The following is a 131428-nucleotide window of genomic DNA, read 5'->3' on the forward strand; positions in this document are numbered from 1 at the left end:
GATTGATTTACACAGCAGCTAATGAATCCCCCTCCACCCAGAAGGGGAGGAAAGGTAAACAAGTCCTTTCTTTTCCTTACTACCATTTGCCTTGTTCAAGTACACTGCTCTCTGTTTTGAACTCTAACCTGGTTTAAGACTCTGAGACTCTTGATAAATTCCCCGTTTTCTATTGCTCGCAGCCTTTTTTTGAGATTGTTGCGGCCCAAAATGCCTGATTTTGTAAAAAATTGCGCTAAAAGTTGCAATGTCTTTTGTATTTTTGTTGCAATTAAGTTGCAAAAGATCGTATCTGTCCTCAATTTAGGTTTCCTGTACGTCTTATCTCTGGTTTTTATTGCATCCACGTGTGTGTTTGTGTGTGTCAGTCGCGGGGGGAAGTGAGCAGCAGCCCCGCTCTCTGCAGAGAGCCGACAGGATTGAAATAGCAGCAGCATTCAGCGACTTGACAGTGAAAAATTGTTACAGCGTACATTGATGTTAAAATGTATACAGGTTGGCAGGACGGTCTGAAATGTTTTACATGGTCTTGCGCTGTAGGTTTTGTTGGTAAATGTGAGATGTTGGAGTCACACACGTCTCGTCTTCATATCAGAAACAAGGAAATGAATTTGGCGACATCAACGTCAACCCGTTCTCACTCCCGTTTGGTCAGTGGCTCTCAGCGTCACATACTGACCAAAGTCTGGCACATGGGACTGCTGAGATTGGTTGAAGTCGCGAGAAACTCTGGTTATTGGTCAAATTTGCGGTGATTGGTCAAAGTTGCGAGTCACGTGATTGGTTGAATTTGCGTGAATTGTTGCAATTGCGACATTGCAAATTCCTCGTCATAACAGGACAGCTAGAACAGACCGATAACACAAGTCCTCTTCGGGATGAATTGTAATAACATGGGTGATAACTTTTCAGTTAGCATCATCATCAGGTCAAATTGAATTAAGTTTATATCCAAATATCTGCAAAACATTCCCATTTAGCACATGTAGTGCTAATTAGCAAATGGTAAATATGGTAAGCGTTACACCTGTTAGTGTTTAGCTCAATGCACCACTATGCCTAAGTAGACCTCACAGAGTCCTTAGCATGTGTTTAGCTTTCATTGTCAGTCACAACACTGACATTCTCTCTAATAAGTAATGTTTAATATCTTCTACAGATTGCTATCCACAGGAGGAAACAAATTCAAGTTGAACATGAATCTTTGTGTTAAGAACAATTGTACCTCACATCTTCTGTGCTTTGCATTTTAATGCACCTGTAACACCAATAGTGATGATACATACATAGTCACTGTAGAGGTCCCAATGAAAATTAATACTTTATAAACAAACGTGTCTTAAGTCGTACTCCTCAATAATTCTTCTGGAAATGATCAGCATGTAGATCTGAAGCTGGAGAACATGATGAAGCAGCGTCTAAGAATCAAAGCCTGTCAGGTGTCTGATGAGACGAATAACTTGAAATGTAACCATAGAGAGTCTGATTTCTGACAATAATGCTGAAACACGGCTGTGTGAAGCTAGTTCATTCCTGTGCAAACTCTTGCTTCCTGTAAGACTTCTGTACTGGTAGAAGTTTTGTTGTCGCGTCTCATTATACGAACAGTTGAGAAGCAAGAGATGCTTCAAACCGATCATCTCAGCGGGAGCTCAGGAGGATGAGTGTTGGATCTGGCAGTGGTGAGGACAGACTCACCTAGAGTAACTATATATTTACAGTGCATCTCAGGAAAACTACTCCAAAAAGTTGGGAGCGGTGCTGGAACAAGGGGACAGAAGAACTTTAGAAGTTGAGGATCACAAGTAGAAAGTAACTTTCAGTCTTCTTTAACAAAACAAAGCAACAAAGTGTTTTGATGTAACAAAACGTTTGAGATGTTCAGACAGTATTTTCTTTCCCAATCATTTCAGATTTATTGTCTCCTGTAAAGCTTTTGTCCATCTTTGCATAAAACTCGCAGTTTGTGTTGAAATGATTTCTGAAAGATTTGCTCCTCAAACAATCAGTGCAGACAGTGTGATTAAAATCCGGTGTCTATTTTTATTTATTTTTTTATGAATGAAGAGTTTAGAAGTTGTTTTGTTCTGTTATATGCTACTTTATACTTTTCTGGGAGCATTATTTACCTTTTCTCACTCACAGGGTAGACTGCGTCTTTTTTACTTAACCAGCCATTTTTTAATATAAATTAATTGTATGGTGAGTCAGTGCATGGCCGGATTAACCTGCTAGGGGGGCCCTGGGCCAAAATAGTTTATGGGCCCCTTGTGAGCCCCTGTTCCTCCCCACTCTACAATATGTGCACATTTTCCTGTGCTGTTGAGGACTTGATGTACATACTGCCGCCTCTGATTTCTTAGCAACTGCAGTCCCTCTGGCACCGATTTTACTCTAACCTGCAGCTTTCTGAGATTTCTCACTCTTCTAAAGAAAATGGCACACAAATATGTGGTTCTGTATAGTTATTTATTCTGTATTACCATAGTCATAGCCTGTACATACCTGTAGTAATAGACACTCAAATAGACATATCTATATACTTATATATCATTCATACCTTGCACTCTGTATATACACTGTAGCATGTGTTATTTATTCATACTGTAGCACATTATTTAATATGTATTTAATCACTGCTTAAGCACTAATGATTAGACACTTACTACATTTATTTGCTCTGTACTTGTGACATGTGCAATGGCAATAAAGCTGAATCTAATCATCTAATCTTATCTTCTAGAATGATTGGTGACGTAGTGACGACTCACAGGTCTAGTTAAACTACTTTAGCTGGCAAACTAACTGCTAACAAGCCAGCCGGGAACATGCTAGCACTAGTCAGTCATAATACCTGAGCTTCTTTCTATTTTCTCTTTACTGGGCTGTTTACTCCCCATGGCATTTTGTTCACAGGAATGAACATCATTTTTATTCAAGAGAGTAATTGAACGAGAAAGAAAAGCTTGCTGAGGTAGCGAACTTGCTTTAAAATACATATCTGTGCCATCGACTCCTGTATCATAACTGCCCCTGCATGCGAATCCACTGATAGTGGTAATACCATTGAAATGAATTGATTTCACTACAGAATTTTGCTGCTTTAAGTGCTGGCCTTTACACCTTTTCTCTGTCACCACTATCTATTTCAGTCAGGAATAAAAAAATATTCATATTACTGGTGGCCAAACTAAATGATCTCCTCTACTAAATTTATGCTTTTGTTTTTTTAACACCACCTCAGTTTTTTTTCTTCTCTGTAGCTTATTGTTTACTCTTCAGCAGAAATTCATAATTTTCATGTTACATCCTATATATGAAAGGTCATGGCTGGGGAAAAGCAGAAGCTGGAGTACTAGCTGTGTTTTGATGTTCAGTCAGTGCTACTTACTCCCACTCTCTAACCCCCCAAGCCCCTCTGATCTACTCTTCAGCTCATTAAAACACCCTCTCCACCTCCGCATTAGCATCAGAGTCATGGTCAGACTGCTTTGTGTTATAAGGGTGGAAAACAATACCAATAACAACAACAAAAACAATAGTAGCCTTTGGTCCAAGGAGAAGAGGAGGAGAAAGGTCTTTGATAATGTACATCAAAGAAAGACGCTGATGTAGGCTCTGTTTTCATTGCGTGCATGTCAAGGTTGTCTCTGATGCTGCCTGTGTGGGGTTAGCGCATGGGGCCAGTCGGAAGGCACAAGGTGAGCTGCTGGGTCTGTTGGACATGTTCTCAAGGGTGAGAAGTCAAACATTGCAACCAACAAAGGCTTGTCATAGGTTAAAGTTGTGGCCCTCGATTGATATTGATTTCCACACTCTGTCAGTGTATACATGTGAGGGTGCTCGTGCGGCTTGGAATCTGGAAATTTGTGCAGTCAGGTATTAAAGTTTAAAGCTATAGTGCGTAGTTTCTGTCTCCCCCATGAGGAATTCTAAGTAATGACAACAAAACTGTTGGCGCACCCACGTGATACAAGCCTTCGGTGATCGCGCACCACCCCCACCCCTCCTCTACACAGTTGCTAGTAGCCAAGGAGGACAAATAATCCAAGGAGGATTAAAACACAATTTAATGTAGCTCAGCGTAAATTCTGTCAGGGAGACTTCAATTACGTTGTCTCTCTTCTCTTTAACTGATCAGCTGGTAGGTGGGTGTTACGTTTCTGTATACCAATCAGAATCGGGCACGTACGTTCAAGCCAATCACAGCATGACTACCATGTTTTAAATCTGTTCTCTCTCTCCTGCTTCTGTCAGTTGTATTTTCAGACGAGAGTGCGAGTGCGACTAGTAGTTGTTGGCTTATGGCATTAGTGTTTTTCTGTGTTGCGTCTGGTACGGCGTTGTGTGTCATTTCAGGTTAACAGCACATTTCAATTCACCTTTTCCGGCCGCATCTCGTGTGGTAGCAAATGATGTCTATCCTAGAAGATTTCTCTCTCGCAGTTGTCCTGCAAGCAGTTTTTCCGTAGCCCTGGCGCATGCACGCGGGTGCAAACAGTAGCAGCCTGGCAGGCAGAAATCACTCCAGAAGTACTTTCACACGACTGCAGTCCCGGGGATTTTGTCTTGTTCGTAGTTCCCGACTCGCCGCACGGCCCGCTCTGAACTGCAGCTGGCCTCCAGTGCGACTCTCAGCCGTGGCGTTGCACGTATTTCGGTCGGGTTCATTATGGCAGAGGAACCGGCATGTCAACTCAGCTGGATAATCCAACCCTTCGAAGTCAAGTTATCTCATCGGGCATATTTGTTCATTCATGTTTGCCGCCCACCAGTAATGCGGATCAGGTTGCTGTGGCCTGGAGTTCCGGGCTCTGTCTAAACTCTGGCTTCTGCCGCAGATTCCTCTGCATCTCTGGGGCCTATTTACCGTAAATTCTCTGATAGAGACAGCGGGGACGTCGTTTTACTTCTATACATGCATCAAGGTTAATTGTGCACTTAGACAGGCACGTCTTTTCTCTATGGGCTCACTAGGCAAGCTGCTTTTTAGTTTTTCCGACATTTTTTATTTTATTTAGTGTGTCGGCTGACGTTCTAAAATTCACGAGCGCATTTACTTGCGCATTTACGGTGGATTCAGTTTTTCAACAGGTGTTGCTCTGGACATGGATGTATTAGCTGGATGGTGACACTGAAGAATGTTAGGGCTGAGCGCTCTGCGCAGCTGCAAACTGAGCTTGCCTACGCAGTTGTGGTATGAACATCCTGTCTGAAGTTGTAGTCTTCTGATGGCAAGGGGTAATTGTTGTTAACTAGAATGCTAGTTAACATTAGTTATTTATCTTACAAGTAACGGTAGCCTTTTTTACTATAAACCGTCTGTTATGGAGCACACTGTGACATACAAGCTATGGAGCATTTATACATTGTGTTTCTTCAGATAAATGTACGAATTAAGTCTTTAACGCTCCAGATGTAAGTTATTGGTGTCAAGTGACGTCATATGGCAGTCACTGGATGCTACGGCGGGTGAGTACTTGTTAGCATCTAATGGGCATAGGAGGTACGTAAGTGTTTTTGTCCCATATTCGTGATGTTTCTGGGCTTAAGTACTGGTTAATACTTGGGCAGGTGTAAGATTCTTTCTCGTTAGGGAATGACACGTTAAGGTTTGTCTTCGGAGCTGTCGTGATATTTGTCAGTAGTCATGCTGACGTCAGCAGAATGCATAAGGCACTTATATTCTGCATTTGTGCATAAATATACTCATCGTCGTTGTTGCCTGCTTACTAACGTTTTGTGCGGTATGCTCACTCATGGTGGGTAACTCACATTATGTTTCATATATGGTCTTTCAAAGCAAGTATTCTCAGCATAATATTTATAGTAGTTTTGGGGGAATCCCTATCCTAAGTATGGTGGTGGTATAGGGTGACCACCTGCTAATAAGCCCAAGGGGGGACAAGGGGTATGTTTCTGAGGGACAATGTGGGACACTGCCTGGCGCGGCGGCGCCCCCACCCCACGGGCAGACTCACTGATAGTGGTTTACCCATTTCTAGCACATACCACCTTACATGGTATATTAATAATGCCCTATTTCCCTAAACATGTGTAATTGCTGATGTATGCTCATGAATAGGCCAACCAATGTGTATTTTTTTCTAAATAAAGATTCATAATATTTTGAACATTCAATGAATTGACAGATGCACTTCCACTTACGATTTACTTTAGCTATTTAATTTTATTTTTCATTACAATTTATTCACTTTAAATAAATTATAATATAAAATTATAGGATTAACAGGAATTGTAGTTGCTGAACACCACAGGAACAGTTAAAAAAAAAAAAGTCTTAACTCACAACTCCAGAGGTTCACGGAACGAGAAGGGGGAGGAAGGATGGTGAACTTGAGAAGGACGTTTTGCAAAGGTTACAAAAAGCCCTCTCGGTATCCCCCTCAACACCTTTCAGCCACAAATATTCATTTTCCCAGTCTTTCTTGTACCCACACCTTCTGTTTTTAATTGATGATGGTGGTGCCTCAGAGTCAGACTCAGTCTCTTTCTCCATTTTTCGAATTGGAAAGCGCGCATCTAAAAGTTCCTTCCCAGTGTGTCTGGTATGCACGTGCGGCTGCGTGCGCTGTCATGACAACAACGAAAAAGTTGACAACAACCTAGTCAGCAGTTCAACTGAGGGGTGGGTGTGGCAACAGAAGCGTGCTGAACTGTCAAGTAATGTTCGTTTGGCTGCCTGGGGCTCGAGGATATAGAGCGACCAACTTTTTTTTGGAGCAAGCATTGATTATGCGTGACACGGTCTCAATTTGCGGGACGCATGATTTGGGCTTCAAACGCTGTGCGCGCACGCGCTATGCGGGACAGGTAGTCACCCTATGGTGGTAGTCCATCTTACTGGGCAAAAGGTGGTCGTTATTGTCTTATGTTATTGATTGAATTGTAGCAGCAAGTTGTACAGTTCATAGCTACACCCTATAGATCTCCTCATAGCAATGTCTCATTATGAGCATGTTTTACACGATATCTTTGCAGCACGGCCAGTTATACTTCATATTATGCACGGTCAAATTGCTTCTTATTGCAGCATGTTTAACCTGTTTTTTCTCGCAGCATGGGTAAATACTCAATTGTAACTCTTCATTATGCAGTGCATTAAGTGACGTTATCACTGACCTTGTACGCAGCTAACTCATGACATTTGACCTCATTAGTTGTACTCCTTACAACCCTAACCTTCTAAGTCTCAGAGACACTGCTTCTTTTCATTGCTTTTAATCTAAGATTAACTACTCATTGCTTATGCTCATACTAGAGGTTTTCGGGTATATTTCAGTTTAGCCATCATTTAGTTATTTAAGTTTTACCTCAGTTTATTCAGGTCAGTCATTCAGAATAGAGGCAGCTACTAATGCGGGAAATCAAGGCATTTCATGTACGTCCCTGCAACAACTCGGCATATGGTCTTCCTCTGTTTACTCCTTTTACATTCGTGACGTCTTCGCAACCCAGAGATCTTTTAGGCATAATCCAGGTAAGCGTGCTTATAACTGGTTGTGGTGTATTGATCTCTGAACAGTGGTGGATGTAGTACTGAATCTCACAGTACAAATAACCAGGCATATATTTATTTTAGTAAAAGTACAATGATAACCCTTTAGTAACAGTAACCGTTTCTAAATGTACTTTAAGTATTAAAGTAAAAGTCTGCAGAGGTTCTGTGTTTGAATTGCCAAGGTTTTGTTTTGTGTTCAGCCTTCTTAACGTAGATGCTCTGGTTCAATCATTGTTGCCCGCACAGACACACAGTTTTGCCCATTGAAAGCTATGATTAAGTATCTATCTTACAGATGTCAGAGTATTACCGTAGATTTCCCTATGTCGAAATGTTGGTTTAATCAGCATCACTAGTCCTTATCAAAGCTAACATTTCAACAAAGTGTTATATGAGTCATTCGTTAGAATAGGGGCTGCTACTACTGCTGCAAGTCAAGGGGTCTCCAGTACTTCTCTGCAACAAGTAAGTAAGTAAGTAAGTAAAATTTATTTATAAAGCGCTTTTCACAGATAAAATCACAAAGTGCTGTACAAACGAATAGGTAAAACAAACAATATAAAATGTATATACATATGTAAAATTAAAGTGACACTAGTGAAAACCCATCAACCAAAGGCTTTCCTAAATAAACATGTTTTCAGATCCTTTTTAAAAGAGACAACAGAGTCTGCCAGATGCATGGACAGGGGCAGGGCGTTCCACAGTCTGGGAGCAACAGACTGAAAAGAGAGGTCCCCTCGGGTCTTATAACGAGTCTTAGGGACTACAAGCAAGTTCTGGCCAGAAGACCGAAGAGTCCGGCCAGAGAAATACGGCTTCAAAAGGTCCAGGATGTACTGTGGGGCCTGACCGTTTAAGGCTCTGAAAGTCAGCACTAAAATCTTAAAATCAATCCTGAATTTTACAGGGAGCCAATGGAGAGCCGACAAGACTGGAGTGATATGAGACCTTCGAGGGGCATCTGTTAAAAGTCTAGCAGCACAATTTTGAACAATTTGCAGTTTGTTCAGTGCAGACTTATTCAGACAGGTAAAAACAGAGTTGCAGTAGTCAAGTCTTGTTGATATGAAAGCGTGAATTATCATTTCCAGATCCTTCTTTGACAACATTTTGCGAATTTTAGAGATGTTCCGAAGATGATAAAAGCAATTTCGGACAAGCTGTTTTGAGTGTGTCTCCAAAGACATGGCCTGGTCAAACACAACCCCCAGGTTTCTGAGGCTGGATTTGACAGAGGGGCCCAGAGAGCCAAGGTGCTGTTTGATCAGCGGGATCTTATGGTCTGGAGCAAAGATCAGCGTTTCAGTCTTGTTTGAATTTATCTGCAGGTAGTTAGTGGCCAGCCAGTCTTTGATAGAGGACACACACTCTAGGAACAGAGACAAACGATGGAACTCAGCATCATTAAAAGAACAATACAACTGGACATCGTCGGCATAGAAATGATATGATACATCCTTGAAACAACCAATAATTTGACCAAGTGTCAAAATATACAGTAAAAACAAAATAGGACCTAAAACTGACCCTTGTGCCACTCCGCAGAACAAATTGGTCACATCAGACTGTACATTGTTTACAGCAACATTAAAGGTTCGGTCATGAATATAGGAAGAGAACCACTGAAGGACAGATCCTGATAGTCCCATCTCATTCTGAAGCCGATTGATCAGTATACTGTGATCCACAGTGTCAAAAGCAGAAGTCAAATCAAGAAGTACAAGTACAGTGTAACGGCCAGAGTCTGCTGCCATCATCACATCACTAGAGACTTTGATAAGGGCTGTTTCAGTGGAGTGTAATTTTCGAAAACCAGACTGAAAAGTATCAAACAAGTTGTGCTGCTCCATGAAGGTGGTCAGCTGGCATGGAGAATTTACACTGGCCCTAATGTCATGTACTTTGTTAAAAAAAAACGACAAAAAGTTGTTACAGTCCTCATGCGTGTACACAGGCACAAGAGGAGCCGAAGGTGTAGTAAGAATTTCAATAGTGTCAAACAAGACTTTTGGATTTTTCTTATTTCCTGACACAAGATTAGAAAAATAAGCTGAGCGAGCCTGCTTTATCAATTCATTCAGATCCAGCATCATGTCTTTTAAATGGAGTCTGTGTACCTCTAATTTAGTGGCTTTCCACAGACGCTCTGTCTTCCGACATTTTCTCCTAAGACTACAAATGTTATCATTTATCCATGGGAGGGCCTTTTTCTGTGACCCTGAAATCATTTTAACAAGCGCTACCATATCCAAAACCGACAGACAGTGGTTGTTGAAACTTTACACAAATGAATCAACATCATCACATTCAACAAAGGAGCGAGAGTCAAAAGAGGCAGAGAAATCACTAGGTGTTGACTCACTAATGATGCGTTTTTGTGTTGCAACATTACAGACAGTAGGCATCATGGTAAGTGACAAATTAAAAGAAATACAACAGTGGTCACTAATTTGAAATTCTTCAACACTCAGTTTATCAATGTTTAGGCCACAAGAGAAAACCAAATCTAACGTGTGGCCTTTTTTATGCGTGGGGCCAGAAACATGCTGTACAAAATTGAAAGAATCCATAATAGTCAACAGTTCAGCTGCAGTCGAACAAGAGGGATCGTCAATATGCAGATTAAAGTCCCCAAGGACTAAAACACGATCTAGTTTGATGATAGACGTTAAAAACTCAGAGAAATCATCAAGAAATATACGTGCTGGACCAGGAGGTCGGTAAACTAAAACACAGTAAAAGGGGTGTATTTTCCCAACCTTACACATCTGCAGCTCAAAGGAGTTGAACGAAGCGGTGTCCATCAAACTGCAGCAGAAAGAATCCCGAAAGACCAGCGCAAGTCTGCCTCTACGGCGCGCGAGCCGACGAGTCCCAAACACAAAGCTGTCCGGGGGGCATAGTTCTTTAAGATGAAAGTGCTCGTTCTCCCGCTGCCACGTCTCCGTAATGAACAGAAAGTCCAAGTTCTCATTAGTGAAATGGTCGTTCAGGGTAAAAGCCTTGCTCGCAATGGAGCGCGCATTGAGAAGTGCAATCCTAGTAGAGCGTGTGCGTGACAAGGGCTGGCCTGGGACATGCTGGATGACATGATCCGTCCGACAGGTAACCGGGCACAGGACACGCTGGCGGGGCGCACGGTGGCAAACACGCCGGGTGGGGAAGATCCGGTCGGAGGTGCTCCACACAGGCGATGACGCACAGACCGCGTCCCGATCTGACTCGCAGACCGGAACCGGCCTCAGGCACCGCTCACTCCCAGGAGCTCTGGATCCGTTCGGCACAGATGAAAATCCACGGGATCGCAACTTTCTCCTCCAAACTTGGACCCCATCCCTGAATCCCCGCTTCCTTCTCCTGCCGCGGCGCCGGGTAAGCAACAGGTATTCCGGCGATGACGCGTGGCATTCCAGTTTTGGAGGGAAAAACTCAGAAAATCTGTCCCGGGTAATATAAAAGTCCTGCATATGTGCCTTAATGCGGAGCAACGCGGCCCGATCATACTGTATGATTGCGGAGACATAACTGGTAGTTGATAGGGTTGACACAAGGAAAATCACAAGGAAGATTACAAATGTATGAGAGAGCAGAAAGGTGACCGACGCATAGCCAAACACAGGCGCCATCTTGTAGATGAGCTCTCTGAGGTAGAGGCCTGATTTGCCGAGGTTTTGTGTTCAGCCTGACTCGGACGGTGGTCTTTTTCTGCATACTCTTATATTCGCCTGATGTTGAAGACATCATCTGTAACCAAAGATCTCTTAAACCTTGATTGTGGTAAGATTGCATATAACTGGTGGTGGTATAATGGATGGGTGATGTATTGTCTTGACTGTGTTGATCAATTAAGATTTTATTTTCTTCTACTGTATCTACAGAGGTTCTTTGTTTGTTCCTGCCTGAATCCCTGATGTTTTGTGATGTGTCAGCCTGAATTGTTGATGTATTTTGCCTTTTATAACTGGAGAGGTTCGGTATTTGTTCCGGCCTGGATTGACGAGATTTAGTCTTGTATTCAGCCTGTATTGCTGAGGTGTATTTTGCATTTATAACTACCGAGTTTGGTGTTTGTTCCGGCCTGAATTGCCGAGGTTTTGTGTCCAGCCTGAATTACTGATATGAGTTTTGTCTTTGTAACTGCAGAAGTTCTGTGGTTGTCCGGCCTGAATTGCCGAGGTTTTGTGTTCAGCCTGAATTTCTGATATGAGTTTTGCCTTTGTAAATGCAGAGGTTCTGTGGTTGTTCCGGCCTGATTTGCCGAGGTTTTGTGTTCAGCCTGAATTGCTGATATGAGTTTTGCCTTTGTAACTGCAGAGGTTCTGTGGTTGTTCCGGCCTGAATTGCCGAGGTTTTGTGTTTTGCCTTTGTAACTGCAGAAGTTCTGTGGTTGTTCCGGCCTGAATTGACGAGTTTTTGTGTTCAGCTTGAATTACTGAAATAAGTTTTGTCTTTGTAACTGCAGAGGTTCTGTGGTTGTTCCGGCCTGAATTGCCGAGGTTTTGTGTTTTGCCTTTGTAACTGCAGAGGTTCTGTGGTTGTTCCGGCCTGAATTGCCGAGGTTTTGTGTTTTGCCTTTGTAACTGCAGAAGTTCTGTGGTTGTTCCGGCCTGAATTGACGAGTTTTTGTGTTCAGCTTGAATTACTGAAATAAGTTTTGTCTTTGTAACTGCAGAGATTCTGTGGTTGTTCCGGCCTGAATTGCCGTAGTTTTGTTTTCAGCCTGAATTGCGGATATAAGTTTTGTCTTTGTAACTGCAGAGGTTCTGTGGTTGTTCCGGACTCAATTGCCGAGGTTTTGTGTTCAGCCTGAATTGCTGATATGTGTTTTGTTTTTATAACTGCAGAAGTTTTGTGTTTGTTCCGTCCTGACTTGCCGAGGTTTTGTTTTGCCGACAACCTAACTACCTAGTTTTAGTATTCATATGCCTTTTGGGCCGTGAATTAATACCTTGCATGGTTCAGTGTGTTTATTACTCTATTATTCACTGATTATTTAATACATTCTGTTTTGTATCACCATACAGATTTGTAGCGGCTTTAAGGCACGTATATTCATGTAATTTAATCAATTAAATTCTTTTCAAGTTTGGGGGATATGTTTTGGTTTTCCTAAACCTTAGAATTGTATATATACCCCGTATACAATGGAGTCTAATCTCCAAAGTTATGTATGTAATTACTTTGTGATATCTTACTAATAAATGTTTGCATATCTGCAACAAAGTCTCTCCTGATTGAAATGTAGCTCAGCGTAAATTCTGTCAGGGAGACTTCAATTACGTTGTCTCTCTTCTCTTTAACTGATCAGCTGGTAGGTGGGTGTTACGTTTCTGTATACCAATCAGAATCGGGCACGTACGTTCAAGCCAATCACAGCATGACTACCATGTTTTAAATCTGTTCTCTCTCTCCTGCTTCTGTCAGTTGTATTTTCAGATGTGAGTGCGACCCGCCTCCTCCCCTTCTACCTCCAGGCATATTCGGCACGATGTTCTCGGTCTTCTCGGTTTTGCCTATACAGATTTTTTTTTTTCACCACCACCACCAGTGTCTAGATTCCATTGGGGGATATGTTTTGGTTTTCCTAAACCTTAGAATTGTATATATACCCCGTATACAATGGAGTCTAATCTCCAAAGTTATGTATGTAATTACTTTGTGATATCTTACTAATAAATGTTTGCATATCTGCAACGAAGTCTCTCCTGATTGAATTATTATCTTCACACTTTCAGCGTGCGAAAGTCGCCGGACAACACTAGTTTCTGAACATAGCCATACTGAGAAATACACAGGGTTTTGTGGAGCTGATAGTCTTCTTTAGCTTTGTAGCAACTCATTTGGCAATGGCTTGAATGTAACAGACTTTCATTAATATCTAAAAGTTACGCACTAAAGCTTTAAGACCACAACAACCACCAATAAAACTAAATCTCTGTACAATGTGAAACTTGTATCTTTGCTGCAAAAGTACAGCAGGCCCAATGACTTAGTGCGGACCAGTGCTGAGGGAAGACCTGTTAAATTAGAGTAATCAAAGTTCTCTGTAAAGTGCAGCATCAAGAGTGGATAAAGACGGAAGTAGAAGAAGACAGAGCTTCGCCTTTAGCTAACTTTTTAATTAGGATGACCCCTAATCTGATATGTAGTTGCAGTTGTACAGTAAATGCTAATACATTGTTAACAGATGTATTTTGGTCCAGATGCTCTGCAGCTGTTTGCCAGAAGGGAAGTGGTTGAGCAGCCCATTGGAGGGGTCCTGCTGATGGATTAAGGAGAAATTTTAAAATAAAAAAAAAATAAAAAATATTATGCTAATCAAATTGATTTTAATAACCTGGCCACCCAAAGGCTGACAAAACAATCACAAATTAAGGTCCACTATCTTTTACCAGAGCTTTCAACCTTGCAAGATGGTTATTATTAGTAGGGGGCAAATATGCCACAGGTATGATTGTTACTTGTATTTTTTTAAAATATTTATTACCCGTTAATAAAGACATTCGATGCAAACCCTTTCTAAAATGTGCACCAGTATACCCTAACAAAGAAGCGCTACTTGGGCTGACCATACTGAAAAAGTGTGCACTCGTAGTGAAATATGGCACTTTTCATAAATGCATAGGTTACATAAAAAACAAAGTGACAACATCTTTCATATTCCAAACCTTCATCGGTACTGAACTTCAGTGAAAAACTAAATGTGTCGCTTTAACAAGAAGTTAAAAAAAAACGTTTTCATTTATTACCCCCAATAAGTATGTAAGGTAGTGTGCAGCGTGAATGTGAAACTCCACTCACTATGGGGAACGTTTTAATATCCAAGCTGCATGACATTGTTAACCTGCTGTGTGTAAAGGTATTCATTGTATTTGGTTAATTACATTCTACTGTAAGGTGTTTTGATTGATGTCTCAGCTGATCCGCACAGCTCTGCTTAGTGCTGATACATTGACAATAACTTTAACGTGTTCAAGAGTGTTCTTTTGTTATGCTCTTCTCAAACAGTTCAGATAATTCAAACACAATTGAACAAAAAAGTCATAAATTCAGTCAATAAATTACAAACACTTCTATTATTCCTGCAATGTATTTATGATCCAGTGGAAAGTAGTGTTACAGGAGCACAGAGCCATGAATGAAAATGCTACAAACCATTCTGCCGCTTGGTTCAGAAGTCACTTAATATTTCAGTATCTGATACTTCCTTATTTTCCTCCAAACCCACCTGAGAAATCATCTTAACTACAGAGAGCCTTTATAACCACGTGGACCGCGGTGGGAGCTTCAGAGAGAAATCTGTCCATTCATGAAAGGCGCAGGGCCAGCCAGACTGAGCCAGACCGGCCCTTCAGGGACACCCGCTGTTTGACTTGGCTCAGGACTGGGCCTGGGTACAGGGCTACAGTTGTCCGTAGCCACAGGCTGCAGAGCTGAAGGTATTTCCTGACTAAATTTCTCTGTCATACTGTTTGCAGTCATATTCGAAGGACGGCGAGGGAACTTTAGAGAGAACATGGATAAAAACTCATTAGATGCCACAGTGGGAAGACAAACCACAAATGTAGTCATTTTTTAAAATTTCTATTTCAGTTCATGAGCCTTAGTAAACGCTAAAAGGAAATTAAAATCTCATAGGCTTGCTTATTTTTAACCCAACTTTCATCTGTCAAATTTTTTTTGCAGTCAGATGTAAGCACTATACATATCATATAGGCAGTCACTTTGTCTAAATGCACTGAACCCCATGAGTCTCATCTTTTCTCAATTTCCTGTTTTTCTTCTATGATGGCCCAGATGTGTCTCTCCTCTCAGTGCGTTTTGTTTTAGTTTAGCATAAATATTCAGCAAATACGTCTGTAACGGGCCATCATTCCAAGAACATCTTTCACCATTATGTTAATGCTTACAGACACAGAAACTACCACATTTCAGGCCCTACACACACCTGCAAGTACCTGTGTGTGTGTGTGTGTGTGTGTGTGTGTGTGTGTGTGTGTGTGTGAAAAAAGAGAAAGAAAAAGAGATGAGTGATGTCTTTGTACCATTACCCGGCTGTATTCTCTCTGTGCTGTTCCTTGTCACTTTGGCCCCTTTCGAATGATCCATTGGGATTAATGAGTGTAATTTTCACAAATGAATTCCTCCTATTCATACATAATGGGCCAAACAACAACAGTGTTTAACCAGTGCATCTGTCCATTGGGTATCATCCTTTACAATAAGTCGCAGCAGGGCTTGGTAATTGACTATTTCTCCAGTGTGGTAAACACAGCTCCTTCTTTTCCTGTCCTTTTACCCTCCCTGAGTAATTCCCCCACATCAAGTGTCAGTTAATAAGAAATGATCAGTTATTGATAGAAGATCTTTCACCACAGTGCATTCAGACATATAATAATTTGAATATTATTGATCATGTTTGACTCTTATTTCTCTGTTTTTGAATAAGGACTTTGGAAATGGATACTTTGACTGTTCCCTCTCCAGATCCTCTTTTTCCCACTCTCTCTGTACCCCAACTACCACAGTTTGTCTCTCCTTGTCCCCTCTCCGTGGCCGCCTCTGCTTCTGATTTAAACGCGCAGCAGGGGGTGGTTGGTAGAGACTCCCACTGTGAAGCATCTCTCTTACTCAGGGAGAGCTGAAGGTCAAACACACTCATGATCAGAACCACAGGATGACACTGAATATGTGGAATATAAAGAGTGCAGGGAGGAAAGCCATGGAGATAAGTTATGTTCTCTCAGCAGTGTTTTCAGTGCAGTTCAGTATTCTGTAAACACCACATACGGCTCACAATGGAGGAGCTGAAAGACACAATTTGCATATAGTCTTATAGCTTCTACAACATACACACATATACAATGAATCAATAAAAAGAAAGCAATATTTTAACTGTTCAATTTCACCTGAAACCATGCCAAAAGCCGAAGAGAGGGACATCTTGTTATAGAATATTATTAAACTTAATAATGGTGGCGATAACAACAAAACTCATCTTCACAACTTAATTTTTGTTTTGTCTGCCTGATTTGTGTTTCTCTCTCTCTTCTTACAGTAGGCTAATTAGACAGACCCTTGACCGACAACACAAACAGATGAGGAGCAAGAGCATGAACAAGAGAAAATCATCTGTTTCTTTGAATGGAAAACTCCTGGAGCCCAGATGAAGGTTTTTCCTTTTCCTCCTTTGCAATTTTTGTTGGAAGCATTTGCATATTTCCAAATTCTACCAAAGAAAATAGCCCAGGGGCAGAAATGGCTGATCTGCATATTGACGACTCAACAGAGGGCGAAGAGAGAAAGAGAGAGAGAGAGAGAGAGAGAGAGAGAGAGAGAGAGAGAGAGAGAGAGAGAGTGTCTGTGTAAATGATTTGAAGAATATCTAAAATAAACAGTAGTACCATGCTTATTATGCTGGATTAATTACAGTATTTACTACAACTGAAACAGATGATTTGCTTAGTTGTGAAGCAGTTTCATGGAGAGAGAGAAAGAGAGAGAGGGGGGGGAGAGAGAGAAATGTGCATCATAAGAAGGCCTCTTCACCCAGCTTCCTTCATGAATAACAAATAGAGGACCCAGTGCTGTGACCAGCCAGCACAACACATGAAAAACATTAGTGCATTCCCTGAGTCTTCTGGTTTTCTTAACATTGTGCTGGTAGGCTGGAAAGACTGTTTTGTACAGCTTCTCTGTTTTTATTGTGTTTTACTGAATACAACTCAACAATAAACAAGTTTCATAGACTGTGGAACACATTACTTATATTTTTACATTTAGAAGCTGTAAACCGCTTTAATATTGGCAAATAAATCATTTTCTAATGCTTTATAGATCAGTTAATATCCACCAGTGACGTTTTTGACACGTGTATAAAAGTCATTAAAAATGGTTATTACAATAATAAGTCAGCAGTTGTGAATGTGAGGTTTATACATTTTAACTAATAGCCTTGATATATTTTCCAATAAATGATTTACTGATGCCTTACAGACCATTACCATTACAAGCCATTATTAAAACTGCATATTTTGAAATATTGACAAAAAGAAGTTATCTGTGGCTGTACAGGATCAATGGGTTAAGACAGCAAAATCTGAACTTTTCATAACAAACTGCCATATCTGGTGATATATTATCTATGTTATGATATGATACAGATTTTTGGACGAACTTAATGCTGATGCACTCACCTCATTTGTTGTGTTGATCTCTATATATCGTCCATATAACTTTTGATGAGGCTATATTACAAATTCTTAACACCACATAGAGAATGCAATTGTAAAAATGTGTTGTGAAATAAAGCATGAAATGTGGGGAACAAACATGAATAACACTAAAAACTAAACATTCTGGAAATTTATGTTCATGAAAACTTGCTTTATATATATATATATAGCCCTGTCAACTCACATTGTGCTTATTAATTAAAAACTGATCTCTACAGCATCAGGTCATTGTGCTTCCTCAGGCAGCGCTCCCCTGAGTGCCACCCCACCACACACATACTTTTGCTAATAAACCATATAGCATATTTCCTTTGCTACAAAATTGCATTAGGCTACTTTTTTCAAACTTAAACACATCCTAAAATCGGATGCATCTAAATGTAATCTGGAACATGAGGTAGATTCAAATGATAAAGTGTTAGTTTATGTTTCGGGTTGGGAAAATACATTTTTTGTGTCTATTTATCTTTTACCTTTTGGATGAGATCCAAGACAAATCCTGAAAGCTGAAAAACATAAATTAGCACATTTTAAATGGGCTGCACCTGGCTCTCTCTTCCAGTCACAAGACTTCATGCGTCTCAGTCGATGCTTCAAGGCCCTCAAAACTGAAGCAACCCCGTGGTAGAAAATTCCCCGTGACACGTTTATTTAACCGACCATCCAGAAACGGACCCAGCATGGAAACATCCCAACAGAACCGGTTTGTTTTAAGGATGGAAAAATAAAACTGTTGGCTTGTTTTGTGCACCTTCAGCGCTCACCAGTGCGGCGCGGCGCGTCACGCCACTGTGGCCTTCCTTTACCATATGAAAAGGAGAGCGCATTAAGATGCAAGACGCGTACAAACCTCCCTATGTACCCAAAGCCGACTTGCGTATCTTTGACACAGGCCTCGGTGGCTTTGAGTTATAATAAAAGATACCAGATACAAATAATGATATATATATATATATATATATATATATATATATGCCTACAACATTATTTGTCTGGCATCACTAATTTCAGTTGCTTTTCAACTTCATAATCTGTTAAAGACGTAAGATAATAACAATATAATAATGATGCAAATCCTCTTTATTACATCCATTGTCATTATGTAGGCTAAGAAGTTTAGTTGCAGGATTTCTTACTCCGTTTCAACAGATGATTTATGTTTGCCTAAAGGTTACTTTGTGCGTCCTTAAAGACACATTCTCTGTCTGTTTATCTGGGCCTATTGTAATAGGTTTTAGCATATTGTTGCTTTTTTTGTCCTGCAGCAAGAACTTCAGTGCACCCGAGGCTTGAATGAGACACCAGCTCCTCTCCGACTCTGCGTCCAATCAGCGGGTGCTCTGCAGAGCCTTTCTGTTGTAATTGGATGGAGAAGGGAGAGGAATACGCAGCCTTAGCACAAGGTAAACACATGCTCGTCTTCTTCGCTCCGTAGAAGACGCGCCGGATAGAGCAGATGAAGTGAACGAAACTACCGAGAGGACCGGAGAGGCTTTAACGTTTACCGTTATCATTTAATCACTTTAAATCGTTAAGAGAAATAAGTGCGAGTCAGCTCCTCATGTTGGCACGGGACAAAGAAGGTGTTTTCCATATCATCAGGTCTGTGGATTACGCACGGCGGAGCTCCCGGGACAGAGAAAAGTTTTGAAGACATTGTTTTGTTGCACAGGAATGATAGGACACTGTGTTTTATCACACAGGTCTCAGTGCGAACAACCTAATTAATTATCAGCTGAGCCTCTATGGAGTGACTTCTTTTCTAGACTGAATTTATTCATGGATTAGAACAAACTTTAGACGTTAACAAACCACCAGAATAGAGAAATATATCTGAAGATATATGCTTTGGGAGATGGCCACAGCCACCTCGAGTCCATACCTAGCCAGCAGCAGGATTTTGTCCGGCCCGGTCCTTCACTCTGATCGGAGGGTTGGTGGCATGCAGCCGGGCAGCACCGCTGTGACCACGGTGTCTAGTGGATACAGAGGGAACCCTTCAGTAAAGATGGTGCAGAGTGACTTCATGCAGGGAGCCATGGTGGCGAGCAATGGGGGGCACATGCTAAGCCATGCCCACCAGTGGGTGACATCGCTGCCTCACGCAGCAGCCGCAGCGGCTGCGGCCGCGGTGGCAGCAGTCGAGGCCGGCTCTCCGTGGTCCCCCAGCTCCCAGCCGCAGGACGTGAAGAGAGGGAGGGAGGACCTCCACACAGGCACCGCTCTGCACCACAGGTCCCCACATCTGGGGCCCCATCAGGCGCACCTGGGAAGTTGGGGAAGCAGCTCCGCGGCGCACATCAGCATCGCCGAGGGGCAGCAGCAACAACAGCAGCAGCAGCAGCAGCAGCAGCAACAGTCCCTCATTTACTCTCAGCCCGGCGGGTTTACAGTCAACGGGATGCTCAGCTCGCACGCGGGGCAGAGCCTCATGCACCAGGGGCTGGTGCGCGATGAATCCCCGGAGCTGGACCACGGAAACCACCGTCATCACCATCACCACCATAATCACCACACGCACCATCACCAGCATCACGGGATGAACCACGAACCGCACTCAGACGAGGACACTCCGACGTCTGATGACTTGGAGCATTTCGCCAAACAGTTCAAACAGCGGCGGATCAAGCTGGGTTTCACTCAGGCAGACGTGGGCTTAGCTTTGGGCACCCTGTACGGCAACGTGTTCTCACAGACCACCATCTGCAGGTTTGAAGCGCTTCAGCTGAGCTTTAAGAACATGTGCAAGCTGAAGCCTCTGCTGAACAAATGGCTGGAGGAGGCCGACTCCACGACCGGCAGCCCAACCAGCATCGATAAGATCGCCACCCAGGGCAGGAAGAGGAAAAAGCGCACATCCATCGAGGTAAGCGTGAAAGGCGCGTTGGAGAGCCACTTCCTCAAGTGTCCCAAACCATCCGCACAGGAGATCAACTCACTGGCGGACACTCTGCAGCTGGAGAAGGAGGTGGTCAGGGTTTGGTTCTGCAACCGCAGGCAGAAAGAGAAGCGCATGACGCCGCCAGCACTGCCACGCACCCCGGAGGACGCATACTCGCAGGTGGGCAGCATAGGTCCTGACACACCGTCACCCTCCATAGACTGCAAGAGGATGTACAGCGACACGTGAAAATAACTTTGGAACTTTGGATCAAATATTTGATGTTTCCCTAAATGATAGGATCATTGATTAACTTTTCTTACAGCTCCCCATGTTCGTTGATCCTCATAATGATGTTATCCAGTGTGTATTCATTTCAGAGTAAGACAAATGTCTACTTTTATGCATACTCTGGTAAGGTTCTGCACTACGAATCAGCCTTTGGGACAGAAAATGAAAAGCTTAACGGAAGTCTGAATAGAAAATAATTTAAAGTCTATTAAAGACAATGTTTGTTCACCAAAAGAGCCTACAGAATGAACATTTTATCAATCTGATGCCAAGAAGTTCAAACAAAAAAGTTATTTCTGTATCTCTGTAAAGTTAAAAAAAAAAAAAAAAAAAGAAAAAAAAAAAGTTCGCTCGTAATGCTGCAGAGTTGGATGTCCCACAGGCTAGCCTACGTTTCTTTTATATGAAAGACATTGATTTAATGCGCTTTATTCAGCATTAAGTTGTTTATAATGAGCAATAATTTATCTTCCTTCAAACGTGTTTCTCACTTTTGTGTTGTGTGTCAGTGGATGTATGTTGTGACAGTTTAAGATGGTCAAAGAGCAATTTCAAATTATACCAGTATTGTTTTCCTTCATAGGAAACTCCTTTTTAAATTAGCAAACATTCCCTTAAGTTTATGTACAAGTAAGTCATGCTGTGTATTTTTGTGTGATGATTTGGACTATTTATTTTTTCCAGTGTTTATTTTCATGGGATAGACTAATTATTTAATAAATATGACATAAGAAAAGAATTGTGTTCAGATATCTGAGATGACCATCTTTATTGCCTCCTGAGAAACAAACACACACACACACACACACACACACACACAAAACATCACAGACAGCCTCTTAGATGTGATGATATGATTTGCCATATAATAAATTGAATATCTTTGAGTTTTGGAACATTGGTTGAATAAAACAAACTATTGGAATACATCTTATGCTGTGGGAAATTATAAGGTATTTTTCACAGTTTTTTTTACAGTTTATAGACAAAATGATTAAAAAAGGAATTAGCTTTCTCATCAATACTGAAAGTGATCATTAGTCTTCTTCATTAAGTTATCACCATTTATATGGAATAATCTGTCATTAGCCAACACAATTTCCCAGTTGTATTGTGTTGACACTGTTGAAACTGATCAAACTCATCACATAAGTCTTTTCTTGGGGTTTGCTTCCACATTTTTATGTGCAGTCCAGCCACATATACATCTGGTGGCAGTGGAATGCAGCCATATGAGGTCAGCTATCCCAGCTGGCAGTTCACCTTGGCAGCAGTTACCAAGGTGACAGTGAGATGCAGGGACACGAGGCAGCAGATCTTTTGCCACAGATGATGGGTTTGGCAGATAGGCAGCAAGAAGCTCAGTGCGCTGGCTGTGAGAAACAATCTTTGTTTCCTCTCTGTCTCTGATCCACACAAACATGACACACACTACATACATGCAGAAACATATGCATATATTAGCTAGTGTCTCAAATCAAATATCTCATTCATGATAAAGATAAGGGCGTTAGTTGTGGAAAAAGCAAAGTAGAAGTGGTGGTTGTGGTGAAACCTGGCAGGTGGGGGTCAAAGGTCAAAGATCTGCTGTTACAGTAGCTGCCAACAAACCTGACAGAACACTGAGAAATAAACACAAACCTGGAAGTTAATGGATTACTGCAATTGTCCCGCTAATTGTAGTTTGAATATTTTTCGCTGAATATCTTCCAGAAGCTTCCACATTGATATGGAAGACAAATGTGTACTGCAACACATTTTGGTAACTCACACTTTATGTGATTCTTAATTGCCGGTAAATAGTTTTAATGGATTTCTGTCCCTTTGGCAGCAACATGTGTCCAAACAATGCAAATACTAAATAAATACTACTATTACTGTTATAACACACATGAAGATAAGTACACTAATATGTCAAAAGTGTGCAAGGTGTGCATGTGTGTTACTTCGTTGAACATTGGCAGGATTTAGGGGAAACTCTGGCCTAGTGGGTTGTAAATAGCAGCCTACCTGCATGAATGGGTGGTTTGAGCCGTCCTCACTCTAGGGCATTTTTCAATCCTTAAATAGGCTGAAGGGAGACAAGTACATATGAAGAAGAAATGTTGATGATACTTTATCAGCTTATGATGCCGGTACAGATGAAAGCAGATACTTTAGACGCAAGTGGACCAAGTTTTTTGTAAGCAATTTGTTATGATTCCGCTATTATTGGGTAGATAAAACTCTGTTTTTGTCAGCGTCAGACAAGTTGAACTTTTGCAGAAACAATGTTTTCATCAGACAATCACTATGTTTTTACTGACTCATTATATCCTGGATTGGCATACAGAGATCGTCAGCATCAAGTAACTTGAATGTACAACAGCTAAAAGACACACACAGCATTCTGTCATGAAAACCAATCACAGTCTACATGCTGAACACACTAGCCTGACAAGCCAGACCCACATCACATTTGCTGCCGCTAGGGTGTGTCTAGATTTCTAGGCTATGAACACACAACAACACAAAGGAAAACTTCTTCTTGCTTTCAGGTACCACAGCAATATCACACAGATATGTTAAGGTAGCACCACAGCTCACTGTAATCATCTACCGAGGCCTGTTAACATGATGTATTCCTGCCGAGCTGCAAAAGCCAGAGTTCTCTGATAAAAATGGGGGCAAAATCTAAGCTTGCAGGATGCACTGTTATCCCCTCAGAGCTTGGCTATGTAAAGATGGGAGATAAGGCTGGAATTGAGGGATAAAAAGCCGTTTAAAGGGTTTTGTCATTACACAGCACTAGGTGTGTTCTCTGAATATAAATGTTGGGATGTAAAGATACAAGATGATGATGTTACAGTAACCTGAACCCAAAACCCCTCAATCAACAGAAATGGCTCAACTCACATGAAGTGCATCTGTGCTTATAATGACAGCAAAAAGTGCTGTCAGTGCTTGTGCAAATATGTGCTACTTAAAATGTAGTATTAACATAATTGGAGTATTGTTTTCTGCACCACTGAAACAGGGGATGTTAGCAGTTAAGGATGATATTACCTAATCTAATAAAAGCAGCTAATATATTTGTTCATATTTAATGCCTTGTTCAGTACTTTACATTAAGCAATTATTGCATGATAATCCCTCCTTTAATGCATGTTGTTTGTGACTCACAATTTGGGCCACAGTCACATGAAAGAGACACAAACCTGAACCTATTCGAAGAACAGCTTAGTTTTTCGAATTTTAATGTACAACTATTTCACTGTGGGTTACACATTATCAGTCTTCGCTGTTTGGTGTTAATTATTCTCACATTACGGAGACTGGTTAAGCACCAAGTCTAACACTGATTAACACACTGTGGCTTCCTCAGTATGAATCAAAGCTCATGGCACACATGACCCCTACCTGGAGTCAGAGGAAGTGGCAAGCATAAATTAAAATACACAAAAAGTGCATTTTTGGTGGTTGTAATTTTGTGTGTAAATATATTATAATGCTATAAATGTAACACAAAAGTTGTCTGTACAAGATTCAATCAACTCAAAGTCAATATACTTGTGTAGGGTTTTCTCCTCTCCTCTGAGTATTCTGATTTAGTGGTGAACATTTTTCACTTTGCCTGTGTTTGCTTTTTTGGTGAATGATGGGGTACCAAAGTCTCTCTCTATCAGGAAGAAATTAAAGCAAACATCTGTGGAATAATGGACAGGGAAATGAATTCTCTCACTAGCAAGCTTGTTGTGCGGGTGCCACTGAACGTGATGAGCATGCATGTGCCAGACCGGTGGAGTGGAACTCTTTGATGGGCATGTTCAACACATGGGCACGATGCCAATTTAGACAAGCATGCCCATGAAAAGAATCTCCTACTGCATGCTAAGTGTGTGAATGTAACTGTGTGTGACTATTGAGAATACACCATACATACCACATTTCTTATTTAAAATCAAAATTAATTGCAGTTAAATTACATGTAGAAAATATGTGTCTACAGATGTTATTCTGCACATCTGGAGTCAGCCAGCATTCTATTAACGATGTGTGATATACCTCAAAATATAATATAAGAATTTTACCAATATATTCGCTGTATATATTACTGTACAATTATTATCGACATTTGATAAAAAAGGTGCTTTAATTAAAAAACCCTATTGATACTTATAAAAACCTAAACATACCAACACATAAATGTCTCAAAAATGCTTCAACAACTGAAGGCCAAATGCTTGTAAGGCACAATGCTGCCATCTCCTGGACAAAATAATTGATGCACGTATCTGATTTTTTTTTACTGTAAAGTGCATACGGACCAATGGATGAAATGAAATAATTCTTCTGGATTAATTTAATATAATAAACTGTAAAGCAATGTACTAATTCAAGAGGAGAAAACCACAATCCCAAATTAGAGGTTTAGTGGATGTGAGTCTGTCATTGGAGTTAATGACTGACAACCCCACTTTAGTATTGCTTATTATATACATGCATAATGCCGATATTCTTGCCGAGTTGATAAAAAATTAAAATGTTTGGAAATAAAATGGAACTTTGATGTTGTAAATCCATATATTTTATAAAATGTGTCCTTTTTGTACTTGAGCAAATGCTCAATGTAAATAGTATTCCCTTTGTGTGTGTAAGATGCTTTTGTCTGCAATTGTTTTATTCAAAATGCTGCAAATGTTTTTGGATTCTTCCCCGTGGTTGGTGACATTTGTCAGCTCATGCACCAAAATCTACAATATGTCTTCTTAATTAATTTGTATCTTCAATAAAACTATTCTAATGTGCATTCATCTCTTTATGTAGTACATTGGATAACTTATTATTAATAATATCATCCTTATTATTTGTTGTGCTGAGCAATAAAGAAATGCTAAATGGTCCATGTGCAAGAGAAAACAAAATACTTGTTTAAATATTTTAGCTTCCAAATAAATGTATTCGCCGCACTGCTCCTTTAAATCAGTGACCACCTGTTCTTCTGGCGTCAGCATCATCCGCAGGCGGTACGATGGCGATCGATACAGCAGTGAAATGTTCAAAGTAGGATATTTTGAGAAAAGCTCGACATGCAGGAATGGAAACGCGATCATCGAGCTGACTGGCTCGACGAGAGCATGACACCTGATATCAAATGTAACGTCAAGGTAGGCCTATATTATGTCTGGTTAAAGCTTAAAAATGTATCGGTTTATTGCTTTAATCCCCTACTCGTTGAATAGAGGGACTGTACTGTATCGATGCCTGTAATGTAGCCTATCTGATGATTTGCATCGACTCGTCCTCCAGTGGTGATACAGACATATTGTCTGTGATTGACAGAGAAACACCGGTGATGGAGAGAAACAGGCTAATATGCAAATGTGAGGACACGGTGCAGGCTCAGTGCTGGCCCTCTTAATGTAAGCAATGAATTATGAAGATCAAGATTACAGGGACAAAAGATCATAGCATCACATATATGCATACGACATTATAGGAAACATAAGCTTGCATCCAGGAGCTGATGCCACCATAATCCTCTGAAATGAATAACTACATCTGGATGCTGTTTTCAATAAAACATAACATGAAAATGAGAAAATGAAGAGGCCTTTTCCATGAATTTGTATTTTATTTAGATTGTATCATGCTGTAATATTTCTCTGTTTGTATTGTCACATCAGTCTCTCATTGCCTATAGAATCAGCCCTTGAGCTGAGCAGAGCAGCTGAGTAAAACCACCTGTTTTTATTGAAATAAGCAGAAAGGAGCCTCCTGCAGGGAAAATCAGATCATTGTCTTCTTTACATAATTTGCACCTAATCATTTCGAAAGGTAAATGTATTAAAATTTAAAAGCATTGTATTGCCTAGTTGTGTATTGATCCCATCGTTTCTTATTTTCTTCACAGGCCTAGTTTTTTTTCTTCTCTAACAATAAAGCTAGGCATTTAGGCATTTTGACTTGCCTAAATGCCAGATTTATTGATTATACTTAAAGATAAAGACCGTAACACAGACATATGTAGTGTCTGACAGTGAGGCATCATTCCTTTATGTTTGTCAAGAAAAACATATTTTTTATGTAGTGAGACTATGAGTTTAATTCCTATGTCCTGAAAAAGTCCTAAATTGCAAACCCTGTGATACAGAAAATATTTTGTCATAGAGGATGAGAGTAGAGACTGCTTGTTGCCATGAAACTGGTGACCTTGTTGCCATGGCAACAACCAGCAACACTTTGCAGTGGCCTATGATGTTTTTGTGCAAGAATGTAGCTACAGTCACTGAAGGGACCAATTCCTTTCCCATGTGTGGGTGAACCATCATATATTAAGATAACATTAGTCCTCTTATTGTAAGTTTAAACGTAAATTTTGGCTATTAACAGTTATGTTACAGTGATTCTGTGTATACTATCACTTAAGGCCTTATTCACAGAAGACAAATGGATGAAAAGCACAGATTTAAATAATAAAAAAATTAATGATGGCTGGATTTTATTAAGCTGCTTCAGTTTCAGCATCCTGCCACAGAACAAAGCCATCGTTACTGTTATTAGCAACACCTACTTTGATGAAAAGGGAAAATATCTGCTGTAAAAAGAACATTTTCACATCTAAATGTCAAGTTCACAAGGAATTAAACATGGACATTATGAATCTTTTTTGGGGTATTTTCAGCCTTTATTTTGACAGGACAGCTGAAGACATGAAAGGGGAGAGAGGGGGTGCGGGGTGACATACAGCAAAGGGCCGAAGGTCAGAGTCGAATCCGGGCCTGCTGCGTTGAGGTTTAAACCTCTATATATGGACGCCTGCTCTACCAACTGAGCTATCCGGGCGCCCAGGAGCTTATGAATCTTAACTGGTCTTCTTGTCTCCCAGCCAGCCAGCCAGTCCACTTGGGAGGACCACATCTAAGACCTGAACACCAGAATGACCTCAACACATCCTTAACATTGTCCCACCACCAGAAGTAGGAGGTGAAAACCATAGCAACAGACGTGACCTGTGTGTGTGTGTGTGTGTGTGTGTGTGTGTGTGTGTGTGTGTGTGTGTGTGTGTGTGTCCTGAGGATGCCTCTGTTTTATCAAGGTTGCATCAGAGCCTGAGAATTATCCGAGAATAAGCTTCTGCTAAGTCGAACAAAGACAGGCTGTACCATGGGTGTGTACTATACTTGTGTGTAAATGTGTGTATTCTATTCATGTGTGAAGCATTACACGTACTGTGTGCATTGGAGGGTTGGTAGTGTGTATGTTTCTATATGCACCCATGTGAGTCTGTACAGATGTTACTCATCAAGCTCATTCAAGCCAGTGAGCAGCTCATGTCAATTCTGTATGACTTTATCTCTCAGTGTGTCTGTGGGTATCATGTATCATGGAGAAGTCATTCCTCCTCTCACTGTTTCAAATGTACAACTATCACTGAGTAATAGATCACGAGGCAGCTGTACTCCTCTGACTATACAATTACACACTCACCATACACGTTTACAGCAGCTTTTTAAGAGACAGACAGCACATTAATGTAATGCACTGTTGACATCCATTAAAATCATGGAAACTTCATCAGGAATAAACTCTTACGTATGTTGACTGTTTATTTACAGGTTGTTGTTTTTTTTAAATGCCATATGTCGATATTCTTTCTATCTCAGATATTGCCATGGAAGACCAACTGCTGGAGGACAACTTAATGTGTATACCATAACCATAATCAAACATGTACCTTCTTTTGGGCTGACAGCCCTTGATAATAGCTGCTATGGCTTTTTGTAATGAAAGCCTGCTGGAGGAGTGTGGCTTCATGGGGCCGGACAATGTAGAGGAAGCAGCAGAAAGTCTCCCGTCAGAAGCCACGACTCCCCTCATATCAGTCACTCTGCGTGTGACCCTGGCAGCCATAATGATTTTCATGATTACTATTGGTTTCCTTGGCAACGCGATTGTGTGTCTGATTGTTTACCAGAAACCTGCCATGCGTTCTGCTATCAATCTCCTCCTCGCCACGTTGGCCTTTTCGGACATTATGCTCTCTCTGCTCTGCATGCCCTTCACTGCAGTCACTGTGGCCACTGCCGACTGGAGCTTTGGAAGCGGGTTCTGCCGAGCGTCCATCATGCTGTACTGGCTGTTTGTCCTGGAGGGGGTGTCCATCCTCCTCATAATCAGTGTGGACCGTTTCCTCATCATTGTGCAGCGGCAGGACAAGTTGACCCCACACAGAGCTAAACTGTTGATTGCAGGTTCATGGTTGCTGAGCCTGTGTGTGTCTCTGCCGTCTGTAGTTGGGTGGAGGACGGGTGCAGCAGGTATTGGGGGTGCCTGGGCGCCACAGTGTGTGCTGGGATACAGTGATTCTTTGGCAGACCGGGGATACACAGTGCTGTTGGCAGTGTCAGTATTCTTTGTACCATTTGCTGTCATGCTGTACTCTTATATGTGCATCCTCAACACAGTGCGCCGCAACACCCTGCGCATCCACAACCACACCAGTGAGCATGCCTGTTTGCCAGCCCTCAACCAAGTCAGCAAAATGAGACTGACTGGGCTGCAGCGACCCCCTCAGATCAAGGTGGACATGAGCTTCAAGACCCGAGCCTTCACTACCATCCTCATCCTCTTTGTCGGCTTCTCTGTGTGCTGGTTGCCGCACACGGTTGTCAGCTTGCTGGCCGTGTTCAGTCGGCAGTTCTACTACAGCTCGGTCTTCTACCCAATCAGCATAGGCGCTCTGTGGCTCAGCTACCTGAAGACGGTCTTCAACCCCGTCATCTACTGCTGGAGGATTAGAAAGTTCAGGGAAGCCTGCCAGGAGTTCATTCCCAAGAGCTGCAGACTGTGTCCCAGAGTGCCAGGCAGGAGCCGCAGGAGAGTGAGGCCCAGCAATATCTATGTGTGCAGCGAGACTCAGTCAGCTGTGTAAAACAAGGAGGACCAGTTGGTCGATGCACAAACCAGCAGATGTTGACACTGCTATCAACTGTTTTTTTTAACTCTGTTCCTCATTAAAAAAAACAATCAAAGGTGAATAAAGTTCACCTTAATACTATACTGGTCATTAACAAAATAATCTCACCACAAGAATGAACTTTCAGTCTTCATTTTTTAAGCCAACATGGATAAGAAGTCCTGAAAGTGCTCAGAGAAATCAAAATTTCAATATTGACAATTTCGTGAGAACTGGACAACTCCATCTGCTCAGGAAGGTTGTGTGAAACAATCGAAAGCTCCAGAACAGCTACTGAAGGGACCTTGTGGTGAGATTATTGTGTCTGCTGCTTTCAGTCTACAGGTATACTGGTGGATATAACTTCGTAACCATTATGGTTTCTGAAAATGAATGCCATCTAAACAATTTCATATCCTCCATTGTCAATTGGCTTCTCTGTTTCATAATTTGTCCCCGAAGTGTTTAATCAATTTAATTCTGTTTCTTCAGACTGTAGACTCAATCTTTAGGCTTTGAGTAGTAGTGGTGATAATAATTATATTGTCAGTTATGTGATGAGTTTAAAAAAAGAAGCATACAAGGTCTTAATGTTTAGTGATGTTCTCAGAGAATAGTCCGTAATCTTTTAACTGACGTCTTTAAAAAGAACTTATTTTAATGAGATTTGTGCAGAAACATGACCTTGTGTGAGTTGAAACTGTTGAGTGTGTCAACAAAAAAGTGTGTCAGTTGTGTGTCAGTTAATCTGTGAATGTTTACTTGAATGTTTTATCTTTTGATGATAAACGACACCAGGTAAATAAATACAGTTTGTACAAGAGGCTGCATTGACAGACTGCTGAGTGCTTGGATGAAAAACAGCAGCTTTTACAATGTACATAATGGAAATGGGTTGCTGGGATACTGAAGAAGACATCTATTCACTGTGAGTGGATGTGTATCTACTTCACTGAAAACAACAAACAGCAGTTTGTGTATTAAATTATATCAGGTTAGGTAATCCCATTGGAATTGTAACTATTTTTTTTTCTAATGACTTAGGCTGAATGAACAAAGGAAGTGAATGCACTGTGGTTTTGATTCAACCTTTTCTAAATATGTGTGGCATTTTGATATGGATAAAATATTACTGCAATTATTTGAGATATTTGTATGAATGCTATAAAGCAGAAAGACCATAATTAATAATACTGGCAGTCTCAGTCAGCCAAATAGAGGTTGTATAATTGCTGTACAGCATGAAACAGGAAGATGGTGCTGTTCTTTCATTGTAAATTAAGCTAGCTTTATTTCCTGCTGTATTCTCAGAGTTGTCAGACTGAATTTCAATTTTGTTTAACTTAATTCATTTAAATTGCTGAACAAATCAGAGATAGTGGTTCTGATCCAGATGCCAGGCCACTAAACTCAAGCAACAACAGCAACAACATATTGACAAGAAGAAGTGGGGTGGATGAGATGTGGTCTAAATGTTTGATACAGCAAAACTGCTAATGTGAAAAAGATTTTTACAGAGCTGGCTCAATTAATGTGATGGCTATTGGCATCTAGTGATTGTTTTCCCAATCAATTGATTAAAAATGATGAACAATGCCTATCAAAATTCCCTAAAGCTAAGATTGTAGTTCAGTTTATTTGACTCCTCAAACAGTGCAAATTAATAAATACAGATGGTAAAAAAGAGCCAGAATTAGACAATGGGCTATTTTTCACCTGTTGTCCCTAGCCAAGGTATTACAGATGGCTTCCTTAAAGAACACAACAAATCAAAAACAGGACATGCAGTGTAAAAATTGGAAAAGGACACACAGTTGTTAAAGCAGTAGATGTAGTAGTGACATGACATATATACATATAGAATGACATTGCAAACAAGCAACAAAACAACAAGCAATATAGATAGCAGCAGCAAAAAGAGAGTTATTGCTGACGTGTATGACAGTAATTATCCATTGTTTTAATTGGTTACTGAAAGATTGATAAGTGTTTAGTTGTCTGATGTGAATTGGAATTATATTCCACTCTCTTGAACCTCTGACAGACCAGGCTGACTGGCTAAAAGCATCTTTCCACAATCTTCTCTTATAGACCAACAGTCCACGTTATTGAAATAAATGTCACATAAGACAAAGAAAAGCAGCAAATTCTCATAATTGATAGGCATGCAAATTATGTTATTGGAAGTTTTGCTTGAAAAATTCCTGAAACGATTAATGGTTTATCAAAAATAGACAATAAAATGTTCTATCCATCAACTAATCGTGTTTTTAATTTTTGTATGATGTATCCTATAATTTTTATTCTCTGTACCCAAATCATAACATTTGATGCCTTAACTCCTTTGCGGATTTGCCTGCCCAGGGACTGCTGATGAAATGTAGCTACTGAGCTAATTCTGGGACAGTCAGTGACTGACCATTGTCCCTTTTAAACAAATAAATAAATAAATAAGTTTTAAACTTCTGCACCCAGCGCTGTTTAATGGTTTTGACCTGAAACTCACATAATTAAAAAATATTCACTTAAATAGTTGTCCATGTAGACTGACACTTTTTAAGCTTCTGAACCACAGGGAGAGAACAAGTACTCATTTAATGTCCAATATGAAAGGGGCTGAATTTAGGCCTACATGTAAATCACTTTCCTTTTCATACATTGATTCTTTAATGTGTAAGGTAAAATGTGAAGTGGTTTCCATTTATGTAGACACACAATAACATTACATGTACACATTTATACAGAAGAAGAGTCATGGCAAATACAATGTGAATTAGGCCCTATGCACATTTACTCATGTGCCAACACATGACAACCAACGCACGGTCTCTCCCTCTTAATTTAGATCACATGGTTGCTTCTACATCACATTACTGTCCTAACTTAACCACTTAACTCACTTACTTTATGATCTGAGGCTGCAGTAATTTCCCACAACAGGCTAAACCAGTATAAACTCATGACATGGTTTTTGGTTTGTATGTTGTCTACATACCCACAGCTGAGTTATTTGTATATGCAGCTGTGAAACACATTATAAAGACAAATTATGCCTAGGGGTCATTATAATAGTTTAATAAACGATATGTTTTCGTTTTCTACCAATCTAAGTTGTTTTGCCGCCAGCTCGTGCAGAAGAGGAAACTTATAACTATATATGTTCTGATTGAAGACGTTTTGCCATTCATCTGAAAGGCTTCTTCAGTTCTAACTGCTGTAATTGATATATATATATATATATATATATATATATATATATATATCTCCATGAGGCACCGATGTACATGATCAATGGTTAAATCAGCATGTGATTGAAAATAGGATCTGCTTGTCACTAAGAGGACATAATTGAGACGTATAAACATGTGACTGATCGAGACAAGACTTTACAAGCGAAAGGGCCTCTTATTTTTTAAAACTGCTCTAAAATTATTAAATACAGTCGGCTAGTTATGACATGTTTGTATAATTTCAAAATGCTGAAGCATGACTCCAATTAAAGGAGAACTTCGGGCAATTTTTACGTTAATCTTGATCGCTATAAGTACGTGAGTACTGTCGATAGCAAAAAAAACGAGCCGAATCGGTGCTAGCTAACTGGAGCTGCTGCAGCTAATGCCGAGAGCTCCCACTTAGCTAAAACAGCAGTTTTGGGGGCATATCATAAAGAGTGCCTTTGTGCCTCTTAAACAGACACAAAATGCAATTAAAATGTCTGTGCAACATGAACAGGGCCCTTACATGACAACAAGATGCGTTTTCAACTCAGACATTGTTTAAATTCACAGGCATCATTTGGCCCGTTTCCATGTAGTTACATAGTCACTGATATGATCATAACCACTACAGTGCTCAATTACCTATTTTTGAGGGGGAAATAAACTTTTTTCGCCGCAAACATTTCGCCGCGAAAGCATGAACTGTCCTCTGGAGGACATCCACCAGACCAGCGGGCGCCCGTGGATTGTTGTCGGCCGCGGCAGGCGGGGAGGAAGTAGAAGGATGCCGGTCGGGCCCGCTAGCCTGGCTAAGGCAACTAACACACAGTTCGCCACTGCAGAGACTACTATTCACCAACGCCAGATGGATCGCACACAAAATGGATATATATGTTACAAATACACAGGGAACTGCTGCTTGATGATTATTATTGAAGCCTGGCTGAACACACTCACTCATCCCAGACGGCAGCTCGCAGCTAACAGGGTAAGTGAATTTAAACAATGTCTGAGTTGAAAACGCATTTTGTTGTCATGTAAGGGCCCTGTTCATGTTGCACAGACATTTTAATTGCATTTTGTGTCTGTTTAAGAGGCACAAAGGCACTCTTTATGATATGCCCCCAAAACTGCCGTTTTAGCTAAGTGGGAGCTCTCGGCATTAGCTGCAGCAGCTCCAGTTAGCTAGCACCGATTCGGCTCGTTTTTTTTGCTATCGACAGTACTCACATACTTATAGCGATCAAGATTAATGTAAAAATTGCCCAGAGTTCTCCTTTAAGACAGAACTATCACAAAAAGTCTGTGTTTAACAACCAGAAAACATCAACCTGGCATGATGTTAAAGGGCCAGTGTGTAGGATTTAGTGGAACCTATGGTGGCCTTCAGGCAACGTAAAAACGTATAACACGCCCTCTCTAGAGCCAGTGTTTGGTCTGTACACAGAACAAACCTAACATGTAAATTCAAGTGAACACATCAGCAGATGAACCACACAAAGGCGTACTGTATGAAACACCTGTACTGAACTGTACAACATCACAATAACAAAATGAATAACATTATTGAACCGAAACAAAGTAGTATATGTGCGGTTAGTCTTTTTGATGTTTACATATTTATTTGTTTAGGCATTCCCTTGATAGACAGATGTTTTTTTTTTTAAAATCTGTATTACATATAAAACACTGACAGGGACCATTTTACTGCACAATGACTACTTTTACCTTTTATACTGTAGGCTAAGTACATTTTGTTGATAATATGTTGGGCTACTTTTACTTAAGTAGGCTAAGGTTTTGAATGCATTCATGAATGCATCATTTCTGATTAAAAAAAAATCACTAGAAACGTGCAGGCTATGGATGGTGCAGGCATCCTTTAGTGAATGACATCATATGACATGATGACATGCCGTGTTGTTATGACGCGATGCATGCCGGGAAAACAATAAGAATCCAATATGGCGACTTCCACGGGACAAGATGGAAAGACTGTCTGTACCTCGGATGTTGATCTATTACTGCACCCTGAGCTGTTGTCTCAAGAGTTTATGCAGCTGATATTAAGTGGGGTGAGTTAATGTTTGGAGAGAAATGGGTAAAAGGTCTTCTAATGCGGAGGTTTAGAAAGGACACCATAATATAAGCACACCGGCTGTAAACTTGTTTCATCAGCAGCGGTTTTCGTAACGTTTATTAATTTTTGTCATATTATCGTAGAATGTGAGCTAACAGGTTTTTGTTCTATCTGAATCAGAAACATGTCAGTACAAGGGACTGTGAGAGTCGGGATCAGCTCACAGAGCTTTACCTCCGGCATGTCATCCCGCGGCCGCAGAGGACTTTACCCGACAGCCGCTGGGGCAAGAGGATGGAGAAGACCCGAGCGAGACAGACACCGGCCGGTCACAGGTCAGTCAGGTAACGCCAGCTACACTGGATGCTTTCAATATGGACGTTACTGTGTTTTCATAGGCAGTTAGTCAGTGGTGTAAAGTAACATTTACTCAACTGTACTTATACTCCACTAAATCTCCGAGGGAAATATTGTACTCTACTACATTTATGACACAGTTTTATAAGATTCAGATCAGCGCCAAAATGATAAGAACTGAGAGAAAGAAAATAGCACTTTAAATCCTCTCCGAATTTGTTTAATAGCAATTTAACCAAACAACAGTTGAAAAGCCTTTCATAAACTGAAATAGGAGTGCTAATCTCAGTTTTACAGTCCAGAGTCTGGCTGCGTTGGACTCTCCCGATGATTTTAAATACTAATATTAATTTTTTAAGCAATTTTGTTGATTGGGGTTTCATTTACTCAAGCTTAATCAACATTTTTGCTTATCAAATTGTCAGAAATAAAAGGTCAATGCATAGATATCGTTCAAATAATGTAAGACAGACTCATTGCCTTTACTGTACGCAAACCGATTATGTTTACTGTCGTGCGTATTCCTCCCCCAAAGGGCCATTCTGAGTCAGGATAAACCCTGAAAGTGATCGGAAAGCTGTAGCAGGAAAAATTGACCCTCTCCTTGATTTCATGTTGTTTACGGAGAAGGAGATGTATGTGCATGTGCCTTCAACAATTCAAGATATTACAGTCCACAGGTGCGCTGTGCAGTTGTCCTGCTCTGAGCAGGTGGGCAGGCATCTCAGTGTGCCTCAGGGAAAAATGTCAGCACAGAGCAGAATCTCACCCTGTGCACCTGCTCGAAAGTAGAGCCCTTACCATCAACACGAGTTTAATCCATTTGAGTGTAAATGATTGATTATTGTTGTCACTGTTGTCTGGTAATTTCCAGTTCCAGTAACGACCACAATAGGAAAAGGCCTCTGATTGTGTTTGATGGCAGTACCTCTCACTCTGGCCCACTAAAAGTAAAGAAACCAGAGGTAACTACTGTGTCAGCAGGAATCACTGACCGGTTAAAACCTCCTCCTGCTGCAAGCCTGTCCAACCCTATCCGCAGGCTATCTGGAAACACATCTTCCTCATCCATTCATTGCAGCACTGACACAGCGAACCTCAAACGAGAAGCAAACAGCTCGGTAGGAACTTTTTGTTCTGTCACCTCAGTTATGCATAACCCCCCAATCTTTCTGTGTGATTGAAGGAAAATCTGCATTATTATCAGTATTGTTTTGTATTGCTTGTGTTTTACAATTTTACAATACTTTCACAATACACATGACTATTGATAATGCAATATATTGAAAATAAAACTGCATACCCCTAAAATAGCAAAACATTCTTTCAAGAAAAGCAGGAATTGTTTTTAAAATAATTGACCACAGAGATCAAATCATGTGGGGGCAAAACTGTCAAAGAAAAATAATGAGTTTGTAACTCTAATCTTTTAAGTCTGTGCAAAACAGAAAACTCATAATAGCCAATTATTATTAATCCATAAATGTTTTAAATCATTGATATTGGTATGCTAATGGATCAGTAACACATTGCATTACATTATGTGTGGCATTGATTTATTGTCTGACTGCTTTTTTTTAAAGGAACACGACAACTTATTGTGACTTTAGCTTATTCACCGTAACCCCCAGAGTTAGACAAGTCGATACATACCCTTCTCTGATGCCCCCAGCGCTAGCTTAGCCTAGCACAGATCCTGGAGGTAAACGGTTCCAACTAGCCTACTGCTCCCAATAAGTGACAAAATAACGCCAACATGTTCCTGTTTACATGTTGTGATTTGTATAGTCACAGGGTGTACAAATAACAAGGTTACTATGCTTTTACTATCTAGTAATTGTTGACTCTATTACTCCAACTCTGAGTGAACTCCAGGCGAACTCTCTGCTCCTCACCGCGGGGCTTCAGGTGCTGCTAGCAAATCACTCCGCCCAAGTAGCAGAAGTAGCAGTGCTTCGCCTTTCTGAGAGTACACCCTGTGTCTTTGTACACCCTGTGACTATACAAATCACAACATGTAAACAGGAAAATGTTGGCGTTATTTTGTCACTTATTCAGAGCAGTAGGCTAGTTGGAACCGGTTACCTTCAGGATCTGTGCTAGGCTTAGCTAGCGCTGGGGGCGTCAGACAGAGTTACAACACGCACGGAGATGAGAAGGGTATGTATCGACTTGTCTAACTCTGGGGGTTACTGTGAATAAACTAAAGTCCCAATAAGTCGGCGTGTTCCTTTAATACCTGTTGATGTTTCATCTTCCATCTCTTCAGGATGAAATGAAGTCTCCAGAGGTGAAGAAAAAGATCCAGCATGTGACATGGCCCTGATCTCTGACCCCTATTCACATAGACCTGATGTGAGCTTGGACAGATCACTCCCTTCCAACCAAATGTTGTTGTCCAGTATTTGTGCTCTTCCCATCACAGTTATCACACTAATTACATCACAAAATGGATGGAAACCCTTTTTACCTGTGTGTCCAGGCCACCTCACAGCTCTCGCTCAGTCCCGAGAGCTGACCGGATGGGGTGGTGCTCCGAAGATCATCCAGCTTTTGAAGTCACCGGGTTCCTTGTTGCTTTCCACAACCTCAAGTGCCCTTTCCATCGATGACCAGCAACTCTCCTCAAGTCTCACACATGAACACCTTCTAGAGGACAAAACAAGTGACATTTCTTTTGTTTTCTGAAATGCTGTTTATGGGAATTATGGTTGTTGATGTTCTTGTTTCTGTGCACGAGTTGGTTTTGGTCAGAGGGCCTCCAGTACTGACTTGCAAGGGTTAAAGGGTGATTTTTCTGCCAGGTTTTTTACATTTTGTAATTGGTAGTACCATGACTTGAATAGACAGATTGTTTTTGACATAAATGCCATAGACTCTCATAGTTTGAGATTTTGACTGATGGACATATCTAATAAACATTGTGAACACGTTATGAGGTAGTGCTAAAAAAATAACTGTTTTTCTCTGGTGTACATTTCAAAGGAAACAAATCACAGATTATGCAGATAGAATTTTAGAAGGTGTGTGTGTGTTTGAACCGGTAGTTGGTGTAATTTTTCTTCTCGATAAACTCCATTCCACTGAGGTTTGGCCTCGGTGCTGTTTCACAAGTTGTTCAGGGTTTTTGAATATTAGTGTAGTGTGCTATTGTACATTTTATAAAGCTGGATCATAATTCATTGCTAAATAGGGGTGTCACGATTCTCCAGATCCACGATTCGATTTGACCTTAGATTTTAAGAACATTGATTTAAACTTTTTCTTTTCATCACTGACAGCTATGCCACAAAGAAGAGCCACTATATTGCAAAAGGGTACTTTACAACAGTTTGAGTTTTGCAGAGTTTAACGTTCAACGTTCCTTGTTTGTTTACGTAACTCACAGGGAAGACAAAATGTTGCCACACTGACTTCAGTGAAGCAGGATTTTCCAGTTCTATTGTTTCTCCATCATCTCCGACTTCAGCCGTGTTCATGATGTCTCAAAAAGTGCAGCTGCAGGCTACTGGTAATCAATCAATTCAAAACAATTTATTTGTCACGTGAAATCATATAAAATACAATTTCAGTGAAATGTTATCCTGTCAGTTCCTACAATTTATGCATTAAAAACAATAATGATGATAATAAATGTGTGTGTGTGTGTGTGTGTGTGTGTGTGTGTGTGTGTGTGTGTGTGTGTGTGTGTGTGTGTGTGTGTGTGTGTGTGTGTGTGTGTGTGTGTGTGTGTGTGTGTGTGTGTGTATGACGGGGGGCACCCATGGCAGGGTAGGGAACCGCCTATTGAATGTTCAGCCCAACAAACTACTCATTGCAGGGCCTTGCAGTCCAGTTCAGTGCTGTTTCCGTACCAGGCTGCAATGTTCCCTGTCAGGATGCTAAGCTGTGTCTTTAGCTGCATGCTACTGCCAGTAAGCTACATTGTTGTCATCTGTTTTTGTTGCAAGCCGTTTTTGTATATGTTTTTTCGGACACACACAAGTAGGCGGGGGTGGTGAAACAAAAGTACCGGGAGAATTGCCAATCCTGCTTTTGATTTTGAAAATCTAAATTGAAAGGTATGATCGATTTTTGATTTAGAATCCAAATCATGACACCCCTACTCGTTAATAGTATTCACGTATCACTGTTTATTAATTAAACAAAAAAGGAATATAGACTAAACCAGGAATATTGTATTTTTTAAGTATATTTATTCTAAATTGTTTATAAATTGACTTTGAAGTTACTTTTGAAACGACTGTTCACAGAGTTCATCAAAAAGATTCATACAGCATTTTGAATCCATTTTCAAATCCAGTGTCATGTTTGTACCAACATTTTTTAAATAAATTGTCTCAATACAATTAATACTTTTGTTGATTTAATTACAGAAAAGTAAACAGCTTTTTGGCCCATGTCTAATTTGCCGGTATTGTAACATATACAGTAGCTATTGTACTCTTTAACTAGCATGGTAAAAAATAATAAATAAAATCTAAATTCCTCTTAAGAAGTCTTAAACCTGCCAATCTGCAGTAACTTTTGTATTAAATGTGTGTGCATTCTTCTGCTCAAAATAGAAATATTTCGACCCCTTTGTTTTTATATGAATAATTCATGTTATTTCATGCACAGCTACAGTTAACAATTATAAGAGTAAAGACACAGTTTTAATATATTTAATTTGTAATTGCAGAACTCATTCACAAAACCTCTACTAAATATAGCATCAAGCTAGCCCATGCACAAAGCAGTAATTATTATGATACTTAAAAGTGCATCTACATTCATTTTGTAGATTTATTTCAAAATGCTTCATACAGTGTCTATCTGCAAATGAGTTGCTGTTTCGTAAGCAAAGGTCTTCACATTATTGCCAACAGTTATTTTATTAGTGATAACCTTTTCTCAAAGAGTGAGCATTTAACTTAAACTTTAGGTTACTTTAAATTAGTCTAAATTCAAATAACACTGTTAGTAGTTTGTATTTCGTGGCATACATCAATGTACATTCATAGTAATGCTAGGTTGTAAAGATGCTATGGATGCTATGCTCTGTGCTTTGATAGTATTTTTTGTATCTTTGTCATTCCTCTATCATAACATGGCCATCCAATCAGATGTGTCTGTCTTCCTTCAGACCGAATTAGATGTCCTTGCCGCACTCTGGGCACAGGATATCATCACGTTCAGTGAGGAAGCCACGGCCAACCAGGGACACGGAGCACTTCTTACAGTTGAAGCAGTCATTGTGCCACTGGCGCTCCTCAAAGGAAATGTACTTGCTGCCTCCAAGGCCTGAAAGTGAAGAACAAATCCAAGTCAAATCAACTGGAAAACATTTTTTAAACAATCCTTTTTAGATTCAGGGAGACCAATAAATACATTGATAAAATGTGATTACCACTGATGGGGGTGGTGCAGGAGGCACACTTCTTGGCATAAAGGTTGCAGAAGCAGTTGAGACAATAGGCAAAGTCATCTCTAGAGGTAAACCTCTGGCCAGACAGCTGCTGCTTGCAGCTGGTGCACAGGAAGCAGTCCTTGTGCCAGGGCTGGTCACGGTAGGTCACCCCGCCAGTGGTGATGGGCTAATAATGATGATAATAATAATAATAATAATAATAATAATAATAATAATAATAATAATAATAAGAGTGTCATATTGTCACACTTTTTTGTGACACATACATGTGCAATCATTTTTCTTTGAGTGAAGATGGATAATAATGAAGTACTACTTTGAAAATCATTTGCAATTGGGTGTCCTACCTTCTTGCAGTGCACACACTGCATGGCAAACTGCTTCTCATAGCAGGGCACACAGAAGTTATGGTTGTCCTTGGGGATGAAGCTCTTGGTGCCAATGGGCTGCTGGCATCTCTGGCAGGTGAAACAGGTCTCATGCCAGCTGTTCCCCTTGTGCTCCATCTTCCTGGAGCCTTCAGAGAAACATAAAGGGAATGGAAGGAGTTAGTAAAGGGATGCAAAGACAACAGCAAATAGACTAAGAAAACAGTCAAAAATAATTTGGATCTTGTTTGTGAGAACATTTTACATTTTGAATAATCAGTCCAATTTATGGAAAAGTGCATAATTTAATAGAAATAGAAGTACTATGAATGTCTTAAATATTTGGTCCATATTGTAGTTGTCTTAGTATCAATCCAGAGGACTAACAGTCAGAGGTCATCATAAAGTGATAATACATGTGGCACCATGCACATTCTTTATGGTTTCATAGTCTGAAGCGTGTTTTGTATTTCTTATTAAAGGGTTTGAATTGCCCCAGTTCCTGCACACGTAATTATATTCTTAGATACATCATTTAAAAGACATATACAGAGGAATTGGATTTAAGGCCTGAAAACTGTTTCTATTTATAATGTATTATCTGTAAAATTAATATGGCTCAATTTACCAACAGAAACATGGTCTGACTGATTGCCCGCCCTAACATAAATACACTGACTTATTGTGCATGTAATGTAAGTGACACATTAAGCAACATTAAGATTTAAGACAATCGTATGTAAACCATTCACAGATGCACTATTCTGATGCTAACTGTAGATAGAGTTTTTTCATATCAAAAATTTGATTTTGCTATCTGTTGCATTGGCATCAGCTTAACTATTTGCTCTCTTTGTGGTTTTCTTCTTACCTGGCATGATGGTTTTCTTGCACTCGTGGCACTTGGAGGAATACTCATTGGAGTAGCACTCAGTGCAGAGGAGCTTTTCATCCTTGGTGGAAAAGGGCTTGTCCACCAGCGAGCGCTTGCACTGGAAGCACATGAAACACTCCTCATGCCAGTGACGGTCCTTGTATGACAGATCCTACAAGAACATCAGATTGACAGTTAGCCCGACTGACTAGTGTTTGAAACAGAAACACACAGAAAGAGCATGTTAGGGCTGAAATGCACAACGTATTTTGTGACATCTCTTACCCTGGTATTGCAGCCAATGGGCTTCTTGCACTCCTCACAGGTGTTGGAGTACAGGCTCTCATAACATTTCACACAGTAGGGATTCTCTTCTCTCAAAACATACTTCTTCCCAAACAGGGACTCCTTGCAGTAGTGGCAGTCGTAGCGCTCGGTCATTTTGACCCAGAGTCATTCACCTGAGAGAGAGAGAGAGAGAAACACAAAGAGACACAGGAAGTGAAAGGAGAGAAGGTATACTGTGACGTTATGTAAACAGCAGTTGGAAGCTGAGGTAGACTCCCACATCTGGGTAATTCTACATATAAAAAAGCTTTATCTGTATGATTTTTGCATCCTATCACCTAAATAACATTAAGCTTTGTAGACAGTTTGGTCTTTTTGCTTCTCATTTCAAATACATCTTTACTGACACTCAGCAGATAGCAATTCATTCTAAGCAATACATGTTTTGACACACTCAGCATGAAGATCCTTCACATTACAGTTTTCTTCCCATGTTGCAAATTCTCCCCTTTCATCTCTCTCTCCCATCTCTCAGCAGTCCTTCATTTTGTTCTCTTGTCAGAACTAGAAGGTGACAGATGAGGAAGATATAAATAACCCCTATCAGTCCAGCTTAGAGACAGTCAACTTTTGCCCCGTTTGCATACCAACCCTCACCATGCCACTGTACACTGATCCATCTATCACCTCACGTCTAGCTGTCAGCACCAGATCACTGTATCCGTTGTTATCATGCATGTGTGTGTGTGTGTGTGTGTGTGTGTGTGTGTGTGTGTGTGTGTGTGTGTGTGTGTGTGTGTGTGTGTCAGTGTATAAGTGGGTTTGAATGGCATTCATAATAATGGATACTCACAATCTGCAGCTGTTTGTGGTCTGCCTGTTAAGCCCTCTGGTTATCCCACCTGCACCTAAATACTCAGTGACCAAGGATAGGCTATATATTTGAGTGCACAGTACATACAGTGTTTAATACCAACCTGGGCTTTTTGTTTGTCACTCACATGAATACTCTACTATTCATGTGACTATATGTGCTCGGCAAAGCTTTGACCATACAACAAGGCTAGATAAAATGGATGGAAAACTCAAAATCATACATTCCCTCCTGAACATTCTTTCATGTTCTGCTTTTCTTAAATTCTTGCATTCCTGTTTTTAATTGAGCTGCTCTCTATTGTTGTTATTCCCTTTATCTTGCACTTGTATTGTGCTTGGACTGTCAAAGCTTCTGCCCCTTGATCTATTTGCGATCACTGTCTATTCCCATCTCAGTGGTCCAACATGAGATCTGTGAGTGATTTGTTATAATATATTTTATCTGGCTGAAGTTGAGACGTATAATCTGCTCGGAGTTTTTCTTAACCGCTCCCACATTCCCTCATTGTCTATTGCTCCTACCATGACTCACCTAGCTTATATAAGGATTTATGTGACTCCTAAAAATAAAAAAAGGATAATCTCAACTGCCGCAAATAAAAGCTTCAGCTATTCGGACATGCAGCTGTTCCCCAGCTTCTGGGGCCTCTTTGATGCTGCCCATCTGGGAGTTTCTCACTGCAAATCGCTTAATGCCAAGCGATGGCCACTTGGATGGCAAATGTTTGACCAGCGTGCAGCCTGGTCGATCCCCAGAAAGTTCCAGTGCTTCCCTCCAGAAAATCAGCTCTCTGTGCATTACACTTATTTTCCAGTTTTTGTGAGGAATTTATTTGTTAGTCAAGCTGAAAAAAAACAATTCTTTCGTCTCATGAATTTAAGTGCCTTGTGTGGCTCAAAAAACCTTACCTTATCTACATCTCTTTAGCCATAATTCCAGATGTGTTAAAGATGCATAAGACTGTCTTTAAAATGTTATCCAACCATCTATAGAAATGCAAACCATAAACCAGTACCTTCTCTGAAAGTGAGACATCTAAACAGCTTGCTTACATAAATGTTCTACTCTTCCAAAGCAACAATTTTGGAGGAATTCCCAGTCCATTAAATAAGTACGATCAAATATCCACTAATAATAATCTTGTGAGTGGATAAAGGAATGAAACGTTAAATCAAATTTAGCTCTAAATTGAAAATGTTCGTGTTAAATCTTGAATTACAGTTCACACTCTAACTTAGAGCAATATAAATAAAAGTTTGCACTTCAATCTGAACCCTTCCACCAACTGTAAAAGTAAAAGCTACTTTATATTTACTATACTCCTCTTTTATGTAGAGATCTTTTCAGGAACCTATCAAATCCCTAGTTGTTGTATTGTATTACCGGGACTTTTTTGTGCAATTGATGTGACTAGAAGATTTTATACTCAATTCTGTCACACCAAAATGCTGTGAAGTGCGACAAGTGCTGTAAAGCCATAAAAAAAGAGCAAAGGAACAGACCAGTTTGCCAAAATGGATATCACAACTGTGTAATAACAAAGGAGGAGCTGACACCTTTACTACCACAGTTTTGCTGAAGGAAAGTGTGAGCTTGATGAGAAGGAATGAAAGAAGGGTGGAAATTAACTCTGCTAAAAGGGGTTCGACAGGGGTTGTGCATTTTTTGGAGATAGATGATAAAATAATTTAATAAAGGCAGGCTGTCTGAGACAGACAAGAGGACAGACAGTGTGGATACAGAAGAGGAGGTTAATTAGTGAAGGTACTGTGCAGGTGGAAAAAGGGAGAACATGAGCAGGTGGGTGGGAAGGCAGAGCACAGTGAGCAGCTGTGTCCCGGAGAATGGAAGACATGGTGAATGAACCCAAGTGAAAGGAGGAATGGGTGGAAAGATGGACGAGTGGATGGATGGATAGTGGAGCAGTTGAACAGAGTTAGGTCTTACCTTCCTGTCTGAGGAGTGTGTGCCTGTGCGGAGTCTAGGGCAGACTGAGAGGAGGCTCCGGGTGAGCTGAAGTTTCTCCTGATTGTATTACTCCACCCATCAGGGACTAATTGAAAATGGGGGAGGGGCGAATGGGGGAGTTGGAGGGTGGGGGGTAGCAAGGGGACAGGGAATCTTTTTTAAGTTGATCTATAAATACAGCGGCGCTTCACAGAGATAACCCCAAGGCCCACTTTCACTTGCTCATTCGGTCACCAGTGAGACCGTGTGGCCTTTTAAGGTCACTCAGTTGTTCACTCTCTCACATACTCACTTTGTGATACACTTGCTTACTCACTCACTTAAATTTCATCTTTTTAATATTTGTGTTTCTCCCCACAACAGCCTTATCATATCCCCCCCCCCCCCCCCCCCATCCCACTTCCTGGAGAAAAGCATGTTCTCAACTTCTGTTTTCTTTACATCTGAGATATCTGTGGTCATCATTATCATAATATTGATATACACACACACACACACACACACACACACACACACACACACACACACACACACACACACACACACAGTTATGCACACTGTTACATAATGCCACAATCTTTCTATGGCTGGTTGATCCATGATGGAAAGGACGCCATGGGTCAAACGTCAAAGATTGTTGTCCTGTGAGATTTATCCCTACTCATATGTCTCATCTGTCTTTACCTCCCTATATTTCTCCTCATAGGGGAATACACATTCAATCCCTAAGCCTAACCTCCGACGTGTCAGGTATAGTATCCAGGCCTGGTAATGACAGACACCCTCATGGTTTCTAAGAAAATTGTAGCACTATTTTCTGCAACCCTACACTCTCTTGTTCACACTGCTACAGCACCCTCCATCAACCCCTAAACTAGCATAAATTATTTCTTTAATTATTCCATCTCTCTCTCTCTCTCTCTCTCTCTCTCTCTCTCTCTCTCTCTCTCTCTCTTGCTTTCTCTCTCTTGCTTTCTCTCTGTTTGAAGGAGGTTTTCCTGACCTGGTGGTCCCTGGATACTCTCTAGCGTCACTAGATTCAAGTGCTCTATTTAAAGACCAAAGAGCCATAGAGACATTGGTGCTACACAAAGTGTGTGTGTGTGTGTGTGTGTGTTGCATTGTTCTATGTGCATGTGTGTGTTCGTATGTGTTGTATCGTGTATAAAAAGAGTTCTTTTTAGCCACGGTCACGGCATGACTACCAGTCGGTCTACCCCTTTGGTCCAGACTGAAATATCTGAAATTTTGTACATATATTTTGTACAGACATTTTAGTTCCCAGAGGATGAATGCTATTGATGGTCCCCTGACTGGTTGACTTTTGTGGTTTTGAGTGAAATATCTCAACAACTGTTGAATGGATTGTCATCCAAAAAAATGGTGTCTAATACTTTGGTTTATTACCAAATGCCTGCAAAACTAATAACATTCCCATCAGCCTCAGCTGTACTTTGTGTTTAGTACTGATAAGTGCGTTAGTATGCTAACACGCTAAACTCAGATGAACATGGTATTTTTACGGGCCTACTTACCAAACATCTGCATGTTAGCATGATGACATTAGCATTTAGCTCAAAGCACTGCTGTGTTGAGGTATAACCTCACAGAGGCATTAGCATGGCTGTAAACTCTTAGTGTTGTGGCTGTTACAGGGAGTACAGGTTTTATAACAATGTGTTTTTTACTGCTCTTATGCAAGCTGCTCCAAATGCCAACTGGAATTAAAATATCGCCAAAAGGAACTTTTCAATTTCTGTTTAAATGTAAATTATAGTAGCTAAGCAATTCAATGAATATCATCCTGAATAGGTCTAAAACAAGCAGCTGGAACAAACAGGAATCTGTGTAGTTTGGAGTAGTCTGCAAAATTGAAGTCAGATGACAGGTCGTAAGACAGAAAAATATGTTGTGCTAGTACACAGGACAAGACAGGGAATAGATTTGATTTGATTACTCCCCCAACAAACATTTGGCATCTTTTCATTCATGCATCTAATGTGCTTATAGTAAAAAAGTAGACGGATTTCACTCATAAAACTTGAGCACCAATATAAATCACATATGTTCATCACCATATTTCTCTTATATTTAAAATGTATAAATTATACATATTACAGTAATACTTAAGTATTTAAGCCAGGCATGGAAAAGCAATCATTTCAGTTCACTTAATTTCAGGCATGTGGTCTAATTGTTACCTTAACAAACGGTAGTCTTGATTGCCAGACAAGGTCTGGCTACACCACACATACATTCTGGGATAGGAAAAAAAACTCTGGGTTGTTTGCATTTCTTTAAACCAATCACAATCGTCTTGGGCGGCACTAAGCTCCGGACTGCTGTGGCAATTATCCTCAAAATGTAATTTCGTTGATCCAACGGAAGGGGCTTAATGGTGTTTTTTGCCTCCAACGGCGCCTTCCAGGCAGCTAACCCTAACCTTAACCCTAAACATAACCATTGCCGCGCTGCCTGGGAGGAGACGTTGGGGGCAAAAAACACCAAAGACCACGGAAGAGTCAGTCTGTTTTATGCCCAACTGAAATATTTCCCAGGACTGCCCTGGCATGCCCTCAGTCCTTTCCCCCCAGCCCTCAGCCGTTGCTTCTTGCCTGTTTTCAGCTAGCACATAGTTATCCCTCCCCCACTCTGTGCTCTGGATCGAGGCCTCCAACTCCGCTACTAAGGCCAGGGGATAAAGGTGCAGCTGTCTGGGCACTGCAAGGCTATCGTGCTGCTAAAGCCTGGTGTTTACTTCTGCTGCAAATACAGCCATGTGGAAAGGTCAAGCAAGGCAGACCCCATCATCACTAGTGAACCGTTAATCATTAATGCCACAGCAACCAATTGGACTGGGATATCTCTGGGTAACCTAAGATCCAATATGATCCTCTGGAAGAACGTCACTGCCCTGCCTGTCAAACTGGTTGAAATGGATCCCAGCAACTGACTTTAAAGAGCGTGTGGCGTCATAATGAAGGTCTCAAATGGGCAATTAGAACTGATGAAGAGGGACACAATAATATTAGGCTCCCACTGAGGGAATAGGGTATAGATGCAGCTTAGCAAGTGTGACTACCACAGCCTTGATTTGATACTGAAGACTCACACAGGATTACGTGCATTAAGGGAATATTTGACATTTTGGGAAATACTCTTGTTCGCTTTCTTGCTAAGAGTTAGATGAGAAGACAGTGACCACCCTTACATTATAGTCCGTTCATTAAGGCTACAGTTAGCAGCTGGTTAGCTTAGCATAGCACAAAGACTGTGAACGGGGAAACAGCTAGCCTGGCTCTGTCCAACGGTAACAAAATCCATCAGGGTGATGGAAAAGAGACGAGTTTCTGCATCTGATTGCCAGCTACAGACTAACAACCCTTCCATCCTAAACACAGGATATTTTATGTTTATTGTGTATAATTCAAATTAGGCCCGATAAGTTTTTTAGCTTCAAATTTAGCCTCACTAAGCCTTAACTTGATGGTTTAACTTGCTCCAACAATTGTATTATATTATATTGAATAAGGATTTGCTTTAAAACATTTCACATGCAGGGCATTTTACATCATGAGGTATGGTCATGTGGTAGAAAGGAGAGTATGCAGAATTATAAAAAAAAAAAAAAAAGAAATCCCCTCAAACTTCATTGTGACAGAGATGAGTAGGATTACTTTTCTTGCGTTGCACACAAGATAACATGAAAAGTAATCTGCAACAGGAGGATTTGAAACTTGAACCTGATTATTTTTCAAAAAAGATTTCAAACAAAGAACAAAACTATGGAAAATATGTGTTTACTCGTCTGAAGATACTTTAGATCAATCAATCAATCAAAATTTATTTATATAGCACTTTACAGGGCCAGCAGGTATCCAAAGTGTTTTACATCAGGAGCCAAGTACAAAACAACACATACAATAAAAAAGAATGAAGCATATAACACAATAAAATCAGAAAAGGTTGCAAAGAAACAGGAGAGTGAAATTGTCACACCACTACTATGTATTAAAAGCCAGCCTAAACAAATAGGTTTTTAGTTTAGACCTAAAAAGAGCTACATCTTTAATCGTCCGAATATCAGGGGGTAACTTGTTCCATAGTTTCGGGGCAGCAACTGCAAAAGCCTGGTCACCCCACCGTTTATACCTAGACCTTGGGACTTCTAAAACCAGCTGATTCGAAGACCGCAATGACCGGCTGTGTGCTCACGCAAAGTTAAAATTTCGGACAAATACTATGCCATTTAATGCCTTGAAAACAAACAGTAAGATCTTAAAATTGATTATAAAACGCACAGGGAGCCAATGGGTGTAGAGAACAGGAGTGATGTGTGCGCGTCTAGATGCATTTGGTAAAAAACGAGCAGCAGCATTTTGAACAAGTTGAAGTCGTGAGATGGAGGTCTGATTCAGACCAACATAAAGAGCATTACAGTAATCCAACCTTGAAATAATAAAGGCATGAATAGCCTTTTCTAGGTCGTGCCTGCTCAGGAAAGGCTTAACTTTAGCCAGGAGACGAAGCTGGAAAAAGCTCATTCTAACAACATTGCTGATCTGTTTGTCAAATTTCATGCTGCAATCAAAAGTAACGCCCAAATTTTTGACAGCTGCCCTAGTGTATGATGCCAGAGCCCCCAAACTCAAAGCTGGACCATTTTGTGTGCATGAGGTACTGAAAATAGTACACCACAAGAGAGAGGAGCAGCGGACAACGAGAGGTCACCAATCATGACGGAAAAGCTCCTATTTGCCAAATAGGAGCTAAACCATTTAAGTGCCGAGCCTCTGATGCCTACACAGTGATCAAGGTGAGAGAGGAGGACTGCATGGTCTACTCTGTCAAAAGCCTCTGTGAGGTCTAATAGCACTAAAACAGTAGGATTCCCAGCATCTACAGACAAGGCAATATCATTATGTACTCTCAAAAGTGCAGACTCAGGGCTGTGACGTGATCTAAAACCAGATTGGAATTTTTCAAACACAGAGTTTTGTTGTAAAAAGGCTTGTACCTGTATAAAAGCAACTTTTTCCAAAACCTTTGAAAGAAAAGGCAGATCAGATACTGGTCTAAAATTGGACAACACTGTGGGGTCAACATTAGGCTTCTTAAGTAGGGGCCTGACCACAGCATGTTTAAAGGCAGCTGGGACAGAACCTGAACTAAGACAAGAATTAAAAAAAGTAAGAAGACTTGACCCAATGGTGCTATTAAAAACCTCCTTCACTATCCTGGTGGGAACAATGTCTAAGGGACAGTTGGTAGGTTTCATGTGTTGCACTACCTCAGTAAGCAACGTCAGAGAAACTGGCTTAAATTCCTCAAACACAGCAGAGTGCACAAGAGTGGCAGGTACAAACATATTAAAATTAGCACTTGCGCTTTGCCTGACAGATGCTACTATGTTGATAAAATAACAGAGAAACTTCTCACATGTACTAGATGGGAAGATAAATTAATTAGCATTTGTTTTAAGAGGTCCCTACTCAGTAATTTATCATACATTCATCGTTCCATGCATACCTGTGTATTCCTTAATGCCTTATTAATTCCCAGCATGCATTAGGACAGACAGGACTTGGCAAACACAAAACCAGGAAAACAACAAACCGTTTAAAATATAAGCAATTAAACTCTTGCAATGGCCAAAAACGTTTTTAAAGTTCAAATTAGTGAAACTACAGACACCTGTGTACATTTCTCTGCTCAGTGTGGTTGCTTTTTTTGCTGGCATTCAAATTTATGATGCCGATTAAAAGCCTCCTGTGCTCGTTTTTTTTTTTTTTTTTTTCGCTCGCTGCCAAAGCAGTGATGTTGGTCTATATATGACACAGCAAATCTTCAGTCATTTAGCCTGGTGTTGTGTTCCCAGACCGCTAAATCCCTGCAGAGATTAGTGGAATGTTTCAACCCCAGCAGTCACCAGACACTTTATTTAGATACTGAAATTTGTCTTTTCTCTTTGTTCCTTTTGCCTTTTACCTATACAACCACAAACTGAGACCAACAGATACAGAATTACTATCATCTGCTTTCCTCTGGAATCATTTGGATGTTTCTGTGACATTGGAAAGCACACTGCGTTTATTATGCAGCGATTATGGAGAGCCTAAAAAAGTAGAGCAGAAAGGATCCTTATAACAGAAATACTATTTTAATCTTTAATGGTAATCTCTCCCCATAGTGTCATTTTTACAATAAAAGACTTCTATAGCCATCTACTGTATTTTATGGACTGGGTGGGAGAACATCGACATTTTGGGGATTTGTTCCTTTACTAAAGGTTAATTACCGCCTCCTCTTCTGATGATGCCTCAGTCCAAAATCCAGTTAATCTAAACTAGTTTCAGAGAAAAGGTTCTTCATGTTAAGAATTTACTTAAATTACTTTTAGTTGTTTTTCTCGTGGTCCCATTCACTAAAAAGTTGCTGCAGTCTCATCTGACCTCACTTATTGGGACAACAACTGGGCCCCTCTGTCTCTGGCTGCGTTAATCTTACTAATTCTGTCTGTTGCAAAGCAAGGGCAGCTGTCATGGTGGCACTCTGGCAGCAACCACCAAGCCCCCATGTCCAAGAATACAGATCCCAAAGATCTGGGGGCTGGTGGAAGATTGAGGCTGGTGGTATGGTGGCAGCTGGGGGCCAACTGTCCAACTGTGAACCTTCCCAACTTTGTAATGCTGTTAGGCTTTTATTATTTGGTTACTCTGATGGCAAAGGCCTATAGGTTTGGTTAAAGAGATGTTTTACTTTTGCTGTGTCAAAAAAGGAATCAGGATTTGTTTACAAGTGTGTGCCATAAAGTAACACTTGAGTTAGAAATTACAAATTAGTTTGCTGATTTGAATTATTTCATTCAGGTCAGTTCAAAGATTCCTAGTTCGTAGTAGCCATTCATATATTTTCTTTTTTCTAAGCTAAATGATCACACCATCGTTCAAATACACATGACATCACCAATCATAATGCCATGATAGGCCCTTTTCACAGAAGACATTTTTAAATGTCACGGAAGGTGGTCTGTCAGTAAACTTTTAACAAGTAATTAACAGATTTAAAAAAAGAGCTACTGATTCAGTCAGTGACATTGATGATTCATGATTCATACTAAGCTTAGCTTGAGGATTTGGTGTTGAAGATTTGCTTGTAGATGTACTGACCAGCTCTACGTAATCTCTTTACAATTAGGAGCAATATTATTTCGGTCAGTTTCTGACATTTGTGAATCTTAGTATGCTTGTCTGCATACAAAGAGTTGAAAGCACATAGAGCCTTTCAGAGAACTTTTCTCTCAGGACTTTTAACACTTTGGTTTTTGTACAGATTAAACAAATGGGATGTAAAGGTTGAAATTAGTGAGCTCAAGAGGTGATTGTAAGCCAGGCTAGCTATTTCCCTCTGCTTCCAGTCTTTATGCTAAGCAGTTATGGCTTTAACTTAATATTAAACGGACATAAGAGTGGTTTCGATGTTGTCATCTAACGCTCGGCAAGACAACAAACATATCCCAAATTTGTCTAACTGTTCTTTAACATATATACTATACATATATACTCTATATGTTGTCAGTTTATTAGATACACCTCGCTTGGGAGGTGTATCTAATATTAAGGTAAATGTTATAACTGTCATAAACAAATATGGATTGCAGGGCTGTTTTATTAGACTGCATTAGTTTTAGCTTGTAAATGATTTTGATCACATCTCTGAGTAGTATAAGATAAAAACCTTATTTATCCCGAAGGAAATTGCTGTGCAGCAGTTGCAATACAAAGTGTGAAGTGTGCATATATAAAAGTCCACTATTACAATAACAATAAAGTTCAAAGCCAAAATATATGCAATATATACAATGCCAAAATTAGGTACAGTATGGTACACATGTGTTTTGATGATTACTTCTTATTTGCAAATTGCATTGTCTTGTGTTCACTGAAATTACTTTTTCACACTGTAAGATGTTTTGGAGATAGCATGTATGATAACACAGCCACAACAAAAAATCAATTTACACATCATACACATTTTACAGTCTATGTGATTCACATTTCACTGGGTCTGGAGGCCACAGAATAGCAAACATAGCACGGGAGCCACCGGTTCATCACGTACATCATCACTTCCAATCAGGTTGCCTTAAAGACGGGCGCCTTACTGCCAAAATAAACATCTATAGTTTCATCAGCGTTGTAACTATAGCTCTGCTGAGCTGCAGGGCTCTCAGCAGTCACTCAGTGGGATGACTCGGTATGGCCGGTGAGAATATGAGGGGCGTGGATCCAAAATGGAAGACATCCTGGTTATAGCAGTGGCAGATAAAGTGTTGACAAGTGTTACTAAGCCTTGATTAATAAGTCAAGCTCTACTTAGGCTCAAGAGAGGAGGGGTATGAAAGACAGACCATTCTGATCATTTTTGCACTTTTACAGCAGCTTTAAATCCTCTATACAGTGGTCACATGCCATCAGATGTTTTGTAATTTAATGTTACGTGACATTCAACCATGAAATCTAATAATACCAGCTCAGTGTCTGGTAGTGTAAACATGCACCTCAGCTCTTTCCAATTATCCTTGAGTCAGCTGTATAAAAAAACAACCTTAAATGTAATAAGCATGTGCTTCTAATTTATCATCTAATTGCTTTCTAATCACATTGATTTGTAAGGGTATGAAAGTCATTGTCAATGTTTAATGCGAGTGGGGAGTTGGGTTGGTTATTTTGATATTGTGACACTATAGCATGACCTTGTAGAGGTTGGTACTGTATGTGTGACGTGCACAAAAGATGATGGAGACAGTGTTTAGCTTCTCTGCTCTGCCCCCTTGTGGAAGGGCAGCTAGATCTGTGTGCAAGAAACATTTTTGTTTTTGATTGACATGATTTTGCTCACATGTCACTATAAATAAAAGCATTGTTTTGCCCTTGGGCCTGTCATTTTCAGTTTCACATCCCAAAGTTTCCAATGAGTACCAAAAAACCTTTACACCCCTTTCAATGTGTATCAATAAAGATTGACATGTGGGGGTGCTGTGGAATAAGGAACACAAGAATGAAGTTGCATCAGTGTACTGTCCTAACTCAATTGTTAAAGGGATGAATATTGCATATGAGAAAAGTTATTATATCTTATATAAGAATTTATGGCTTCGAGAGCTGTTGTTTATGAGCCAAATCCAGTTGTTTTAGACTCATTTTACAGATGTGTACAAGTTTTAATTAATACTATTTAAGTAGTTGTACATTTTTATTCCTAACTTATATATATATTTTGAATATTTGTTCTTGTATTCTATCCTTATGTATATTGTATCCTATTATGTATATTCTATATGTGTGCTGTGTGTCTGATATTTTGCTGCTGTAACACTGTAATATCCCATTTTTGGGATCAATAAAAATCTATCTATCTATCTATCTATCTATCTATCTATCTATCTATCTATCTATCTATCTATCTATCTAGTTGGTGAGAAGTCTGGCATAGTGACAGGAATATAATGTAACCCTCTGGTTTACAGTTTAAGTTTAGATGTATTCTTAATCTTTACTTCATGTTAACTTTCATGGCATGCAAAAACAGTGGAAAATGAGTCAATAATAACCCAAAGAGGTTTTTGAGAAGCCCCTTTTTTACTGAATTCACAACTTTTATCATATAATGTAATAATAATAACTTATTTAATGCATTTGATTGATAAAACACCATGATAAAAAATGACTTTGAAGGAAATAATACAAAAATGGACAAGAACACTCACACACACGCCAAAAAAAACCAGCATGAGTATTACAGTTTTTTCCGATTGCTAACATGCATTGGACAAAACTGAAATCCCATTGTGAAAAATCTTCATACAGTCAGCAAAACAAAAGTGTATGTATTTGTTTGTTTGAACGTTTTAGTTTTCACCATTACAGTAAATTACGATATGCACAAATATAAAAAATTAATGAAGGATTTTGAAGCTAATTTATGATTATTTTTTGTTCCATATACTTTAGTACAGTCAATAAAGTGGAATGTGTTATCCTTACTCTACAATAAAATACTAATTTATGTATAACCACAAACATTCAAGCTTCAAAGATAAAAGTTCATTATTTATGTAATGTACCCAGTTGTCAGTGTTGTTTAGGTCAGTGTGTTATGAGCGACGATGTTTGCTTTCTGAGTGAGAGGTGTTGCCAGTGTTTTGGTCCAACAAGCTTGTTTTGAGACATGTATGAAGTGGTTTGGTGGTTTGAGTGAGTTTTGGAGGTGAGATTAACTGTTTGGCCAAGATGTATGTTGGTAATGCAGAGACTGTATGAAGAGTTTGGAAAAAGTGGCTTAAGTATTGCTCAATGTTTGTTAGCAATCAGCAAAAACTGTAAATAAGTTGGAACAAAAGAAACTTGGATAATACTATCTTTATTTTCAACATTACTTCATGATTCAATAATTATTGATAAAGCTTGATCCTATCAGAAAATGCCAACCTTCTTTTACTTTTAATAGCAAAATAGGACTGACTCATTTTTTTCAAGATGTGACTGTCACTATCTACGAGCTTGAAGTTTAGTCATCCAAAACTCATCTTTCCATAAAGATAATCAATCACACAATACTATTCAATATCTTACAGCTTTCATATCACTGACAAATGAGAACAAGGGGGGGGGGGGTCACCCAGGACGGATCCCACTCACGCTATAAAGTTAATCTCTCTCTGATGATAAACCCTCAGTATTCAGATCTGCTTATTTAACGTGCTTTCATTGCTCAACAATAGGCTACTTTTTAAACATTTTATTTAAACATCTCAAGGTTGACATTTTCTTAATAGGAGTCCAAAGTATTGTGTCCATTTTCATGACTCTACACTGCTAGCTGCAGAAAAAAATCACTTTACCCACCACAGAGTAGACCTAGGGTTGTATTGATTTACTGTATTACATTTAGGCCTATACAATCATACTCTTTTATGTAGTATGGTGTATAACACGTCTATGATTATTCTCCATGCTCCTTGTTGTAGCCTAGTATATGAGCGTTATCCTTATCTGAACTATATGCACTTATTGTTGTAGGCTACTTCTTTATGCAGCTGTGACACGTCTTTAATTTTCCTGTGGGTGTACAATGAAGTTGATCTCATCTTGAATGTAGTTGAGTCGAGCTGGAGTATCTAGTTGACTGTTTTGTGTAGACTAATATTGCTACTTGCGCATACAATATGTCAAATGATTGAAAAATGTGGAAATCACGCATGTATCATTCTTGACCCAGGAAACGGCATTCAGTAGGCCTACCTGTAGCCTACTACATTTCACAATTTAATATGAATACAATATGAATGACATGTTGGACCTAGATATATGTAAAAAATAGAATGTAAAGCAAATTTTCCATTGTCATCAGCCATGGTCGAGAGGGTTAGGGTTAGTCCCCCAGAGTTTGTCCCATTTCCTTTGGCGTTGTCCTGTACCAGTCCCGGCGTTGGTGACGTCACCAAAGGAACCGGTGATCAAGCTAACCGAAGACAGCACGGTCTCACCGGAAATTAAGGGATGTTCCTTCAAAATAAAAATGTTCTCTTCAATAACTGTTGAATGGTATAATGTACTGTATAAAAAAAGTAAAAATGTTAAGCAACTTACATGTTTACAGTCATTAAAGCTTTAGTGCGAGATTCTAAATAGGCTACTGCTTACTTTCTTTATGGAAAACATAAAAAAAATATTTTTGTTGGATAATTTACATTTATCTACTTTATATGGAACTTAACTGATTTTGTAAGCTTTTTTTATATTTTCTTTTATGTTATAGCTTCAGAACCTTTTTTGAATATTCATAAAAATAGGTTATACATTGTTATGTATTAAACTAACCAACAGTAGTCTGCATCTTGACTGCAACATTGAAATACTGTTTATACTTGAATGAATCTGTAATAATAATAAATAATTATATATAATACATATATAATATATAATAATATATATAATATAATATATGATTATATAACACTAAAAGTGGCAAATCTCGCAGAATCAGTAACATCTTTTGAATCACTTCCAAAAAACTTATCTTTGTTGAAGCCTTTTTATTGAAGTCTTATTTTCTAGACTACTACGACTACGACCATGTTTTATGTGCTTATTTTAATGTATTTTGGGTATTTCATTCATTTCCCCCCCTGTACTTTAATTTGCTGGGCCTTATTTAATTGTGTTGGGGATTTGTTTTAATTTATTTTTTCCTTGCTATAGCACTTTGTAAAATTGTTTTCAAAGGGGCTATGTAAATAAAGTTTAATATTACTATTATTACTATTACTATTATATATACTAGTATTATATTACTTACAGTAACTAGCATAGTCGGTTACTCGTTACTTTTTGCAAAAAAATAAAACACATGATATGCTTAGGCCTATATAATATAATGCAGTGTTATACTGCTAATCTAATCAGTAGTTATAAAAAGTCTTTAAAACTGGCTCCACCATGACGAACTATAACATCAGAATCAGCTTTATTGGCCAAGTATGTGCACACAAGGAATTTGACTTTAACGTGACTTTTAACATTAAATTACAATTAAATAGGCTACAATTCGTTAGTGATAAAAAACTGAATAATAATATTCTATAGGCCTAATAACATAACTGAAACTGAAAGGAGCCATTCTGCATAATGAGTAATTTTCCTTATGATACTTTAGGTACATTTTGCTGATAATACTTCTGTACTTTTTAATTTTAACTTTTTAATTTTTAATTCAGGACTGGTAATTCAGACTCTGCTACCCAAATGCCATAGATATACGTACATGTACTGCATATCTACTATCCATGCCCAAATGCCGTTTATTTTGAAACTTGTGAGCGGAAGTGGATTGTACATCCGGACTAGCTTGATACGAGTGATTGAGGTGTAGGCACCGAGGCAGTCAGCTTGCGACAGAAAAACAAACGAGGATAGGTCGAGCAGTACACAGTCAGCCCATGTTTTAAAAAAACAAACAAAAATAAACAGTAAAACCAAAGGATAGGTGGATTTAAACGTTATTTGTGTCGGTTTTACGCGGGCTCAGTTACTTATTGTTTGGTTCTCATTTTGGCGGAGTGTGTCACCGTTTGCCCATTCTCACTGGAGTGAGCACTAAGGTAAGCCTGTAACCGCAAATGAACTGTGTAAGTTGGTGCAGTTTGATCGGCTACTTTGCCCACTCAAGCGCTGTTTAAACGTCTGTTTTTGTTTTATTTTCACACGAAAATTTAAATCACAAACAGTCGTAAAAGTTGGGACAAAAATGGTAGCTTACTCGACTCACTTTCTGGATTTGACGCTTGGTCTTTGTCCACTCAGATGTTGCTTAACTAGACATTGTGCTGGAAACCGCGGTTTGCCTTGCATTTGTTTTCGTTACGATTAAACAACACACCCTGAATGCCTTCATTGTTCATTTCTTCAACTAAAACAGGTAGTTAAAATGTATCCATTCACCCATTTTTTAGGCTAATATTTACACTGGGTCACTTCTTAAAAGGCCTGTAAGCGAAGGCTACTGTTTTTTTTTTTTTTGTTTTTTTTTTTTTTAGATATCTCTGTTCTCAAAGACATCTATTTTGTTTGAATTATTTTTCTAAATTTGTATTCTTTACTTATTTTAAAAACACAATAAGTCATTTGTTCATCACGAGTGCATGGCGTGTGTCAGAGCTTATTGTTTAAAACGCAATAGCTACACAATGAACCACATTTGCCACAACACCATAGATTGGCGACTGTTGCCACATGCCGAGCTTGTCAGTGTTTCTAGTGGCTCTTCATGGTAACTACACCATGTATCCTTCCCATCAATCCCAATATATGATGGGATGCATTGTCTTTCTTGCTTGTCTGAAGTAGTTGCTCATTATACATACATTGATATACTTTTTTTTCTCGAAAAGACGAGGAGAAATGTCTTTTTATCTCACGTATGCGGTGGCAATGTAATGATTCAGGTTGCTTTAAGGTACAGGCAGCAGTTTTGGGTTGAGGTAGGCCTACACTTTTATGGCACACCTATTGTGCAGACACACCCTCTGTTAAGGGCACCATGGTAACGCATAGGACAAGGTTCACTCAGCAATTACAGGTATGTGGAAGGCAAGTGCAAGAATAGACTGTTTGGCCGGTAATACAGAAACTTCCTATCTTGCATCACAAGTTAAGAAGTCTTGAGGGCAAACGTGATTCAAATGCTTTGCACATTTCAGTATTTTTTAAACCAGACTAAAACTAGAAGGGTTACTACTCACTGGATAAGAGGAAATAAAAATAAAATTTCTATTTAATGTTAGTTTATACTCTACTACATTTCAGAGGGAAATATTGTACTTTTTACTTGACTACATTTATCTGAAAGCTTAAGTTGTGATTTTACATACAAGTACACATTTGAATGCAAGACTTCAACTTGTAACAGAGTATTTTTACAGAGTGGTATTGCTACTTTTACTTAAGTAAAATGTATACATTTACGTTTACATGCACTTTAAAAAAACGATTATATTTGGGTTAAGGAAATACCACGATTTCTCAAAGTGGTTAAAATCAGAGTTCTTATAACCCAGTTAACAGTTAACGTTACAATGAGCCAAACAAGTTGTCAGTTATCTGACGGGAACACTGTGCTGTCCTACGCTGTGACAAGAGTAGGGGTGTCACGATTCTCCAAATCCTCGATTCGATTAAATTTTTGATTCGAAGGTCACGGTTCGATTTGATTCTCGCTTTTTACATTTATTTGTTTTAAAGCACAGGTTGCTATGCCATTTTTAGACTAGACTTTCAAGCAATATAATATCTGACCTTTGTTCGCACACACTACATTGTCAAATTTAAAACATTTATTAACAACATAATGTAACAATAACTTATATCTGCAGTCAGTTGGAAACTTGACAATTTGTCAATAAGCTGTTAAAGCTTCATTTCTTCAAGTAAAGAAACAATCTCTGGTACCAGCTTTTCCAGTGTGAGCTGTTTTTCTCTCTTTAACAGCTTTGTAAATTAAATATTTTGTGTTTGTGGACTGTTGGTTGGACAAATTAAGTAAAGTATTTTAAAATATTGCCTTGGGCTTTAGGAGCCCATTTGTCACTATTTTCTGACATTTTACAGACCAAATGGTTAGATTGAGAATATAATTGACAGATTAACTAATAATAGTAAGAATCTTTAGTTGCAGCATTTCAAGTTAATGTGTAATCAGTACACAGCTCACAAAGGTGTAACCTTCATAGAATGAATTAAAGGCTACCTGCTCCCCTTTTCTAAATAAGATGGTTTAAAATCAGTTTGAAACGATGAGGAAAGACTAGGGCGGAATTGTGTTGGTTTTCTTCTGCTGTTGTGCACCATTAAAAGCATTACATATATTTGCAAGTGCTGATGACTTAATTTGCTAATTTCTTGATTTTTGGGCCAGCACCCATTATACTCTCAAGACCTTTGAGTTGAGCAATCAACAATCCAGGTTAATGAAAAATATATTGTTATTACTAAAATTCCCTATAGCAATGTGTCTAATTGTAACTACTACATGTAATAATTACCATCATATCCAAGCTGATAGAAAGAACAAACACAGGTGTTAATGCTTGACTTTCATTACGTAGGCTGCGCCTTACAGTGCCTTTTTCATTGGTTCGGTTCGTTTGAAGTATTTTACTAGTGACTGATGAACATGGCAACAAATTTCAGGTAAATAAAATGTATACTTGTGATATTTCCCAATTCCCGAAGTTCATGTGTTGTTATTCACGGCAGCCTTGTCTAATATAATTGATTTGGTCTCAAAATACTGATTTTTTAAGGAGGCCACTTCTGAATTGGGACACACATCTGTAACTTATTTTACCAGTTTGACTCACATGTATGAACAGATAAACAAGGTGGTGTTGCAGGCTAGGTTTGGTGTTACTTGTAGAAGCAAAGTATGATCTCTATATATTATCTCTTTTTGGTTTTGGTTGATTTGGTTTTGACTGACATCGTTTGCAGCTGAATTTCTTTTCTTTAAATTGTTGGCTTCCCAAGACAAACACTTAACACACAAATTAGTCATTTGAATCACATCTTTACAGATGAGATAATAAGCCAAATCCTCTTTCTTCTTTATGTGATTGCACAGTTATGAGCTGAGACTAATTACTCTGCTCGTCTCTCTCTCCTATATAATACTTAATGGGCCTAAATGTCCTTACACACTGTAAGTGATTACATTTCAAACAGTGCCTATACAGTGTTTTGTTCATCTATTGTTTTGAGTAGGAGTTGGTGGGAAAAGTTAACGTTATTAACAAGAAAATATTTCATGAAATGTCATATTTACATGACTCTACAGAGCCATATACAGAGCCATCTGCAAAGACCATTGGTTTAAAGAAATGCCAATAAACCAGAGCACTTTTTCCTCCTGTCCTGGAATGTTGTGTGGGCTAGCCAGACTTTCCTCTGCAGCGCTGTGGAGGTAGGTCTGGCAATGCAAGACTACTGAAACAGTGACAGGCGGTCATCATTCGCAAAGTCATGACAACCAAATAAACAACAGCGCGAGTGCAGCTTTTTTTCCTCAGGCAGAGTGACAAACAGCGACGAAAGCCTCGATGGCTGTTTTACCATGAAAAGCGCTCACGCGGGTCCTGTGAAGTATGACAGATACAGTAGCAGTGCACTGAATTTGATAAATGTACTGTTTATCAGACCCCAGATGAGACAGATATGAAGCTGACAGTAGTAGTGGTCATAGTGAGTGAAAATGTGATGCAAGATGCACATTGCAAAATGTTTTATGTATCTGGAATAGTTCATTGTGTTTCAGCTGTGATATCTGTAAAGCTGAACGGACTCACAGTAGTAAAACAGATTTTATTCTGACCCCAAGACGTCTGTGAGACAGAGGACACTAACATTATATCCCCCCTCCGTTGCTGAAAAACATCCTAGCGGAAATACTGCAAGATGCACATGATGGAGTAATATTTATAAATGTATTAGTCTATTAAAATAAAACAATAAAAAATCATACTTTAAAAATGTAATTGGTAGTTAAAGAATTTAAGATATAAATTTCAAGACTAGGTGAAACATAGGTCTTTTTATTTGAATGTGCGCACTGTGAGTAAAGGGAAGTTAATTGCATTGTCCTCTTACATTTCATGACTCTTATGGAGTTTCTCTTGGAAAGTGAACTTTAAAGGAGCACGCCGTCTTATTGGGACTTTAGCTTATTCACAGTAACCCCCAGAGTTGGATAAGTCCATACATACCCTTCTCATCTCCGTGTGTATTGTAACTCTTTCCGACGGCTCCACCGGTAGCTTAGCCTAGCACGGATCCTGAAGGTAACCGGTTCCATCTAGCCTACTGCTCCGAATAAGTGACAAAATAACGCCAACATGTTCCTGTTTACATGTTGTGATTTGTATAGTCACAGGGTCACATGAGACACAGCCATCTTCTAACCGTATATAAACTGGGAACTATATTCTCAGAAAGGCGAAGCATTTCTACTCTCTGCTCGGGGCTTCTCAGGTGCTGCAAGCATATCACTCCTCCCAAGTAGCAGAAGTAGCACTGATTCGCCTTTCTGAGAATATAGTTCCCAGTTTATATACAGTTAGAAGATGGCTGTGTCTCATGTGACCTTGTTATTTGTACACGCTGTGACTATACAAATCACAACATGTAAACAGGAACACGTTGGCGTTATTTTGTCACTTATTCGGAGCAGTAGGCTAGTTGGAACCGTTTACCTTCAGGATCTGTGCTAGGCTAAGCTACCGGTGGAACCGTCGGAAAGAGTTACAACGCGGTTTGTGCAAAGGAACACGCCGACTTATTGGGACTTTAGCTTATTCACAGTAACCCCCAGAGTTAGACAAGTCCATACATACCCTTCTTATCTCCGTACACTGTGAATAAGCTAAAGTCCCAATAAGTCGGCGTGTTCCTTTAAATGTATGTCACTTTAAAACACTTAATTACAGTATGGTGTTTTAGACTCAATTCAAGTTTTTTTATGTTTACGCGTATTGTTTGCCTACCTCAGGAAATCCTGATCTCTTTAGGAGAGGAGAAGGAATTAATAAGTGCGGGCACAAATGGGCAGTCAGGAGACATAAAGCGATACTCACAAAGAGCATCATGTTGGTAGCGAGATAAAGGTCACCCTATTGTCATTGTAATCATCTGTAATCTGGGGAATGGGTAGCCATTAAACTGACAGTACATTTATGACAATGGACCCCCTTTCTATGACCCCATGATCTAGGAAGACAAAAGATGGTTTGTGCTACTATTAAGCAGAAGGCACACAATGGCCTTTAAACAGTATGTCCTTTTTAAAGAAAATAAATGTGTTTGTGTTTTAAAAGTTATATATATATATATATATATATATATATCTCTTTCTTCCTGACATTGTTAAAAATGTCCTTCACACCACGTTGCTGCAGCGCAATAAGGTATTTAATTGTTATGATTTTTAGCAACGTGAGCAGCGTGGCTCCAGGGATGGCAATGCTGGTCAGTCTACTACCACTTCGGTCCAGACTGCCTATTAGGGTGGAGGGTGGATGAATCCCAATGACTTTAGCGACCCTCTGACTTTTCCTCTAATACCACCATGAGGTGGACATTTTTTGTGTTTTGGCTGGATTGACATGCAATTTGGAACAGATTTTCATGGTGAGGGTGAATCCTGAGGATTTTGCCGATTCTCCTTACTTTTCACCATTATTCTGTGAAATATCTCAACATCTACGTGATTGTCTGGCACAAAATTGTGTACAGACATTTGCGGTTCCCACAGGTTAAATCTGGTGACTTTGGTGCTCCTTGGTCCTTTTTGTTAGTGTCATCATAAGGTGATTTTGAGTGAAATACTCACGAGTATTGTCATGAAATGTGGTTAATACATTCATGTTCCCCTCAGGATGAATTGTAAAGTGATTCCCTGACATTTCATCAACTGAGATTTCATCTAGCACTATCATCAGGCCAAAATATTAGTTCATGACCAAATACTTGCAAAACTAATGACAATCAGCTGTACTTTCTGTTTATGTTACCATGCTTACATGCTAAAGTAAGATGGTTCAATGGTACAATGGCAACCATTACCTGCTTTACACATTATGTAAACATTTTCATTGTGAGCCTGTTGGCATGCTGATGTAAGCATTTAGCTCAAAGCACCATTGTGTCTAAAAACACAGTATTATCCAACCATGAGTGGATGTCACTTTTGTCTGTAATTCATACCTTAGATTTTCCATGACATTTTTTTAGGGTTTCAGTTGTCTCTCCTGAGTGTTCTCTTTTGTTCCTTCAGTTTGTCCATCCTCTCCTCCCCGTCCTTTATCTCTGTCATCACCTCTGTCCTCCGCCACCCAGCTTGAGTTCCTAATTCATGCCCAACAACTGAACTAACAGGCTGTTGGCTCCAGTGTCCTTGTGTCACCACTGGGCACTGGGCCTAATCCTACTCTGGGCCACTGGGGCTTGAAGGGAAGGGAAGGAGTGGGAGTGAGGGAGTAAAGCTGGTCATAGTACAGTATCTCAACCTTACACTCTCTTGGTCCACAAACCCACAGCCGTGGTGGATTTTGTAATCTGTGGATTGTGCATCATGATGTCATAGCCCAAGATAACATGATGATGAAGGAAACATAAGAATTGGGGAGTAACAGGTCGATGATTATAAAAAACAATGAAAACAGATTCCTGCAGAGAACTATGAATCTCTAATGCTGGTAATGTTTCTTTATTAATGTATCGATACAAAAGATGAGATTTGGGGAGTGGGGGACTGTAAACCTCCTGAGGTCTTCAGGGAGATTACTTTGGAGATTGCAATTTCGATTCCTCCTCTTTCAACAAAGAAACGTGACCATAAATTCATAAACAGGCTGAGGAACTGCTCTTTAAATTGTAATCAAGGATCCACGGCTCCCCCACACTTTCCTTCAGTGTGTATGGGGTTTGTATTACATGGCAGAAAATGGGTACTTTGGACCATGAAGAGAGACAGAGTGAGTGGCGAAACCCAACACTTCTTAGCAGGAGAGTGTAAACTTTGGACAAAAGTTCAGGACCTTAGGTGCCACGACACAAACACACGCAAGTAAAAATGTAAGAGTTAAAATGATTAACTGAGTGATCGCAGAAAGTTAGAAATTAGCTGAAAATGAATCAACAACATTTATGACTAGGGCCTATCGATTCATTTTCCAAACAAAAACAGCAAAAATTGACCGGTTCTAGCTTCTCGAATGCAAAGATTTGCAAGCATTTTGGATTTGACAAATTACGTTCTATCAGAGCCAATGCTGCACTCACTGTTTATGGAAAAGGCTTCCCTGGGCTTAATTAAATACTTCTACATCTCTTCACCGAACCACTTCACCTGTACATGGCTCCATCTTTTCACAGACCAAAACTGAAATGCTAAACAACATAGCTCCTCCATTAGTGCTTTTAACTCCTGCTGCCTAAAGTTTGTTTTTAATGAGATGTAACACTAGGCCTTGTTTTCCAAGCCGCTCTCCTTTTATAAAGCTTTGTTTAACTTGTGGATTTTGTCTATGCTAAGTTTTAAAAAGACATTCAGACAAAAGGTGCAGAACATGTGTAAATCTGCTGTACAGTAGAAATAGCCTACCTCAGTAATGTTAGCTAACTGCAGAAGTCATTGTCAACACTTCCGGTTTCACAGTAAAGACCTAGCAATGCCTTCACGTTAAAATGCATTTAAAAAAAAAGCGATGATGCGATTTGCCGCAGGGTGGTGCGGTGGGGGGAGTTTCATTGAAACAGCCCATTTGTGTGACGTCCTGTTGTGTTCTTAAACCCCCCAACAAAGCACAAGTAGACTTTATATTTCACAATTACGGTTTTCCGTCAGATCGTTGATAGATTTCGACGTTTCGTTTTTTACCCTCATTGGCCCTCATTTATCAACCTAACGTAGAAACCAGCGCAGATATGAGCGCAGAAATCCTGTTACGACAGGCTTCACGTGTGATTCATTAAATGTTTGTATAACACCAATCAGAGCGTAAGAATGGTCGTATATTGATAAATGCAGCGGCTGGAAACGATCGTAATTTAAATTTCACGCCCCAATATATTCTGGGTTTTGAGGCCTCGTCCCTACAATTTACGACATGGTGAGACGTAATCCGGCTAAGAAGCGGCACTTTTCAGAGGAGAGATTGAAACTCTGATATCTCAGGATCATTTGCACTTACGTGTGTAGATTTGGCAGCCAGAAAACTGTTATTAAAGGCTGTAGAAAGAATGGGGAATGGTAAGAGATCACTGATGCAGTGATCAGTGTTGCCGTGGTAAATCGGACTCCAGCTGAAGTTTATTTAATTTATACATCCTTGACGTATGCTATAGTTCTAATAGTAATATACAGGCTTATATTTCAATCTCTTAGGCCTACATGGTGTAGCCTACCTATATTTAACCCTTGTGTTGTCCTCCCGTCAACCTTGAAAAAACACTTTTTTGCGACGTTTTTGACGCCATTTTTTTCACAGTTTGTTTTTGCTTTTTCCAACGTTTCAAATTGTACATTTTTTCTTCTACACATTTTCAGAGCTTATTTCTACGTCCCATATTTTCTGATATAAAACAAAAATTGAAAACGGGTCAGTTTGACCCGAAGTCAACACAATTAAATAAACACACAGTAGCGGAGTTTATGCAGTGTCTTTTATTTTACTTTTTTTTCATGAGTCAGAGCCAGGCAACAGCTGTGAGGGAGAGCACGTGTGCTCCGCCTCCCGTGCTGGACCACCACCCCGACCCTGTCTCCTGACAGCAGAGGTGCTGGAAAAACAAGCCGAAATAACTCGGCCAATGGCAAAAATAAATCGTTCACTTGTGGCCATTAACAACACTTTAAAAGAGAAACGAAAACCTGAAGAATAAATAAAAATGTTGTGCATCGTCATGTTTCCTGTATTGAGTATCATTGCCAAACATAACATGGAGGAAGGAATAATATCCTGTCTCATTCGTATAGCCCCAGTTGGGGCTGTGCTGGACACTGGTCTCTGGGCATCGGGTCATCTGGCTCCATCTCTACATTTCATACACATAAGTGAGCAACTGAGGACTTCTCCTTCTTCTGTTAAACTGATTATATGCTGCACCGCAAGTCCACACTGACTCGAAAACTTGCGTACACAAGTTCAGACCAGATGTGAGATTTTATCGCAGCCTACGCTCACGTTCAAATTGATAAATGCCTCGCTTTGCGTAGGAATCGGCGTACGCCCGTCCTACACCTGTTTTAGGTCGTATGCACGTTTCATAAATGAGGGCCATAGTGTTTTAAAACTTTCTAGTGGCAGCGATGACTCTTGAAAGAGTCTGAATCTATTATTTGAGTTTGTTCCATCATGTTGTTTTCAGTGGAGGCTTCGGCAGGCCCTTCATGCTCTAATTGATTTAATTAAGTGGATGTTTTCCCCTTTGGCTGTGCTGATGCACAAACCGTCAGACATGCAGACAAAGGGAGTTATCTCACCCAGAGCACAAGCTTTGCTTATCTTTATTTCACAGAATGATCCACGTTCCAAGTTCCCCTTAGAGCATCACAGCCCACGTTACATGCTTCCCTCTGAGGTTGAGCCTTATTAACAATCTCTCACCATTACTGTGGACGCTTCCAAAGGCTATGATTCACATTTTTTAAGGGGTTTCACATACTGCACACAATCTGTGATGGGCAGATCTTTTTTTTGAATTTCTACGAGGTTGTTACTTCAGTCATTTTAATATATTAATATGTGCCCCTGCAAATTGAGATTCTCAGTCTCAAAAAATCTTATGAAAATGTTTTATTCTTTCTGTATTATAATTTTTTTTTCTTTTCTTGTGTTTACTCCCAATTTGGAGTGCCCAATTACCTACGCACTGTTAACTCGAATGTTGGCGTTAGGAAGGTTGCACATAGACTAGGGCTGGGGCGATTCATCGATTACAAAAATTCGTCGGAATAGAGGAAGATGGCAGCGCCCGTAAGCATGGATTCGTCTCAAGAAGCTGCGGCTAAAAAAACATCACCAACGGTCTGCGTGATTTATGGTCCTGCGGAGGCTCCACACAGAGCTTTCGCCGGTTCTCCTCCGTAAACAACATGAAATCAAGGAGAGAGTTAATTTTTCCTGCTACAGATTTACCACCGTGGTCAGAAAGCACAGGGGAGACACTCAGTGCGTTTACATGCACAGCAGTAACTGGGGCATGGTCTTGCCAGGTCTCCTCGCTAGGGTTGGGCATCATTTGGATTTTAACGATTCTGATTCCAATTCCGATTCTACCTTTCGATTCCGGTTCTTATCGATTCTCGATTCCGATTCTTTGAGGGGTGGAATTGAAACGGGACACATGCTTATTTCACAAATAAGAGGAACGTTTTATTTTGATTCAATTGTGGTTTGCAGTTTTACTGGTCTTTTTCAACGTAAAATAAAGCCACACTAGAGCGCTGCTTACTGTGCTACATGGCTGCAACACAAGAAGCGCCTGGCCGCTACGGAAACCAAAACTTGCGCATGTTTAATTTGGAACCATTGATCAGATTTGAAACCAAATCCTCCAAACGATTCCAATAAAGAAACGTTTCTACTGGAATCGTAACGTTTCCAAGTAGGAATCGGTTCTCGATGCCCAATCCTACTCCTTGCATACATGAGGGTGGAAGACTGGGGAGAATGACAGTAGATGGCGCTCTGCCAACACACAACGCTTTTTCTTTCGGTTGACCTATGTCAAAATTACACAGACCAATCACTAAATTAGTAAAATTTAACAACTTAATGTTTCGTTTACACACTCTTATCACAGCGTAGGATAGCACAGTGTTCCCGCCAGATGACTGAAAACTCGTTCGGCTCATTATAACGTTATCTGTAACCAGGGTCGGGTGGAATTAGCAAGCTAACTTCGTTAGCTAACTAACATTAACGTTAGCATATGGACGCAGCAGGGGCTGCTCGCTCCCTCCACTTTTTTGCCAAGACACAGCGTTGACAGCCCCGGCGATGGACAATCTGTCTAGCCATCTCCCGGTGTACGCTGCTGCCTCGCCAGGGAGTAAAACAGATGGACCGCAGACTCTTTGCTGCCGATGGCCCGCTGATTCGGGCAATGCTGCTTTGTTGTATGGTGTCATAGCAATGACGACTCAGCACGCTGATGCATTATGTCCAGTTCAAAAACCACTCCAGGAGAGTGGCAGTTGAAGCATGTGCAGACGCTTAAACCAATCATAGCTCAGTTAAGGTGGATACATGGATGAATAACCTGGTTACGGAGGGAGTTGTCTACCTCTTTTAACCGGGTTTTGAGAACTCAGATTTTAACCGGGGTAAGGTGTTTACATGGCATTTGAGAAATCGGGGTATTGCCTTAACCCGAATATAATAGGTTTTTTAAACTGCATGTAAACGCACTGACTTTGTTTCTCCCCCTATGCCTCCAGAGTCGCTACTTGCTAATGCTGTCACTCTCTCACTCACTCACTCTACCACACACTCCCCATGCACACACACATGCTGGCCCAGCTATTCTCTTAAAGAGATCGACACACACACCAACGCACAAGTATAAACTCCAGTAGGGCAGGGACGATTCGTCGACGTAATCGATTACGTAAATGCGTGGACACAAATAATTTGCGTTGACACGTCACGCGTAGAAATCTAGAAATAACCGTAATAATTTACTCTTAATGCCAACAACAACGTGGTAGTCTGTAGACTTTGTAAAATGCATCCGTGAGTCAGGATAACAGCAGCAAAACACCATAAGTTCTGCTCCCAAGTAGAGTTTAGATTCTCTGCCCGAGCCCGAACTTGACCCACGGGCCGATATGTCCCGCCACTATCCTCAGGCCGGGGCGGGCCCTTCATCAAGTATTTGTTGTTGTATTTGTTTTTTTAATCATTACTTTATTATCCTAATTGGGTGGGGAGAAAGCTATGCCTTTCCAGCTTCTCCCGTAGCTCTGGGTATATGTCCTGCACTGACTTGAGTGTGAGGTAAATCGTGTCTCCCCCATCTGTAGCACTGTCTTCGATAATTGCACAACCAGGCCACATTGTTTCAGATATCTCACAAGTCCTTTATAACGGCCCACGTATTAAAAAATTGTCGGGTTAAAATGGGCTCGGGCTCATAATTCCAGTTAATGTGTCGGGCCTGGCCCGGCCTGGCTCGGACACAACGTGCACTGTACACGTGTGCGATTATCAACATAGTGACATGGAATGTGTTTCCACTAGTAGCCCAACGGTACCTTAGTCCGTTGATTCGTTTTAATGCCCCGCTATGACTTAACATTAAGCATCATCATCAAATGCTGTCAGTCGGCAGTGTTGTTTTTTTGGTTTACCATCATCATGAGTGACCCAATCGATTACAGACTGTTATATTAGACACTCTGCAACTTGCCTTATGTTGGATTTATTTGATACATCTGATTTCATGTTGCTAAAATTGCACTTTTGTTTACTGTAAGATTAAAGGGAGAAGAGCTTGGATGTTAAACAAGAGCTTATTCATTATTTTACCTACTACTGTTAAAAAAAAAGCAAATACAGGCTACTCTTTTGCACTTGCTCTGTTTACTTTAAGTTTTTATTTTTGTATTCCTTCTGAAAGTGACTTTATTTTGTTGTTGGATTGATAGCCTACATCTGGCTTCAGGTTGCACTACAAATTCATTTTACTTGAACAGTGCAGTGTTAAACAATTTTAATAAATAGAGATTTGAACCTTACTGAAATTTGTTTTGGGTGAATTGTTAATAATTGAGCAATGGGAAAATAATCGCTTATTGAAAAATTAATTGTTAGATGAATCGAAAAATGTATCGTTAGATTAGTCGACTAATTGAAAAAATAATTGCTAAAAAAATAATCGTTTGGGACAGCCCTAAACTCCAGGCCATTTACCTAGGCTGGAGCCCTGCGTTTCAATTTTCGCCCCACACTGATGCAAAAAATTTGTCAGTGATCATTTTAACTGCATATTACTCCACTGATGAAATAAATCCATGTCATAGCCATTTTAAGTCCAGTGCAAAAATCTTTAGAATAATATGCAAATTAACCGTTAGATAATGGACTAATCGAAAAAATATTCGTTAGATTAATCGATGACAAAAATAGACAGACATGTGCCTCCTCCATGACTCATCTGTTTCCAACTATTCTTTTCACTTGCTTCATATATCAATATTTTAAGCTTAACTTAATTTTTCTGAACCAGTATAAGGGACAGATAGCAATAGTAACAGTGTGCAAAGTAAGTGGACTAAACGTATTATTTCAATGTGTCAGATACAATTACACATCAACATTACACATCTTCTGCTGTTCATTTCATTTTTAGATTGTAGCCACAGGCCAAAAATAAAAAATACTATATGGTCAACACTGCAGTATGTTTTAACAACAATGAAGAATTGAGCAGTTTTGTAGCATCTTTGAAGTATATAACAGAAGACAATTTTGAAGAGGTCCAGTTAATCTATTGGGAATTGTATCTATGTGACTGACCGTACCGTCATTTTTGGTGTGGACTCTGCAGAGTTTCAGCTGCTGATTTCCTGGTTAGCACACCTTTACCCAGGCATGGATCAGTGCAATAAGCTTGTTTTGCAATTTATTGGATTTAAAATAATGCACTCTCTGTGCCACATGGGGTGAAAACCTCTGCATTACAGGATCTATAAGCATGCACCGGATAGCCAGTTGCTTATTTAAAATAAAAGTATTGTATTTTCCTCATGACAATCCCTCGAGAGCAAACACATTGATGACATTGGTGACTTAAAGTCTGCAGAGAGACTTAGGAACATTTTTCTAACTAATTCCCCAAAAGATAATTACAGAGGATAAAAAAAGTGTGAGCGCATGTCTGAAGTCGCATCAATAACGTGTGTGTGTGTGTGTGTGTGTGTGTGTGTGTGTGTTTCTTTCCTGGGACATGCTATGGGAGGGATTACATGGATGGAATTCAACTCTTGTGAAAACCTGCCACCAGCTCTGCTGCTTCTACAATGCAGGAGCTAAACAATGTTGTCAGAATTACACAATGAGCAAGACGAGACACAGCAAAGAACAGCCAAGTGATAGTAGCTGCATATCTGAATCTGAGACCTGACAACCGGTAGTGTGTGCAGGGACATCTATTATTATTATTAGATGGTAATATTTCTTTATCTGCTCAACATTAGCCCTACACGAACAAACCCAACCCTCTCATTGATTTGAATAAGGGCCTCTCTTTTGTGTTAATGCAGGGTCATCCGGCACACACGTTTAACCTGGCTCAATGTATATGTAAGCTCACAGTCTTGGTTCATTGCTCTGTAACGGAAACTCCATATTTCTACTGTTTAATTACCTTGCAATTGTTGTGACAAAAGAAAACATAATTGTCACAGTGCTACATTTTCCTAGTTGTCAAATCCTGTTTAATAGAATCAGAATCAGAATCAGAAAGGGCTTTATTGCCAAGTACGTTGCACATACGAGGAATTTGTCATGGTGTTGTTGGAGCATGTCACACATACAAATATAAGAAGGATAAAAAGATATAAACAATATAAGTATAAACATATACACACAGTACGTATTAATAACGATAAAATAAATTTAAATAAATAGTAAAATAAGTTAAACAGTAGTGAAAAGGGACGCTACAGCAGAGTAGGTACAGTGGCATGAGGAGCCAGAGGTGGGGTGTGGAGAGAGTCAGGATGGATTCCGGGCCTTGTTTAGAAGGTGGCGGAGGGAAAAAAACTGTTTATGTGGCGTGAGGTTTTGGTCCTAATGGACCTCATCCTCCTGCCAGAGGGGAGTGGCTCAAAGAGCTTGTGTCCGGGGTGGGAGGGGTCAGCCACAATCTTTCCAGCACGCTTCAGAGTCCTGGTGGCGTATAGGTCCTGGAGCGCTGGCAGATTGCAGCCAATTACCTTCTCAGCTGACCGAATGACACGCTGCAGCCTGCCCTTGTCCTTGGCAGTGGCAGCAGCGTACCAGATGGTGATGGAGGATGTGAGGATGGACTCAATGATGGCTGTGTAGAAGTGCACCATCATTGTCTTTGGCAGGTTGAATTTCTTCAGCTGCCGCAGGAAGTACATCCTCTGTTGTGCTTTCTTGACGAGGTCCACTTGAGGTCCTGGGAGATGGTAGTTCCCAGGAAGCGGAAAGACTCCACAGTGTCGATTGTGGAGCCACAGAGGGTGATGGGGGCAGGTGAGGCTGGGTTCTTTCTGAAGTCCACAACCATCTCCACTATCTTTAGAGCGTTGAGCTCTAGGTTGTTTTGCCTGCACCAGGTCACCAGGTGGTCAGCCTCCCACCTGTAGGCGGACTCGTCTCCATCAGAGATGAGTCCGATGAGGGAGGTGTCGTCCGCAAACTTCAGAAGCTTGACGGACTGGTGACCGGAGGTGCAGCTGTTGGTGTACAGGGAGAAGAGCAGAGGAGAAAGAACGCAGCCCTGGGGGGATCCGGTGCTGATGGTCTGTGAGTCGGAGACGTGTTTCCCCAGCTTCACATGCTGCTTCCTGTCAGACAGGAAGTCAGTGAGCCACCTGCAGGTGGAGTCAGGCACACCAAGCTGGGAGAGTTTCTCCTGAAGCAGAGCCGGGATGATGGTGTTGAAGGCAGAGCTGAAGTCCACAAACAGGATCCTGGCGTAGGTTCCTGCGGAGTCCAGGTGCCGGAGGATGTAGTGGAGGGCCAGGTTGACTGCATCATCTACAGACCTATTGGCTCTGTAGGCAAACTGCAGGGGGTCCAGGAGGGGGTCGGTGATGTCTTTGAGGTGTGAAAGCACAAGGCGCTCAAAGGACTTCATAACCACAGAGGTCAGGGCAACGGGTCTGAAGTCATTAAGTCCTGTGGTCCTTGGCTTCTTGGGGACAGGGATTATGGTTGAGGTCTTGAAGCAGGCTGGCACGTGACATGTCTCCAGTGAGGTGTTAAAAATGTCTGTGAACACTGGAGTAGGGCTGAACGATATACCGTTATCGTATCTATATCTAGATATGAACATTCAAGATATTAATATCGAAAAAGTAACGATATAAACGATAGATTTTCCTCCGCGCACGCCCTGCATGTACAGCTCTGGCAGTCACCATAATCACTTTTACGATTGCCCTTGAACGCACCATTACGGCCAACCAACCACAAAGCTTAATTCATGTGGATCGACAGCTGAAGCCAGCCAATGACAAACATAGAAGGGCAGGAGTGAGGGAGACGGAAACTGACGCACACACACAGGACATTCACAGCGGGGAAATCGAAACGAAAGAAAAGTAACATGAGTGCGGAAGATAATGCGGCCGGTGGCGATGCAGAAACTAATTTTGTGCCAAAACATAAATCATCCTCCATTATTTGGAGGTATTTTGGATTTAGAAAGGATGATGTCAACCAGAGCGAGGTGTTGTGCAAGTCGTGCTTGGCGAAAATTGCGACGAAGCAATGTAGCACAACAAACATGTTTCACCACCTGAAAGAACACCATCATGTGCTGCACGAAGAGTGTATGACAATGAGAGAAACACTGGGGACTTCTCAGTCATCCCAAAAGAGGCCCAAGCAAAGTATGATTGCTGATGCTTTCAGTAGTGTTACACCATATGAGTCGACGTCCACCAGACATAAAGACATTACAGACGCTATAACTTATCACATTGCAAAAGACATGGTACCCGTGTACACAGTCTCAAAAGAGGGCTGGACAAGCGTTATAAACTACCATCCCGAACACATTTTAACCAAGTGGCCATTCCAAAACTCTATAATGAATGTAAAATGAAGGTTGAATCCGAGCTCCGCGAAATCGAGTATTTTTCTGAAAAATGCTTGATTTTCACCGAACCCGTAGTCATATCGTATCATATTGATATCGAGATATCTGGCATGAATATCGAGATATGAAATTTTGTCCATATCGTTCAGCCCTACACACAGCTGGTCAGCGCAGTGCTTCAAGCTGGATGGGGAGACAGCATCCGGTCCAGCAGCTTTCCTGGGATTCTGTCTCCTAAAGAGTCTGTTGACGTCCCTCTCGTGAATGGAGAGAGTCGTCACTGAGGTGGGAGGGGGGGTGGAGGTGGAGGGGACCTTTTAAGGAGGGCATTGGTGGGGGGGCCCAGGACCCTGCTGAGGTGGGCGAGGTGGAGGTGATGCACAGTGGCTGTAGCTGTAGGGAGGTGTCGTGGGGGATGGTGTCAGGACTGTCCTTTTGTCTTTCAAATCGACAGTAGAACTCGTTCAGGTCGTTGGCTAGGTGTCGGTCATTGAAGGAGTGGGGGGTTTTAGGCTTGAAGTTGGTGATCTGCCTAAGTCCTTTCCAGACAGTCGCAGAGTCATCAGAGGATCAGGTGGACCATGACGTGGTCAGAGTGTCCCAGTGCAGCACGGGGGACGGCGTGATAAGCATCCCTGACTGTGGTGTAACAGTGATCCAGAATGTTCTCCTCTCTGGTCGGGCATTTAATATGTTGTCTATATTTAGGGAGTTCATGAGTGAGGTTCCCTTTATTAAAGTCACCAAGGACAATAACTAGGGAGTCCGGGTTGGTCCGCTCCACACACAGTATCTGGTCGGCAAGCATGCGATGCGCGTCCTGCACGTTGGCCTGCGGTGAGATGTAAACACCGACCAGAATGAATGAATGGAACTCACGGGGTGAATAAAAAGGCTTACAGTTTATGATGAAATACTCCAGGTCAGGAGAACAATGCTGCTGGATCACTGTCACGTCGTTGCACCAACCGCTGTTGATGTAGAAACAGATTCCTCCACCTTTAGTTTTGCCGGAGAGGTCCGTGTCTCTGTCCGCTCTAAAAAGCTGGAAGTCTGCCAGCTGCAGTGCAGAGTCCGGTATTATTCCACAGAGCCACGTCTCCGTGAAGCACAAAACAGCAGATGAAGAAAAGTCCCTGTTTCCCCCCAACAGCAGTTGTAATTCCTCCACTTTGTTGGGCAGAGAGCGCACGTTAGAGAGGAATATTCCAGGTAACGGTGTGCGTGATCCTCGCTGGCGGAGACGCACCAGCGCACCGGCCCGTTTTCCTCTCCTCCGGCGTTTCGCTGCGTGAGCAAAGGTGAGCGCACCTTTGACCAGAATGTCCAAAATTTCCAGTGAAGGGAGAAGAAAAGTGGGAAATAAGTCTGATGGTGTTGTTGCCCTGAAGTTCACGAGCTCTTCACTTGTGAATGAGATACGGGTACCAATAGTATTTGGTGTGAAGTGTTTTGCCACCTGACAAGCCTTATATATATCACATTGATATCGCATTTGATTGTCAACACTAGGACCTGAAGCAACACTCGCTCACTAAAGGAGGAGTAGCATTTCTGTCTTTAATCTGCAGCTGGTGCGTTTACAAAGAAGTCCCCAGATAAATGGCTTTTACAATTTTTATGTGTCCCACATTCTGGATCCACAGAATGAATGTGTTTTTCTTCAACGTTTACTTATATTGTCCTTCATACCATTTTTCTGATGTCCTGCTATCTTGCTGTTATGTTTTGATTCTCAATTGGCTTGTGACATATTTTCACACCATTCTGATTATGTTGCATGCACCTGTAAAATAATTAGTTTACTGTATCCTATTAGCTGTAATAGACTCTTGGTATTTTTATTTTAAATGTTTTATCCCATGGCTCATATCACATCTTAGTGTGGCGACTGAACATGAAAGAACTGCACTAACTGTGCATATAGAGAATTTTCAATAACAAGCAAAAGTCATACATCCTCTCTGTTCGCATGCATTTTGATATTTGATATATCTTTTTATTTTTTAAGGCAGATTATCACCAGTTCATGTATGTTTGAAAATATTATGTCTTTATTTGTTCTGAAATCTGCTGCTTCTGCATGCTTGGGAGTTAATTCAGTTGGCTGAATAGAGCAATATGATAGGCCTCCTCTAATGCATTTGTGCCATTTCTCTCTCACACTCTTATTCTCTCTCTCTCTCACACACATGGCTGTAGCTGAAGGAAATCCTGCTTTATTTATGAGATGTATGCCTCAGAGTGCCACAAGGTTCTCCTGAGAATTCAAGACTGCGCACAAACATGGCCTGTTGAGTCTCTTCTTTCCTGCGTACGCACACACACACACACACACACACACACACACACACACACACACACACACACACACACGCACGCACAATCATATACACTTGCTGCACGACATCTATTTACCTTATCTGCCTTTTTGGCTTGGCAGAACCACAGTTGTTTGAGTGTGACCCCGGTCTTCCTCAGCAGTGCGTGGAGAGCTGCCGGCAAAGGCTTGCTGAATGTGGTGCTTTAGTGTTTTATGTGGCAGCAGTTCAGTGGAAGGAGTGATATCATCTGCATGTCAGAGAAGCAGAAATGCCATCCTATGCTCAGGCCACACTAAATCACTGCAGTGGCATTCAAGTGTATCGTAAAATGTCAGGTTAAGAAATCCCAGAGTGCAGAAAACCATAATAGAAACTAGGGCTGAATGATTAATCACATTTGCAATAATATCGCGATATGTTAAAACTAGGGATGTCACGAGAACCGATACTTCAGTACTAACTCGGTACCAAAATTCTGAAAACGTGCCGGTACTCATTTTTCCAGGTACCGGGGGATGCAATCTTTCCAGACCTGACGGGGGTGGTATACACCTAACGTTAAAAATGTTCTAGACTGCCGCTAAATGCTGAAGAAGAACACTGACCAGCACGGAAAAACAGCGAATAGACCCTCACCTCTCTGTACGGCTTGATGGCATTCAGCTTCTGGCTTTACCATACATCTACGGCGGCAGCTTTCACGACTTCACCTGGAACTCCCAAACCGCAAGTGAGTCTATTTCTCTCTGCTGCTATCACAACCTAACGTGTGCTCTGATAGCGCTTGTTTTAACGGACTTCTATATAACATCAGTTAACTTTAACCAGCCCGGCTCTTTGTGAAAAACAACGGCAGAGAGAAACAGATGTAACTACTGTAAACATGCTTGCTGTCTGGGAGTCCCGGGTGAACTCATGAAAGACGGTACCGTACGCTGGCTGTGTGGTGATGCCAGGCTTCAAAGCAACAGGCTGTGGGGTCCAGAAGACTGACGTTTTCGTTTTTGTAAATCACACTCTCCTTGCCCCCTCCACTCCACAACATAACAGAAAGTTGAAACAAAAAGAAAACACTGACAGAAGAGTGACATGACACTGCCCCCCCCCCCCCCCCAAATATTTAAATAAAGGAATTCATGTTTAATGTAAGTATTATTATTTTCTTCCTTTTTTTTTTTTTTTACTACACACACCGTGGTATCGGCTTTAGTATTGAGTATTGTGTACTTTTGTTGGTATCGGTACAGAATACTAGATTTTTGGTATCGTGACATCCCTAGTTAAAACGCGATTTCCTAATCGCAAAGGCTGCGATTAGATTGATTGATTGATTGAGATCTTTTATTTTGAACATGTAAATAAAATAAAACATCAGAAACAGTAATTAAAAAAAAAAAGTTAAAAAATAACACTCATAATACACACATAATTTCTAGTACTTAAAGACCTCTGTTTACACATGCAAAAAGGAGTAGGAAGAAGTAAAACTTATGTACTCCTACCCCTTTATACCCTGTCTATCCTATCAATGAAAATATATATTCAGAACAGAAGTTCTATTCACATTCATATATTTACCCATACACAACAATAATTATACACATACTACAAATTGTTCAATATAAGCCCAGGCTATTAATTGCACTGTTTCTCTGTACCTCTGGAATATAATTTCTTTGAACATCTTTTTGAATTGGAATATGTTTAGACATTGCTTTAATTCGTTATTTAGTTTATTCCACAATGTAGTGCCCCTGACAGATAAACGGAAACTTTTCCTTGTAGTTCGAAAACTGGGAGTCTTAAAATTTGACTTTCCCCTTAAATCATAGCCCCCCTCTCTTTCAGAAAATCTTTTCTGTATGTTGCCAGGCAGTAAATTGTTTCTCGCCTTGAACATAATTACTGCTGTTTGAAATTCGACTAGGTCAAGTAATTTTAATGCTTTAGACTGAAAATAATGAATTGGTGTGTTCTAAATATCCAGTGTTATTAATTATTATAGAATATTATTATTATTATTATTATTATTATAGATCACGTGACTCGCGAGAGCAAAGCAGTCTGCACTCCGCAGAGAAAGCATCAACTTGGCATGCTAATGCTTCGCCGTACCTTGACGTGTTGTACAATGGCCTCAGGCTCGACAGAAACTTTAGTCCCAAATAGGAACAGTATGTCACTTGTGTGAGACTTTTTTGGTTTAAAAAAAAAGATGATGCGCAGCTTCAGGAATTGTGCAAAACCTGTCTTGCTAACATTGCTACCTCACGGGGTAACACTATGAACCTGTATCAGCACTTGAAAAAAAAAAACACAAAGCCATCTACGACAGTTGCGTGGCTAAAATGCCGAACACCAGTTTGTCAAGTAAGCAAAATACCACCCGAAAGGCATCACTCACCGAAATGTTTGAAAAAGTAACGTTAACTCCATATGAACATACTTTAAAACGGAACGAGGAAAAAAAGAAAAGAAAAACAACTTCATTAATTTGACAACACATGCGCAGCATTCAGCAAACGCACTGCAAATGCACACAACACAACCAAATAGATAAACACGCTGCAAATACACACAACACAACCAAATAGATAAACGCGCTGCAAATACACACAACACAACCAAATACATAAACGCGCTGCAAATACACACAACACAACCAAATACATAAACGCGCTGCAAATACACACAACACAACCAAATAGATAAACGTGCTGCAAATATGAAACGATGCAAAAAGAAAAGCACACCAACCCAGATAACAAATGCAACAAAAAAACGCTGCATCCAGATTACACAACGGAAGTTCTCCAGACCTCTAGAGGGAGCAGCTAGTGGAACAGCTGGATTTTAGAGAGAGAGAGAGAGAGAGAGAGAGAGAGAGAGCTGTAAATATTAAATCTATGTTTGAGATATGTTTTCTCTTGTTTTGTGGGTGTGTCTCGGCTCAGGTCCCAGGTGATACTCAATCAGCAGAGACATCTGTAAACTCGTGGTGATAAAACATTTAAAATTGCATTAGCGTTTATCGTTGACGTTTGTTTAAGCCATATTACATGAGAGGGTTTAATTTCGAGGTCCGAAATTACTGAAGTGTAGGCCTCCTCAAGTGTAATATTGTGATTATACAACAACGGTTACCAACAAAATAAGTGATCAATCTGTATTCATATTGTGGAGCAATTCGCTCTTGAAATACAAAAAACAGACAGGATTTCTAGTCCCTCCCTGTTAGTAAACCAGCCAATCTAACGTGGGATTTATCAAACTGAATAAATCCTGCCCGCACATATAAACACAGAACTACTTTGCTAACTCCAACGTGTTGTAAGTAAGACATCTGCTGAAAAAGTTATTGTATTCATCAGCATGACTTCCGTACTGTTTAGTTCACAAACATCCAACACACCAAAGTACAAAGACATAGCGGACCAGACGCGAGCTTTTATTTTGAAAAGCCGAAGCTCGGGGACAGCACCAGCCGGGAGGGCATGAGACGGAGCATAGACTGTATATTAATAATGTATTATGTTGTTAATAATAATAATAATAATAATAATAATAATAATAATAATAATATGAATTTAATATCGGTTAATAACGGTCGAAAATCCAGCTGTTCCACTAGCTGCTCCCTCTAGAGGTCTGGAGAACTTCCGTTGTGTAATCTGGATGCAGCGTTTTTTTGTTGCATTTGTTTTCTGGGTTGGTGTGCTTTTCTTTTTGCATCGTTTCATATTTGCAGCGCGTTTATCTATTTGGTTGTGTTGTGTGTATTTGCAGTGCGTTTATGTATTTGGTTGTGTTGTGATATTTGCAGCGCGTTTGCTGAATGCTGTGCATGTGTTGTCAAATTAATTAAGTTGTTTTTCTTTTTGCATCGCTTCTTTTTTCGGGGTTTGCGTGCTTTTCTTTTTGCATCTTTTTTTATTTGCAGTGCGTTTATGTATTTGGTTGTGTTGTGGTATTTGCAGCGCGTTTGCTGAATGCTGCACATGTGTTGTCAAATTAATGAAGTTGTTTTCTTAGTTTGCTTGTGTTTTGTCTATTTGCATGTGTTTTCTTAAGTTGCAGGGCGTTTGCCCCTGTCGGCCACCGTAGTCTGTTTAGCACCGGAGGGAATATAGTGACTTGCACTTGCCCGTCATCTAAACCAGCAAAAGTGGATATGCTGGTTTTCCTAGCAAAAAAAACTGAGCTACTGAGAACCAATGAGAGAACTAATGTAGTAATAATAATAATAACTTACTTATATAGCTCTGTTCATGAAACCATATGAGGGTTTCTGCCACGGAGTCAGAGAGTGATGGCCGGAGTCTGGAGATGTTTTTAAGATGAAAAAAGGTGGATTTGGTGATAGATTTGATGCAAGTATGAAGTACACTGACCGGAGCTGGATCGGAGCTGGAGTTGCTAATCGTGAGAAATTGCTTCCTGTGTGTTCACTATGGCTGATTCAAGGTCCCAGTAGCTTAAGACATCACAAACAGGAGTAATGGTAGTGCCATACTCACTGCACTTCAGTCTGTGTTGCTGTTACTGACTAGAGATAATTACGATTAATATTTAGATATTAATGTTCAGACAGTGATTACATTTAACTTTGAGTTACTTAAATATTTTCAAAGAGGTACAGACAGATATTTCTCTCCTTTTATTTTCTGCATTTTTGTTTTGTCTAGTAAAGTGTTTATTACAGTAAATAATAATCTAAATACTACTAAGTGTGGTAAAGCCACATATTTGTTTTTATATTTCTGCAATCTGCACTTTAGTTTGTGTGATTTGTTTCTGACTTCTCATATGAATGTTTACACCAGGCTTGGTCAGTGCTCAATATACTACTGTGATTGAAGTAGTTAAATAAAAGATGTCATTCATATTCATGCATCACCTAATTTCATCATCACATACAGGCCTGGCCTCCAGGAAAGAACAATTTGTTTAATCTATCTAATTTTGTGTTGTTCATACTATACAATGATTTATTGCTTGTCTTTGTTGAATAATACAGAAGACAAAGAGCTTAAAAAATAATTGCATATTAAATTGCAGTTGCAGTATTGGTGAAAAAAAATTGCAATTCGATTATTTTCCAAAATCATTAAGCCCTAATAGAAACGGGAGAGCTGAGAGGGTGAGAAGAAGTATTTAATCTGTTTAAATTTTAAGTCAAAGCATTGGCCAGAGATGAACATGATGGGATGGAGATAACATCATGATTCATTGCTGAAGGCAAAAAAGAAACCTAAGTTGTTCATATGATTTAGAGGTGTCAGGAAAAACTGTTCTTGTCCATAATAGGGAGCATTTAGCCAGGTGTTACATTCCTTGTGTTGGACTTGCTGTTGGAATTTTGGCATTTAAAGCTAGAGGCTAAATTGATAACAGATATTCACCATTTAAAAAGAATCACTGTTGTTTAATAACAGTTTATCAAATGACAATGTGAAAACAGTAACCATTTACAAGGGGCTGCTTGTAGTGAGGAACCTACAGAGAATTTTGACTCGATTCCACAGCCCCCCTCTGCTTTACAGAGCTTTGTAGTTAGTTTTGGCTCATTGTTTAGCTGTCCAGCCCACAACTCTACTGTTTTGGTCCACTGTCCCTGCTCTTATAGTGCCATTTTAGGCAGGCAGCTGTTTTCAGCACTGCAGCACTGTACACCACCTGCTCAGCCCCAAATCGCAGACAGACAGTTACCGACTAACTGGTGAACATAGTTAGGCCGGCGACAGACTGGATGCGTGGTGTGAGCGTGTCAGCTGCGTGGAGTGTCCGTTTTTATTTCGGCTCCCATGTTAACAGGTTAGAGCTTGCAAACTGCCTGCGTGACACGCACGTCTCACACCCGGCTCGAGCCGCGCCGAAAACGCGTGCCCGTTAGGAATAGAACCGACGCCTATTTTTCATGCGACACGCAAGCGTGTTGGAAGCGTTTCCAGGCAAAATAGAATAGGAAAATATGTTTATATGTCATTTTGACACAAATACATATTAATAAATGATATGTTGATGTTTGAAAGTCTCTAGGTTTTGATATAAATGCAGATATAAATGTAATTTAAAAAAAAAATCGATTTTCTAATATTGCACCTGTCAATACAGAACAAAATATTCTGTAGCCTATTTTGCCGTCAATACTGCCGACGTTGTCTTTGCTGTAATCAAATCAGTCTATATTTATGTTTAACATTTTATCAATGGGAAACATACATGTGTACAGACAAGGCTAGCAGCAGCAGCACCGCGTCAGAAACGTTTCTGGTGTGTAAAGACAGAAAAATCCACGCAGCCGCCAAGCAGCTGACACGCAACAGAAACGCCACGCTCACGCCATGCATCTAGTCTGTTGCCGACCTTAGCATTTAGCAGCTAAAGAGCAGATATTTTTCTCAGGAGTAAAACACGGAGCTAAAAGAGAGTGAATATTGGACTTGCATTCATCAGGTGGCAATACATGATAATGTTGCTCTGTAACTGCTGGATGTGCAGACAATAAATTAATTAGAATAGGCTGCTTCCTAAATTGTTGAACTATTTCTTTCTTCCTTCACTTTTTGTTTCTGAAACAATTAGGCTAATTAATTGTCTATGATTACATTTGTCTATCAACTTCTCCAAATCAGTCAAACATGCCTTAATTTAAAATATGCTTCCTGGAAGAGGTGGAGAGGGCAGTATAGAAAGACAATACTATGAATCATCCCCTCTTACTTTTGGGTGGTTGTTTATTCTCATAATGTTTTTCTACTGGCAGAGGTGGATGTCAGTTCTGATGCTGTGAAAGAGTGGAGGCATACAGCGATCTTATGCAGTGTCTTGTTCGGCTATTGTTGAAACATGGCTCTCAAGAACTAACGTATGTAGTCCATGTATACATGGAAAAGAGCTGTAGCTTGACTTAAAGAGTTTGACTATGCCATTTCTGTTTTCGACATACTGTTCTGTCTCCCTGTGGCTCTGACATCAGCACAAGGTTATATAACATAGACAAACAAACATGCGGGATACCAAGCAGGATATTAGTAACAACTCTCTGCTCATGCTCCTTAGGAAGAGTTCCCACGTGTCTTTGAAAACCTGGATAAATTTAGACTGTTTTTTTTAGTCAGTCGTGGAAAATAACAGTCACTCATGGAAAATAAATAACATTGTAAAATGTCCCAGAAAATGTTTTCTTTCCTGAAAATATTTGAATAATTTTCATCATTTCCATTCTCACCATCATCCATCTCCTTGTGACAGATCACTTTAGGTTTGCTGAACACTGTAACTCTTAATCATCTGAACAATTAGTGGATTCATTATTAGTCAATCCACAGACAATTAAACAGCCGCTGTTTTCTTAATAAATTAATTTCAGTTGATTTTCATTCATCCAGGTTCTCAAATGTGATAAACATTGTATGTGATTGATACTTCTCTTTGTCATGACTTGATAAACTAATGTCTTTTGGTTTTGGACTGTTGCTTGGAAAAAAACTAGTAATTTGATTATGTCATGTTGGGCTCTGGGAGATTACACTGGGCATTTGTCTCTATTTTTAAACATTTTATCCACAAAAACAATGAATTCATTAATCAAGAGAACACTTGGCAGATTAATTGATTAAGAAAATAATTCTTACTTGCAGCCCAGTGTTTCTTTGCTACTTTTAAGTTGTTTTATGACTCTGCCTCCATCGTTATCTCACATTTAGTCCACTTTTTAGCCATTTAGTTTAAGACACTTCCTGCGTAATTCTTTGTCATTGTATTAGTCTGGAGACCTTTCTTCAGCACAGCTTCTGTGCAAGCCCCTAAGAGGTGTGAAAAGAAAAACTGAACCTAAAAAAGAATAAAAGAAATAATGACTGTATGAATTGTTATCACTTTCAGTAGGACATCATTTACTGGATTCAGTTTGTATAATCCACTTTAAATCTTGTTCTTGTTTGTGGCACATACTATTGCAATATTAACTGTGACGGTCTAGTCAACAGACTATATGTAAATGACCTAAGTAAATTATCCACATCTGTACTTGGGTGATGATGTTTTAAGGCGATCAACAGGTCTGCATTGCATTGCACCATTTTTTCTGCATTGCTCATGCTACATCAGTCTGTACTCTCTGGGGTACCTCACCTGATCAAAGAGAATAATGCAGGTCCATAGCCGATGGAGCAGTAGAGAGAAGAGCGATTGAGCAAAATGTACAAAGAGAAGGTAAAGCTTAAGTTGGGATAGAGTCAACAGTGGTTTGTGTGTTTTAAGACTATTTTTGTACTGAGCTTCTGCATGAGCTAACTTTATTTTACAACATATTTTTTTGCAATTTATCCCAAGAGTAGGTCGTTTTAAAACAAAGTTGGCAGTAACTTTCTTTACTTAGTACAGTATAGGGTCATCACTGGTGGTACTCCCTGCATATTCATCACATATGAAGCATATATAGTGAATTTCCTCAAAGATACAAATTGTGCACACAACACAATTGCACACAGTAGACACACTTGTTTAGTTTCCCTCCTGTTACCTTATTAAGAGACAAAATCTATTGCCATATATTGCTTGCAGGGATCCACACAGATGCATGGTGATGTATATGATTACCTGCATGAAAGTGTGAAGTTGGATGTTTGAAAGTAAAGGAAATGTTTTCTTTTGCACAAATGCATTGTTTTTTCATAATTCAGTGCTCTTATTAATCCATGCATATTCCAAAATAAGACCCACACTGAGGTCTGTGGATTATCCAGAGTAACTGGGGCAACATTTCTGGAAAGAGACATTGCTGTTGAGTTTTTCAAAGATAGTTTATCGCACCACAAAGCAAAAAAATGTATTCCATTACCTCATTGTGGTGGTAGTAGAAAACCTGAACAAATAGAACCAAAACTTTATGCATGGCTAGATACTACAAGGCAGAGAAAATATATATTTTGTGGTTTGAGTGAACTGCCCATATTCACCTTGTGTTTTAGGTAAGAATAAAATAAAACAAACAAAAAAACTACATTATGGCTCCAACACAGGGTGACTTTGTTTTCACGGTTTATGCATTGGCTGTGTATTTACTTTCCACTAAAAATGCAGGATCCATCAGTTAGGAAAGGAGCTGTGTGAGGGCTGTGAAGAGACAGAGAGTAATGGGAGGCTCGTAGGAGTACAAGACAATTTAAAAGTAAACACACACCAACACTGCTGCTTCTGCATCCCTAGACGTGAGTTGTAAACAACACACCATTTCATAAACAGAAGCAAAACAGCATTAACTGGCTCACAGAGGTAGTACCCTTGTGTTTTCATGTGTTGAAGATTGTTAGTGCATGTGGCCTAGATTGCTTCCATTAAGAGTGAAATGACAGTGTTGAAATGAAAATGAAGCTCTTCAAACTCTGCTTTGAGAGACACAGTCTTTAGGAAAGCGCAGGGTTAACGGTGTCTTCTACAGTGCTGCTCTGCAGTAGACTGGAGACCAAAAGTTTGCAGGAGAGGAGGCTGTAGGAAATCGGGAAAATAGTCATTAGATATTCTCAGTTCAACACGTAGGAGTATATATATGAATGAATGAATGAATATTTTTTCATTATTGTGTCATGCATACAATAAAATATGCCCAGCCCACACAGGCTTACAAGACACCATTACCTAGGACAAAGGACCAGATGCCAACGTAACCACATACCCTAAACAAATAAACCTTCTAGTCTTTTTTGCCAAGCTTTAGAAACAAAAGTCGCCAACTTATAAATATAAAATTTAAACAACAACTCCAATTGGTCATCATCCGTGCACCAGAACATTTCAGGATTTTGGACAGACGTTTCATATAAAATCGGTGTTCTTAACTCATTATAATACGGACAATACAGGAGAAAATGTGATTCGTTCTCAACTTCTCCTAGTTCACATAGTTCGCACAACCTTTTATCTTCTTGGATGTTTTTGAATCTACCTACTTCATAGTATATTAAGAAGTGACGGTTTGTTGAATCTGACTTTGCAGTCTAGCTTGCTTTCTTCTAGTAAAAAAACAGTTCTGCAAACTTGTTGCAGTGATATTGATTTTTATTTGTGTTGAGTAATAAGAAACCCCATTCTTTCTTTTTATTTCCTATGATGTGGCAACATCCTGATGAGTTGGTGAAGTGAATTGATATTGATTGCATAAAGTGTGAGTTTGTTGCATAGCCTATGTTTTATTGCTCCTAAAGATAAACTCTTTACACTCCTGCTGGTTCTTTACAGGAAAAAGACAGAGAGAATGTGTTCTCCTGATTATAGGGCCCAAACTTCTGAACAGGAAATGTTTCGACCCAGCAAGGTCTTCATCATGTGTGGCTCATGCTGTGGTTTGGGTGGAGGGCTCCCATATAGCATCTGCCCTAGATCTAGGGTATGGGAGTGTATCTATACACCACCTGTTGTTGTGAACATATTTTTAAAGATTATAAGAATGGCATGCCATGGTGACCAGTGTTTCCTCTATGTTGTAAAATTTCTGCCGCCACGTTATCAGAAATAGGGCACATGCACAACAGGGTTTCCGCTATGTACACCGCGTACTGCCGCTCCTTTAGCTGTTTATGAAAAGTCATAAAGTCGTAATTACACGACTCTGCAGAGCCGTGTGCTGTACTGAACTCAAGCGAACTGTCATCCGCTCTCTCTTTTAGGGTGAGCAACTGGAACAGTGACAGGACGTCCTCACTCGCGAAGTCATGGCAACCAAATAAACAACAGGGCAAGTACTACTTGTCACTCAATCTTAGGCAAAGTGACAAACAGCGTCAAAAGCCACGACGAAAGCCACGACATGAAATCCGCACTCACGCGGGTCCCGTGAAATATGACAGCTACAGTTTATTGGAAAATAGCATTGTGGACACTGAATTTGATGAATTTACTGTTTATCAGACCCCAGATGAGACAAGAAGCTAACGTTAGCGTACACTGCGGCCCCTCTGCCTCTGACGCCCCGCTGCAGGAGATGCTGTATTCCTCCGACAAGCTGTATTAACGTTACTGTTTTAAAACCGATTTCCACGGTAGTGGGGGTGCATACCGCCCAAAACCAACATGAAAAATGTAGCTAGTAATGTTCACTCAGCGTTTTGTTTTGTTGTTAAACTGTGTGTAAAATGAGCAGTGACGTTAAATCACCGGTTTCAGGTAACGGCACCCTACGGTACCGTCTATTTGCTGGATGGTTTCAAGGTAACGGTCAGTAGCTAACATTAGCAGATAAGCCCGTTGACAGCGACGTTATTGTTCATATTTTGGCACAATGTTTCTGACCGTAGTAGTGCTCATAGTGACTGAAAGTGTGACATGAGATGCTAAAAAGAAACTGCATGCTGTTTTCAGGTAACGTTACTTTACTTTTTTTCTGTTTTTGACTTTTCTTTTTGACGCTTCTTGACACTTTCAACGTTTTCTTTTATTATATTCATTTTTTAGGGGCCAGTAAAAATTGACTTTGGGCAAGTAGCAATTTCTTTCACTTGCCTGACTGAACAAGTGAACAAAAAAGCCTTAATTTTGAACCCTGAATACTAAGGGTGGAACGGTACATGTATTCGTATTGAACCAAAACGGTACGGGTGTCTCGGTTCGGTACATGAATTTACACGGAGAATACACAGTAAGTATAAAAATAAATAAAACTTGCGTGCAAATTAATTAATGTAATGCGGAACTATTGTTAGATACGCAGGTAGTAGGAACACCTAATCTGTAGCCCCGCCTTAGCTCTGAAGCTAGCCGAGCTCCGCCTACATGCAATTTTTTGCAGGTCGACGGTCCAGTGAGTGAGTCAAAGATAGCAGCACTAAAGGACGAGTATGGCGAGTGGTGGCGACCCACAAGAGTTAGAGGACCCGCCGGCCTCTTTAAGATCGCAAGTTTGGGAACACTTCGAGACTGTATGGATGAAGCCTGGAGCCTCCCGTGTCATGCCCTCCCGCCTGGTGCCTTCCCGGCCTCGAAAACTTTGGTCTTCGGGTCAGTTACAGTAGTACAGGCGAGAGAGTGGTGGAAAAGACGAGGACTGTGTGTCGGCGTTGTTCAGCAGCTGTTGTGTATGTAAGTGGAAATACATCTAACATGCTAACGCATATCCGACGCCATCACCCAGATGTACCAATCGCTGGAACGAGACAAAAGAAAACTGTCCAACTTCTCCTCCCTACACTGCTTAACCAGCCTTTAAATACAAATAGAGCTTCAAGTATTTGCTGCATGTGCTTGAACCTCGTTACAACATGCCGTCCCGTCCACATATTTGTTGTTGTTGTTATTATTGTTTATATATGTAATTTGCACTTTCATAAATAAGAGATGCTGTATTTCCAGTTTTATAGCTGATTGTCTTATTTTGTTTACAAGTTACAGATGGAGTCTGGAGATGATGTGGGGTACTCTGTTTACTGTTAACATCTTACTTTACACACTAAAGGCTGTTGCAGCTAGCTCAGGGGATAGACTGTATGACACTAGGTGTATACAGCCTGAGACATGCACAATAAAAAAAAATGTGCCTTCTGCATTTTTGTTATGCTTTTCCCTCCATTGTATTGAACTGAACCGTGATGTCTGAACCGAGCTATGAACCGAACCGTGACTTCTGTGTACCGTTCCACCCCTACTGAATACCCTGCCATACTTTAACCAACATTACCATTATGGTGTAGCAAAGTGAGCAACATCGCTCTCATTGCAAAAACGCATAAAATAGCACATTGTTTATTTATATTGCGACTAATTATCTGTTCCTAATTTCACGTGATCACTTCATAATTCAGTATCCTCTGGAAAAACTGAAGTTATGTTGACTGATTAATTATCTTATTTCCATATCAAAATTGGAATCTTGTCAGACTCATCAAGACATGGTTTGGGCAGCTGTAGAGAAGCAGGTTGGTCACAATATAACTGTATTTCTCTTCATAACCCTGCTTGCAGATGTAAAATGAAATGAAATCTCAGTACTCCTCACTTGCCTGACTCTCATGGGTATTCATTCATAAAGAGCAAACAGCATCTTTATACTCCAGATGTTTATAATATCTGATCACTCCTACATTCATAGCAAGTGTATCTTCTTACTGCTTCTGTTAGATTGCCTCTGGATTGCTTAATTGATTGCATTGATTATATGGGGGTGTAAGAAAATCTAAAATGCAGGACTTGTTTCGCTGAGGGCATTTTGTCTCTTTGATTCCACAAGCTGCTCATATTCAACAGATATACTCTGTCAATAAGACACTGCAGTGTAAAAAATGTTTCTTGCCTCCAGTCTCAAAATGCTCAATATGGCATAGAGCATCTCTTGTTCTCTGCACAGCCTGCAGCACTTGGATGGTCTTGTTAAATTCAACCGCACTTCAGGTGAGAGTGAGGAAAATTACCAGCTAACTGTTGTGTTTCTCTCCATATGATGACAGGACATAGATTTGCAAAGCTTGGTGGGAAGAAAACACCAAGTTTAGTCAGTTTAGTCAAAATATAATGTGAGAAGGTCCTTGGAGACATGCTTTATGATGAGGGGTTAAACAAAGAAATGAAAATGTACAGAGTTTAGTACAGTTAATTTGAAAAGCATAGTAGTGTAGCTTATAGCCACTGTCACATCTTTGTTGTTTAACCTGGAAGTGACCTGTTTTTCCACATGCATACTTTATTTCTCTCTCTCTCTCTCTCTCTCTCTCTCTCTCTCTCTCTCTCTCTCTCTCTCTCTCTCTCTCTCTCTCTCTCTCTTTCTCTCTGTCAGACACAAATACAACATCCCCTCTGTTTTTTCTCTGTCTCTTCAAGTTGAGTGAAAACAAGCAACATTGTACATCAAAGCTGTGTTCACTACATTGGCCCCGCTGTGCTTTACAGCGCTTGCCTTTTGTTGTTGTGCCAGGGGACATGGATACCAGGCTGTCACATACAGAGTTTAAAAAAAGAGACAGTCCTTCCTACATTACCTATGGACCAAAGGTTTAAAAAAAAAGGATAAAAAGGCATGAGGAAAACTATGCTAATAGATGATGGCTTGCAGCAGAAAGAGGTTGCAGAGAGAGGATTGTGTTATAAACCTTACAGAGAACAAGCTGCCGAGAAGAGACGTTTCATCATGTGTTTAGAGTGCAGGGAGTTGTGCAAAGTGAAGCGCAGCACTGATGTGGAAGGAGGTAAAGTGGCCATCAAGGAGTAGAAAAAAACACCAAGTTTGAAGTCAGCTATTTATAGCTGAAGAGAAATAAAGTAAGAATTGCAGTGCAGGAGGGATTCAACATTGTTCATTATCTTCAGCAATCATTATTATAGAATAATATCAAATTAACATGATGCACTACTCTGTGCCTAAAATAAGCAGATACTAATTAAAACAGCTACTCACATAATGTGATCTCTAACAGATGAGGGATTGGAGGTTGATGCTTCAGTAAAAAAAAATCATCAATACCTACTACCATCTGTCTGCACAGATAATGTGTGATACAGGGATTAAATAATGGGGGTATCATATTCTACTGTAGTGCCGTCACTCTGCTGTCAAAATAGGGTCTTAAGTGCATATTATCATGTGACTTTAACATGCAATACATAAAAGAGGCTGGTAACACCTTTTTAAAATATTACCAAAGAGTTTTTGGGGACATTACTGGAGATCTATTTCTCTCCTTTTGTCTTTGACTTTAATGGGGGAAATTAACACCTTTGTTTCTGCCCTGCACCCACAGAGACCACTCTGTGGGTGCAGGGCATATATTGGCCTTTTGTGTAGAATGAAAGTTGATCCTTTTGTAAAGAAATATCTAAAAGTTTTGGGAACGCCCCTTGTCAGTGGAAATGGGACCACCCAGTGACTGTTGTCATGGAGACTCACTCAACAGTGTTGGCTTTACTCAGGAGAGGAGGCTGAAGCAATGACAGAAAATGAAAGTGACGTGAAAAATTGCTTGTAAAGAGAGGTCGCGGGAAGGAAGGGCCAGTTAAAGAAAGAAGGGAATGGGGCGGCCTCTAGCTCACCCAGTAAGAGCGTTCACCCCATGTTGGCTGAGTCCTGCAGCGGCCCAGGTTCGAATCCGACCTGCGGCCCTTTGCTGCGTGTCATTCCCTATCTCTCTCTCCCCCTTTCATGTCTATCCGCTGTCACTATAATAAAGGGAAAAGCCCCCAAAAATAATCTTAAAAAAAAAAAAAAAAAAAGAAAGAAGGGAATTCCACATTTCTGTCATCATCCATTTAGACAAGTTAAGATTTAAGGCATTTGTCTCTGGAAGTGTGTGAAAGTGCAACATTGCCAACTAGCCTGGTTGACACCAGACCCTTCTCAGTTGTAACTGAGAGTGGGTCTGGTGTCAACCAGGCTAGTCGGCAATGTTTCATTCACAGCCCATTTCCAAAGGGGCGTGACCAACGGACGCTGGTCAAATGCCTCTGGCCGCAATTGGATAGTCCTTCAACCAATCAGACCAACAATCCGGGTGACGTAGCAGCGACAGCAGCATCAACGGGTTGCTGCGCTTCGGAGGCAGTCATGTTGAATGTAAACAAAAAGCTGCTTGCCGTCGCTGTGCTATCGTCATCATGTCTGCAGAGCAAATCTCAAATTTGCCGGAAGTTCGTCAGTGTTTTCCCAGGCTAGTGGCCGACATGAGTGAACTAGTATCACTACCATTTCATTTCTCTATATACTTTATCATTAGATGGCCAAAAACTGATACAGTACAATAGAGATGCAACTAACGATTATTTTCCTTACCGATTTAACTGCTAATTTCTTGTTTAATTAATTGTTGGTCTATACAATTTCAGAAAATAGAAAATTCATAGTGATGGGTCCTTGCTAAATCCCAAGGTGCCGTCTTCAAATTGCTCGTTGTTTGTCCAAAACCCAAAGATATTCAAATTAGTGTCACAAACAAAAAAGCTAATCATCACTATTAAGAAGTTGAAAGAGGAATGTGTTTAACATGACTGGAACAATCAATGATTTTTTTTCAATACCTTGCTTTGCGAAATAAAAACATGATTTTCTACAAAAGAGAAGCCAAAAGCCTTTAAAATTATTTTGGTTCCATGTCCAGCCCTACATAGCACTTCTATAAAATGTCTTCCAAAAACTTTAAGATCACTTCTTGTTTTGTAGGCTTTCAGTCAAATCATTTTCCATGGGAAGCGATCAATACACTAACTAGTCAACATTGTAAGCTTTTAATATGAGTAAACATACCGAATATAATTTGGTGCTTTTGGGAAGTAATGTCCTCTGTGGAGTCAATGCAGTCTGTCCGGAAAAGTCGGGATCCAGCTCAACTCATGAGACTCATGAGAACAATCAGCTGTTTTTGTGCCAGAGCAGCAAGAATTAAACTCAGGCTAATATATTTATATATAATATATATCTATAAAACGTTTACTAAAGTCTCTCAATTACATGGGAAAGCAGCATAGTAATATGTGCATACAACATTGTTTTTATTTGCACAGCATAAAACTTATGTGCACATCTATCTATAAATTGCAGGAACGTCTGTCTGTCTGTGTGTTTTGCGCATATCTCTTGCATATCTCTCGAACATATCTCTTGAACAGTCCGATGGATTTCAAACTTGACAGGTGTCTTGCTACGGGCACGAGTAAGTGCAGTGCTGTTGTTTGGATTAGAAATGCAAAAGATATCGTTAAATATATAGATAAAAGAAGCACACATTGGCTTTTGCCGCTGGCCACTCCTCCTCTCACACTGTGGACCAGAGACAGACAGCAGCGGAGCTTTGGCAGCTAAAATGTGAAATACACCTCAGACCCACAAAAATGTGCAAAGTTGCACTACTTTGGACTGTCTTTGACTTTGAATAGACAAACGACAATTCCCGAATTTAAGGACGTTTCAGAATCCCACACATGCAAAGCACAACCAGCTACAGACAACAAGTGCAGACAGAGCGTGATGCAGGCTATCTATCTCATAAAGCGAGACGTATCTGTATATATGTGTATCCGTGTTTGGGGGGAAAGTAACCCGCACATCACACGCAGAATGCTTTAGAACAGCGGGGGGACTCTTTTCCTATTATGTATTAAATTGCTGAGCTGGCAGAACATAACAAAATCTCTGAGATTATTCCTTCAGAGCGCTGTGCAATGTGAGAAAATCTTGAACCGGGCAGACACATCAGTTTTCATCAGACTCACCCTGCTGGGTCGGATTAATTAAGTCTACTGCTAACTAACAACACTACATTACCGTCGCCAAAATACCCCCGCGACTCAAATCCCCTACTTCACCGTTAACTGTCAAGCCACTAAACCTGTATGGAAATGAACACGTCCTCTGCTGAAGTGTTAAATTCGTTAACGATCGTATGACACAACCTCTCTCTCTCTCTCTCTCTCTCTCTCTCTCTCTCTTTCTCTCTCTCTCTCTCTCTCGCTCTCGCTGCCTCTGCACGCGCACACACACGGTCCGGTTCTGGTGGTTGATGAACGCAGATAGGTGCTGATTAGCTCTCATAACGGGCCAGTTGGGTAGCGCACTGCCATGAGTCCATGAGGCTAATGTCTGATTAATCCCCATTTTCATTGTGATATTTTGTGATTACATTCTGAATCTGCCGCGTTCTCTGTCAGGTAAATTTATAGTAGTACAATGTCTTCCTCTGATGTAGAAGTAGCCTACACTGTAAGTCAGTAGTCGGCTATACAGTGGAGTTGCATATTAAGTGGTTTGGGGTCCTTCTGTTAGTAATTTTGGGGTACAATTTGGTTTTGAAGAATTCTACAAGCAGCAATAATAGTGATAATACAATACAAGAGCCCAATACCACAGGCCAAGCAATCGGCCCCTTCCAAACAGGCACATTTTCAACGAGCACTGCACTAGTCATATTAATAACAAACGTATTGTAATTTCAGGTTTAAGTTTATATGTAATTATGAATGTCTGCTGATCAGATCGCTTGTAATCATCACAATATAGAGCTGGACTTTTTAGGGATTTTGTTTCTGTCCTAGGTTGGATTAGGTTGTTAGTAGGGGTGCACAATATATCGACTCAATATCGTTATCGCGATATCACGTTGCGCGATATTATACCGAAAGTCTCGTGATAATTACGCAATATTTTGTTTGCGTTGCATCCCGCCCGACATGTACCCAAAGAGTATAGGAGCAACAAGAGGAGAAACTCAATAGAACGTTGGGTTACATTCAGTCCAAGATGGCGGAGCTGCAGTTCCATTGAGTTTCTCCTCTTGTTACGTCTATACTCTTTGATGCACCTCTCGAAAAATACACATCACTTGGTAGCGTTGTATTTCCCCCGACTCATTTCCTGGTTCTCCTTCTCCATAAACAACATGAAATCAAGGAGAGGGTTAACTTTTCCTGCTCCAGATTTTCCACCGTGGTCAGAAAGAACAGAGGAGACACTTAAGTTTCTCTCACTAACACTCTACGGTCACTACTCGCTCCGAAGAAAATCGCCGTCACTCTCTCACTTCTACCTCGCTCTACCACACACCAGAGCACGTATAAACATCAGCTGCGTGGAGCCTCCGCAGAATCATAAAACGAAGCGAAAGAAAAGAAAGGACCTAAAGAGAGAGCGAAGAGTGGAGCAAAAAGAACACAAAAGTAAGAAAATGAGTGTTGCTCTGGGAGACGACGAAATAACAGAGATTGAAAGGAAACCTGCCTAGCCTACCCCCGGTTGCTTGGCAACAGTAAACAGAAATTCTCCGGTGCTACCTTAAACCACGTCTTAAAAGTTACTTCAGAGGTATTGTTAAGTCACAAGAATGATGTTTTTGGATTTAAAAGTATTTATTTCTCGATAAAAGTAACACAATATATGAGATTAAATGCCAAACATATAAGATATATACATAAATACGATGTCCTGAAGCGTTTTCCGCCATCTTGAATTATTTTCTTCGACTTGAGCCACTGACATACGTCACGCTGCCCTCACGCTGCCTTCACTCTGATTGGCAGTCGCTCGTGGCCAAACGGCCACTCCCATTGAAAATGAATGGTAGCTGTCTCTTGTAGCTAATGTGACTGTAGGGTAATGCCTCCTCCTCGGTAGCTTGGAAATACTTTGGCTTTAAGCCAACAGATGTGCATTACATTGTTTTTTATACTGTAGTGCATACAAGCAGTAAAACATGTCCTGTTCTGTAGACACGTTGAACCAGTCCAATATGACTGTCAGTTGAAATAAACCTTGTTTTGTAAGAAAACTTGTTTTATTTGTTATAAATCTATTTTGATGCGTTTTCCTATAACTTCGGTAATTTTACATATGTTTAAAAATATCTAAATTAATATCGATATCGCAATATTCATTATCGATATTGCAATATCACATTTTTTTCAATATCGTGCACCCCTAGTTGTTAGATTGTTAGATTGTGCTACGTGCTATGGTTTTGGGAATAGTTGAGTTTGATAAAGAAGCTTTGTGTCTGCAGTCATATGGTGAGGTGGTGATAGCAGCCCTGGCTCTAACTGTGTGGTCTAATTGTGCCTTCTTCTCAGTCCTATTTTGAGCCGACAGTGAGAAACCCTCTTGGTGTTGTATTTGAAATGTCTTTGTGGGTGTTTGGGCTTTTTGATGGCATCCATGTTTCCCTCTAAAACTGAAGAAGAGCAACCACTAACCTCACCACAGAGAGGCAGATAAGCTTATGTCATATACCACACCCTCAGTTTATGGCCTGTGAGATGTACTGCATGTGAATTAGAGGATGGATACCCGAACCGAGCCCGTCGGGTTTGGACCGATATTTAGAAATGATGTCCGGGTTCGGGTCGGGCTCGGTCACATCAGCACGATAAGGCATAGAACATTTTAAATTTAAAAAAGCTTATTATGTAGGTGCGTGCCTGTGTTAACGTGCGCTTGTTGCCCCGTGTGCACTGATGCGCTCATCTGTTGACATTTCCGAATGCCTTCCTACATACAGTTGCATGATAAAAGTGGGCTTTCCACACAAACAAACGTACATGTGTCATTAGTATGAGGAAAAAAAACGAGATTTTAACTGTGTCTGACTCGGGTCGGGCTCGGACATAAATATCTTAATGCCTGTCGCACGTGGGCCGGGCTCGGACAGAAAAATGCGGCTCGATCCGCACTCTAATGTGAATGAGTGATGAGCGTGTTGGGGTTGTATACTATTGCCAGTTTAACAATATAGCTGTCAATCTGTTGGTTGGCTTTGTTTGTAAGAGGGGGGAAATTCAGTGGCAGCAGCTGTATGTGAAAAACATTGACTGGATGACAAAGGCATCTAATTCTGCACCGGCCTGGTTTTGTTAATAGAGAATAATCATTCTGTAAAGAAGACCATTAGGCCTCTTTAAATCACAGAGCCATGTCCACAGTGGCTGTAATAGTGCGAGTCTGGCTTCCTCATGTTTCAATCTGTTCAGCCCACTCCAAATGGTTTAGACACTGATTGCCAGTAGGGAGTAAAGCAGTCCTCCTTTCTGTGAGAAGCAACTAACAGCGTGGAGTGAAGGGGGTGAAAATGTCCCCCATTGGCTGAATTCTGTCTGTCTTTGACCGGAATGCCAAACACAAAAAGCTCTGCCAGACGTTTTCTTTAAACATCCCCTCTTTTTATAAACCTCTTTTCCTTTCCCTTTCTTTTTGTGCGGTTTTGAAAGAGCCTGTGAGCGTTCCCCCCCCCTCAGTGAAGGGTGTTGCGAAGTGCTGGTGAAGCCCAGCTCAGCAGTCTGTCGCTCATCTTTCCTCTTTTAACTCTCATCAGAGGAATGGGAGGGTCATGGGGGGCATGAGTTCTGAGGCTTTTCTCTTTTTTAAACCCAGTCTACCCCAAATCTTTTTTTTTTTTTTTGTGTTTGGATGCTCTCTTACACGAAACGCGTTTTTTGTTCAACCACCTGCCTGTTTGTTAACCATATCAAGAAAACTGAGGTAGTGGCTCTGATTAAATGACGAATGTATCATAAAATGTTTAGTGGATCCAGTTTTCACCCACAGTAAAGTGAAGCACAAATGGTTTAAAACAAGACTTTCAGATTGATTTTTGTAGCTTGTGGATTTCATTGGCATGTCGAGAATGACTGCACATTACCATCAGAATGAGCAATGGTATGGCTGACTCTCTGACATGATTGCCCATAGAGGAGGATGGTCTTGATTTGGAGCAGCATTCACATCATGCTGTCTAATAAGCAAGGTTGTCAAGGAGACATAAATTGGTATCATGGGTGAGGGGAAATAGTCACAAGTACCCATGCTGGGATGGGAGAATATGTTATTCTCCCAATTTAGAGGTCAAAATTAAGCTAGAACTATTGTGTCGTGAGATTACTTTACAGATGCTTTCACACCTTACCTGATTTCGTTTGGTTTTAACTCTGGTGCGTTTGCCTGTTTGGTTCGCTTCGTTAAGGCTGGTGTAAAAGCCATCAAACGAACTCTGGTGTGGACTAAAAAGGTGAGTCTCAGTAACTATAACATAATATTACTGTAAAGGGTGCCTCTTTTTCATCCTGTTTCTACCTGGTTGTCATTATTTATAAAATAAGAATAAGATTGAGTCAGGACTAATAATGCTCATATGTCATTTAGTTAATTCTTTGTGAAGAAGAAAAGTGCAGCACGACCTGCTGTTAGTCATCAGAATTTCCCCATGTGGGTCTATGTATGTAGTACTGATGATACAGGATATCCTCACTAAAATTTTCCAATGAAAGAGTTATCCCTCAGATGACTTTATGTTTACCGCTTGTGGTTTGTTTATAAAAAGCCTGTGATCACAAACCAGACCAAAACTAAAAGGCAACAAAATGCTTCTTTTTTTAACTTGGTCCAAATGGACTGAACTACAGATTTGAAAGTGACCTTATGCTGGAAGGCCTGGGTTCACGTCTGCATGACGGCAATAATCTTTTGAATCTAAAGCCAGGAGTTAATACCACTGACATTTCTGGTCTGCTTTGTATTTCAATATCTCAAATGTAGTGACAGTAATACAATGGAACATTTCCCCAACAGACATCATCAGGTTTGCTCATCCATCCATCCTCACCAGGAGGAACAAATGCAATTAAAGGAAAGGAAAGTAATAGCCTGGTCTAATCCAGTAGCTGTAGCCTTAGGCGGATAGAGGCCACAGCACGTTCACATACCTCCTGTCTCCTGGAAGAGTTGACGTCACCGTCCCTCATCTTGTCATAAATCTGTCCTTCCACTTCTATTTCCTGAGCTCTCCAAAGTATCACAGCTGCTGCGTTTCTTGTCTTGTCCTGTACGTCGATGACCTTTCCACCGTCTTCCTTCTGCTGCCTTTGTTGCTGCAGTAAAAGTTGTCACATAATGGAAAGTTGAGTAACTTAACTTATGGTGAACTTCACATAAACTCTCCCTGTGGTGTGTTGCACAACTCCCTTCTTTTCCCTCCTCTGCTGTCCCTGTCCCGGCCTGTGAAGAAATCCAGTTTGACAGCTTCAGTGACAGCAAGCAGAGGCACTTTCACAAGTTCAGCGTTGTACTATGCAAGCTGTTGCACTTGGATTTTTACTGCTTGTTGTAGAGATAGAAAGCAGTTATTAGACACTCTCATGCAGTGACACACAACCCGGCTTTTGGTTGTGCCTGTAATGTAAGAATGTACTCCATGATGGCTGCGCTGTCTCTGTGGTTGTGGCCTAATTGAAGTGGAATTGAATATCTTGGGTTGAAAAAACAGCCAGCGCTTTAGAGTGCTCCCATTTGCATTTCATAAAATGTAGCCACACAGAAGATATCAATCTTTCCACCAGTAATGGAATCTTTTATATGGTCTAATTTGTGCAGCTACACTTCTCATCAGTCATAATTCTCTTTTGTGGTTACACTTCTTCTGTGCTCTGCCCTCTCATTAAGGAATAAAGTGGAAATCACAATACAAGTAAGGAAATATACAATATTGCATCTTAAATGTGTGCTTTTTTCCCTTGTGTCTAGTCTGTCGAAAAATCTATATTGTTGTCCACATAAATATGGATATACTCACCCACCTGCTTTCTCTGTATACAATTATCAATACTGTTTTTTCCTATTTAACTGCATTTTGTGCAGCAGGGTTTTGTTTAATTCAAAAACACAATATATGTTATAAATGTCTTAAAGGGGTGATAGAATGATTATATAGGGTATTTCACACTGTTCCTTAAGGTCTCCTAATAGGGTATGTAACATTGGTTGGGCTGAAAATGACCCAGGTGCTATTCTATGGGCCCTAATGCTACCCTGTGGAATGGCCGATTTTGGAACGAGAGCTTCTTCCAAACGAGAGCTTCTTCCAAATATGGTATGCCATGAATATTTAGATGTGCTGTGCGCTGATTGGTTGAGCAAAGCACATACACACACAGTGGAGACGAGACAGCAGGTCTCATATTTCAGACACTGCAATGTTATACATTGTTCGTCTGCTATTTCATTACTAAATTCACTTCTGAGACTTTTTTATGCGAGAAATCAACTATGTAAAGCTCAAATATGGGCCGTTTTACGAAAATTGATGGCTATGGCGCTCCATACCCAGGGCAAAGTCACCGTTTCTGGGTTACTGGACTACCAAATGCCGGCGGCCCGCAGAGCTCCACAGCTAGCAGCCCGTGGCCGGTATTTGGTAGTCCAGTAACCCAGAAACGGTGACTTTGCCCTGGGTATGGAGCGCTGCGGGCTGCCGCTGTCTCTTCAGACTGTTCCTGAAGTCCGACACCGTCTTACCAAATCTGCAATTAGCCATACATTTTCGTAAAACCCATATTTGAGCTTTACATAGTTGATTTCTCGCATAAAATAGTCTCAGAAGTGAATTTAGTAATGAAATAGCAGACGAACAATGCATAACATTTCTGAGATCTGTGCGACCTATTCAGAAGACTAAGCTGATCTCAGGTCAGTGGTGTATGTCAATTTTGGGGCATGACAAAGGTAGAGACTAGAGCCAAATAAGGTACAGCCACAGAGTTGACGTCAACTATGAGCTTTGTTGAAATTCGCCCGTTTTCAGCAGCAGTTTCAAATTGTGAGATTTGCAGAGGACTATGACAAGGTAAACTCGGTTTTGTATTCTAGCACCCCTTTAACCTAGCACCATTCATAAACGGCTCTATAAAAACAATTGAAATGTAATTGGGTTGTAGAGGATATTTAACTGTTAGTTTCAGCTCCTGAAGGTTGTTGCTGCCACACAGCGAGCCACAACACCTGATAGCCTTACGTGAGATTAGATATGAAATACGGTTTTCTTTGATTATTCAGACTGAGCTATTGCCGACACAAAAGCTTTACAAAATGACTATTTATTCTGTATTTTTGAATTCACCCTTATCTTCACAGAAATTCATCTGCATTTTTACTTCCCTTATTTATTCCAGTGATCTTGTTTCCAGCTGCAGACTGTTAACTTGGCGGTGCGCTAAATATAAATCGGATTGCACAGATAGTTCTCATACTGTGAGATGCCATTTATCACAATAAAGATTCTCACAACTACTTGAGCTAAATTACATCAAACTTTCCTGATCTCTTTATGCATGTTCCTAAATATATTTGTGAACAGATGTAATTCCTCAGCAGTCAAGGTGGTCCAGCAAACCCATGTCAATTTACCTCACCTAAGGCCTGTGAAATAGAGCATGTAATCGCTCCCTGTCCGTCTCAAAAACTAATACCAGAGAGAGAGAGAGAGAGAGAGAGAGAGAGAGAGAGAGAGAGAGAGAGAGAGAGAGAGAGAGAGAGAGAGAGAGAGAGAGAGAGAGAGAGAGAGAGAGAGAGAGAGGAGAGAGAGAGAGAGAGGAGAGAGGAGAGAGAGAGAGAGAGAGAGAGAGAGAGAGAGAGAGAGAGAGAGAGAGAGAGAGAGAGAGAGAGAGAGAGAGAGAGAATACATTGATTTTGCATGTGTGTGCTGCTCTCTACCAAAGAAGCCATTTCAAAGGTGAGTTTTTGGGATGAATGTTGCATTTGAGAGTGACTGTTACTGTCCTGAAACCTGTCGGCCTTATCACGTTTGTCTTACACAACTGTTGTTTGTTTTACTTGGTATCTTCTTCAGTGGTGTGTTGTGGATGTGACTTTGTAAAGTCCAAAACCAATGTTTACAAGGGACTGTCTGGACCAGGTTTTTTTATTTTTATTTTTTAACTTTACCCTGTGTTAAATTGTTCCTATGCTAACAATCACTCTGATGCTGCTGTATGTATGTGGCAGTTGGTAAGTGTGTTACTCCTTGGCTCACCCCAGCCCTTGTCTTCTCCACAGGAGGACTCCATGAAAGATGACAGAGGAGGTGATTGTTGTAGCCAAGTGGGACTACACGGCCCAGCAGGACCAGGAACTTGACATCCGTAAAAACGAGCGTCTTTTCCTCCTGGACGACTCAAAAACCTGGTGGCGTGTCCGCAACGCTGGCAACCAAACGGGCTATGTGCCATCGAACTACGTTGAGCGCAAGAACAGCCTGAAGAAAGGCTCACTGGTGAAGAACATCAAAGACACACTGGGTAAGAAGAATTTAGTTTCACTCTGCTTAGAAATCAAAAGGCTGTGTGTTTTAAGTTGAATGTCAGTAGATTATTTCAGTAGAAGTGGAAAATCTCTGCACTTCCTTTTCAATACTCTGCTCCCTTTTAGAGGAGATAAGATTTGGTCATAAACAGTGGTCAGTTTGTGTGCATTCATGTGAATCTTCTCAGAAGTAAAATGATTCCCTCACTGTGTCTCTGCTGGGAGCTGTCACTGTGCACTCCAGGGATCCTGTTGCGTTGGCTGTTGCTCTCAGCTGTCAGCACACTGTCTCAGTCCCCGGTCATGACTTGAATACATTAGACCAGGGGTGTCAAACTCAATTTCACTAAGGGCCACACTGGAAATGACGATCACAATAAGGGCCAGACATAATGAGTTTATTGACATGCTTTTATTTAACAAAAAAAGTCAATTAACTTTGTATTACTGCATGTCTCATATAGCTTTTCTCCCCGTTTCTTAGCCATCGTAGAATTTAGCAAGTCATGAAAAACAAACAATGAATTTTTAAAAGCAGCTACCACCCAGCCGACTCACCACATCCTGTTTCACAGCCTGAATATTAATTATTTGGTGTGGTGCACAACTAGTCGGGTCAAAATTAGCCGTGAACCTAAATTGAAATGCGGGCCAGATCAAAATTTGCAATGGGCCAGATTTGGCCCCCGGGCCTTGAGTTTGACACATGCATTAGACTGTATGTAGCCATAGCTGCCACTTATGAGAGGGACTGTCGGTGCATTCAGAATGAGTGTATATGCTGTAGCTCAAGTTATTTTTACTTGAACGGAATTGGGCAAGACAAAAACTAAAGCTAAATGGGCTATTTATAAGCTACTCAAAAATAAAGGGGGCTTTCAGTTCTTTTATAGCCAGCTGTAAAAAAAAATGTGCGTGCGTACCAAAGAAGCCATTTCAAAGGTGCGTTTTTGGGATGAATGTTGCATTTGAGAGTGACTGTTACTGTCCTGAAACACATCGCTCCCCCACATGTCAGCAAGCAGTGGCTTTAACTGTTTCCCATCACAATTATCTTGTGTTGCTATTTTGATTACCTTAGCCTTCAGCCGCAGCTTCAAAACATTTGTATAAGGCATCATGAAATTGGTTTAATTTATTTTGACTGATAGTGAGACAAATGATCTCATAAGGCTTTCCAACAGCATGATCTAATTTCTTTGTATGATTTTAGTATTCGAAGGTAGGGGCACAAAATTATTAGGACTTTTGAAGCCCCTAATAGATGCCACAGACGTTACAGCCAAAAAACAGTCTATGAGATAGTATCATATAGATGTGTGCTAAACTCGGAAGTGTGTTTGTATATAGTTCAAGTCAAGAATGAAACAATTAAGCTAAAAATGATCAGCTTGCTCTACTTTCTTGTAGCAGGAAAAGCACAGGATGGAGCACGACACAGAATCATTCAGAAAGATATCATCTGTTTTGACAATTCTAGCATCAGTTACCACTTTTTGCCAGGCTGGTAGAGGAAGAGATAGAGAGACGGTGAGAGAAAATAGAAACGTGGTAGAAATTCTAGCAAGACATAATGATCAAGAAGTTCAATTGTAATAAAAATAGTAACTGTGTGGCCCTGAAAGGCAGTGGGGTCTGGTGGTCCAATGCGTTGATTCCTTTTGGCTCTGGATACCAGCCCTCTGTGAATCTCTGCAGCATTATGTGGGCCAGCATGGCACAGCCTGCCACTGTCACACTCACCAGGGTTCACTGTGTGCAGAGACAACACGCATCTCCCCCTCACTCCCCCACTTCCACACTGTTCCCATCAGCCCCATTCTCTGTCACTGTAGGTTTCTGCTTTTCTATGATTAGTAGATTGATCAGTGGAGAAATCAGCAGCCTAATGGTTGTGCTGGAATGATAGATTACTACTCTGTCCCTGCTTTTTTAATATATCGACATTACAGCATTATGACCTAGTTCCATTTTAGTCTAAGTAGTTTGCTTCCAGCCAGTAGCTCTTTAGTGTTAAAAGCCTGATCAAATTCAATAGGCGAGAGAGAACATTTTCATGAAGAGGTGATGAGCAAAAGGTGAGGTCGGGGCTAATGGAACTTACTCACACACTTAAATAGAGAATCTGATTGGCTGAGAGCGTGATTACTTCATCCCGTCTATAGTCTCTGGCTCTTTTTCTCTCTTTTTTGCCTCTTCACTAAGTCCGCACATTGTGATTTTGCAGATAGTCTGTGATTACTTTTATCTCCAATTTTTCCTCCTTATGTACTGATTTTGCTTTTTGCTTTAATGCGGTTGTATCATCGTCATTCATCCAGGCACAATTGAATTGTAAATGGCTCCATACTGCTTTGTGCCCCAGTTTCCTCTCTCAGGAAATAAAGACAGTAATGGGTGAAATAACTCCGCAAAGGTCCTACTCTTTGCTGAAACTGGGCCAGTACTTACCAGTACAAGAAACTGGCAAGTTAGATATCTGTTTTTACATGGCAACAGTGTGAGTGTGTGCATGGGTGAATGTGAGGTGAATGTGAAGCACTTTGTCCTGTCCTCAGATCAAAAAGCATTATATCCCTGCAGTCCATTTTACTCAGCACTTTCTAATGAACATAGTTATTGTAAGTGTTGAGCGAAATAGCCCCATTTCCTGTTCAAACTTTGAAAAGAAGGAAAAATGTGCAGCTGTGTAAAGCACAATATGTGCTCTACAGTAGTTCACCTTTGTAACCTTTGTTGCATATCATACCGTCTTGCCACGTTTTTAGGCATGCTATTGCCATGGCTCTGTGGATGGCAATGTTGGTGTGTCTCTCTGACTGTCTGTCAATCTTCTTTTACTTCTTTTTTGTGCATAATTTGTGCCCCCAAATGCTGCATGTGCATGCTATGCAAGCTACTGCTTTAGATGATTTTTTATCACAATTTATTTAAATTTTTCTCCTCTAGCCTTTTGGCAGGTTTTACACACAGTAATGCATGCTTTTATCACTGTGGCACTTGTGGAATATTGAGCAACACTGCTAGGGTTATTTAAATGGCCACATAGCTCATCTGTGATACACTCAAAGTACTTGTTTAAATCACAGCACTCACTGACAGTGCTAATTCTTCATTTAGGGGCCAGGTTGGGCTTTTTCATCATGCCCACACATCAATGTGTCGGGTGGGTGGTGTGGTATTGTGTGGACTCATTTATTACAGTAACGTCCACAACTGCCCTCCACTGTAAGCTATCTAGTGAAGCAATATGCTGCAACATGCTGTCATCTAGGCTTTCATCAACTCACTTCCCTCTGAGTTGAAGTCCTCTGGGCTTGAAAAGCTAGTTTCCTTCCACAAGATAAAGAGGTAGGTGAAGGTTGGGAGTGAATGTGTGGGAGGAGGGAATATACCCTGCTGCTGCTCTAACCAGCAGGCCAGTGCCTTGAAGTGGAAATGAGTGAAGAAGAAAGGTGTTTGTGTAAGTGTTTCCCTTTGCTCAAGTCAGTGTGTTCGCTGCCTTCTAGGGCATTAATGAATAGGGTATAGGGTTTAGTAGTCATCAACTACTCCCCAAAAGTCGACGAATAGTCAAATATTCGGGGGATATATATACATGCCATCTGAGGAAAATGTGTTAATAAGCTAATGACAGCTTATTCCGCAGTGTATGCAGCAAATATTCAACTCTTTGTCGACTTTTTGAGAGTTGTTGATGGCTACTAAACTACATCATTTTTAATACCCTATTACCCACACCGCCCCCTGCTGCACATCTGATGTAATTACATGCATATCTGATACATTGCCACTACTTTATTACTGTACCCTGTTAAAATCACAGATGAACGATTATTCGAAAATAATGCGCCACGTCGATTAGTAGTTTTTAATGGTTAAATAGTCGAAAAATTCTGTGAAACCCCTACTGTCTTCTTATGTGTCTCTCTTCTATACCTTGTGGGAGTGACAATCCATACGTGTGTTCACATCTGGCACGTCTGGTCTTGAGTGACCACTTGTGGTCAGATATCACTTACCCGCTCTATATACAAATAAACACATACATCGTTTGCCTTTGCACAAACCGGTAGACTGGTTGTGTATGCGTCATACATTTCTGTTGTTACTCTCATATAAACTTTATATATTAGAAATGTGTGATGAAAAATGGAAAAGTGCTGCCCACAGTCTGTCAGGCAGGAGAGAAAGAGGTATTTAAAGAAGTTATTTTGTTTCATGTTCGCTTATAGGAGTCTTGTTAAGTTACTGCTGAAGACCCACATTTCCTGATTTTGCTGCTTCATAATAAAAGCATAATGTATAATAACATAATGGGGGGACTTTTATTGTGAAAAACTAATAGGAAATTAAACTTTTCCACAGTTTTACAGACACTGTTTTGACCACTTTGATTCGTAATTTCCTAAATAGCAAGTGATTGCAAGACATAAAAACAGGAATGTCTGTAGTAATATCCTACATATTCATGGATTATGGGGCGTTTTATGAAACAAAAAATAAGGATATTGTATACTGCCGGCTGCCTTTTCCAGGCAACCGCAGGGCACATAGCTCCAGACAGCTGGGGATATAAGAGCAGGCAGCACCTGAACAAAAACTGGGACACATCACCGACAGTATGATAATGACATCCAAAACACACGATTCACTCTCAGTGGTTTCTGTGACAAGAGAAATACTCTGAATGAGTACGTAGTACAACACATACGCGTACACTCTGCTAAAAAAATGTGGTCACATGTAGCCTAAACCACCTCCGATGGTGGTGGTGGTGGTCTGAGTGATCGGATCTCAATGCGTCCTGCGTCCTGGGTGCATTTTCACCTGTACTTATGCTGTCAGATCAGATTTTATTACCAGTTGGAAATGGGGTGTATTTTATTTTTCCGAAGGGACCACCTGAAGTAGGCCCAAGAGTCAACCTTTGTCTTTGGCTCACAGTCAGGAGATACAGAATCGCACACACACCTATCAGATATGTAGGATACACGCTGCTATCCATAAACATAATCTGCTTGTTATTCCGGTCTCATCCTTCTGCTTTGCGTTTTTGTCAGCTGTGGCCTCTGATGTGCTTGGTCTACTGTTTGTGTGAGAAACAAGGGACTCCTCATCTTTCTTCACAGCTCTCCTCCTCTTCCCCTTCTCTCTGCCAACAAGTTTCATGCTACTCTGTTTGAACCGAGCAGTTTTCCAAACAATGTAAATGTTGAATTCAGCAATGACATTTCTGTGGCATTTCAGCAGGCTCTGTGGGAAGAACTCGGTGATTAGCTGTCAAGAAACTCACTTCAGTTATTAGTAGCACACATGAGCCTCAACTGTCAAGTGAACGGTTTAAATGTTGTCACCCACATAGCGTAACATTATTATTTTGACATGAATTTAAATAGGAGACCTCCTTGGTTATGTTCAGCTGAGAGACTTTAGAAACTTACAGTCTCATTGAAGTGTACAAACACATGTTTAAAGATGTCTTTGAAAGTACACAAATGGAAAAGTCAGAGACAGGTAAGACAGGAGTAGACTTTGATCTGGGATATGCTTGTCATTATCAAGCCCATGGTGCCTGCTCCACTTTTCATTCCCTGTCTACACAACCTATTTCCGGTCTTTTGATTAGTATAGATGTGTTTACGGCGTGTAGATAGTGTCGACAGAATACCAAGTAGATAACAAGCTTTCATTTCATTGTGTATGAGTAAAAGGATGGGGCGCTTGCAGCCTCGATTAGTTTTCTTCTGACCTAAACTGCCTCCTCTCCCCGTGGCGCTCAGGCCTTTCCCTGCTTTCACAGCCTCTCGCCACTGCCCTAATGTGCTTGGATTATACATGTAAAAGCTGCTACAATCAATATTTTATATTAACAATGGATCAAATGACTGTTCTGATCAGTGGATCAAATTATCTGTGAAAGGGGTTGCTTGTAGTGACAAACCCGTAGAGGATTATCACCTGACTCTGCAGTTCCCCTAAACTCTACGGAGCATCTTATAGCTCATTGTTTTAATTGTACAGCAAGCTGGTGAACATAGTGGAGCATTTACAGAGACCAAAACTCAGTAAAAAGACAGTGAATATTGGACTTACTTCACAAACATGATTCCAACTGAATGCTAATGGCGCTCCATGTCTGCTGGATGTGTAATTAAGCAACTGTTTTCTAACACGTTTGCAGTATCAAACTTTATATGGTGAGAATATGTCAATGTTGTGTTTACAGTTGTGGCCATGAAATGAATTTATGCAGGTTTAAAGTTGATTTAAACCACATAAGTAGAACAAATCGGGTTATCTTTCTGTGTCACCATTCTCTTTTGTTTCTGTTCATGCTGCAGGTTTGGGAAAAACTAAGAGGAAGACCAGCGCCCGTGATGCATCCCCAACGCCAAGCTCAGACACAGAGTACCCCTCCAATGGCAGCGGAGGTGGAGCTGCTGAAAGGATCTACGACCTCAACATTCCCGCCGTGGTCAAGTTTACCTACACAGCAGAGAGAGATGATGAGCTGACCCTGGGCAAGGGCTCCAGGGTCATCGTGATGGAAAAGTGTAGTGACGGCTGGTGGCGGGGCAGTCAGGCAGGCCGCGTGGGCTGGTTTCCCTCCAATTATGTCCTGGAGGAGCTTGGTGGGGCTGATGACAGAGAGGAAGGATATTCCTCACAGGGATACCACGTAGGCTCTCAGGGGACTTTGTTGGCCAATGGGCAAGCAGGTGGCCTCGGTGCAGTGCTCCACTTGGTTCAAACACTCTACCCTTTCAGCTCTGTGACAGAGGAGGAGCTGAACTTTGAGAAGGGAGAGGTCATGGAAGTGGTGGAGAAGCCTGAGAACGACCCTGAGTGGTGGAGGTGTAAGAACTCACATGGCATGGTGGGCCTGGTGCCTAAAAACTATGTGGTGGTGCTGGATGAGCGGCCTGGCCTGCCCTCCCCTTCGTCGAGCTCCCCACAAAATCGCTTGGTGGCACCGGCACGCTCAGGGAAGTTCGCTGGGAGGGACTGGTACTACGGCAAAATCACCAGACACCAGGCCGAGTGTATACTCAATGAGAGAGGAGAGGAGGGCGACTTCCTTGTACGAGACAGCGAGTCATCGGTGAGTCTGTGGGTTGAAGTCATAGTTGTATTTGGAAGGCTGGGAGAAAGTCAAATGATGCATAAGAGGAGATTTGATACATTTTAGTAGAAGGAAGATATAGCTCCAAGGAAATGTGAATTAGTTCCTGCATGACATGTTATGGGCCCATATTTAAGAGCCAATTTAAGAGTAAAAATGTTGTCTTCTAAAAGTGAAGAATGTGACATTTATTAAGCAACAGAGTAACCTTAAGAGCAGCTTTTTAAGTGATTGTGATTAGTGATTATTTGCATATTTGCTTAGAGCAGTACGAACCAATCAGACAAGAATTAAACCTACATCTGCCCTCTTGAGCACTCTTAAAAAACCTTAGTGATTCTATTCTACAAAACCGTATATGGTTTTAATATTTTTTGAGTTAATATTATTTTGGTGAAATCACCACTAGCAATTAACATATAAAATAAGCAACAATGTAATGAATATATGAATTGTGATGAGCTGGAGGCAAAAAGAAACTGGACCAGGGAGGAAAATCTGCTGCTGGTTAAGTAGAGAGGTGTGTCAGAGAAGTTTAGAAAGAAGAAGTTTAAAATGTAGTATCACAATGACAAGTGCAGCCAATGCAGTTGCATAGAAAGCAAACAAAATCAATCCAAAATCAAAACAACAACAAAAGTAGTGTAACACCTGATCCAATGTGCATTTGGAGCTATAAGTTTACAAGAAAGCAGCAGCAACAGCTGACTATTCTGAAAAGATTGGACAGATTTTTTTTATTATGACCCATGCTAAATTGAAAAGTAATTTTAAAACATGTGCCCCACCTGCCCCTAATGACCAGTCGCCACTGGGTGTAGTGAAGGATTTATACTTCTTTTGAGTCAAAAATTTCACATGTTGCAGTTTGATAAATGTGGGCCTAGAGCTTTAAATGTGAGAATACACTGCCACCTGCTGGAGCAAAGCTGCCTGTCTTTTAAAATGTGTTTTTCTGTCATTCGCTTATATTTCTAAGCACATCAACAACTGTTTCCCTCTTTATTTTCAGCCCAGTGATTTCTCTGTGTCTCTGAAGGCGGCCGGTAAGAATAAGCACTTTAAAGTGCAGCAGTCAGAGGGAGTGTACTGCATCGGCCAGCGCAAGTTCAACTCCATTGATGAACTAGTGGAGCACTATAAGAAAGCCCCCATCTTCACCAGCGAACATGGAGAGAAGCTGTACCTGGTCAAAGCTCTGCTGTGATTCACACATCCTCACACCTACACTGGATCTCACACACAAACACACACTCTTCATACACACTATACACACATAATACTAATGCCACCCCTTAACTGTCTTAACTCGAGCCTTAGCTCTGGACCCTCCTTGCTATGGCGTCTGTACTATATCCAGTTTTTTCTGTCGCCCTCCAGTGTTGATCAGGTGAAACTCTTTCTAGCTCTACAATCGAGCAGTTAACCCCAAGACAACTAGCACTGTCAGCCAGCTACATCCTTCATATACAGCACAGTGCATAATAAGCCTCTGTCTCTTGGATGTGCTAACATGTGCAGTGACGACATCTGCTGCAAACAGAACGCCTGAAGCCTTGTTGGGGGTTGAGCTCTCCTTCTGATGTCATACATAATGTCCATTTACGACTGCACATTGTAGGTTACACCATTGCTCTTAATCCACATAGGAAGGCAGACATTCAACAGTTTAAAGAGGACTCGAGCCTCTCAGGGACCTTACCTGTCAGATTGCTTGCCATGGGTTTATTTTGTTCATTTATTAAAAAAAAAAAAAAAATGCTTGTTCCTGTTTTTTTTTTTTTTTTTTTTTTAAAGATAATTTAAATTCCTCTCTGGAGTTTTGAATCATTGCTCTTTCATACAATTACTTCACAAAGTGACCAGAATCACTCTTTTGCCTTTTCTCCTAATTTTCATCATTCCTCTACATGATTTCTCTCCCCGTTTTGAACTTGTGTCTTCTCGTGCTATTTCAAACTGTTTCTCTCTCCACAGACCCAGTCATTAGTAATGATGTTATTGAAAATCTGGATACACTACTTCCTGTAATATTTCTAAAAAGCATTCGGGGGAGCATTAATGCAATAGGAAGACCTCTGATTTCCTGTAGAGTTTGAATGTGTTTCAATGTAACCAAATGTGCCACCCTGTACTCATACTACTGGCTCCAGGTCTGTACTGCACTCACCATACTTGGCATCCATTCATAGCACTATGCTCATGCTTTATATTGTGTCAAATTGAACATGTTTCTATTCTGTTCTCCAGTATGTCTGTAGCTACATGTTTGCATACTGACCATAGAAATGGAATGAGAGCCGAATGAACTGTTTGCCGTAGTCATTTGACTAGTTCAAAAGAAAATCATGCCCAGCACTGTGCATTGACTATAGAAATAGAATGAGTTAGCCTGCTACAACGGTCACAGTTCTTTTCAACGGTACACATAAAATGCCCACAGCTCTGACCATCTTGCTATGTTGATTTGAACGGGAATGTTCATTTTACTCTCATTCTATTTCTATGATAATAAATAAATAATAATAATAAAAAATAAAAAAAACTTTTGCTAACACTTTTGCATAACTACACTTGATCTGCTCCAGCGAATGATCGCAGTCATACAAGATACCTCTTCTGGTGTCGTGTTTGTCAAAGATGAGTATATCTTTGTGAATCTTGTGATTACAGAGAATTGTGAGAAAAGTGTCATTATACAAAAAAAAACTACTCACTTTAGTGATTGACTATGACCTCCATGCCCTTATCTCTACACTCATCACATCACACATTGTTGAGAAATAATTTCGGGAAATACCTAATTCATGAAATAAGTCCCAACAATGACCGTTTGCTAAACCCCGAACACCGATTGTCCAGTCATAGCCGACGAGACATTTAATGCGAAGAGTTTGGAGGGAGAGTGACTTATTTCCAAACCTTTCCAAAACTGAAAGCTTGAATAAAAGTATAAGGAATGGATTAAACAGTGTGTTCATCTGCTCTAATGTAATCATTAGCATGCCCGGCTAACCAGCTTACTACCTACAGAAGTAACCGAGCATCACTTCCAAGGCCAAAGAGCACATAATTAACTTTATTAGCTGTAGCTAATTAGCTACAGCTAATAAAACCTGCCAGCGACAGTTGTCATTTAAGGGGCTGTACTCAATATTCAGAACATTAATATAACAGTGAACAAATATGTTCTATGTAAATGTTTAGTGGAGTAATGTCCTGGGCAGAGAATGAAGTCACACTTCCCTCTGTGTGTGTTGTAATCAGAGCTTCTCTGATCTTTGTTTTGACAGCTGGTCCGGCCACGCATGCATGTAGGTATCTGATGCAGAGGGAGAAAGCGTCGGTATTTGACGAGTTGGGGAACAGTCTTTTCGAGCCGTGTGGAGGCAATACAGACTTTTTTTTTTGTATATCAAGTACATCTCCTTTTTAAAATGGCAAAATCGACCATTGTTGGCTAGATAAGATTGATTGCCTTTGTCTGCCTCTGGCTGAAACAAGGACCCGCTATTTACAGAAATTAGTGCTCAGTTTTGAGTGGTCAAACTGTTATTGATATTATTTTAAAGCTGCATGTGCTGCGCAAGACTGGACCTTTGGACAAGTATAGCAACAGTAACTAAGAGGGCAGGGCTTAACAAACAGTCAATTTATACTAAAAGTCATCTTTTACTGTCACAAAACCAAATATACTGTCATCTGGTCTATAATGAAAAAAAAACATTCTAGTCCTACCAAACATTTTTCTTGTCTATTTCTTTTTTTATTGTGCATTTGTTTACCAATGGAGGTGTTGTTGATCCTGGGGTCCTCAGCTTTTATATGATATATCTGAATGTTATTGAACATTGTTATTTAATTCTTGTCTTCACTGTATGTATATAATCAAAAATAAGATGAGGTGCATATATGAATCGCTAAGATCAAACTATGGTACTGTATCACTGACAACGTGATGAGAATTGAAATACTTTTGTTCAATAAAATCTTTTGAAGAATACTAAATTTACTCGTGTTGAAATGTGTGATTGGTTGTCATCTTTACTGCCCTGCTGGCTGTTGTTGGGACTCCCTCCTACCTGGACTGGCACATTATACTCATTTAGAAGATACATTTGTCCCATGTTGCATTTTTAACCAGATATACAAACACATCAGGAACAACTTGAGGTTCAGTGTCTCACTCAAGGACACCTTCTCATGTGGATAGAAGAAGCCACAGATTGAATGATCATCCCTACGTTTAATGGCCGACACACTCCACCACCTGAGCTACAGCTGGCAAATCTGTCATCAAAATCTGTATTCCAAATGTAGAAAAATGTACGTTGTGATTTCTCTTTTTGTTTACATCTGTAATGTTGGATTAAAACAGGGATATATACGTTGAATTGTGATTAGATGAGAAACACAAACTGATTATTTGATTATTAGTTTAATTCAGGTTTAAAATAGGCTTGAAATGACTTGATACTTTCAGTAGAGCAGGCCTAATTTATAAGCGCGAATTCCAGTATAGAGTTTTGATTAATAGGTCCTTGTAATTTTTTTATTTCACTTTTTCTGTATATCAAAATGGCTTGAAGTATATTGCAGTTGATTTATTGTGGCCTAAACAAGCTAAAACATTAAAATGCTATTTACACGTCAATGTATTACACTATTAAAGGGTGGCATTCTTTAAAATGTTTACTTTAACCTTTTAGTATCCTGAATCTTGCTGTGAGTACTAATGTGTTTTCACATTGTAGTTTTTAGTTAAGAGGATGATATGAGAGTTTGTTAAACCACTGTATACACACTCAGTCAGCTATTAAAAGTCCATCATGGCAGTCTTGGCAGTTATCCACCTCCATGCTGTATCTGTCAGCTGGTGTAAACAGTCTGGCTGATATTTGAGGTCATCTGAGAGTGTTTGTGTCAGTCACGATTAAACCACCATCTGTCTCAGCTTTGGACTGCCATATCTTCATGTAAGTGTTGACTGAAACACCTCAGCAGTACTGTGTTTTATGTACAATATTTGAAAATAATTACCTTTAGGTAATTACGCTATTCAGTGTTTTGGACTAAACAGCATTTACAGAAGTATGTCCACCTGAATAACAGTATTTTTTTATTTTATTATGATATATTTGGGTAATTAAAAAGATGTATTCAACAACAGGGAAGAAAATATTTTTACCTAGCAATACTTTCACTGAAATGTGGGCTGCAGTACAGTTAGATGTCCACACGATGGCAGTATTATGCTTCTTGCAAAGCAAGAGCGAATTGCTCCACAAAATGAATACAGATTGATTATCACTTATTTTGTTGGTAACTGTTGTTGTATCACAATTATTACACTTACACTCCTTTCGGACCTCGAAATTAAACCCTCTCATGTAATATGGCTTAATAAAAACGTCAACGTTAAACGCTGATGCAGTTTTAAATGTTTTATGATTTCAAAAAGGAGGAGGTTAACCAATTTTTTATATTAATCCTATTTTTTGTAGTCAAATTTCATATCCATGAATGCAGATTTCGAAATTATAGAAGATTAAAAAGATTTACCCTATAATAAAATATTGGTTGTACCTCCTCTTATCTAAATTTTAGATATCAGATCCAAGGGAGGATATCAGGTGTGACGTTGATAAAAGTTTTTATGACTTTTTTCAACATACTATCCTATGACTTTTTTCGACATACTATCCTATGACTTTTTTTTCGAAATACTGTACTATGACCTTTTATAACTTTTTTCGACATACTATACTATGACTTTTTTATGACTTTTTTACGACATACTATACTATGACTTTTTCTGACTTTTTTACGACGTACTATACTATGACTTTATTTGACATACTATCCTATGACTTTTTTTTCAACAGTAGTATAGCATAGTATAAAATGTCATTAAAAGTCATAGTATACTATTTAATAAAGAAGTCACGAAAAGTGGCTGTGTTGGGTCAGTGGGTAGAACAGGTGCGGAAAAGCCCCAAAAAATAATCTTAAAAAAAAAGTCATAGTATATCATAAAAATATCATAAACAATCATATACTATACTATAGTATGTCTTAAAAAGTCACGAAAAAAATCATAGTACAGTATGTCAAAACATTTTTAATAAACAGTCATAGTCATGAAAAAGTCATAAAAGTCATAATGTAGTATGTCATGAAAACGTCATAAAAACTCATAATCTATCATAATCTATTCATACTATATTTTGAATTTTTTCAACACACTATCCTATGACTTTTTATGACTTTTTTCGACATACTATCCTACAACTTTTTTTCGACAACTATGAATTTTTTTTACTTTTCAAAATATTATGACATTTGACTTTTTTCAAAAACTTGACCTTATTCTTAATTGTCATATTGACACACAGTTTAATGTAGTGTCTTTACAGTACTCTGCTCGGGGACTGCTTCTGCTCATTTGCTTTGCTGGAGGAGCCTGGGATTGATCTGCCATCTTTGTGTTTGAGGCAACAACTCTACCTCTCTGCCACAAGACTTTAACTGTAATGACTTTTTTACGACATACAATACTATGACTTTTTTCAACATACTATACTATGACTTTTTTATGACGTTTTTACGACATACTATACTATGACTTTTTATGACTTTTTTCGACATACTATCTTATGAATTTGTTTCGACATACTATACTATGACTTTTTTATGACTTTTATGACTTTTTACGACATACTATCTATGACTTTTTATGACTTTTTTCTACATACTATTCTATGACTTTTTATGACTTTTTTAAACACATGATACTTTGACTTTTTTCAACATACTATCCTATGACTTTCTTTCGACATACTATACTATGACTTTTTTATGACTTTTTTACGACATACTATACTATGACTTTTTTATGACTTTTTTACGACATACTATACTATGACTTTTTTCAACATACTATACTATGACTTTTTTATGACTTTTTTACAACATACTATACTATGACTTTTTTACGACATACTATACTATGACTTTTTTATGACTTTTTTATGACATACTATACTATGACTTTTTTATGACTTTTTTCAACATACTATACTATGACTTTTTTACGACATACTATACTATGACTTTTTTATGACTTTTTTACAACATACTATACTATGACTTTTTTCAACATACTATACTATGACTTTTTTATGACCTTTTTACGACATACTATACTATGACTTTTTATGACTTTTTTCGACATACTATCTTATGAATTTGTTTCGACATACTATACTATGACTTTTTTATGACGTTTTTACGACATACTATACTATGACTTTTTTCAACATACTATACTATGACTTTTTATGACTTTTTTCTACATACTATTCTATGACTTTTTATGACCTTTTTACGACATACTATACTATGACTTTTTATGACTTTTTTCGACATACTATCTTATGACTTTTGTTTCGACATACTATACTATGACTTTTTTATGACTTTTTTACGACATACTATACTATGACTTTTTTCAACATACTATACTATGACTTTTTTACAACATACTATACTATGACTTTTTTCAACATACTATACTATGACTTTTTTATGACTTTTTTATGACTTTTTTACGACATACTATACTATGACTTTTTTCAACATACTATACTATGACTTTTTTACGACATACTATACTATGACTTTTTTATGACTTTTTTACGACATACTATACTATGACTTTTTTCAACATACTATACTATGACTTTTTTACGACATACTATACTATGACTTTTTTATGACTTTTTTACGACATACTATACTATGACTTTTTTCAACATACTATACTATGACTTTTTTCAACATACTATACTATGACTTTTTTACGACATACTATACTATGACTTTTTTATGACTTTTTTACGACATACTATACTATGACTTTTTTCAACATACTATACTATGACTTTTTTACGACATACTATACTATGACTTTTTTCAACATACTATGACTATGACTTTTTTACGACATACTATACTATGACTTTTTTCGACATACTATTCTATCCCGCACGTTCACTATGACACCTAAACCGAAAGGAGAAGACGGCGTCACTCTATCACAGGTACGAGATCTTTTAAAACAACAACAAGATGTATACATGCAGTTGCTCACACAGCAAGAAAACAACTTAAAGTGCTTCGTCCAAATCTTGGTTGATTCTACCAACAAAAGAATGGATGATATGATTAAAGAGGTCCACGACCTAAAGATCAGTTTACAGCAAGAGACTTGCAGGGAGTTAAATAAAAAAAAACAAGGACGCACGAACAGACATCACTACAGTGTGTGAATCAGTCTTAACAATGACTAGGAAAGCAGACTACCTTGATGGTCAATCAAAACGAAACAATATAGTTATAGAAGGCATTCTTGAGTCCCCACGTGAGAGCTGGGAGGAATCCAAGGATAAGGTTCGTGAGATGCTTGCTGTAAAACTACAGATGGATGAAAAAAGGATAGAGGTGGAGCGAGCCCAACAGGATGGGAACCAAGTCAGGTGACAAACCCAGGGCAATAGTGGTGAAATTCTTACGATTCAAGGACAAGATGGCCATTCTGAACAGAGGACATAAACTGAAAGGAACTAACATCTTCCTAAATGAGGACTATACGGAGGCTGTACACCAGAAGCGAAAATATCTCATCCCTGCCATGAAAGCTGAAAGAGGTAAAGGGAACATTGCATACATCCGCTATGACAGAGTCATTGTCCATCCTCCCTCCCAAAAGGCTGAGAGAGTGGAAAGAGCCAAGCCTGTGGGTTCTTAACTTTGCACTGCATGCACAACACACACATACATCATACACCATAAGTGACAAAATTATGAATAGCATTGCTTTTTGTTTTGTGTGTTTTTCTCTATATCATGTCTATATCTGATAAACTTCCCAGGAAAGAGCTAAAAATAGCCCATCTTAATATATGTAGCCTTAGAAATAAGATTCAGGACATTGACAATTTGCTAAAATCGGACAACATTCATATTCTGGCCATCTATGAGACCCACTTGGATGACTCATTTGATGATACTGTAGTGGCAATACAGGGATATAACATCTATAGAAGAGACAGGGATACCTATGGGGGAGGAGTTGCAATAAATATTCAGAGTCACATTCCTGTTAAGCTCAGAGAGGACTTAATGTTAAATGCAGTTGAAATGTTGTGGCTGCAGGTTCACCTGCCTCATTTAAAACCTCTTCTGTTGGGATGTTGTTATAGGCCACCATGTTCTAACAGTCAGTATTTAGATAATTTGTGTGAAATGCTTGAAAGAGTATGTGATGTGATAATGAGATTTATCTCCTGGGAGACCTGAACATTAATTTACTTTCATCAAGCTGTCCACTAAAAAGGAAACTTCTTACTGTAACCAGCGCCTGTAATCTGGTTCAGGTCATTAATCAACCTACCAGGGTATTCAAGAACAGTACAGGAATTATATCATCCACATGCATTGATCACATTTACACTAATACTGTAGAATTGTACTCAAAACCTGTATCGGTTCCCATAGGATTTAGATATCATAATCTAGTAGCAATATCCAGGAAAGTCAAAGTTCCAAAGGCAGGGCCTAAAGTAGTGTTTAAGAGATCATACAAGCGATTCTGCTGTGAGTGGTATGTGGATGATGTTAAAAATATTTGTTGGTCTGATGTGAGTAAAACGACGGACCCAGATGCTGCACTTTAAGTATTCATGAAACTGCTGCTTCCAGTTATTGATAAGCATGCACCGGTCAAGAAAATGACCGTTAGAACTGTCAGTGCCCTTTGGATTGATGAGGAATTGAAAAAATGCATGGTTGATAGAGATGAGGCCAAACGAGTGGCAAAAAGGTCTGGATGTACATCTGATTGGCAGACATACTGTAAAATACGGAACTATGTGACTAAAATGAACAAAAATGTATTAGAAATTGTATTATGAAAGTAAAATAAATAATATAAAGTATGATGGAAAAAAACTCTGGAGTACCTTAAATGATATTATTTGGCAGAAAGAGTAACTCAACTCCATCTTCCATTGAGTCAGACGGGTCTTTCATTACTAAACCCTTTGAAATTGCTAATCATTTTAATGATCATTTTATTGGCAAAGTGTGTAAACTAAGGCAGGAAATGCCAACAAGTTGTAATCTATCATATTTATGTATAAAAGACCAAATAATGAAAAACAAGAACTGTACTTTTGAATTGTGTAAAGTGAGTATAGAACAGGTGAAAAAAATATTGTTGTCCATCAATAATGAGAAACCACCTGGTATTGACAACTTGGATGGAAAGCTACTGAGGATGGTTGCTGACCAAATTGCCACTCCTATATGCCACATTTTCAATTTAAGTCTTGCAAGTAATGTTTTTCTTCAAATTTGGAAAGAAGCTAAAGTTATTCCTCTACCCAAGCAAGCTAGGGCTGCCTTCACCGGCACTAACAGCCGACCAATAAGTCTGTCACCTGTTCTTAGCAAACTATTGGAAAAAAATTGTATTTGACCAGATACAGTGCTACTTCTCTGTTAACAATTTGACAAGCGAGTATCAGCACGCTTATAGGGTAGGTCACTCAACATGCACTACACTTACACAAATGACGGATGATTGGTTGAAAGAAATTGAACGGAGGAATTTTGTGGGAGCAGTACTGCTAGAATTCAGTGCTGCCTTTGATGTCATTGATCACAAATTATTATTGAAAAAACTCATATGTTATGGTTTTGCTTCATCTGCTTTATCATGGATAGAAAATGATCTATCCTATAGAACACAAAGAGATTTATTTAATGGAAGCTTTTCTGATACAAAACATTTAGAGTGTGGAATTCCACAAGGAAGTTCGCTTGGCCCTTTACTATTTTCTATTTTTATCAATGATGTTCCACTTGCTTTTAAAAAAGCCCATGTGTCCATGTATGCAGATGATACAACAATATACATGTAGGCACCTACTATTAATGAAATAACTGCAAACCTCAACTAAGAGTTACAGATAGCACTAGAATTGGTTACTAACAATACATTATTCTTAAACATGTCAAAGAATAAAAGCATTGTATTTGGTACAAATCAATCGTTGAGCTCTAGACCTCAGCTGAATTTGATGCTGAATAATGTAGCGGTTGAGCAAGTAGAGGAAACAAAGCTTCTTGGGGTTATTTTAGATTGTAAACTGTTGTGGACAAGGCATATAGATTATCTTGTTGCAAAGATGGGGAGGAATATATCTGTTATAAAAAGATGTTCTGCTTTTCTAACACCACACCTGACCAAACAAGTCCTGCAGACTCTAGTTTTATCACATCTAGACTATTGTCCAATGATATGGTCAAGTGCTGCAAAGAAAGATCTAGGAAAACTGCTGCTGGTTCAGAACAGAGCAGCTCGTCTTGCCCTTCAATGCCCACTTAGGTCTAATGTAAATAACATGCATGTCAATCTCTCCTGGTTGAAAGTTGAGGAGAGACTATCAGCATCACTCCTGGCTTTTGTTAGAAACATTAATGAATTGAATTTTTCGACATACTATCCTATGACTTTGTTTACTATACCATGACTTTTTATGACTTTTTTCGACATACTATTCTATGACTTTTTATGACATACCATCCTATGACTTTTTTTTCGACATACTATACCATGACTTTTTAACGACATACTATACTATGAATTTTTTATGAATTTTTTACAACATACTATACTATGGCATTTTATGACTTTTTTCGACATACTATCCCTTGACTTTTTAATTACTTTTTTACAACATACTATACTATGACTTTTTATGACTTTTTTCAACATGCTATTCTATGACTTTTTATGTCATACTAACTGTGACTTTTTATGACTTTTTTCGACACACTTTATTTAGATTTTTTTCGACATACTATTCTATGACTTTTTTACAACATACTATACTATGACTTTTTTCTACATATTATTCTATGGCTTTTATGACCTTTTTACGAATTTCTATACTATGACCTCTTATAATTTTTTTATGACATAATATACTATGACTTTTTAGACTTTTTCGACATACCATATTATTGCTTTTTTACGATGTACTATACTATAGGCTAGTGACAAATGGTCAAAAAGGGCTTTAGTTTTTGAGATACCCCTACCGGAGGTAGAACTAAACCCAACGATGTTTTTCCTCATCTCTAAGATCTCCCATATATGAAATGGATTCTTGGCAAAAAAATATTTTACTGCTAAGATTGTTAAATTAACAGATATTGTTATACACCCCAAAACCAAAAAAGGACTAAAATATAGCCTGTCCGTATGGAAGTTAAGGCATATAAACTAATGCAGATCAATCACACAAGCTCTGAGAGCTTTGAAACTTGGCATGTTTGTAGTCAGGACGTTGCTTTACCTACTAGAAAAGACTGGATGTGAATATTTTGATGTATGGAATAAATAGAGACCTATATACACATACCTAAAATAGGCGAACATGCAAAAAATGAATATCTATGCAGAATGTTTTCATTTACTTTGTGGTTACTTTTTTTTTTTTTTTTTTTTTTTTTAACCTTTATTTATTCAGGGAAGGTTCACTGAGAGGCAGCCTCTCTTTTTGCAGGAATGCCCTGATCACATTCACACAGTTACACATTCATACCTGGAAGCTGCCCAGTACAACCACAGTCTGATCTGCTGGCCACTGAGCAGCTCCACTGGAGCGGTTGGGGTTAAGGGCCTTGCTCAAGGGCACCTCAGTGGTGGTAATGAGGGAGGGACAAGCGCTGCTCTTTCACTTTCCCCACCCAGATTTTATCCCGTTAGTTGATAGATTATCATAGAAACACATATGATGGCTTGTTGGAAAGGTGGGGTTGTGCTGAATCCAGCAATACCAAATATGTAAATATAGCATGACAAATCAGGGTGTTCTTTCACTCAATGTATGAGGTGTCCAAAATGAAAGAAAATGAAACACTGACATAATTTAGTCTCAAGTCCAAAGCCCATTATCAGTGGTGAGAAGAATGTTGAGAAATTCAAATATAAGTATATACAAGGCTCATTAAGGTCAAACTGCAATCCTGACTCCTGGTCTCCTGTTTGTGCTATGGTAAGGTGTTATCTTTCGATTTTAATCTTTGTTTCCATATGGACTGTATAGTACAAGGTGCCATATGAAATGTTTCATTATTAAATGTATCTTATATTTGAAGTAAATGAAAACATTCTGCATAGATATTCATTTTTTGCATGTTCGCCTATTTTAGGTATGTGTATATAGGTCTCTATTTATTCCATACATCAAGATATTCACATCCAGTCTTTTCTAGTAGGTAAGGCAACTTCCCGACTACGAACATGCGAAGGTTCAAAGCTCTCAGAGCTTGTGTGATTGATCTGCATTAGTTTATATGCCTTAACTCCCATACGGACAGGCTATATTTTAGTCCTTTTTTGGTTTTGGGGTGTATAACAATATCTGTTAATTTAACAATCTTAGCAGTAAAATATTTTTAGCCAAGAATCCATTTCATGTATGGGAGACCTTAGAGATGAGGAAAAACATTGTTGTTTTTGACATACTATACTATGACTTTTTTGATGCTTTTCAACATACTATCATATGCCTTTTTATCAATTCTTTTGGACATAATATCCTATGACATTTTTATAGCATACTATACTATGACTTTTTACGACTTTTAATAAAACAATTTTGACATACCATAGTATGACTTTTTCATGACATACCATACTATGACTGTTTATTAAAATGTTTTGACTATGACTTTTTATGACTTTTTTCGACATACTATACTTTGACATTTTATGACTTCTTTATAAATTACTATACTAAGACTGTTTATGACTTTTTTTATGACATACTATACTATGACCTTTTTCACTTTTTGGAAACACTATGACATCAGACTTTATTCAAAAAAGAAACTTTATTCTTAATTGTCACATATTCACACACACACACACACACACACACACACACACACACACAGTATAATGTAATGACATACCATAATATGACAGACAGTACTCCGCTCGGGGACTGGTTCTACTCATTCACACTGGCTGAAAGAGCCTGGGATTGATCCTCCAACCTTGCATTTTGAGGTGACAACTCTACCTCTGAGCAACAAGACTCTTTTTTTTCATGACTTTTTCGACATACTATCCTATGACTTTTTATGACTTTTTTTCGACATACTATACTATGAATTTTTATGACTTCTTTATAAATTACTATAATATGACTTTTTATGACTTTTTTATGACATACTATACTATGACTGTTTATTAAAAATGTTTTAACATACTATACTTTGACTTTTTATGACTTTTTAATGATATACTATACTATGACTTTTTCATGACATGACTTTTTTTAAATATTTTTTTTACATACTATAGTATGGCTTTTTATTGACATACTAAATTATCACTTTTTATGACTTCTTTATTAAATACTATACTATGGTTTTTTCATGACATACTATACTACGACTTTTTAGGACTTTTGTATGATATACTATACTATGACCTTTTTATGAGATGCCTTTTTAATAATTTTTTTTTTTGACATACTTTAGTTTGACTTTTTCATGACATACTTTACTATGACTTTTTTATGACATACTATACTATGACTTTCTATGATTTTTTTGGACACACTATACTATAACTTTTTAATGACGTACTATACTATGAGTTTTTATTAATGTTATGTATATACTGTATATATTGGTTATACAAGCCTATACAGATCACTCTCTCTGTTATTGCTGTTTTGCTATGGCTACGCATACTGCAAGTGCACCAACTCAGCCAGGACAAATCACCACCTAGACTGATGGTTTTCCTTTACCAAGGAAGGGAAGTAGTGTTAATTGTAGTGTATAATGTGTGGATGAGTGACAGTGTAGTGTGCTGAGCAGAGATGTATAGTAATAAAGTAGAACTAATACTGTACTTAAGTACTAAAAGGCTGTATCTGTACTCTACTGGAGTATTATTTTTTGTCCTACTTCCACTTTTACTTGAGTACATATTTTCGATGAGTTTAATACTCCAATACATTTTTTATGTGCTGCATCGTTACTCGTTACTGTTGTGAATTCCTCACGCTACGGAGACTGTAGGTTACAGTGTGTGTAGTTACGGCTATGTTAGTTACTTAATAAATCCCCGAGATCGCTTCGTGTTTCTTTTCATTACGGTCGCCTCTTCAGAAGTCAGAGACGATGTAAGTTTGTACTCTTTCTATTTAGCTATTATTAAGCTATTCCTGAGTTGTTTCAGTCTGCCATGAGTACTGAATGTTAACCGTTCACACACGTTACTAGCTAGTGTGTGATACATTTTTGGGAGCTTTAATCGTTACTGTGCTGGAAAGGATGTTCATTTTACTTGCACAGTGTGATAATTGTACATTTTATTTCAGTATTTGTTAATATTTGTTATTTTAATATAATATTTAATATTTGTTAATTCCTTTGGCTACAGCCTTGGCTAAACATTTGACATAATATAAACAATATGATATTCAAACTTTTGACTGCTTTCTTTAATAACTACATAACACAATACTTGTACTTTCAGTACTTGAGTAGTACATTTTAAAATAAACTACTTGCAATACTTAAGTACAAAAAATGTTGAATACTTTAGTACTTCTACTTAAGTGTGGTGCTTAAAGTGCACTTCAACTTCTACTCAAGTCACTTTTTTGATAGAGCACTTGTACTTTTACTCAAGCATGGGTCTGTAGTACTTTAGTACTCTAAATGGATGTAGAGTGTGACAGTGCAACATTACAGCAAACCTTGTTGTTACCCAGCAGTGATATATTGACAAGATAATGGCTCCTCTGTCTTGCTCTTCACATTTCTTCTCTTTACCTTATTCAGTCCTCATTACCGTCTCACCATGCTACATGGCACGTTAACATGATGAGCTCCTTTGTACAATTTTCACTAATGGCTGGCTGGCTCTGTTGTTGGCATTGAGCTGGAGTCACTCACAGCAACTGCAGAGAAACAGACCATGAGTAGGGTGCTGGCGATCATGGACAATGACCGCCACCCACTACACAGCACGTTCATCAATCAGAGGAGTATGTTCAGTGGCTCATGCTCAACAGACAGGTTGAGGAGGTCTTTTGTCCCCAGGGCCATCCAACCTTTCAATACCACACAAAGGGGAAAGGGAGAAATGGACTTTTCAGCATGAGCCTGTCTCTCTCAGCCCCATTATATAACTTGTCTGCTGTACACCTGACTGTCTTATAGGCTATATGTATTAGCCCTCCTACACAATCTGGACTGTGGTCATAACATCTACATCTTATAACTTATTCCCTGACATATATTGTTCTTAAAGTATATTATTTCTTTTCTTGGTTGTCAAGCAATTCTGTTATGTTTACATTCTTGTCTTTTCATAGTTAATATTTAATAATAAAGCTATTGCACTGTTCAATCCCTGCACTGTTCACTTTTGCACTATCACCATTGCACACACTCTACCATAGTACCTTATCATGGTCATTGCATCACTTGGTCAGTCCATACCAGACCTTTGTAATCACTTCACAAATAGTTAACTCTTAAATTTCTGTGATTGATTTTTATATATGTGAGATATATGTGTTTGTTGTGTTATGGTTGTCTACTGGATGCCTAAAAGTTCCCTTGGGATGAATAAAGTATCTATCTATCAATCAATCAATCAATCAATCAATCAATCAATCAATCATGCTTTTGTCCTGTCTTTTCCTTTACATTTATACGTTCTCTCAGCCCCAGGTGGCTTCTTTCTTCAGTGATAAGGCAGGGGATGTTCTGTATTTTGCACATTATTGTCACGATTTGCCAGGAAAAGTAAGGCGCTGCAACAGAAGAAAATGAACCAACAAGACACCAAGGAAACACAAAGACTAAATACACAGGGTAATGAGAAAAAAAGCAACAGGTGACACTAGGCTGGGGAACAGGTGAAACACATTAGGGCTGGGAGAACAATCTAAAAAGGCGGGAAAACACAAGACAGAAAGTAAAACAAGACAAGATCAGGGAGGAAAACAATAACTACAAAATAAAACAGGAAACAGAACATATACAGAAACATACAACCATGACAATTATAAGCAAATCTCATGAAAACACCAAAACCATCAATTAATTTTTCCTAATAACAAATATTATCTGTGCAGGTAAAGCGATATATTACAAAATATTTCATTATCTATTAATCTGTAAATTATTTCTTGTCTTTTTTTTGTCTATTTTCTTTTTACACAACATCAGAAAAAAGTGAAGAATGCCCATCACAATGTCCTAGAGCACACGGTGATGTCCTAAAATTGGCCAAAACCCCAAAATATTAAATTGACTATAATGACAGACCAAGAGAAGCAAAACATTTCCACAATACATTTGAAAACCTGGAACCATGAAATGTTTGGTATTTATGCTTAAAAAAATGGCATAAACCATGTATCAATTATCAAAATAGTGATATTTCTGTTTTGTTTCTGATAATTGTGTTTATCTGTTTAGATTTTTTTTTTTCTTTTCTCTTGTCAAATATTGGACACTTGGATACTGGATTATACTCTAAATACTAAAATGAAATAATCTGAGAGGGAAAAATCTAACTTTGGTTAAACTGCTCACAACTCATACTCAAGTAGACGTTAAATTGTTTTAAGATGTTACAAGTGATAGGTTAGAAATTGTCATAGGCCTCCATTGTTGTCCAGAACTATTAAAATCAAATCAATGAGCCACACTGTTGCACAATGTACACACCGTCCTGCTGCTGTAAAAACTCACTAGAGCACCAAAATCCACCTAATGGCCATTTTTATGCTGATGACATGTATTTCTAAGTCAGGCTCTTTAACAGATTTGATTTAGTTCTAGATGACTCTTTAATTTGAACTCCACATCATCAACTTGTGTAAAAGAAAAAGAAGAAAAAGGATGCTTTTCCCTCTTAGATAAAAAAAGGCTTATTTCAGCCACTTCTGTTTGCTTTTGCTTGAATATGGGAATTTACTGTACATTCTTATATCTTCTTAGGATTCTGGAGCATCCATCAGAAAGGTTCTTACACATTACTGTACACTGAGGTTGGCTCTATAAAACCACCACAGCCAAATCATCTCAAATGAATCAAAATGTATTCAGCTAAAATATGTGAACAGCTCTTTCCTACCTGCAGCCTTCAACATTTAGATCTATTCTGTTCTAAATTGCAAAATGTTATATTTTTGTGTGACTTGAAATAATTGCTGCAGGAACTGTGTTGTCTGTCATGTTATTTGCCTGTAACTTACAGTTTATACTGCCCATCCTGGCAAGGATGCTCTTGAAAAAGAGACTTTCCTGGTTAAAATGAATGGTAGTAGTATAAGGGCTACCATTTATTTCTGTTTGACTAACATTTGGCAAAACAAACTGAAGTGACCATCTGTTTTAGTAGCCTAATATATTTGTCATTTGTTTCAAACTATATATGTGTGAGCCGTTTTTAAACATGTATATCAGTAAGCTGATAATAAGTAAAATATAGAATAATGCCAACTTTGTCCATTACACCTTCACTGGCAAATATATCATCTGCACTTTGTGTGGAACTGACAGTAACCAAGTCCTGAAATCACAGTAACTCTTCCTCTGACCCATGACATAAAGTCATAACCCCTCATCTCTCTGCCAATGTCCTCAGAGAAACTAACTCCACAGAACTGAGAAATGGTAGATGGTCAAAAAAACAACCTGACAACTATTTTTGCACCCTGTGGTTGAATGTTGGTACAGTCTGTCTGGATACTAGGTGTGAAAACTGTCTGGTACATATTTCTTTTCACCAGCTTTCATCCACATTTTCACTCTTCCTATTGCTTTTTTTCTCCCCTTTTCACCTTGAAATCCACATTATTCCAAGCAGCTCAACGCTAAAAATCTCGCACTGAGCTCCTGACTGTTGTTACAACAACATAGTTAAATATATATTGTGATAAAAATAATTGGGGAGTTTTAGGGCCAGCGGCTGGATCCAGATGTGTCCTTTCATTTTAAATAACCTTACCTTGCCTAAACACAAAACATCTTAATAACACATTAGGACATGTTGACACTTCGTGGCTAGACAATGAGATGTTATATTCCTCTATACCAAGCAAATGGACATTAAAAGAAAGAGGCTCTCTGACGTGCTTTGGCAACACGCAGGTGTAAAGAGGCAATATGTGAAAAACAAACATGTCCGCCTTCTTGTCTACTTGTAATCCAGATGCAGTCTTCATCCTGAGATCAGTCTGAGCAAAGACGAGGGACAGGACAACAAACATAATCTCCTACTGATCCGGTAAGACCAGACAAAAGATGATATTTGATGAAGCAAAGCTGTTCTTGAGACATGGATTTTCTTCTTTATAGATAGGCCTACATGCACTTCATGTTCTACGCATTTCAGTGTTGCTAAAATATTCTATATGCACCTGAATTTTCTCTCTCTCTCACACACACACACACACACACACACACACACACACACACACACATACACACAATTACTTTTTTTCCAGGTCAAGTCTTTTGTGTTCTGTCTTTTAGTTCCTGGAAGCATGCATGCTCTGTACGTATCTGTGCTGTTCTATTTTCTTCTCCTCGGCTTCCTGCCTCCTATAGGTATGTCAGCAGCTCATTCACACCATTACATATTAGGGGACTTGACATTGTGATACACAGAAATTCTGAAATGATGGACCAGGTGTGAAATAATGGTCACACCCTCTTTCTGCCACTGTCTTCTTTGACAGGAGCAGGGGAGAGCGATGCAGCCGGCAGGAGAGGGGAGAGAGAGAAACGAAGCCTACCCTACTGGGGAATGTGGTCGTCAGACTTTTTTGGGTGGTTGGAGGAGCTGCAAGCCCAGGCAGCTCACGACGGGATGCAGGACCTGGCTCGTACCTTCTGGGCTCACTTCCCTATCGGCAGCCAGCTGGGCTACGATAGTCCCGAGTCTGACCCTCAACCTGAGGAGTGAGGCAGAGTGAAGATGAGATATTTAAGAGTCTGAGGGAGAGTAGAAGTGCATTTGTTTTAGTAGGTGTACCTAATAAACTGGCAACACTATTTTGCGGTTAATACTGCTATGCGTTTATTTTGAATGTATTTTCATGTAATGGAGAATTTTTACATTGTTGTATTGGCACTTTTTAAAGAATCTGAATACTTGGTGTTACTTTGGAGTATCTGAGACTCCAAACTGAAGTAATTCATTATTTTCCTGTAGCACACTTCTAAAACATGTCATCAGTTAAAAATCCTGTTGATAAGCAATTCTCATAAAATTAAGAAAAGTGAATGTCAAGGTGATAAACAATGATAAGTGTTTTTTATTGAGCTGTTAAAGTGGGCGCATGGTCTCAAACAGAACATTAGGGTTAAATGGAAAGTTGAAGTTGAGAATTTAATATCTGCACACCTTTTAGGTAATAAAAGGTTTTAATTGTATTCTGACTTTGAGTTTGTATTTTATGAGGAGTGTTTGAGTGAACTTTGAGAGGCATCTGAGATGACTGCATGCAAAAGAGTCAGACACAAAATTTAATTTGATGCCGGTCACAACGCTCAGATTGTCAAGTCAACTGTGGGAAGAAAGATGGAAGCAGAGACAAAGAGTTAGACAGAAGTGGAGGAACAAAAGGAGTGCATTGTGTTTACTAAAAGGTCCCATGGCATGAAATTTTCACTTTATGAGTTTTTTTTAACATTAATATGCGTTCCCCCAGCCTGCCTATGGTCCCCCAGTGGCTAGAAATGGCGATAAGTGTAAACCGAGCCCTGGGTATCCTGCTCTGCCTTTGAGAAAATGAAAGCTCAGACGGACCGATCTGGAATCTTGCTCCTTATGAGCTCATAATTTTAGGCTTTCAAGCAAAGATTTTTGGATTTTATAATCTGCTCAAAAATCCACAGACATCTGTTTTTGATGAGTATTTTTCTTTCCCATTGGCAATGAAAATACGTGCCTTAGGACAGTGAGCCTGTGTTAAGACTCACTGTAAGTAGAAGCCAGGGACTTAGCCTGCTCCTTCTCAGAGACATCTGATGAATTTAAACACAGGGGAAATCATATCTATAGGTCTGCACTGAGAGTGGAAGCTTTCACTATACTTTTCAGCA

At 39.6% G+C, this 131428-nt stretch overlaps 6 protein-coding genes across 11 annotated transcripts; 5 read left to right on the forward strand and 1 right to left on the reverse strand.

Annotated features, from left to right (window-relative positions):
* Positions 1-19042: 19042 nt before the first annotated feature.
* On the forward strand, positions 19043-21668 carry pou3f3a (POU class 3 homeobox 3a). The gene has a single exon (XM_031294338.2). The coding sequence runs from the start codon at positions 19604-19606 to the stop codon at positions 20888-20890; it is 1287 nt and encodes a 428-aa protein (XP_031150198.1). The 5' UTR covers positions 19043-19603; the 3' UTR covers positions 20891-21668.
* Positions 21669-25912: 4244 nt separating this feature from the next.
* gpr45 (G protein-coupled receptor 45) lies at positions 25913-30819 on the forward strand. Of its 3 annotated transcripts, none has more exons than XM_031294349.2 (3): positions 25913-26079; positions 27801-28082; positions 28579-30819. In XM_031294349.2, the coding sequence occupies exon 3, from the start codon at positions 28686-28688 to the stop codon at positions 29844-29846; it is 1161 nt and encodes a 386-aa protein (XP_031150209.1). In that variant the 5' UTR covers positions 25913-26079; positions 27801-28082; positions 28579-28685; the 3' UTR covers positions 29847-30819. The 3 variants fall into 3 exon arrangements, with proteins under 3 accessions (XP_031150209.1, XP_031150218.1, XP_031150226.1); XM_031294358.2 differs by having other exon boundaries at positions 25919-26079; positions 27801-27898; XM_031294366.2 differs by having other exon boundaries at positions 25919-26079; positions 27805-28082.
* A 4188-nt stretch (positions 30820-35007) lies between these two features.
* Positions 35008-39011, forward strand: c8h2orf49 (chromosome 8 C2orf49 homolog). 3 transcript variants are annotated; one of them, XM_031294389.2, is made up of 5 exons: positions 35008-35163; positions 35349-35512; positions 36400-36646; positions 37795-37880; positions 38008-39011. In XM_031294389.2, the coding sequence occupies exons 1-4, from the start codon at positions 35053-35055 to the stop codon at positions 37849-37851; spliced, it is 579 nt and encodes a 192-aa protein (XP_031150249.1). In that variant the 5' UTR covers positions 35008-35052; the 3' UTR covers positions 37852-37880; positions 38008-39011. The 3 variants fall into 3 exon arrangements, with proteins under 3 accessions (XP_031150249.1, XP_031150240.1, XP_031150258.1); XM_031294380.2 differs by having other exon boundaries at positions 37795-39011; XM_031294398.2 differs by having other exon boundaries at positions 35349-35503; positions 37795-39011.
* A 1162-nt stretch (positions 39012-40173) lies between these two features.
* LOC116046165 (four and a half LIM domains protein 2) lies at positions 40174-45404 on the reverse strand. Its single transcript, XM_031294423.2, has 6 exons — positions 45290-45404; positions 42463-42638; positions 42175-42349; positions 41283-41452; positions 40915-41101; positions 40174-40808 (listed from the first exon to the last, which is right to left on the reverse strand). The coding sequence occupies exons 2-6, from the start codon at positions 42616-42618 to the stop codon at positions 40657-40659; spliced, it is 840 nt and encodes a 279-aa protein (XP_031150283.1). The 5' UTR covers positions 42619-42638; positions 45290-45404; the 3' UTR covers positions 40174-40656.
* A 12805-nt stretch (positions 45405-58209) lies between these two features.
* nck2a (NCK adaptor protein 2a) lies at positions 58210-114212 on the forward strand. The gene is made up of 4 exons (XM_031294409.2): positions 58210-58472; positions 102829-103070; positions 109419-110179; positions 111213-114212. Exons 2-4 carry the CDS (start codon positions 102845-102847, stop codon positions 111405-111407), a joined length of 1182 nt encoding a protein of 393 aa, XP_031150269.1. The 5' UTR covers positions 58210-58472; positions 102829-102844; the 3' UTR covers positions 111408-114212.
* Positions 114213-129405: 15193 nt separating this feature from the next.
* On the forward strand, positions 129406-130762 carry si:ch73-23l24.1 (otospiralin). Of its 2 annotated transcripts, none has more exons than XM_031310600.2 (3): positions 129406-129605; positions 129826-129928; positions 130060-130762. In XM_031310600.2, exons 2-3 carry the CDS (start codon positions 129865-129867, stop codon positions 130284-130286), a joined length of 291 nt encoding a protein of 96 aa, XP_031166460.1. In that variant the 5' UTR covers positions 129406-129605; positions 129826-129864; the 3' UTR covers positions 130287-130762. The 2 variants fall into 2 exon arrangements, with proteins under 2 accessions (XP_031166460.1, XP_031165760.1); XM_031309900.2 differs by having other exon boundaries at positions 129510-129605; positions 129854-129928.
* The last annotated feature ends 666 nt before the right edge of the window (positions 130763-131428 follow it).

This window comes from Sander lucioperca, chromosome 8, assembly GCF_008315115.2.
Source record: "Sander lucioperca isolate FBNREF2018 chromosome 8, SLUC_FBN_1.2, whole genome shotgun sequence".
Lineage (NCBI taxonomy): Eukaryota > Metazoa > Chordata > Actinopteri > Perciformes > Percidae > Sander > Sander lucioperca.

Bases quoted from the DNA above. Each gene is read 5' to 3' on its own strand.
- pou3f3a (XM_031294338.2), top strand. From the start codon at position 19,604: ATGCTTTGGGAGATGGCCACAGCCACCTCGAGTCCATACCTAGCCAGC.
- gpr45 (XM_031294349.2), top strand. From the start codon at position 28,686: ATGGCTTTTTGTAATGAAAGCCTGCTGGAGGAGTGTGGCTTCATGGGG.
- c8h2orf49 (XM_031294380.2), top strand. From the start codon at position 35,053: ATGGCGACTTCCACGGGACAAGATGGAAAGACTGTCTGTACCTCGGAT. The intron at 35,164-35,348 runs GTGAGTTAATGT...TATCTGAATCAG, and splicing joins TGCAGCTGATATTAAGTGGG to AAACATGTCAGTACAAGGGA. The intron at 36,647-37,794 runs GTAGGAACTTTT...CCATCTCTTCAG, and splicing joins AACGAGAAGCAAACAGCTCG to GATGAAATGAAGTCTCCAGA.
- LOC116046165 (XM_031294423.2), bottom strand. From the start codon at position 42,618: ATGACCGAGCGCTACGACTGCCACTACTGCAAGGAGTCCCTGTTTGGG. The intron at 41,453-42,174 runs GTAAGAAGAAAA...GTTTCTCTGAAG, and splicing joins CAAGAAAACCATCATGCCAG to GCTCCAGGAAGATGGAGCAC. The intron at 40,809-40,914 runs GTAATCACATTT...CTTCACTTTCAG, and splicing joins CTGCACCACCCCCATCAGTG to GCCTTGGAGGCAGCAAGTAC.
- nck2a (XM_031294409.2), top strand. From the start codon at position 102,845: ATGACAGAGGAGGTGATTGTTGTAGCCAAGTGGGACTACACGGCCCAG. The intron at 103,071-109,418 runs GTAAGAAGAATT...TTCATGCTGCAG, and splicing joins GAACATCAAAGACACACTGG to GTTTGGGAAAAACTAAGAGG. The intron at 110,180-111,212 runs GTGAGTCTGTGG...CTTTATTTTCAG, and splicing joins TACGAGACAGCGAGTCATCG to CCCAGTGATTTCTCTGTGTC.
- si:ch73-23l24.1 (XM_031310600.2), top strand. From the start codon at position 129,865: ATGCATGCTCTGTACGTATCTGTGCTGTTCTATTTTCTTCTCCTCGGC. The intron at 129,929-130,059 runs GTATGTCAGCAG...CTTCTTTGACAG, and splicing joins CGGCTTCCTGCCTCCTATAG to GAGCAGGGGAGAGCGATGCA.